Here is a 140,832-nt window from a genome sequence, read left to right as displayed (position 1 = left end):
ATTGAGAGAAAGAGTTCCACTTGATGTCATATAGAAAATACGAACAGGTCAGGTTTACTGTATAACGTTTATAGACATTTAACTTTAACAATTTTTTTTAAAAAGAAGAACCTCTTTCTTATTGCAAAAGTACGAGGGGTTTTCAAAAAGTTCATGGAAAGATTCATATTATCTTTAAATCCTATTTTTCCATGAACTTTTTGAAGTACCATTCATGATTATTGCAAAGAAAATATAGAAAGGAGGTAAGAAGAAAATGGAATCTGTATTAATCCATAATCTTGGTGCTCAGAGAGAACTATGTTTTAATAGTCTTTTCATGAAGTATGGCTTAAAAAGAAAGTTTCCATTTTATTTCACAAATAAATTTGTGGATCCATTTTTTTACCGAACCACAAAAGCTATTGTGAGATGCACTGCCTGAATGAATGACACAGAAAAACTTTTATCCACTTACTCTTTTTTTAATGTTAATTTGAAAGAAATGAATAAAGATGGTTTCAACATGATCTAGGAGATGTTAATAATTTCAGCTTTATCAGTAATCTCCATTTTTTTGGTTTGAGATTAATATAAACTCTCCATAAAGAAAAATAATATTTATATTTATAGCATTTATTTCTTAAAGTCGGTCCAAACTTTATTGAAGCACCTATTAATACTAAAAGTGCTGCTTGTGCGTCTGGTTAAAAAAAATTTTTTTCCCCTCATCCGTTGTTTAAGAAATTCTAGTAAGATAAAAAGGTACTGTAGAAAGTATAAAGTGAAAATCCCCATAATGCCCACTCTACCCTCAGGTAACTACTGTAAGCAGAGTCTGATACATTTTGTCAGACTTTTACTTTTAATACTTAATACATAATGATAATCTTTTCTAATTCACAGGGATGGGATCACACTACGCATATTATTCTGCATTAGACTTTCTCATTTAGTATGTCTTGAACATTATTTCTTTTCAGTGCACAAAAATCTATTGCATTCTTTTTTTTTTTTTTTTTTTCCCGTGACCAGTAAGGGGATCGCAACCCTTGGCTTGGTGTCATCCACACCGCGCTCAGCCAGCGAGTGCACTGGCCATCCCTATATAGGATCCACATCTGCAGCCTGGGTGCTCCCAGTGCTGCACTCTCCCGAGTGAGCCACGGGGTTGGCCCTATTGCATTCTTTTTAAAGGCTGTATTGTTTTACCAATTCCATATTGATGGATACTTATTTCTGATATTTTGCTGTTGCCAATATTGCTGCAGTGAACATTCTTGCTCATATATCTTTGTGCCCTTCTTTAAGACTGATCCCACCCATCCTTAGGACAAATATAATTTTCTAAAATTCTATCAGAATGTTATCTTTTTCTTTTCAAATTAATAAAAAACCTTATATAAACGCACTATGATACATGAGGCCTGTCAGTTCCACCTCCAAATATTCTCTCAAATCCCTCTGCTTCTCTGTGTCTGCACTGATACCTTCCACATCCAGCTCATGTGGGCCACACTCTCAGTCATCCCTGGCTTGGCCACCTCTACTGGCCTCCTCATATCTGCCCCTTACAATCTGTGGGCCCCAGAGCAGCCAGAATGATCCTTTAATAATGTCATATATAATTTCGTTTTCCTGATAAGAACACTTCCAAGGTTTTCTACAATCTCTAGAGTAAAATTTAAACCTTTTTCTCACCATGGCCTTTAAGGACCTGCTGGGGCAGGCTTCCCCTCCCTTTTCTACTAGTTCTCATAAAAGCTGATCATCTTTCCCTGCATTTGAGCCACACCAGCCCCTCTTGGTTCTGGAGACATGTATCAGTCTGTAGTCAGCAAGCTGGAGATCCAGGAGAGCTGACGGTATGGTTCTAGTGTGAACCAAAAGGCCTGAAAACCAGTAGAGCTGATGGTGTAAGTTCCAGTCAAAGTCCAAAAGAGCTGGAGAAGACTGATGTCCCAGCTCAAAGACAGTCAGGCAAAGAAAACAAATTCTCTCTTACTCAGCCCTTTTATGTTCTATTCATGTCTTTAATGGATTAGATGATGCCCACCCATTTTGGGAAGAGCTATCTGTTTTACTTAGAGAAATTTTACTCTCATCTAGAAACACCTTCATAGATACTTGCAGAATAATGTTTAACCAAATATCTGGGTACCTCATGGCCTAGTCAAGTTGGTACATGAATTAACCATCACAAAACAATTTTTTGCCTTCAGATCATTCTAGAATTTGGAAAGTTTTTCACAGAACTGCTTTGTTCTCTTTTTTGAGTTCCCTACTCAAATATCAACACCTCAAACTGACCTTTCCAAACCACACTCTCTTAGAAGGCCTCCCTCAAAGTTACCACATTCTCTCACATCTTACCGAGTTTCATTTATAACATTTATCCCAACATATAATAATCTCATTTATTTACTGTTTACTTGTTTTAATCTCTCTCTCCTGTTACAATATGAAATGTATTAGGGTGAAGAACCTGTTTGCCTTGTTCTTTATCAGAATCTACCAAAAATATGTGTACAGTAAATAAATTGTATTATTTCAGCATCAGTGGAAGAGTTGGATACCTGGATAATGTTAGATTTTAAAAGTCCTCTGTAGACAAATATTCTTACAAAAGAATTCCAAATAATATATGTAAATAAACCTTCCTCCAGAAGGTGGAGCTTAATCTTCCCCCTTTTGCTGGTGGGCTGGACATAGTGACTTGCTGCCAAAAAAGAGTATGGAAAGGGAGAAAAAGTAAATTTACAGTGGAGAGACCTGCAGTCATTAACTTAACGAAATGATCATGTGGATCCCGTGTACGTTTGATAGGATGCACTCAGAAGGACACAGCATCACTTCTGTGGAATTCTTGCTCAAGATGCACAACCTCAATCAAATCATAAGAAAACCTTAGACAAACTCAAACAGGGAGGTGTTCTACAGAAGCATTAACCAATATTCATCAAAAGTTTCAGGGTCATGAAAGACAAGATGAGACTGAGGAACTATCACAGATTGAAAGAAACTAAGGAGACATGACAACTAAATGCATTGTCACACTCTGGACTGGATTCTGGAACAGAAAGAGGACATTAATGGAAAAACTGGTGAAATCTAAATAAAGTCTCAAGTTTATAGAAATGCATTGTATTAGTCCGTTTTGGGTTGCTATAACAGAAATACCTGAGACTGGGTAATTTATACAGAAAAGAGATTTATCTGGCTCATGATTCTGGGACAGCTGCATCTGACCTGGGCCTCAGGCTGCTTCTACTCATGGTGGAAAGCAGCAGGCAGCCGTCAGGTACAAGCAGATCACATGGTGAGAGGAAGCAAGAGAGAGAGGGAGGGGAGGTGCCAGGGTCATATAAATAAACAGCTCTCCTGGGAATTAATAAAATGAGAACTAACTACCCCCAGCCCCCAAGGAGAGCATCAATCCATTCATGAGGGATCCACCCCCATGACTCAAACAGCTCCCAACACTGACACATTGGGGATCAGATCTCCACATGAGTTTGGGGGGAACAACATGTTCAAACTCTATCATGCATCAAACATAAATTTATTACAAAATAAAAAGCTTATTAAAAAAAAACTGATCACAAACCAGAATCTAAATAAACCACAATATATTTTTAAATCTTTACAAATAGAAGAACAAAAAACTAAAATCAAAAAGTTATTTTAGAGAAATACTCATATGTTGCTACCGATATTCCAAAGTGCAATAAAAAACAGAGAAAGAAGTGCAACAAAAATTCTGCCTTTTTATGTTAGTTACCATACTCATAGATTAATAACTGCTATTAATTTTTTAAACCTCTTAGGTCTCAACTGTTCTTTATCATTTCTCTCATCATACTTTAAAGTATTTAAAAGGTGCTGTCATTGTAGTTAATGCCTATTTGATGTTTATAGTTGAAGAATATTTTTGAACATACTGGCACAAAACAATTACTGCTGTCGAAATCATCACTCATTTAAAAAGAGTTTCTGTGTGAGATGATTCTTACTTGCCTGTGAGATTTAGCTTATTTTTCTTTTGAAAAGAAGCCAGAAAGACTATTAAAAAATTAATGGTAATGAGCACTTGAAGTCAGAATTGCTGAATCTCCTATCTGTCTAAGGTGTCAGAAATGGAATGCTACCAATAGATTCTTCTGCCAGTGTTTGATATGGCTTCTACTGTAAAGTAGTAACTACCTAAGAATAAGAGTAGTTTGTTCTTTTTGTTATCACTGGGGTTGTTAAATTCAATTGGATAATTCTATCTGCAGCATTCACTTGTGTAATAAAAAATTAATAAATAAACCACTGTAGAAAATATCCTCATTTTGACTCTACACAGAATTATCTGAGAAGTTCATACTTAAGACATTAAAAAAATGTTGACTTGATTTACAGTTTTTATATTCATGGAATCACAAATCGAAGTCATGAAAGACAAAGAAAGACTGAGGAATTGTCACAGACTGGAGGAGATTGAAAAAATGTAGCAAATAAATGAAAGGTGGGATCCTGGATCAGATCCCAGGTCAGAAAAAGGACATAGTGGAAAAAATGTGAATAAGGTCTATACTTTCGTAAATAGTTTTGTACTAGTGTTTATCTCTGGTTTTGATAATTACACTGTAGCTAAGTAAGTAGTTAAGATTATGGGAATCTGGGTGATATGGAATGCATCCCCCAAGTTTTATGTATTAGTAGCTTGATCCCCTCTGTGACTGTTAAGAGGGTGGGAAATCCTATTATCGTAATTGGAAGGTGGGGCCTTGAAGAGGTGATTAAATTCTAAGGACCATGCCTAGTGAATGGATTAAAAATGGTGGTCACGAGCATGATTCTGAGCATGATCTCTCTCTCTCTCTCTCTCTCTCTCCTCTGCTCTGCCAGGCTGCCATGTGGGACCCCTGTGTTACTGTCACCACCACCAAGGTCTTTACCAGCTGTGTTCACTGGACTTTGGACTTCCCAGCCTCTGAAACTGTAAGAAATAAATTTCATTTTCTTATAAATTACCCAGTTCCAGCTATTTTGTTATAAACAGAAATGGACTAATACACTGGGGAAAGAGTAGATAACTTTTTCCTCTCTCTATTTTTTTAATTTTTCATTTAAAAATTTTCTTTCTATTTCTTTTTTCCTAGATAACTTTCTGAATGAACTATTTTGGCAACTCTTTTGCAACTTCTGTAAGTCTAAAATTATTTCAAAATAAAAAGATTTTAAAACTTCCATTGGAAAATTCTACAGGAAGTTGTTACTTCAGAAAGAGATATAATATTTCTCAATAGTTCCAGGAGAGCCAGTTTCCCTCCAGCTTTGAAACAGAACATTGTGTTTCTTTAGTTTAGCAGCAAAATGCAGTTGTTGGCTTATGCTTTAGGAGTGCAAAAATGCATATTACAAAATGCCAGAATTATACTCTGTAAACTGAGATGTTCATTCTTTAAGAGGCCCATTGAAAGATACCCATTTCTCGTCTTACACAAGCATACTTCAAAAAAGTTCATGGGAAGATTTGTTATTAACTCTATTTTCCATGAACTTTTTGAAGTACTCTCGTACTTATGACAGAGTATTTGTTCACTGAGTGGAATATTGGGCCAAATTGCCTAGATAATTTTTAATTTTTCCTCTTTTTATTTTTTTTCTTTATTGTCAAATGCATATAATTGAATTTGAATAAGTTTAATGTACACATCATGTGACTTCACTGTAATGCAATGGAGGAAGTAAATACATAGGAACTTTTCTAAACAGATAATGGGAGATTTATACCTTGAGATTACCTTCTAAGTGACAATCATTAAAAGGAGGCCCTTTGGCAATTCAGCAATTATACCCTTTTCTGTAATAATGACCATTCTTTAATCACCTACCACATGACTGCCCATTAACCTATCTCTGGCCTGATACATAATCCAGCAAAGACATGTCCCATTCTTTACAGATGAGGAAATGGAAGATCTGGAAATTTAAGTAACTGGCCTGATCTAGGCTTCAAACTCAGATTGAGCTGTCTCTAAATGTCTAACTATTTTTATCAGTTGACCTACCCTGCAACAAATTCTGCCCTTAGCAAACTGTATCATGGTGAAATTTTGGTGCACAACTCTTTTACATATTTGAAATATCTTTTTAAGGATGTGTGATATGTCATTTGAAAACAGTCACCTATAATTATGTTTTCTTCAAAATACAGAACTATATAAGATGATCCAATGTCTTCTAGTTATTCATCGTTACTAAGTTCTATTAGTGAGTAACAGAATGTATTAAGCTAATAAGTTATATATTTCAAACATACTTTAACTTAACTATATCAAATTCTTGGAGTGCCTTTTAACAATGTTTATTATTGCAGTATACTATATTTTTAAAAGCCAGAAAAAATATCAATGATCTAAATAGAGTAACTCAATGTTTACGTTAAAAGGTCTACTTCCTTGGCCCTTTATTTACCATTTATAACTATGGTTAAAAATTTATGGGTAATCTCCTTGGCTGAAAGTTACCCTTTCAAAGTGGAGATAAATAATTATCCTTACTCTGATCTCATTGAAAGCTCTTAATAAAAAATTTAATTATGGACTTTGTATATGAGAAATATTTTCCAGTTGAGCTTTTATTCTACAGTACAGATGCTCTATAATTGAATTAGTAGACAAAGATCATTCACCTGATAAAGGGGGAAAGAAAACTTTGTGGCTATTGTTGCTTTCACCTTACAATTAAAAGTGACATAATTAGATAGTACACGTTAGCACTCTGTTATAAGATACAGGTTTAAACCTATCCCTTACATCATGAAACCAAGAAGTTTCATTCCGTATGCCCCAGCAACCCTTCTTAGTGTAGTTGAAGTACATTAAAGGGGTTCTAAGATCCTCTTTGCCTGAGCAGACAATGTTCTCTCAAAGTTCTCTAATAGAAAACAGAACACCAACATTCCCTACTTGAGTTTTCAAAACTATTGTGTGAGCTAGATGACCATAGTTTGCTAAACGTTCCTGACCCCGTGAACCACCTAGGTACCAGTTAAGAATACCTCTTCCTAGGCACCCCATCTAGAAATTCTAATTTAATAGATTGGGGTGAAACCTGAGGATCTGAATTTTAGACAAATGCCACAGGTGATCAGGCATATTTGAGACACACTGGTCTCAAATACAAAAATAAAATAAAATAAAGTGTTTGTTACTCCCATGGGGTGTTATTGGGTATTGGAAAGAGTATGAAATTTGCTATTAGACAAGCTTTGAGCTCCCCCATTTATGAAATATTTAACCCGTCCTTTAGTATTTGTTTTAAAAGATGATTAATATCTATTTCTCAAATTTATTGTTAGTATTACATATGAAAGTAAGACCAAGGTCAAGGGTTTGGACTCCTATACCAGCCAGCTGCAAAAAAAAAAAAAAAAAAAAACCCACAAAAAAACAAAAAACAAAACAAACAAACAAACAAACAAAAACCCCAGAGGAATCTAGGTTTTTGCTACACAAACTGTAATATGGGGACCTGAAACCAGCAGTCACTGAAAATTTGTTAAAAATGCAGAATTTCAGGTCATTCCTCAGACCTGCTGAATCAGAATATGCTTGTTAAAACGATACTCTGGTTGATGGACGTGCACATTAAAGTTGAAAAGGCACTGACCTAGCCACTGAGCAAATGTTCAGGAATTGCTAGATTTTTTCTTTCTCATTATTTTCCTTGTACCAATATTTCGATTCAGCTGGGCCTTGATGTCTGTTATTATCACTTCTTGCTGTTGATTTAAGTCTTTTGGGTACACTTTGAGCTCTCACATGGCGTAAATGCATTCATAAACAAACAAATGTGTGGGCTGGAAATCTGGCTACTGCAAAAGGTAGCAGGATTTCACTCTCAGACCTTTGCTCCCACGCACTGCTGCAGGCATGAGGCTGACAACACGCATTTTTCAGTTTTTCGTAAGAATGGTTTTGGAGCTTCTTACATGTACTTCACTGACAATTTCCTGCACAGATTTTGCTACCATTTAAGTATTGTAGCTACCAGGGGAAGCCTTAGCTAATAAGTAAACTGGTCACTGCTTGAAAAAAAGTTTGGAGAGGCTTCATAAAAAGGTTTGGGGTTTTTCTTTTTTCTTTTTTCTTTTTTAATTTCCAGAGTTTATCACTGAATCCTGAGGAGTCAGAAGAGAATTAGGTAGAACCTGTCTTACTGCATCGAAGACATTTTCAGTAATTGCCTGCCTCAAGATGTACAGCACATGTTAGTACATGACAAATGAAAATGAAGATTATATTTTAAACTTCGGGGGTGAACTCAGGCAACAATGGAAAAGGCTGGCTGCTATAATTAATATATTAGCTGGAATTCTTTTATTAAAGCAGCAAATACATTTAGTTTTATATTTTAATATAAATAGGCTAATTCTCAGATTTATAGATACTTTATCCACAGAAAAAAAGCTTCTTCTTGGCTTGTATTTCTTAAAGAGTGTGCTCTTCAACAGAATTTATCGAAGTCTGGTATTTGGAATGGTTCTATCACTGATATATTCCTTATAAGAATATTCTTTTTGATTTTCCCTTTAACACTAGTGCACGCCCAGCCTTGGAAGCTCTGATTACACTATATTCTGTAGCTAAGCCAGCAACTTGGCTTCAACCACAACCACACCTGTCTCATTTTCTACAGGTCTTGCAGAAAGTGGAAAGGTGCTGTCTCACCTATTGTTCCTATATTCCTGGAGAAAGATCTGTATATTGAAAGACTGAAACACCAAGTTGGATATGCCTAGAATTCCACACGGTATGTCTTTGAACTCACTGCTCACCCTTTGCAATGTTGTGAAGGGTAAGCTTATCTCTTCCCCTTCTCCATTTCCATAAGGTAGATTCTGCAGCAGAAATGAGTATGCCTTGAAACTAAGAAAGTAAAGAATCTTCTTTCACTAAAATCAATGGATCATTAAAGAATTAGGTCTTCAAGAAAAAGGCTTTCTACCTAAATTCACAAAATAAGCCACTCTTCATATTATGGCCCAAATTGTGTCACCTCCCTCAAATTTATATTTTGAAGTTCTAACCCCTGATACCTCAGAATGTGATCTTATTTGGAGATAGGTTCTTTACAGAAGCAATCAAGTTAAAATGAGTTTCTTAGGGTGGCCTGAATCCAGTCAGACTGGTGTATTATTAAGAAGGGGAAGGTTAAACATAGGCTCTCATAAAGGGAAGACAGTGGGAAGAGACATAGGGAGAAGATGCCATCTACAAGACAAGGAGAGAAGACTGGAACAGCTACTTCCTCACAGAAGGAACAAACCCTACTGACACCTCGCTTCTGGATTTCTAGCCTCAAGAACTGTGAGATGAAAGATCTGTGTTGTTTGAGCCACCTAGTTTGTGGGAATTTGTCACAGTAGTCCCTGCAAACTAGTACACTTCATGAGTCATTGGGAAGAGAAAACAGAAGTGAATGTTGTATCTTTCATGATCAGGGCAGCTAAACTGTCTATTGTGTGCTTACAGTATAAAAAGACAAAAAATTTTTTTTTCAATTTTAAATTTAGTGTTGTTTTAGCTTAATGATAACAATTATGTATACATTATAATCATATTGTTTCAATTCAGGGATGCTTTCACTTACATCACTTCATTGTCATTGCAAAGCACTTTCTCATTCATTAGCTCAGCTGATCTTCACAGAAACCTTGAGCTAGACAGGAGCTCAGCATGTCACCCTCAAGAATGGGGCCAACTACCAGAAAAAGCAACATCACTCACACCTTCCCTCTATAACTTCTGCTGATCTCCCACATCCTTACGGAACCCGGTGTTACCCCACCCCACCTCCCACCCCAATCAGGAACAATTGCCTCAGACAGCAACACAAAGCAGAAAGAATCTACTCTGGTTTGTACAGAAATTGGCTGCTTGGTGACACAAGGGAGAGGTGGAGCTAAGACCAACCTTACACAGAGAAAGTGAGATCGAAGGTTCATCGTCACACCCTTTCATGTCTTCACAGTCCTGCCAATGTGCCTGAAATCCCCACCCATGGAAAAGAGCCCCTTATACAGTGCAAATATCCCTGGGGAGAGTTACAGAGTTGGCAAAGAAAATTTCTTTGGATGTCTGTAAAGGAAAAAGCAAAGATCTTGTAGGAAGGGGCAAAGATTAACTGTCTGATCACGATCAACTTGTATGCAGGAATGAGTAAATGTAGCTCATTGCCACCTTGTGATTAAATTAAAAGCTTTATGCTAGTTAGTCCAAGCTTTCCTCAAAGACCATTTTCTTTTTGATTTGAATATATGCACAGAAGTCATTGAGTGTCCTGAAATTTATAGCTTATAATGGTTTTGATTGGTTTTAATGATTGTTATTTATAAGACAGAAATTGGCAACTTTTTCTATAAGGGTCAGATAGCAAATATTTGGGCTTTTTGGACATAAGGTCTCGTGTTTGTCACAACCTTTGTACTCTGCTGCTGTGAGCAAAAGCACCGTAAACAAATGGGTGTGCCTGTGTTCCAATCAAACTTTATGTACACTGAAATTTGAATTTCATATAGTTTTCACAAGTCATAAAATAATCTTGTTTTTTTACTCAACTATTTAAAAATTTAAAAACCATTCCTAGCTCAAGGGTCTTACAAAAACCATTGGCAGGCCTGATTTGGCCCTTGAGTCTGATATAAAACACAGTTTTCCCTCAAAACAACTGAAGTTCATAAATTCATACTTGAAATAATTCTTAAAGGCCATCTCATGCAGTGGCTTTGGGAGACAAACTATTGTTTTGAAACAGTGGGAACCTTTCTTCAAATAAAAATCAGGTAAGTTTAGAAAAAGGGAAGCTGCTCAGGTTGAATGGGGACAGAGATGGAAGACAGGCCCAGAGTACCTCCTGCTTTGCTGTTTGGGGGCTGAAATATGTTTTCAGAATCCACAGAAAAGTTTTAAAACCACTGATGTGGTCCCAAACCATAGTTTTTCGAAGACTAGTCACGATTGTGTAGCTACTTAGAAGAAAAATGTGAATTAGAATTCAGGTCCACCTACTGTGTATGAAATAATATATGAAGTCTTTCTCAGCTCTATTAAGAGGCTCGTTACATTGTTTAATGGCTCAATGACTCTGTTGCTAATGCTCCTTTTTCCCTTTACATTTCATTTCAAAATAATTCAGACCTACATAAAAGTTGTAAGGACAGTAGAAAGAAGTCATACATTCTTAACCCAGATTCATCACTTTTCAGCATTTTGACACACATATACATATTATGTTTATTTTTTCTAAACTACTTCTGACTAAGTTTCATACATCATGCCCTTCATCCATTAATATTTCAGTGTATATTTCTTATGTCTTATCATTCTTTTTGGCATGTAATTCCATAGTCACCAACTTCTTTTTACTGCCATCTAACCAGCAAGTTTAAGTCGTCCTTTCCTAATTATATTAGTCCATTTTCTGCTGCTGTTTTTTTTTTTTAGTTTTACAGTAATGACATTTTTATTCCATGTGTATATATATATACGCACACACATAGAATACATACTTTTTAATAGAATAGGTTTTGAGAGTATCTTTGTAACCTTAGGCTGCTTTCAAATGGACAATCCTCCACGGACCAGAACTAGCTGGCCAATGGACTTCCAGCCAGAGGCTCCACATCCTTGGGGCTGCTTTGTGTGATAGCCTCACAGCTGGACTTCTCTAACTGACCATGCATTGTTAGCCAGCACCCAATCACCCCACGGTGTTTTGCCATTAAGAGACAGAAATGATAAATTAGGAAGAAACTGTATTGATAACACACTTGCAGACACAGGCCCAGTCATTACCACATGACAGAAGCCTATGGGTAGTGACAATTTGATTGGGCTGGAATTACTGATAAAGTACACCTCCTTATAACCATATATAAAACCAGCTTTACTGAAAGTTGAAGGACAGCTTCCTGGGAGCCATGAACTCTTTCACAATCTCATCAGTGACCTCCTTGCACCAGGCCTGGTGTTCAGTGATCAAGGGCTGCAGACCTCTATGAGTGCCTTCTTGAACTCTACAGTGAGCATGGCTCCACTGGTGCAGATTTTCCTGATCTGTTCAAGCTTGTCATCATCCTCAAGAAAGAAGGTCAGGTATGTGAAAGACACGCCCACGTCACAGTTGCCCCCAAGCTGCCCGTGCTTTTCAAACGTGTCTCTCCCCCTGGAAAATAAATGCTTGTTGACCTTGGTCTTGATCTGCTTGGCCATGTCGGTGAGGAAGATGGAGTAGTTGGCATTGCTGGCACTCATTTTGGTCTGGGCGCCCTGTAGAGTGGGGAAGAAGATTGAGTGAAGCAGGGCTGGCTTAGGATAGCTGATGCTAGGGGAGATGTCCCTCATCATCCTAAAGTAAGGATCCTAGTCAATGGCACATAGATAAGGCACTGGACGCCCATCCTATCCTCAAAGATCTGTGGGAATGAGCTGCTGAAGGAGGGAGAAGCCTGGATGGCAAGAAAACTGATCTTCCCAATACAATCACTGTTAGTGAAGCTGAAAAGGCCTTTCACTTGGTTGAAGATAACATGCTTCTGAATCTTTAGCACATTCTTGTAGAAGCCTGGGCTCTTCCTCATGTAGAGAAGATGAAAGTCTTGTTGATGTCAAAGCTGCAGTCGATGATGTCCTGGTCATTCTCCACTGCATAGATGTGGGCCTGGGTCACTTTTCAGGTCCTTCCACAGGTACTTCTCATCCTTCATTTGGATAGCCAAAGGCATGTTAAACACATCTTGCAGCCACTTTGTGAAAATAAATGGGATGAGGTGACCCACATGCACTGCTTCAGAAGAGGGGCCGCTGCCCATGTACAGATAAAATAGCTTCTTATTTTCATAGGCATTGAGAATTTGATTCACATCTCCGTGTGAGAAAGAGATGCCTCTGTGCTGGAAGCAGTGTGGTCCCTGGTCAGTGGCTCTCTATATTTGATTTATTAGCTCTTTGTCAATTTTACTGCTTCTGAACCGAACAATGAGCTCGTCATAGTCAATGCCATTTGCACTGCTGGTTTGTACCGTTCATGGGTCCACAAAATCCACTTCAGCTTCTGTAGCATTTGGGCCACTATGACTCCCAGGTGCTGGGTTCCCTGGAAGGCAGTTAGCCTTGTAACCTCCCCATGGCAGTTCTGTAGCTCATTTTTAATGATACCAACACCTTTACTGCAGAATCAATTTTGTCCTTTGCAGCTTTCCCAGCTTTGAGGGACCTTACAAGCTCCCCTGGAGCAGCTATGCTGTTGGACAGCTCCAGCAGAGAGGCACAGGGCTCGCCATTAGGCACTCCTGCCATCTTCCAGGACCTAGACTCATCGCTGGCTAGTATGTCAGAGGATTTGTTCAAAGGTTGATACAAGACTTTTCAAAGAGGTCTGAGATGCCAAAATGTTAAGGACAGTTGTCCAGGTGTAAAAAACACTGCAGAGGTGGCCACTGGTCACGCTGGGCAGTTGAGCAGTTAAGACTGCCCTGCCCAGCCAAAGGTTGTCTTTAATAACCTTCCTTAGATCTCTAAGGCTCTTAGAGAAGAGCTCTTTCCTATTTACCCGACCCTTCAGCTATGTGCACTTAGGATTTTCTTAGAAATCACTCAGATTCTCAGAAACATTTGAGCCTCTTGACCAACCTCCTTGATGAGACTGTCCAGTCAGGGGTGAGTTGGTGGGGCCAGGGGAGACCAATGGAACCCTCTTAAGCACCCAGCCATTAACCAATCATTGCATCAGCCAGTCCTTACCCCAGGCTGGCCTCCGTATAACCTCCCTACTCTCTTCCCTTTCCTCACCTTCAGCATCAGTGTAACTGGGTTTATGTGTAGTCATGAAGGATGGAAAAGGTGGACTGTAAGTTCTCTGTGGCTGTGGTTCACTGAAGCAGCACAGTGTGGTGGAAAGATCATGAGTTCTAGAGTCAGAGAGACCTGGGTTTCAATCCCAGCTTGGGCATTTTCTTGCTTGGAGACATTGGCAAGTCAATTACTTCACTGCTCCTCCTTTGGTTTCCTCAGCCAGCCCTATGGTGTCTGCCAGCACTGCCAGCTTAGCCACATTTTCTGCTTCTTATAACAGAATACCTGAAACTGGGCAATTTATAAAAAACAGAATTTATTTTTTACAGGCTTGGAGGCTGGGAAGCCCAAGGTCCAAGGGGCACATCTGGCGAGGGCCTTCTTCTCGGTGGGAGCTCTTGGCAGAGTCCCAAGGTGGTGCGAGGCACCACATGGTAAGAGCTGGGGAAAGCACACAAACATGCCCGCTTGCTTTCCTTATAAAGCCCCCAGTCTACTCCCTGATAACCCATTAAACTATTAACTCATTAATCTGTGAATGGATTAATCCATTTATGAAGATCTAGTCCTCACCATCCAATCACCTCCTATTTTTCAAATACCATATTGGGGATTAAGTTCCCATATGAGCTGGGGGAACATTCAGACTACAAAACTAGTCTTAACTTTTTTCAACTTGGTATATAGTAATACGTTTTTCATATGCTATTGCTCTTCAAACATTTTTAGTCTATGAGTTTTCCCATAATTTTTCATGTAGCTAAGCAATGAGGGTTTCCAAACTCCTCCTCTTCCTCATACCTTTGTTCCTATAACCCCCACCGTACCTTATCTCTGCATTTCTCGTAAGGAGGGGCCATAACTGAATCATAACTTTGCTCCACATTGCGGCTTCAAACCTACCCACCCAGAGCTCAGCTGTTGTTTTTCAATCCCTCGTAATTACCCTATAGTCATATTACAATAAAACACTTGTCATTTTATTACTTTTATTTCTGTTATTTACTTTTAGTTTGAGTTAGTGTGGTTTGAGCAGCTAAAGGAAGTGCCACCGGTAGAAGTAATTCATGCATATAATTAATGATTCAAACAATTACACTTCCTCTTATGCATTCTTTGTGGTCTACACAGAAATTTACCGGTGTCAAAAGGCCCGAGTTCATGATCCAGTTCTGGTATTTATCAGACAGGTAATCTTTGACAATCACCTAATCTCCCCTAACCTTAATTACCACTTCTAAAATAATACCCAGCCTATCCATCTATCCTCTAAAGTCCTGCCTTGTCTATTTCAGGGATTTTTGTGAGGATAAAATTATCAAGCAAATCTACAAAGGCTTTGTAAGAAATGCTAAAGTATTTAGAAACAGTAGATATCTAAGTATTCAGAGTATGAAAGGGATCACAGAGATTATCCTGTCCAACTGGGTTATTTCACAGATGGGAAACTAAAAACCAGAAAGATTAAATAATTTGTTCATAGTTACCAAAGTGTTTGGCAAAACCAGGTTTCCTGGTTCTTAGACCAGTGCTTTTTTAACCTCAGAAAACTCTTCCTAGACAGTCTACTTTTCAGCTTGCTCAAATTTATCTTCACAGCGTCATGGTTTGTTGTTGTGAAGAACATAACCATAAGGGCTAAGTGTTTTCTAAGCACCAACTGTCCAGAGTATAAATAAATATATAAGTATGGAAAGAGTTAGACAATTTACAGAAAATGTACAAGGATTATAGGTGGCTTAGAATTGTATTTGGCATTATTTGAAATTTGTCGGGAAATCGTTCTTTCCCACTAAGGTGCAGATTTTGTTAAACTGTCAACAACCAGAATATACATCAAACTTGTATAGATCAGCCCTTAGTTCAAGAGCAATTAATGACCAATAAAAGTTGCCAATAATGCAATCATTTTTCAACTGATTTATTTATAAGATGTTAAAACAGTAAAACAGATTAACAGTGGAATAATCTGGTCTAAAGCCCAAATCAACATTGACCTGAAAATTTAGACTTGCAGGATAATGACATAATACGTAGATGAAATAAATGACAAATTAATTTATTTATTGTGGTGGGTGTTGGAAGAATGTCGTCTTTGACACTGGGCTGAATCTACTCTTGAGTCCATTCAAACAGATCTAACCAATGGGATATAAGAAGGTAAAAAGGTTGACGAGGCTTGGAACCCATAAATCCAAGATTTTGGAACTGTTCTGATAGCAAAAGTCTTCACTGTGTACCACATTGAATTCAAACTTTTTATTTGAGTAGATTATATGAGGAAGTATTACTGGGTTTGAATCAAAGAGAAAACCGCAGTCTACAAAGTTCAAGGTAATTGTCTTAGAAAGACAAAATTGAGAAAGCCTCCAAAATTTCTGTCAGTCTAGGACCTTCATTATCTCATACTCCAGAGTTTCCTGCTGTCCTCAGTGAAGGTTTGAATGGCCAGATCCAGGATTTTGTAAATATTTTTATAGACAACAAATTTATAATAAAACTAAAAATTATTGAGTGCCCAGATGGCTTATTCTGAGTTTGAACCTCCAGCTGGCTAACTAATCATGGAAGTTTAAACATGAGAAGGTTGAAGTCAGTTTTAGGTTGTTATTGATCTGCTTTTTGATATGTGAGGCAAGTTTCAGGAAATAATAAGAAGTTGAAATCTTGTGATTTTCAACCAGAACATTTAATTTTTTTTCCTAAGAAATTTTCCCCAAATATAAAAGCAATATGATCATACTTTATCAATTATGGAGGTTATATTCCCGAACAGTACCGTGGCTGGCAAGACTACTATTACTAAGATCACGATCACAAAGAATACATGTAGTTAGGAGAAAAATGCATGCCATAAAAATATTATATGTGTCTTTAGCTCAGCAAGTAAAAGTAGAAGGCACCTACTTTTAAAATAAACCAGATTTGTTGGCATTAAATACTCCAGTAGGTCACCATTTTCCTGAGTCACCTTTATCATTATTTAGGAAAAATGGCTAAAGTAGTTTCTCACATTAGCATCATGTTATCAGACTGTGACTCTATACAATGCTTTTGAATCAGCCCTTTCTGTCTTGAAATTTACTGTTTCTTTTGCTTATGGTTTCCTCAGCTTCTTGCAAGTCTCAGCAAATGCTCGTGTAACACTCAGGCTTTTTACAAAGACTCTCACTACTTAAGTGTTGAAGGGAGGAGGCGGGAGTCTGGTCCTGAAGGCACATACAGAGAGGGTGGGGCAGAAAGCAAAGCTCCCCATGATCTACCTTTCCTTTGAGCTGAGCAATGCTTCCACAGAGAGAACAGAATGAGCCACATGTTCACATGAGTCAATCACAGCTTTTTTTTTTTTTTTTAAATCTCAAAGCTCGTAGCTCTAATCCCTTCCAGATTCTAAGTCAGAATAGATCCAAGGAGGTAGAAGATGTTTTGATTCTCAACTTTATTACCAGTAAAAGTAGTTTTGACGGGCTCTCTCATGAGACCTCTTCCCTGCCTCCATCCTAGTCCTACTCACTGTGAATTGGAAATAAAGAGCCCTATGTGAATGGCCAACCTGACTTTTCTACCCAGTAGCAGGGTGAGAAGCTGCCTCTGAGAGGGTAGAGGCCTATCAGGGCCTGTGGGAGGCGGAACACACCTGCCGGTTTACTGATTAGAACCTGGAAGCACAGGGAGCCCACAGTGCCTGGGGGAGGGGGCCAGGAACGACGATAAGTGCTGGCCTGAAGCACCATTTCCTTACTCCATGCAGCCTTGTGATCATCAGGCTCTCCTCTTCTCACTAGTGAAAGAGATATCTGTTCTTGCCTTAGGGAAGAGCAAAGAGAAGATGAAGAGAAAGAGAGAAAGAAAGTAAATGCAGTGCCTCTGGGAGAGCAGAGCGCAATTCCTCTTATCATTCAAATATTAAAGAGAAAGGGTTTGAAACTCCCTCTTCAACCAAACCCACAATAGCTGGAAAAAGAGAAAACCACTAGTATTTGGGATGTGACTCCACCTTTTTACCTGTATTTTGTTTTATCAGACAGTATTGATTTCAAAGTCCAGTTATGCTTACCACTCAGCTCGGAAACAACTACTCAAGATTTAGAGTAAGGGGATATCAGTCACTGTCTCTACAGTCCAGAATATCCACCCTGATGATGATAGTGAGCAAAGTGTTTGTTTTTGTATCAACCTCTCATTTTAAATAGGTAATGCCGAGTCTAAAGGTAAATGTAAATGTTTTTCTTAGATTTCTACCAGCAATATTTTGTTCTATTTATTGATGTGTTTAGAGAAAAGTATTCTATTTAAGTTGACATGCTCTCCCTAGAAGGCTAACCCATAAAAACAAAATAAAACACACACACACACACACACACACACACACACACACACAAAACTTCCATTCTTTGATGCCAACAAGGTTTTCAGTAGCTCCTGCACCAATTCTAATAATAATAATATGTAATAATACTTTCTACCACAGGTATTGGATATAGTAATATTTGATAACAAAGAGGACAACCAGATTACAGCTGAACATTTTAACAGGTAATGCATGCCCTGGAAGGAGAGATAATAGTATAGAAATAGAGGATATTTAACATAGTAGGTGATCAGATTAAGCGGCACAGAACAGATTCTCATTGCACAGAGGGAAGAGTAACAGTTACCTTGATCTGGTAATCAAAGTGGTGGTCAGTTTCTTGAGCCAAAACTTTCAACATGAGCAAATGGGTTTTTTTAATACCAAGTCTTTCTCAGACACATCTATTAAAAACACATTGAACAACCCAGCAAGAAAATGGGCAAAAGATTTGAACAGACATTTCACAAAAGAAGACATACAGATGGCCAAATAAGCACATGAAAAGAAGCTTAACGTCATTAATCATCAGAGAAATGTAACTTAAAACCACAATGAAATACCACTACACATCCATTAGAAAGGCTAAACTTTAAAAAAAAAACTGACTATGCCAAGTGAAAATGAAGCTGTAGAGCAACTAGAAAACTCATGCTCTTGGTGGGAATGCAATAGGGTGCAGTGACTTTGGAAACCAGTTTGGCAATTTTTTAAAAAGTTCAACATAGGTCATTACATTCCTAGGTATCTATTTACCCAAGAGAAATGAAAACATATGCCTGCATAAAGACTGGTATTTATTATTTATTACAGGCTTATTTGTAATAGTCAAAAACAACCTTTTGTTTATCAATATATGAACAGATAAACTGTGGTACACCCATATCATGGAATACTAGTGAGCAATAAAAAGGAACAGATCATTGATGCTCACCACATCATGGATAAATCTTAAAATAAAGAAAAGAGCACATACTGTATATTCCGTTTACACAGAAGTCCAGAAAATGTTTATTAATCTATGATAAGAGAAAACAGATCAGGTGTTCTCTCTCTGGGGAAGGGGTTGGTGACAGGGAGGGATTACCAAAGGGAGAAGGAAACTTTTGAGACTGATGTGAATATTCATTATCTTGAATGTGGTATGTACATATGTTAAGACTGACCAAATTGTACTTTTTAAATGTGTGTTGTTTGTTATACTTCAATTATACTATAATTAAATTGGAAAAAACCCCACACATTGAAAAACATAACACTTTAGGATTTTTAGATTTAGATCTTTTCCTTGCCCCATTCCAGGAGAGGAATCTTTGTTACTTAGGAGGCACATACCAAGGAAGTTACAATGCTTAGAGAATTGTATCATGAACCTTATGCAGCCTACAGTTAACTAAAACTATAGCTGAGAAGGCTGGCGGTTAGCTCAGTTGGTTAGATCATGGTAGTGTTAACACCATGGTCCAGGATTCCATCCCTCTACGGGTCAGCAAAAAAAAAAAAAAAAAAAAAAAAAAAGTATCCCTTTCTTCATTGGATAAAGGAAAAACAAAAAGCAAAAAAGCTATAGCTGATGGTTGAAAGATCTGACCTTTTCTGATAAAATGCAGATAGCTAGATATTGGTGGTAGGAAAGTTATTTATTCAAACATATGGCTTAGCCATACAAGATGGGTTATCATATATTATTGTGTGAGAGCTGAATGGGGTCCTAAGTGGGTACGATAAACCCTTAGCTCAAAGAGGTGACATCAGTAGTCCTGTTATCAGATTGGGTGGATATGGTCAAATTATGAGATAGTTCTATAAATTCCATCAAAAGAAGAATGAAATTTATCTATTACTTGACGAAGCTCCTGAATTCCTAGATTCATTTACTCACTGCAGAGCCAGGCTTCTCAGCACTATCATTCAAATTCTTTTCTGGCTTTCAAACTTTTTTAAAGCAAAATCTCACTCAAAACACCCTCCTCAATCATCACCCCTGATATGGATAAAAGCAGAATTTTTAAGATCATATATTTATTTTATGTTTACTTTTTAATCCTATAATCAATTAGAATAATGTAACTAGAGAATAATGACCACAAGAGTTGCCACATAGGGTTGCTGGTGATAAATCAGCTTCAGCATCCATTTCTATACCTTGTTCAGATTGTAGTATCTTCAGAAATTCCAGATTTACATAGACAAGCAGTTTCAAATGGTACTTTTTAAATTAGTGCCCATTGAAAACTGAGTACATTCTTCAATTAAATTGATCCTGAAGTTTGAGAGGATAGTAACAAATGTTTGCTTTCTAAGTTGAATCACTAATGATATCTAACTATTGATTTCATTCCTTACCAAAAAAGTAAGTCAAAAATCACAAAAATTTACAATAAATATTAAAATGATCTATTATGAAAGTATCACAATTTGATATGCTGTGCCTTTACTTGTTATTTTACAACTTTTACTCTATGATATACACACATAAAATAGTCACACCCATGCTTTACCTGACATTTCACAATGGTGCACACATGTTGTAACAGTGTTTTTGCTTGTACAATTTTATGTGTTCAGACATGCAAAAACCTAACTTAAAATTGAGGAGAAATAAAAAGCTGAGTCAGAATAGAGTCAATAACCAGTGAAGAAATACAAGAAGTTCTAATATACTATTCCAGATATCAAGAGCTTCATCAAGTAATAATTAAATTTTATTCTTCCTTTGATAGAGCTTATAGAACTATTTGATAATTTGACCATCCACCAAGTCTGATAACAGGACTACTGATGTCACCTCTTTGGGGTAAGGGTTTATTGTACCAACTTAGGACTCCATTTGTGCTCTCCTACAATAGTATGTCTTGTGTGGCTGACTAAGCCATATGTCTGAATAAGTTGTGGGAGTCAGAATCTAAGGTGACCCCCAAAGATCTATGACTTTGTGTAATCTCCTACCCATTGAGTGTGAGAAGAAACTTTAAATTACTTTTAACCCATAGAATATGACAAAAGTGATGGGCTGTTAACTCTTGTGATTACATTATAACAGCTGGCAATGGCGAAAGCATTTTGCAGTCTCTGATTAGCTGGCTTTAAGTTAATCAAAGGGAGATTACCATGAGTGGGCCTGATTTAACCAGATGAACCCTTTAAGAAAGGGTGTAGAGATAGAAGCCAGAGACTCTTCCCGCTGTTCATGAGGAAACAACCAACCAAGAGTTCTACAGCTGCAAGGAATGCACTTTGCTAACAACCACATGAGCTTGGAAGAAGATTCTAAGCCTCAGATAAAACTCTAGCCCCCATCAACCTCTGGAATACACCCAAGAGCAGAGGATCCAGAGGTAGGAACATTAGAAGAGGATCCAGCGAAGCCATGCCCACACTAATGACCCACAGAAATTGTGTGATAATAAGTGTGTGTTGTGTAAGTTGCTAAATTTGTGTCAATTTATTATCCAGCAATAGAAAACTAACACAGATGCTTCACTCCCAGGCAAATGAATACTGTGAACAGTTCAGTGCTATCATTTAGTGCTAAATTTTTCCCTAAGTTCAGAATTATTGCTGAGAGCAATCTCTGAAACTCAGATCAGCTACGGAAAAAACAATTTGAAGACCCATTCAAAATTATCTATTAAGAACCTGAGGAAAACAATAAACTGCTTGCTAAACTCTATGCAGAAATGAGTTAAGCCTGCAGCATAAAATGGCCTTCAATAAATTAAAAGTTGATTTATAACATATTTGAGTGTGTTTTATTATCATTTTTTAGATTATATACTTAAATATTTATAAATTTCAGAGGTTAAAAAAATGTAACTTTACAATGGAGGAGCTTAGCAGACACCATATTAATCAAGTGAGCAAAGTTAATATCACCGGTAATGGGACAAATTGAAATCCTGTGTCAAATGACAGGATGTAATGAGAGTAATACAGTATTGTTTCTGAGTTGTTCCTGCCAAAGATGTGCATAACTTGAATAGAATCACGAGGAAACATTAGACAAACCCAAACTGAAGGACATTCAACAAAATAACTGATCAGTAAAATCCTAAAACTTCAAGGTCATGAAAGTCAACAAAAGACTGAAGAACTGTTCCACAATTAAAGGAGACTAAAAGTACATGACGACTGAAGGTACTGTATAATTCTGGACTAGTTCATTTTGCTATAAAGGACATTGTTGGGACAATTGGCAGAGCTAGAATGAGGTCCAAGGATCGTAGTAATATATCAGTGTTAATTGCTTGATCTTGATGGTTGTTATTACAGTTATTATGAAGGAGAGTGTCCTTATTTGTAAGAATTACGGCTAGGATTATAGGACATCATATTAGCAACTTTACTTTAAAATGGTAAGGAAAGAGATGTTCTTGTGGTTTTTCTGGAAGTTTGAGATTGTTTTAAAATAAAAAATAAAGGGCCGAGCCCATGGCGCACTCGGTAGAGTGCGGCGCTGGGAGAGCAGCGACGCTCCCCCCGCGGGTTCGGATCCTATGTAGGAATGGCCGGTGCACTCACTGGCTGAGTACCGGTCACGAAAAAGACAATAAATAAATAAATAAATAAAAATAAAAACCCTAAAACTTGGACTTTTAAAAAATATATGGGGAAACCTTAAAGTAATTCCTATTAAGCACTATTTTAAGTCTCTGTTTTGCTTTTTCTCCAAAAAAATCACAATGTTAAATAAAACTATCCCTTCTCTATACAGCAATCATACACTTTTTCTGTTCATTTTAAGAACTGTGAAATTTATCATTTTTTACTTGTGGTTTCACTAATCACTTAATTTTTTCATTTGTGATAGATCATGCTTTGCATAATCACAGACTTTGAAAAGTTAGCAGAAGGTATTTGCTAAAATAAGTACAAATTTCTCTTTTATACTTTCATGCAACCATTAATTTTTCATTTTTCCCTTAAATTAGTTTGGTATTTTTTCCTTATGCATCCTCAAGTGCTATTTATTATTCAGAATTGGTTAATTACAGTATTCTACAAGTTGCAGTGATTAATAGCAAATCCACTATATAAATGTTATTTTAGTGTAAACTACAAAAAAGTATACAGTTGGAAAACCATTTTTCTGACCTAAGTTTAGATGCTTAAAAAAATTATAATCTTAACTTTTTAAATTTTACTAGATTTATATAAAATTATATGTAATTACTATAGACAAACTGCATGTTTAGAAACATTTGTGAAGGTTTCTGTTCATATGTCTTTTAAAGAAAAATATTTCTCATTAAACTTTTGGACATTAATCTTTTCATTCATTCTTGTTTTCATGAAACACCTGTATTGATATAATTACTGCCTGATTAACAGGTGGAGGAGATGCGTAAGGGAAAAGAATGAGGGCAGAATTCTCACCTAAAGCACAAGCTTTGCTCTCTTGCTCTCTCTCTTTCACCCCTGAGGCTGCTGCTCTAATATCTGGCTCTGTAGTCACTGAGCCTACAAAAACTCTCATTTTCTAGGCACAGCTCACCTTCTTCAACTAGTACTTTTCTTTTCTCTGCACCAAGCAATCAGACTTGCAAGTGAATACTGTGAGCAGTTCAGGGCTAAACATTTTAAGTTCAGAGTTATAGCTGAGAGCAATTTCTGAAACTCAGACCAGCTAAAGAGAAGAATATAACATAGAGTCCTTCAAAACTATATACTTAGAATCTGAAGAACAGTAATTATAGGCTGAAAACGTTAACTTAAGGAGTTACAGCACACCAGACAACACTGACCCAAACAGTCACAAAGCCCACCCAAGGAATAATTAGCTAACTTGTGCAAAAGTTAAAATTACACATAAACAAAGGTAAAGCTGAACTTCACCACAGCGTGTCATCAAAAGAGCCCAGGTTTTAAAACCAGATAGACTTTGGCTCAACTCCAGCTTTATTATTTACCAGTTGGGTAAACTCTGATGGGTAATTTAACCTCTCAATGCCTGAGTATACATGTGTAAACTGAAGATAATAATATCTACTTTGCGTGGGGTTGTGATGATTAGACATTATGCACACAAAATGTCCAACACAAGGGTGGGCATGTAACGGGCACTCGGGAAAAAAATGATAATTATTCTTAATATCATAAGGTTGTGAGTGAAGGTACAAAAAAGAAAGTCACATTTCAATTTTTAAAAATTGTTATATTTTTATTAAAATAATACAAGCACATGGTTCAAAAAGTGAAGTAATACTCAGAAGTATATAAAGAAAATATGCAGTACCTGGCCCCATCTCTCTCTATTTTTCAATCCCAGTCCCCAGAGGCAGCACATCCTGCTTTTTTAAAGCTGCTTCCTCTAGTGTAGGTTCACTTTCTCAATTTTTGGTTAAATCACTCAAACATCACTACATACTACAAAATATCACAGTATTATGACCATGATTATATATCCTTTTCCCCCTGAAGTTAATAATGACCTCTTTTAAAAATTTTATTAGTGTTCTATGTAATTGTCATTGATTTTTTTCACATCTTCCAAGAGCTTTTTAATATAATTTTCTGAATAGCCATCAGCATTCATAACCAATCCTCTTCTCTCCCTCCCCCCCAGAAATGTGCCTCCTGGAACCTCTGTCCTTTGCCTCCATCCTGAAATATTGCTCTCTGGACCTGTTGCCCAGCCAAGAGCTCCTTTCCCCATAACCCTGGGGATTCTCTTGTCTCTCTCCTGTATCGGAATACCCCTTTCCTAGATCTCCCATCTTTCTCAATCTCGTTTTACTTCTATATGTTGGTAGAGCACATTCTTCAGCAGCTTCCTAGGAAAAAGTATTTGAGAAATACATTTTTGAGACCTACTTTGCAGTTCTGAAAATAATTGTCGACTGGATGTAGAATTCTAGTTGGAAAATAATTTTAAAAAAATTTTTAAAGATGTTCTTTCTTTGCCTTTTAGCTTTCAGTATGGTTGAGAAATTGAATGATATTCTTACTGCCGTCTTTCATATATGAATTTTCTTCTCTCTGGAAACTTTGAGAACCTTTTTTTTTACCTGTGATGTTCTGAAATCTCATAATGCTGTATCTAGGGGTGAGGTTGTGTTTTCTTCATTACACTGGGGGCCTTTCAATCTGGAGACTCATGCCTTAAACAATTCCTTAATTTATTTTTTTTGGAAGTTATTACTCTCTGCTTTGTCTATTCTTTATATATGAAACTCTTATTTGTCAAATAGTGGACCTTCTACTTTGATCATATTTTTAAATCTTTTTCTGGGAGATTTTCTTAATTTTCTAACACTTCTATTGATTTAAAAAGTCTTCTATCATAGTTACATTTCTAAGAGCTCTTTCTTGTGCTCTGTTCCTCTTTAATATTGTCTTATTCATTCTGAAACATCATTTGAGTATGTTAACATCTGAGTAATGTTATATTAATTAGATTCTTTAAAAGTTTCTTTTTTTCATTGTCTCTGTTTCTTCCAAGTTATTTTTTTGCCACTGGATTTTTTTTTTTTTTTTTTGCTCTGTTTTTGCATGCTTGGGTCTTTTCTCAAATGTCTGGAGATCCTAGGCTGTCTATATTAGGACGAGAAAGCTGTTTGGAAGCTCTATTTCTATAGTAAGGAAAGATCTTAAGAATATCTTGAAGGAATAAAGAAATGGTATGATCCACAGAAAGCAGGGCATTTGTGTACTTGGAAAAAAGACTTGGGGAAAAGTGCTGAAAAGTTATTAGTGTCCTTTGAGAAAAATCCATCTTATTTAAAAAGTGCAAGAAAGAGAATAGGAAAAAAACAATATGCTCAGGCCAACGTGGTGGAGCATTTGAAATGTGATCAGTTGAAGGATCTTATCTGATTAAGGGACAGTGAGAAGATACTGTAAGAACCTAAGAATGGGGCGTTCTGATCAAAATGATAGTGAGAAACAACATTTGGAAGTGAGTTAAGGACAGGTTGTTGTGGTAAGGAATTTAGTGATGATTTAATGCTAGTTCAAGGGAGAGAGGTGAGGCAATAGCCTGGGCATTGTGCTATTTCTGTGAGGGTGAAAATTACATATAGCATGATCTGCCCTGTGGTTATGCAGACAAGACCAAATACCAAAGTATCAGTGAGTAAAAGGAATATTAAAATTAGCCATCCTGATTGTCTCTCTTATTTCTACAATCTGATTATCCAAGCAGAAGACATGCAAAAAGTTCCACCTGTAACCCCATCCCCCTCCAATTCAGGCGTATCTTGAAAGATTAAGCAGCATATGCTCTAAAATGATATTTCTTTGGTAAAGAAAATTTACGTATTCTCATGATGGTCACTAGAAGCTCACATTTCAAAGTATGTTCAGAGATTATTTCCTTATCTCAACTGCTTCATGGTAAAGCAAGATTAGGTTAAAAACTAGACCTAAATAAAATTATATTGCTTTTAAATCATGTCATTGACTTTCTCTGTGTGCCCCTCCCCCCTCCTGCAATATACACCCTAGTGAAATATCAAAACTCTATTCACTTTACTGAAATATTGTAGCAATATCTTGTCCTTCTGTCTTATTGAACCATTCAGATCTTACAATCTGGTTCTTCTTAGTGTTCACTTATCTGGATATTTTCCAAACTTGTCAGGAAAAAAAAAAAAAAACAATCCAATAACATATGATTTTGAAACATAACTTTTAAAAGAACAATTTTCAGCACTCACAAATGATACTACTGTTAGAGGGGAGTATCTACTTTCTACTCATGTTTTTAGAGTTTTTTGGGGGTTTTGTCCCCTTCTTCTTTACGCTGGCGTCTTGTCCCAATCCCCTGAAGAGAGAGAGAGTAAATGGTGAATTTTGGAAAGAACAGGCTATTGGTAGCCAAACCTCTACCTCTTCTCTTCCTTTTTGGCATTTTCCTGCCTGCCCAGCCCATTTGTTCTTGATTACTTTTGTCCATGTTATAAAGTATAAGAGTTAAGGCCAGGCCCCCCAGAAGTGAAGGGAGAGACCATAGGCAGTCTAGTCATAATCAAGTAGGTTAGTTCTTTAAGTTTTGAAGTTCAGTGACAAGCCCTTTCAGCTCTCACACTATGTTCCATCCTCTAACCTAGCCTTTCTCAATGATAAAGGAGTTATTTTGGATGTCATTTTTCTTATTCCTTTTCTTATTTCTTAATAAATTCACTACTCAGGGGGGATAGAAGGGTACTAGTCTTTGGGCCCACTCAAGACCTCAAGTGTAGCCCATGAGCATGGTTCTCATTTGCATCTGGAACTCTGCTGTAGGGTATCTATAGTAGGATAATCTCACCAATGCTGCCTAAGCCACATTGTCACCAGAGGGCAGGAGTCAGTGCCTGTGGCTGAACCTGGTGAGTAAGTGACATTGTTGAGGGAGAGCATGTAGAATGAGAAGACAAGGCACTCAAAAATGGATTGTAGAAGAACACCATTATCTGAGAAATTATCTAAGAAAGTATCGTAAGATGGCCAAGGAAAGAAATAATTTCAAGATGTACGGGGTCACCAAAGACAAATATTAATTTCTCAGGAAGAAAAAATTTCATTGTGAGAGTGCAAATTAGGGCACTGTTTCTCAAACTTGAGAAAAATAGGTATACCTTTTATAAGAATAAAATTATTGAAGACCCTTCCAGTGTTGAGTTAAATGATTGTTCTGAGGTTACTTAAATATGTGATGTGAAAACATAAAACTAGTGTTAACCTTATTATGCTTATAGCTCTTATGTAATTATAGAAACTGAACAAATTTATAAGTTAAATACAAGTAAAATGATCAAATAAATAGTTAAATGAAATCAATTTTTTATTATGAAACCAAATTATTGATCCCAAAATTAACATGGTACAAATTACCGCTAATTAGATAATTGATTTTGGCCTATAGATACCACTGTGTTCTTCAATTGACTAATTTTTTCCACCATTTTTCTCTGATTGAGTGATGGCAAAACTTTCATTCAGTGTGCTCTGAAGTTATTTGGTCTTATTGTTCACATATTATATCGGCTTCTGTTCCTTTATCATTAGTTAATGTCATTCAAAGTAGCACTTTTTGTTACCAACTAGATAAAACTAGGGCAGTGAAATAAGGTGGCATGATCCAAATACCACAGCCAATTATATGCTTATTTTAGGGCTTTTTATTATTATTAAAAAAAAAAGTTACTGTTAAATAAAAATTTCATGTTCAAAGCTTGTGGTACAGAATTGGCAAATGGTCCACATCTGTGGATCTCAGTTGTAGAAACACTGATCATGGCACTCCTTCCCATTTGTTACTCCACTCTAAAGAGAACAGTTGCTAAAAAATGATCAATTTCAAAGATACCTTATTGGAGCACACTTTCTGAAGCTAGAGCTTTCATTGTGCCAAGCAAGGGACAGCCCAAGCAGAGACTGTCTCTTGAAATGCTTTTCCTTCCATCAGGGTGTGAAAGGGAGACCACTCCTGGTCTTTCACTACTAGGAGGAAAGCTTACTGACCACCGTCCCTTGTTCTCTCTACACAGCTCTCCAACGACCTCCTTTACTCTTCACAATCTCTTACACAGGGGTCTCAAGCTTGGGAGCTACTTGAATTTCAGCAAGATTTATACAATTCATTGAGGGAAGGAGTGGCATTCTAGCAAAGAATGTATTCTGCTGCAGGTATCCATAAAACAAACAGTGGTTTAATCAAAAAATGGTCTAGTTTCTCAGATCAAAAGAAGTCTGGAAATAAATAGTTGCGAGACTCGGTTCAGATGCTCAAATAATGTCTCTGAGGCTCTCTATCTTCTGTTTCTGCTATTCTTAGGGTGTTGGCTTTTTATTTTTGTGTTCTTTGCTTCATAGTTATAAGATGACTGTCACAGCTTCAGAAATTATGACCATGTTCCAGCAGGAGCAAAGGAAAGAGGATAGTGCCAATCACGTCTTTTATTTTTTAGATAAAAAAGTAAATGCTTTCCCATAACCACTCCCACTTCTCCCCTGTTCTCATCTAAGCTAGAATGAGAGATTATTTACATGTTCTAGTTTCTGCAGTAAAGGTAGGCAAGGGAGACTCAGGTTGGTAATGAGTGTAGGATTATACCAACCGTTGTGTTTGCCGTAGATGTCAAGAGAAAACAACTGTTGCTGCAATCCTCCACTCCAGATGATAGATTTCCAAGCTATGTGATAATGGTAACAGATGCCTGGAGATAAGCAATCGAGTACAATTGTGTACAACTGTACAATGCAACAAACTTGTTGCAGAGTCGAGGTAGGGTTGAGATGTAAGTCTGAAAGTGTTTCAGAACAAGATCATCAGGCCAAATCATGAGCTCTCTATCAGTTTTTTAAGCTGCGCTAAAATGTATCACAGATTAATGGTAAATTAGAAATTAGCAATGCCCAAAAGAAAATACTCTAAGAATTTGTAGATTTCGAAGTAAGCAAAAAGGCATCAAAATATTTGCATGTATATATAATCTTAGAGATTAGGAGTCAGATCATTTGAAGTCAAATGAGAAGAAACATAAATACAGATGAATATTTGAATTCAGGAATAGTTGTTTAAAAATAGTCTCATTTTGTGATTGTCTTTTATAACCTACATCCTATAACATTTTTGAGGAACTGATGAACAGTTCAAGTTTCAAGCTGTTATGGAAGAGACCAAAGAAAGCATTATAACTGTCTTGTAATCCTATATGTTCATAAAATAAATTTAAGTCTAATATTAATTAAGATTAGGTCAAGTTTATTGTTAAATGACTCTTGAGGTATGAAAACTTATCAAGATTTTCTAAGAGTAGAAGAATTGTTATGGAGGGAAGTATTTTCTGATTGCCTCAGTTACCACTCCTCCCCCACTTGTGAAAAGCAGCCATAGTCAGCCGTCATCTCTGTAAAAAAGAAAAACTTTAGACAAATTAAGTTAAACAGAGTTTAACTGAGCAAAGAACGATTTGGAAATAGGGCAGCAGCCAGAACCAGAAAAGGTTCAGAGCGATTTGGGAGCTGCCTTGTGGTCGGCTAAGATTTACAGACAGAGAAAGGAAAGTGATGTACAGTAAACAGAAGTGACATACAGAAACAGCTGGATTGGTTACAGCTGGGTATTCGCCTTATTTGAACATGGTTTGAACAGTTGGCTGCCTGTGATTGGCTGAGACTTGGCTACTTGTTACAAGAGCAGGTTCCTGTCTACTTGTATATCAAGTGAGGCTACAGTTACGTCTGAAGAAATTTTCAGGCCAAAGTTAACAATTCCCCTCTTTTGCCAACCTCTCAAAATTGTAAATTAACTTATTTGGCCTCAAATCCCACTGGGAAATAGCAGAAAAGTAGGTTTTATAAGGTGGGAACAAGGAAATAATGATGTTTTTAAAAACTGATTTGTTAACATCAGGTTGCTTTTTTGTTAGGGTTAGAGCAGAGGAGACTTCCTTATTATGCTGGGATCTCTTGTTCTTAGGAGAAAAACAAAAACTAGTCTGTTTTGGGATCTATCTACTTTCTTAAAGTTTCAGTTTGATTATGTGGCACTTAGCATGAGTGACTCCATTTTGGTTTGGTCTGATCTATTGGAGGTTAGTACAGGAACTCAGTTCAAAACAATGGCCTCCCGTAATTATTATTATTATTTTTTGATGTCTCTGATGGATCATGTGTCCTACATTCTGGTGTTTTGCAGCCAGAATTACCGTTAAAAACCAGTGTTTATCATATTCAGTGGTATCTTAGGGCTCAGAAACCTAAGATGATTTCCTTTCTACTGGATCACTGTGTTTTTTACTTTTAGGGAGTTAAATCAAATAAGCATTTCTCTATCCTTTAATCCTGATCATTTTACTTATCACTAATGTAACAACTATCAGAAATTTTTAAAATATCAAACACTTCTTAATTGATTTCCCTTGATTCAAAATTTACCTCTTCTTGTTTTCTCCTGCTTTTCAAGTAATTAACTCTTCACTTTTTAATTTAAACTGTGCAGTACAAGATTCCTCTGTAGTCATTCCAAGTGGAAGGTTATAAAAACATTTTTTTTTTTTTTTAATTTATACTGCACATACTTGAATGTGTCGTTCGGCCTTCTGACATGCTGTGCCAGCAGCATTTCGTTTTAGGGTGAACAGTAGTTGGACCAACTCAGTGAATCATAAAACCTGCTAATTAGAGCTGGAAAATGTTTTTTCTTTGGCTGTGTCCTCACTCTATTTAATATCTTGATAAATTCTGACCTTACTGTTTGAACTCTGTAAGAAAAGGAAAACTGATGCCCCTGTTATCCCCTGAAGTTCTTTAGAAAAAGCAAGGTTTTCCAATATTTAAATCCTTCTTTCATTGAGTATTTTATCACACTCAGATATTCAAATTCAGACTAAATGTTTTTCAATGAAACATCCAGATCTCAAAATCACTTATCTCCTCTAACAGTTAAGTTTCATTCATTCCCTGTTGTTCTATTTTTCTAATAAAAAAACAAATTAACACCTATTTTTCTTGCAGGCTTTTTTTTTTTTTTTTTTTTTTTTTAATGGCTTAACCTCAGCTTTACCTGGTAAACAATAAAGGGAAAAATATTTGAAAGAATGGATAGTCTTCCAGGAGTGGCAGTTGGTGTTTTGGCACCTGCCTTTACACCTGGGAGGTAGAGATCATTATGCTCTATTGTTTGCATAATGGACCAGATTTCATACATAATCCTCTCATATTTTGTCTTTCACTTATTCCATAAGATAAGCCAGGAAGACCTTTCCCATTGTAAGAGAGACAAAAATTGAAAAATGAGGTCACAACTTTACTGCTTCAAAAATAAAATGTTGCTATGCTTCTTTGAGGACTTTTCTGGAATTATAAGTTTTTTTCCCTAGAATTGTAGGTTTATTATTTGTCCAGTACTTTAAGGGAAACAAAGGAGCCTGTCTCCTAGGTTTTCAGCATCTATTCTTAATACTTTTAGGATCACAATCTAGTCCCCGTGGGAATTTATTGTTTCCTTCATTGGAATGTTTTCTTCTTTTAGCAGGAGAATAAATAAATGCCTTTTTTTTTTTTTTTGTACTTTAACCTATGGTATCTCAGCAGAAAAATTCAAGTGTGAGCAAAGAACTCTTGAAATGCCTAAATAAGATTTTTCCTAACAGAGGGAACATTAAACTAAATCTACTGGGATTTAGTAAATGAAATCTGGTGGTAGAAGTAAAAATAATAACTTTAAATTTGTGTTATTTATTCCTTTAAACATAATTTTATATCCACTACATCATTTGATAGCCTTCTTAGTCCCAGCATGGAAAGTTAAAAGTTTCCAAAGTATAACTTTTCCCATCTTTGTCTCAATTACTGTTTCTACTTAATTTTTTGCTTATTTTTACTCCTTGGTTATAATTAGGTGTGAAAATCAGGGCACTCTCTCTTACAGAGTGCTTGTCATCCAAACTTTGATCTCATTTTTCTCTGACTTTTATTCCTTCATCTCATCCTGAAATGCTGGTTTTCCTTAAGATTCAGTTCTTGATCCTCTTTATTTTATTTTTAGTATTATTATTGTTAACTATGGATACTCTTCCTTGGAGATCTTATTTACTGGCAAGGTCTCCTTCAATTGACACGTTCACAAATGACTTCTAAATGTACATTTTCAGTATTGACCTCTTTCCTGAGAACTTCACTTGAACTTCCAACTCTTGGCTGCGCACATTTCCAGATAGATTTCCTGTAGGAAGCTATAATTTACTGTATCTCAAACAAGGACATTAACAGAAGTTTAAGGTCAGGCTCAGAGATCGACAAGTTTGTGTGTATGTGTTAATGTTTGCATATGTTGCAAAGACAAATCAAATAAATTCTAATTTTCCACTACTTTATATTAACTTTTTCTGTGCATTAAACTTGGTCTTCAATTTTTAGGCCCTGTGTGTACAGAAGACCAAGACAGTTTATCATCAGTCTGATAAAATGTGCTTTATATTTTTCAGTCTTCCGAACATTTCATAACATATCATCTTGAATATTGATAGCACATTTCTATAAATGTTAAGCAACATATAGAAAACGTGCTTCTCTAAAACTTACATCATTTCCTTAATCAAGTTTCCATTATCCCCTAAAATCACTCCTGAATGATGAGTTGGCCAACCGAAATGAATGTGACAGTGGGTTAAGTTGGATTTTCAACAAACCAAGTCAAAGGCCATTGAGTTTTGGGTTAGACAATAAATCCAAATTAAGCAAGGATCCCAAGAAATTTGGTAAATTCTCGATGGATTTGGGGATTCTCTAAGGAGAATCTAGATGTAAACCCCGTATGACTGGAGGTAAATATTTCAAATTATTGTTTCCCTTACCATACCCTTACAAAGTTCTAGGAGAACTATCAATGGCTCTGAAGTCAGGCTCTGGAGGACGATGATATTCATCTAATAGACACTGCCTTATTCCTTCAACCCGAGCTCCCTGGCAAGCCTTGGTGTAGAGAGGCTGCAAAGGGGGAATCTACTATTTCGTTAAATGAGTGGCCGAGTTAGTGAATATAAAATATAAAATCCGTTTTGTTTGTTGTTTATTCATTGGGAAGCAAACATAGGTTAAATAACAATGGGGGAGGTTAATCCTAGTTGGAGCACAGTAGCCGCTGACACCCTGACATTTCCTCACTAGTGGCTCGGTCCCAACCGGCCTTCCGGGTTCCGCGCGCCCCGTGAGGGTAGAGGCCGGAAGGGCGCGGCCGGGGGTGGAGCGGGCGGGGCCCGCGGGCGTGTCCCCGAGGAGGCGGAGACAAGATGGCCGCCGCAAGCGCTTGGAGGACCTAAGAGGCTGTGGCCGGGGCCACGCCCCAGGCGGGAGGGCCGCTCTGTGCGCGCCCGCTCTATGATGCTTGCGCGCGTCCCCCGCGCGCCGCGCTGCGGGCGGGGCGGGTCTCCGGGATTCCAAGGGCTCGGTTACGGAAGAAGCGCAGCGCCGGCTGGGGAGGGGGCTGGATGCGCGCGCACCCGGGGGGAGGCCGCTGCTGCCCGGAGCAGGAGGAGGGGGAGAGCGCGGCGGGCGGCAGCGGCGCTGGCGGCGACTCCGCCATAGAGCAGGGGGGCCAGGGCAGCGCGCTCGCCCCGTCCCCGGTGAGCGGCGTGCGCAGGGAAGGCGCTCGGGGCGGCGGCCGTGGCCGGGGGCGGTGGAAGCAAGCGGGCCGGGGCGGCGGCGTCTGTGGCCGTGGCCGGGGCCGGGGCCGTGGCCGGGGACGGGGACGGGGCCGGGGCCGGGGCCGCGGCCGTCCCCCGAGTGGCGGCAGCGGCCTTGGCGGCGACGGCGGCGGCGGCGGCTGCGGCAGCGGTGGCGGCGGCGCCCCCCGGCGGGAGCCGGTCCCTTTCCCGTCGGGGAGCGCGGGGCCGGGGCCCAGGGGACCCCGGGCCACGGAGAGCGGGAAGAGGATGGACTGCCCGGCCCTACCCCCCGGATGGAAGAAGGAGGAAGTGATCCGAAAATCTGGGCTCAGTGCCGGCAAGAGCGATGTCTACTACTTCAGGTACCGCCCTGGGGGTGGGGAGGGGGCGGCGGGGTCAGGCCAGGGTCAAGGGTCAAGTGCTGGTCTGGGCTGGGGGTGCCCGAGTGGGAGCAGGGGTCCCCAGGGTATGTGGCAAGGACAGACAAGCCTGGTAGTGGAAGGTGTCTGAAGCCCTGGGTGACAGTTGACCCCAGTGCAGTGAGAGGCAGTGTCTGAAAGGTGAGGACCCAAAAGAGGACATCTCATGTTGAAGGCATGGGGGAAATGGTTTGCGAAGTAATGGTTACTGTGGCAGGGATGGTTAGTCCACTGAAGGGTTAAAAGAAGGTGTAATTTATCGAAACTGCAAAACCCAGTCACTGTTGGCTCCTGTCCCAGCCTGTCCCAGATTCATCATCACCAGAGTGTTTAATCATGCACATGTGGAAGTATTAGCTATCTACAGTAACAAGGTTTTAGTTACTTTGTGGGATCCAGGAAAGTTTCATATAAAGTAGTCATTTCGAATGCCTGAAGTTTCGTAGAACTCCCTTGGTGTTGCAGAATGTATTCTCTTTTGAAAACGGAAACACTGTACTAACTTGTTAGACTCCTAGGCCAAAATTTGCCCCCTAGGGATCATTTAGCAATGTCTAGAGACGTTTTTGGTTCTCACACTTAGAGAGTGGGGGATGCTGCTGGCATCTAGCGGGTAGAGGCCAGAGATGCTGCTAAATATCCTGTAGTAGGTAGGACAGCCCCCCAAACAAGGAATTATCTGGCCCCAAATGTCACCAGTGCTGAGGTCGAGAATCCTGGTTTAAATGCTTCAAGGTTTTTCACCTTAATGTGATGGTGGTCATGCTGTTCATGTCTTTAGTTTGTATGACCCAGTAAGCTCAGGAAAGTGTCTCTGGCTTTTGATATCAGTGGAATTATCTTATAATCGTGTCTTCTAAATTTTCTCATAAACCACCCCATTTATAGAAGAGAATATAAATGTTACATTTGGTGGTTTGGAAGGCCATATTTGTGGACTGATTGAAGCATTTTTCAGGGAATGTATATGGGTGTTGGAGCCAATGGTCAGCCATTTAGCCATTGGAATAATATAAAGGATTTCCTTTTTGCTGTCATCGAAAAGGTTAATACCTTTTTGAAAATGTGTATATACACATACAGTGTTTACAAATTGAGAATACTGTTCAATAGATTTAAAAGGTTAGAAAAATATACACACATATATGTACATACACACAAGAACGTGATCACTGCTGGTGTAGCATGTAAATATGAACATATTCCTGATGGTTGCTCAAATGTATGAGTGAGTAGTTTCAGTAAATTCATTTTGTTTTAAAGTAAAAAATAAATAAATAAAAAAAATGAGAGTGGGGTTGCATTAGAACTTAATTTTTCACTTGATCTGAGACCATTCATCTTAAAATCTCAAATGATAAACTGGGAAACTTATTTTAAACATATAAAAGTGATTTTCTTGTTTTGTATTTTCCACCATCAAATAATTGATATAATGCTAAGAAAGTGATTGTGGTAAAAAAAAAAAAAAAAAATGATTACTTCTCTCAAGTTAATTTATTTGCTTTAGTGTTATTCACAGTTCATTTTTGTTTATTCTTTCATTAACAGCCCATTTTGTTTTCTTCCCACCCAGGCAGTCTGCATAACCTGTGAACTATGTGCTGATGTCTTGTAGGCAGTTATATTTGACAAGAATATTCTGTGTCTGGGATTGAACTCCTTGAGGAATAGGCGACTTAGTCTGTTCTCAGAGCATGTTAAACTTTGAATTTCACTCTGTCTGGCAGTTCTCCTGGGATATGGTTTGTTTAATGTGGGGATGACGTATCTGTTCAAACTAACTTTTGGTTATTGCAAAGCTTCTTCATTTGTTTTCCTTATAGTAGCTGGAGAAGTTATTTCAAAAAGTTAGATTTCTGTAGTGCTCATTTTGATTTGTGGTCACTTAATGTTTCCTTGGATGTGTTATAAATTTTTCAAAGTTAAATTTTTTATACAAACTCAATAAATATTTTATGGCAGAAAAACTGATATAATCAATTTAAAATAAACTTTCTAAATAAATTAATCTTAAGGCAAACTACAAACCAGTATAGTAATAATTACTCTCCTAAAGTGGAAGTCTTTTTATGAGACGCTGCAGCATGATTTGCCTTTTACTTGTTTATGCAAAATGGAAAGGACACGTTGAACAGATTCGTGCCACATGTGTTTAGTTCAGGACTGGAAGGAGTATTGTCTATTGTTTATTGACTGACTACAAAATGTTAGTTACTATGCATGTTTGTAACACCCAGTCTTGATTTCCTTCAGAGATGTTACATTCTGAGGCAGTAGGATACCTGTAGCATGATGTGATGATACTTGCCATATGGTGGTTACTTTGACTTGTGACTTTAGCTTTCTGTGATGACTGATGATGGTCACCTACTTATTGGAAAGGAGGGCAAATTATTTTTCAACCCACAGGGTCACTGCTTTACATATTAGTGTTTCCCCCATCCTTAAAAAAACCAGTAGCTCACAAAACACCCGCCATATCTGTTTAATAAGTGGGTTAACTCTCCTGTTGGTAATGTGAACACCTGCACCCAGGTGTTCACACAGATTCTAATAATGCTAACCCCTGAATTAGCCTGTCCCTGGGGAGATTAATTTAAACAAATCTGTGCCTGTTAATGTCAGTCAAGGTCTGTACTTACTAATTGGACTGAAATTAAGCTCATCAAGAAAGCCTCAAATTTCAGTAGAATGTTTTTGGCTGCTTTTTGAAACTGCCAAGTTCTAATAGGAAGGTGTGCCTCTGGTTGCCAGTTAAGCAATATAATTATGCCTTCTGACAAGATTACTAATAGTGTATGGCAGTTCTTATATTATCATCCAAAGTGTGTTTTTAAAAAGGGTGTGGTTTGGTAAAGTATTGGATCCATTGGTATAGTTTCTGAAAAAGTTTGTTGCCATCATTTGAACCCACTATTTGAACAATAATTTTCTAACTGCTCTACTTGACTCCTGTCATTTCTAGTGCTTGGTTCCCTTAATAACACTTGCCGATTGATATTTTTGAATTATTATTTTCCGCTTCATAGGATCCTTTAGTAGCTTTCTCTTGCCTTTTTTATCAAGTCTAAACTCGTTGGGTTCTAGGCTCTTGGGAGTCATGGTAAACTAGTACAGCTGCTGCCATTAAAATATTATCTGATTGGATATTGGAAATATGATAGTAAACACTTTCATTCCTTTATCAAAATTATGGTGCATTTAAACCTGATCATGCCTCTGAAAAAAAGTTACAGTGGGACCAGAGACTTAAAATAATCACAGGGAGCAGGTGCAAGAGATACTAAAATATTTCACCTTTCTTGATCTGGAAAGAAGAGGACCAAGATATAATTGAAGTCTATAAAATCATGAATGATACTGATCAAAGTAGGAGTCTCTAGGGAAGGCAGCAGAACATAGGGGTTAAGAGGTTTGGAGTTTGTATTCCAGCTCTGCACTTACCAGTGTTGCATCCTTGAGCAGGTCGCTTAACATCCCCATGCTGTGCTGTGGTTTCACCATTTGTAAAATGGGTATGATCTTACCTGTACTTCATAGTGTTATAAGGATTCAATTCTAGAGCAGTGAAATAAATATGTAGATTTCTTGAAGCTTTGCATATGTTTAAGGATGAATTAAGGAAAACAATTCATTAATTAATTCCAATTGTATGGGCTGAACAAATAAATAGGTTTAAAAAATGTATAGGTATATCCCATTTGTTACTAAAGGCTAGTATGATGCTTTGAGGACGGATTCTGAGTCATTGAAGATGTCAAAGTTCAGCCAAACTCCACCCCCCCACCCCTGCTCTTTGCCTTAAAAAAAACAAAAAAACCCTCTCCATGTGGTCTTTGGAGAAAACTGGTTGAATGGACCAGGGGAGGAAATATAACCATTGTTATAGTTCTTATATACTCTTGTTAAAGTCTTCTTGGCTTTTAACCAAAAGTCCTTCCCCATATTATTTTCTTTCTTTCTGGTTATTTCTGTGTGTCTCCTGAAGTACTCTAATTTTCATTTTTGTAGAGCCTGGGGCTTTCTCACATACCTGTCTTCTTTCCCTCTAGGCACAACATTGAACACACAGATACTAAATCATTGTTTACCAATTAATATTGCACTTAAAATTTTGTAAAACAAGCCTTAAATGACTTCTTGCCTTTTGCTTTGTTTATATTACCTTTTGTGTTGGGATGAAATTGATTGAGATATTTTATTATTAAGGCCAAACATTTTTAAATTTCTAATTTTCTTTTTCTTTTTATTTTTTGGCTACTGGCCAGTAAGGGGATCTGAACCCTTGACTGTGGTGTTATTAGCACCACACTCTAACCAAGTGAGCCAACCGGTCAGCCCTAAGTTTCTAATTTTTATCATTAATGTGAGGATACTGTAGAAGGATAGAAAGCCTTTTCCTGGGATTTTAAATATTAGGTATAAAGTGAAAGTGGTAAATAAGATGCTCATAGTGCACAGACACAAGTAAGAAAGCAGCATTTGAATTTCATTGACTATGTAGTGTAGGATGTAGCATAGGGTCTGTGTGCCTTATTTCTATGTGTATTTTGTGCCTGGCATAGAGATTCCTACTTGTATTCTCAAATATTGCAGTACCTCATGCCTAATCTACTTTATCGCGCTTTGTTGGTGTGCCACTAAAATAATGTAATTATTAGCTGTTATTATACTTGCACCCTGAAAGTATCAAAGGGTAAATTTTAAAATTTATTCGATAGTGAAGCCATTGTACCAAAGTATGACCTTCCAGCCTTATGTAATACTGGAGGGGAAAAAATGGAAAAATTGTGGTAAATTAACATAATTAGAGCAGTATTATTCTGGATTGTAGAAATGATCTATTTGTTCGGATATGTTCTCTATCTCCCTTCCCCTGCTTTCTCTTTGATGTATGTTCAACCTAGGTTTAACCCTGTTATTTCTCAGATATTCAGATAGGCAACATATTCCCTAAGGAGCAAACTATAGGTCTTCATTTTAAAAGCTTTCACTTAAATTAGAAGAAATCAAGTTGTAACTTGCAGGCTCAGTGTAGCTTATGAGATAGTTTTATATGGTTCATGAAAAAGTTCGTATTACTTCTTTTAGAGTGGAGATACAGTTGAAATATATCCTAAAGACCAATTAAAAAAAATCTCTTTAGTTGGAGAAAGGAAAGAAATCCAGTATTTATTAAGAGTTTATTGTGTAATAGAAAGTTTCGCTTGCTTTTAGTTTTTTGTCTTGATGTTGCCTGATTGAAGCATGGATCTAGAAATGAAAGACATGTAGGTGTGGTGGAAATTGTGCTCTGATACTTCTCCCTCAGCTGTACCATCACATCTCTTTGATATGTGCTAAAATTTTTGTTAGGATACAACATTGCCATCTGTCTTACATCTGATTTTTAGAATCTGACATGCAAAGTGTCACCTGGCACAACATCCACAGCACCCACAATACCTGTATTAGAGGAAATGCATAACTCAAAAGGAACTGATGCGTATACATTCCAAAAATAATCTCCAACAGAAATTGATAGATGATTTTTTCAAATTGCTTTAAAAAATTTTGTGAGCTATGTAGTCATAATTTTCTTCATAATTTAGATTTAATTAATGGAACAGAAGTGGGTGATTTGCAAAGGAGGTGATGCTTTTTTGTTTGTTTGCTTTTTTAGATTTTATAGTGCGACTTATAGAAATTTATAACCTTTTAACTCATGTTTGAGATTTTCTCAAGATCTGTATGATGAATTAGAAATGAACCGTCAACCCCTAGTTTATGGATTTAGTGTTTGGCTTGGAATAGTAATTTGTAGCTCTTGCATATTAGTCTTCTATTGTTCTTTGCTATTTCCACTAAGAAATTGCTAAGAAAATTGTAAAATGAAGTTTTCCTTAATTTCATTGGAACTTCTAAAAACTGAAACTTCCTAAGGAAGGAGAATAAAAGTATGAAATAGAATGAAATTCGTTTTTTTAAAATTATTTTTATTTATACATATTTATGGGGTACAGAGTTGACTATCAGTATTTGTGTACAGTATGTGATGATCAAATCAACATTACTAGCATATTCATCATTACAAATCGTAATTACTTTTTGTGTCCTTTGACCAGTTACTCCCTCTCCACTCTTCCCCTCTCCCTTTCTCACCTCTAGTAACTGTAGGTCTGTTCTCTCCTTCTGAAAATTCAGTGTTTTATTATGGTCTTTCTTTCTTTCTTTCTTTGTATCTTAGCTCCCACTTGTGAGTGAGGACATGCGGTATGAAATAGAATAAAATTTGAATAATATCTGTGGATCTCATGATTTTGCCCTGTCTTTCTCATTAGAATATAAATTCAAACTCATTTGTTTGGGAACTTGATGTACATAAGCTCAATGTGAATATAAATAATAACAAATAAAGTTTAAAATTAGTTTTTAAAATTGAGCACTTAGCATTTATGAGTGACTTACAAATGTGAGTCAAGACCGTCATTCTCTTTTAAATGTTTTTTTGAATGCTGTATCTTGGTGTTTTTTTCCTTTGTTCTTTTTATACTGGAGGAACCCATAGATAAAGCAAGGATGAATGTCCTTAAAATTCTTTTTAACAGGTATGAATCTCTTTAAAAAACCCTTTCTCAGAGGCTCCTAGCAGAAATAGGCAACTCTTATGGTTTTTTAAGAATTATTCTGTTAACTCTTACTACATTTGCTTGAATAAATAGTTGGCAAGTCTTTGTTGCACACCAGATTCTGAACTTCCTCAATGTCAGGGGCTGAGTTTGATTCAGTTTTGAATCTTCAGGATCCAGCACAGTAAATTTTTGCTGAATGAAGCAAGTGGTTAATTTGTTTCTCTATTAAATCCAAAAAGCTTGTGGTTAATGCTGGCTGTAGATAATAGACCTGACTGTCCTATAAAGGCTGTCTTGCGTCCCCTGCTATACCCAGCCAGCATCCTGCCTTGTACTAAGTAAGGTATACAAATATTGAATAGCTGAAGAAAATTATCTTATTTTCCCTAAACATGTGTATAGTGTTTGTATGTATATATTACAAACAGATTTTTGGACATGAAAGTATCTATAGGACTTTTGATTTCCTTTTTAATATTAAAAAATTCTTTTATCCTTTACTTAAAACATCTACCACTAAAAGTTGCTTTTGTATCTTGGGTGGATAATATGTTTCTACCTAATTTTAACTAATTTATTATTTCTTTTGCTGTAACTGTGAAGCTGTTTGTTATAGTATTTTGGAAGTAGAGTGGTCTGCAATAAAACATAATAGAAAAGTGAAATAAAAGTGGACACAACAAAACATATGTTGCAACTTTTTATTATTAGATTCCACAGTCATAAACTCACCCTGTCAAATTACCATAGCAGTTTCTACATGCTTTTTCTACACTTGTGTACTTATTTGAAGACTAGTAAGCTTGTGCACAGACCACACTTCGGTAGCCCTGGTTTAGAATAAAGAATGGGGACTTTTGAGTCAGTAGATCAGGGCTTTGAATCTTGCTTTACTGTTTTAACTTGAACAGATTTTTAAGTTTCTGCAGGCCTCTGATTCCTCAACCATAAATTGAGGGTAAGAATTCTACCTCATGGAAGTTTTTGGAGATTAAATGAATACACATATAAGGCATTTGGTGTATAATAGATGGTCAGTAAATCACAGTGTTAGTTTCTTTCTCCTCACTTAATTAAGCAGCATAAATAGAAGCATGTGCTTGGTAGTTATGTGAAGATTTACAGTATTTTGTTGTATTTTGAAATGTGATTAGGGCAGATATTAGGTTATAAGTGTTCTTCAGGGCTTTAAAAAATATTACATTTTTTTCCTGATTATATAAGTAACCCATGCTCAGTGTGGAAAACTGGAAAAAATAGAAGACTGTAGGGAGGGAAATGACAATCATTATTATAGTTCCAAAGAGAGCCACTGCTAATATTTTGACATAGTAGTTTCCAGTCTGCTTTTTGGGTATATTTGTGTGTGTGTGTTTTTAAGCAATGGTATATGTTCTTTAACATATGGTGGTTTTTCTAATTATATGACTTGTACCTAAGTACAAAAAGATAATTTTAATTTCAGATTTTTAGTCTCAGCTAACATTTGATTCTAGAAACAATTATTTTTTAAAGTTAGGAAAATCTTTTCTTTTTTGTTTGAATACTTACTCTTGTAAATAACAAGTAAGCTTTACCATTTAAAGGGGTAAAAAAAAAAAAAAAAAAAAAAAAGTTGATGTTTCTTTAGTCGCAAACATTTCCAGTGCTGTACCTTATAGAATTTTTGGTGTGGAGATTTTTACTGTTCCCCACAAAGTACTTACTGACATTGATGGGGATGCTATTTAGCCATATAGTTAGCCACCTACCATCATGACCCTTCTTGTCACTCAAGGCCACTTCATCTTACTTCACTCTGATGACTGCCACCCCCACAGTTTTTCGTGTTAGAGAATGGTCTGAAGATATACTTGTATTTGCTCAGACCTGTTCTCCTCATAATGGTTTGACTAAACATCATAATTATCCATGTTCCCAAAGTAACATGAAAAAATTGTTCTGCTGTATTAGAGGGGTGGTTTCAGAGTGCAGTTTCACATGCAAGCAGCAGGTCTTCTGATGCTATAATTTTTATGTCGTAGACTGGCAGGGCATGTTGTGGTTGTAAAGTTTTAGCTCAGGAAATGGTGATTACAGGTGAGTTCACAGTGTGACACAGTGTGAATACTTCTAAATTAAGGTGATTGTAATTTAGGTATTTCTAGCATATCAATTACATTTTTTTCTAGATTTGAAAGTCAGATGCCAGATAAAATTTCTTTATTTTTGATAATCTATATTTAAAAACCTCTGTGATGGAGTTAGGTTTAAGAATTGCTTTAAAAAGTTGAATTGAAAGGAGACAAAGACATAGTTCAAGTGAGGAAATGTTCTTATATGAACTGGAAAAATACAACTCATGTTTCTGGTTTTCATTTAATTAGTATTTTTCTTCAGGGTATTTAAATAGTGGGTAGGAGAAGTTAAAGGTGTGATCACAGGTTGGTTCAGTAATGGCGTAACTAGGGTACAGTTGGGAGGGAATTTTTTTTGTGGTTGAAAGTGAAATGGTATTTCATTACTGGGATTTGAAGTAATCACTTTGGGCAGAGAAAACTGAAAATGACTAACATCCTCCACCAGTCTACTAGAGTTAGGGAAAAAAAAAAAAAGAATAATTTCCTTAAGTTATGAATTGATGTTTTTAGAATAAAAGCTTAGTCACTGTAAGTCTTTATATTTCTGAGAACAGGACCTACAGCAGCCATCACAGAGGGCAGACAGATGATGACTTAGTCACTCTGGATAAAACCAGGGCTTAAGTGACAGTAATTTTGTTCATCTAGCATTTACTTCCTCAGTTTGTCACTTCCAGGGTCAGATTGCTGTTGTGCAGGTGGTCTGCATTTCATGGGCAGAATTGTCCTTAACCATTCCCTTGGGCCTTGCCTTCATCTTCTGCCGGAAAGGTATCTGGCTTTAAAATCCCCTGGGGCAGCTAGGTTGACTTTCCTTAAAGTAACATGCACAAGCTTTAGCATTTACGTAGAAGACAATGGCATGTGCTACTGTTTTCTCAATACAGCCGTGTGTGTGTGTGTGTGTGTGTGTGTGTGTGTGTGTGTGTGTGTGTGTGTGTGTGTGTGTGTGTGTGTGTGTGTGTGTGTGTGTGTGTGTGTGTGTGTGTGTGTGTGTGTGTGTGTGTGTGTGTGTGTGTGTGTGTGTGTGTGTGTGTGTGTGTGTGTGACAAATTCGGATAGCCATCCAGTACAGATGCTTCATAGAATTCCATCTTTATGACAGGAGGTAGTGATTCAGTATGAATAAGAATTTAATAGTTACAAGTTGATATTCTGTTTTTGGGATATGCTAATAGTTAAAACTTGGCTTCTACCTTTTTTCCTCCATTGCTAATTTAGTTTTATAATAAACACCCTCCACTTGATTTTTAAAATCAGTAAACATAGGAATAATTTTAAGCCACGTTAAACTGCTAACCTACGTCATAAATTATGGATTCACATTTCATGAGTATAGCCTATTAACTGAGTTCTTAGATATTTAAATTTTCTTGATTTGGGGAGAGGTGTCTAAAGTGGATTGATCTCTGAAGGGTTGTTTTATGGAGGAATGTTATAATGGGGCTGTAGTATGTTTTCAGCTGTAGTAGATAGCTGACATTTCAACTGTTACCTGAGGAACTACTTATTGCAGGCTTAATTTGTGAAATTTATCAGTTGATTCCCTTAAAAAATTTGTCTCTGAGCCATGTGGTAAGAACAGTAGTGTTCATCTTTTTGGTAAAAGTTGCTACCTGAATATTTTTGTCTTCAGGAAAATTAGTCTGTTGAAACAAGGTCCATTCTTGAGCTCAGCTTTTTATTGAATTAAAGAGATCTATTAGAGGGATGTCTGATTGAGAACTTTTATTTTATTTTTTGGAGAGATTTTTTTTTTTTCATTTTTGAGGTTTGTCAGATATTTATCAGAATCTTCTCAGTAACTTGAGTATCTGATTATAGGGACTATATAGCTATTCTAGGTTAATTACAATTACAATTATTTGTAATTATGTAAGTGACATAACACAATTCCTGAATTGTGTTTCAGGAATACTTTACCAATTTTCTAAAATAATTTTGGGTCATTTAGTAATACTTTATTTCTTATGTAGTGTAACAGATTAACTATGAAAATATTTTTTCCAGTTCAATTTTTTAAAATTCTATGAAGTGTAACTTAAGTAAGCATAGGACTTATAATTCCACTGTGTTTGCAAATGAAACCACATCCTTTACTGTTCAACTCATAAGGTGTCTTGCTCTCAGAAAGTTACCTTGTTCATTGCTAGCCTTTATATAGGTTGAGTTTCTCTAATCCAAAATACTTGGGATCAGAAGTGTTTCAGATTTTTTTGGATTTTGGAATTATTTACATATATGTATAATGAAGTATCCTGGAGATGGGACCCAGGTCTAAACATGAAGTTCATTTATGTTTCATATACACCTTATACAAATAGCCTGAATATAATCATATAATATTTTTAATAATTTTGTACATGAAACAAAGTTTGTATACATTGAGCCATCAGAAAGCACATGAAGTCAGATGTGGAATTTTCCACATGTGGCATCATGTTGGCATGCAAAAAGTTTTTGGATTTTGGAGCATTTTGGATTCTCAGATTGGGGATGCTCAACCTGTATGACGCTTGAGGATTTTAAAAAGTATCATTGTAATTTCTGGCTTGACTCATTAAAGAAATAAGTAGGAATTATTGTAATCAAACAATTGCAGTGTATTTAGTAGAATTATTTCCAACTTGAATTAGAGAAGGCTTCCTAGGGGACATGACATTTTAGCTGGGCTTGGAGGATTTAATAGCCCTTTGACAGGCAGGATATTGCTTATGCTCCTCCTTCCATTCTGGAAAGACATTGCTGGAAGAATTAAAGGTATATGGCATATTTTGGTGATTTTGAGTTTGGAGTGTGGGGTACCATGGATGGTGGGAAAAGTGTCTGGAGAAAATATATATAAGAGATTGAAAGCTTTTGATGTATTATTAAGGAGACAAAGCTATTTTTGCAGCATTGAGGAATTTCTGAATGTTTAGAACTTGGTAGTGGATGTATGGCTGAGAGAGAGGGCAGTGGAAGATTGTGATATGGCCTTCTAGCTTGGAAGATTAGATATTATGTGGACAGTGATGCCACCAACAAAGAGGAGGAATACAGAAGATCAGGTTTGGGGATAGAAGTGTGTGGTGAGCAGAGATGATTCAAGTTTTGGACAATGTTGAGGGTGACTTGCTATTTTATTTTGTGATACTGAGCATATTTATATGTCTAGGTTAGAATTGGAGTTAAAGTTTGCTTATTATAATCCTGTATTCTTTCTCCTGCTATGTTCTGACTTTTGTCTGCTTTGTTCTATTCTGTTATGCTCTGGTGGTTATCTTCATCTGTCTGCTGGATCTGTGCCTTGAATTGTGTTTCAGGAATACTTAAGTCATATGGTTGTGAAAAAAGAATGTTGATATGATCTTCAGTTATTCTGAAGTTTGTGGTGGTAGAATACCATAGAGTTTGTGACAATTGGGTGTATTGGTTTGGACTTGACCCAGAGAGAAGTTTTGTTGTTCCAGGGGAGTATTTTAGTTCTTGGTTTCACAACCTTTAACTTTTGTCTTTTTGTCTTCTTGTTGAATTATTTTTCGTTTCTTGTGGTCAGTTGGTGTAAGGTTAAGTTCGAAATATGACATGCTGGCTTCTTTGAGAGGTATTCTGGAATTCTCAAAATTTTCTTCTGGTGACATGTCATACTGACTTTACCAGTTTGTTCTAGCACATTTGGCTTAGAAAATGTATTAGATAAGACTTGGTGCATTCTTCCTATAAAGGATTCCTTACAGATTAATACCACCAGGAAGAACATTTTTAAGAAAATCTAGTTTAGTTTAGTCCTCTGTATAATTCTAGCACTTTTGTAATTTTCTAGCTTTGACAATATTTTTTACAAGGAGTAAATTATTATTCATATGCTTCTCTAAAGTAGGAGTTTGGCTTACAAAACTCATGTCAGCATTGTACAAGCACGTTTGCAAATGTTTGCCTTAGTTTCCTTGTTTCAGTAGTTATATTAAGGAGCATTTAGATGTTGTGGGAATTCAAAAATTTTTTCTTTTATAACTTTTAGCACATATCAGTAGCTTGAAGATTATCTGGTTTCCAAGTGATTTGAGTGTACATGTGTGTTAACAAAAGAGTTGTTGACTTCAGAAGACTTTGTCCTGAAATTCTTTCTGATTACTGCTGGCATGGCATTATGTATGTGTAGTACAGACAGAAATAACATTTTAAAAGTTAATTTGGAAAGAAAGTTTATAAGATTGAAGACATCTGAAGTGTTCACATTGTGCTCTGCATGAAGTTTGTGTTTGGGTTCTGTCAGTGGTTGCTGAGTGAATGACTAGTGGGATAATCTATAGTAACATCTCTTATGTGCTTCAGTGCAGTACTTAGGAGAGTGAAATACTAGTTGACACATTATCTCTTCTTATGAGGAGGTTAGGAAGTTTCTTTCAAACTTTAACATTTCTTAAAAAAAAAATATATGTAAAATTATAATGTGGTAACAATTGGTGGCAGAAAGGAAGGCAAGAAGGAAAGGTTCCTGTAGGGATCTAGAGTAAATATTGTTGCCTTTTGTACAATTAACCATATTTTTCTTCTAGTCCAAGTGGTAAGAAGTTCAGGAGCAAACCTCAGTTGGCAAGATACCTGGGAAATACTGTTGACCTCAGCAGTTTTGACTTCAGAACTGGAAAGATGATGCCTAGTAAATTACAGAAGAACAAACAGAGACTGCGGAACGATCCTCTCAATCAAAATAAGGTTCGTTAATTTAGTCATAGCGTGTGCGTGTGTATAATTTCAAAAGCTCTCCATAAAGTATCTTAAATTGTGATTATGTCACTGGAATTTTGGTTTTCTGAAGCCCTCCCCTGCCCCAAGCTTTTTGACTTATAAATTTGATTTATTTTCTGGTATTTGGCAGTACTTAGAGAGAGCACAAGTAAATGTGCACAGTAGAAAACAACATTTTAATATTTCTCTAGGCCAACATACATCAAACTTTCTGACCCATTGGGACTGTTTACTATTTGTTGGTGTTAATTGTCCATTAAAAAAAAAAAAAAAAAAGTTACTGTGGCCAAAAAGAGGCAAAATTTTATTTGGCAGGTATCCTTACCACATAGTTTATAATTACCTATTAATTTTCAGGTTCAGGATTATTCTCATTCTAATACTGCGACTGGAGATTTTTCCATTAGCTCTTATTTTTATTGAGCTGTTTAGTTGATAGTTTATCATATAGCAATATAAGCAAGTCACATTTGAATTATGATACTAATTTAATTATATTAAAGCACTCAATATCTTTAAAAAGAAAACTTTATTTCCTCCAAGGGCAACTAAACATATATAATCATTTTTTCTCAATCCTTCTTTCTCTAAGTTTCTGGGATCTGTGTGTATATGTGTTGCCACCACCATTGTCTCACACTGACGGTGTGAAAATAGTGGAGGGAGAAGTAGGGACTTTTCTTTCTTGGGATATGACTATAACCCTGCATGTCCCCTGGGAGTACTGCACTCATTTCAGAAACCCAGAGGCAGTGTTGTAGAGTGGAAATGGCTTTAGACCAGGGCAGGCATGGTTTGTGAGCTGGCTCTGCTAGTTATTAGCTGATGTAGTCATGGACAACTTTCTTAACCTCCAAGGTCCTCAGGTTTCTCATTTGTAAATTAAGGTAATACAATTTTTCCCTTAGCATTATTGTGAGGAGTAAATGGGAATTTAAATGAAAACATCTAGCAAAGGATTTGACTCACATATTAACCTTTTCTTTCCCTGTTCCTTCCCTAAGCTCCCACCTTCCTGAGCACCAAGCTACCTTGGTGAACAGTGTGTCTGTTGGCTGTGTAGGAAACTTTCTGACCCAAGCTCTTTTCCCTCCTTGTCTTTTTACTTTTTCTGAAGGGTTTGGGGTCTCTGCTTCATACTTATCTTTATTCAGAATTCAGCTGAATAGTTTGTTTCACTATAGTTTACTTTCTGAAAGTTGGTATGGAGGTCAGAATGCATTGTTTCCTCTTAGCATAATGCCTTGCATTGGTTTCCATAGGGTCATTGGCGGGCACCTTGATTAGAGAGGCAGGACGGGAAGGGAAGGCTAAAAATTGCCTTTGTAGAGCCTTACTATGGGGTTAGCTTGGGTCGATAGTTATGAAAGTGTTAAGAAGGATAGAGATAATGGTATGAGTAGAGGGAGCTCAAGTTCACAAAAGTGAGGACCTTGTGTGTGGATAGGTGAAGCACTGTGATTTCAGCTTAAGGAAACCTGTATTCTGGGTTTATTTTGCTTAAATGTGCAGAGGAAAATTAAGATTTATGTTTCTAAAACTGCCTTTTTAAAACTCTAACTACAGTGCTGGGTACCTATAGAATGGGCTCAAATATTTGTGAAATGAATAGAATGGTTTAAAATTACCCCTTTGTTACCAGAATCACAGTTTAGCTATGAGAAGTATAATATGAAGATTTGCTTCCTGACAGTTATGGGTCATTAAACAAAAACTAATTCGTCTCTTTAGTTTGTGTGCACCTTTCTACTCTAGCTCCGCTGGACCACGCATCATCCTGTCCCATGGCATGCGCTTTCAAGATTCTGCTTGCTCATATGCTGTTTCCTCTGCTTGGAATGTGCTTCCCCCCTTCCCTTCCATCTGGCGAACTCCTCTTCATCCAAGGCCCAGCTCCATTGTCTCCATCTCTGGGAAGCCTGCCCTGCATACTCCACGCAGAACCAATTCCTACTTCCATAATGCTACCCTGGTGCTTTGCCATTGTATTTGTGGCTGTTTGTCTGCTTCAGCTAGACTGTGAGCTCCTTGAGGGCAGGAACCATGTCTTTTTTGTTTTTGTATATGTAATCCAAAGCCTAGCACACGGTAGGTACTTACTAAATGTTTATTTAATTTAATAATCACCTCATTTCAGAAATTTGTAGTGGTAATAAATGTTTATTAAATAAATGAATATACCATATATTATTTTGGAAATGCCTTTTATTTTCATTCTGAAGCTTTCTGTCTGAATTTTTGGGGGCATGGTCTTATATTTATTTTATTTTATTTTATTTGTTAAGTAGTCAGAAAGTGGAGTTTTTCATTTTTCGAAATAAGCTCTCTTGGAGTAACACCAATATTAGATATCTCTATAAGACAGAAAATTTGTGTCTAAATAAGTAGTAACTATTATTTTTTCTATGATAGTGCAGTATGAAGGTAGCTGGGACATTTAAAGTGATTTGTAGTGTTTTGCTTTATAGTTGTAAATCTGGCTGAAGTACATTATTAATTGTGTTGTTTTTGAGTTTTTTTTTTTTAAAACTCCTATCTTGAAAGAATTAGAGATGTAATTAACAAAATAAACTTTGAAACAGGCTAAATTATAGTCTATATTGACTAATTATAGGCTGTGATCTTAATATATCTTTTATGTGAAAGGTGAGTTTACTGGTGATGAATAATATCTTCAGGTGTGATTGCAAAGATACCTTTTAAAGATTTTTGCATAGTAGTTTTTAATTATTTTAGGATGGATGGGTAGGGTAGAGTAGGCATTGTCTTTTAATATCTACTTATTTTTGCTTGTCTCAAACTCAGTCTTATTTTTTGTTTTTGTTTTTCTTTTTGGTGGCTGGCTGGTATGGGGATCTGAACCCTTAACCTTGGTGTTATAGCACCATGCTCTACCAAGTGAGTTAACCATCCAGCCTTCAAACTCAGTCTTTACTTTGAAAAATATATTTCATTTTTGATACATTATACCTTATTGATTTGTTGTTGTTGTTGCCACTGCTGTTATTATTTCCAAACCACCACCACCATCTCTGCAACTGATAAAGTCCAGTCAAAATACCAAGTACCTTACTTAAGATATTCCCTTAAGTTAATGGAAAAAGACAAGAGAAAGATTTGAAAGTCATCAACACAGAGTTGGTATTCAAAGTTGGAAGTAGCTTTCTCAGAGCTTATTCAAAAGGAGAAATTATAGAGCAACATATCCAATGGAACTTCCTGTGATGATGAAAATCTTTTAGCCACAGCCGCATGTGTCTGTTGAGTACTTGAAATGTGGCTACTGTGACTGAAAAACTCAATTTTTAGTTTTATTTAAATTTAAAGAGCCACGTGTGCTAAGTGACTACCATATTAGCACAGTTCTAGTGCTACGCCTCTCAGTGTGTAAATAAAACAACATTGCTTCAAAAGCTAAATATCGTTTAGGCATTAATGTAGGGTTTGATCGTTCAGAGAGGAGATGTTTCAAGTTTTCAGAGATAGGAACATTGTAAGAAGGAAACAGAGTAGAGGCAAGATGGTAGTTTCCAAAAAATAAAAATAAAAAAAGTTAGAGGCAGTCTAGGATTGGCTAAAGAAGAGTACAATGATTCTGAGTGCAAGATATATTTAGGGAACTTCAAGTGGCTTGGTTTGTTGCTAGAAATTTAGTGTTTCAGATATCTAAATATTAAACTGAATTCTTTGTGTTTCTAGCTCTTAACATCAAAATGTTTATAAATTAGAGCTACAAAACTAATAACGTTCAGGTTCCCTAACATTAATTTAATGTAACATATGGTGTATTTTACACATTGCTTACGGTATGAATATGGTATGGAACAAGTTATTTTTTTAGTTTGGCTTGACAGTACTACAGTACTAATATGTTGGAAAAGACTTAGTTCTTTCATTATTTTTCTCTGTTCACCCATTTGGAAATAAAGAGCTTCATATTCTCTCGAATGGACTCAATTGTATATTGTCTCCCATTATTCTTATTAACTACCTTGGTTTGAGGTGATAGTATGTTATTGTGATTATAAACACAGACTTGGATTCTGTGTGGCTGTGTCTCATGTTCTCAGCCAGCTGATGCAGAAGGTTATCCTCTACAAAATAATAAGCAGAAATTCTTTTAGAGAGCACATATATCTTGGGGGCAATATGTGTGCAGGCTGAGAGACTCAAGTGAGTAGGTGGTGATGGTGGGAATCAGATTTGGGTATTGGATAAAGAATGGGATGTGGCATGGAAACTAGACTTGGGAAGGAATGAAACTGAAAATAGGGAGACTGGTTGGACTGTTGTAGTCCAGGAAAATAACAGTGGCCTGAATTCACACTGTGGCAGGAGGTATGGAAAGGTGAGAAGCAATCGAGAAATTGGTAGATGTAAATACCTGATGATTGTAGCAAGGGAATTGTTGTTGCCTGCTACAGTTCTAGCTCTGGTTACTTTGGGTGGAGGGGTTGGATAGGGAATGGGGAAGAAGAGCAAGTTTGGGGATGGCATAAGGAAGATTGAATAAAAATAGTTTTGTTTCTTGGATTTCCAAAAGAATCTTGTGGACTCCCAGGGTTTCCCAGTTCACACTTTGAGAACTCCTGTCCTAGTGATTTGTCATTGATATTACTAAACATAGGGACAAACAGAACAAAAGTATCTTGTCACACCATAAACACGTGAATAATCTTGTGGAGAATGAGAAGGACCTTCCAGAAAGGTAATGGGAGAATCAAGAGGATGTGGTGGTACAAAAGCCTAGAAAAGAAGATTTTTAAGTGCTGTTGAGAGATCAAGGAGGATAAAGACTTTGTATATCCATTGAATTTCCAAATTAGAAGACAAATGGTGACCTTTACGTAACCAGTTTCAAGGGATGGAAAGGATTAGAGATCACATTTAGAATGCAAGAAAGTTTCTGGGAAATGAGAAATTAGAAACAAAAAGTGCCTATTCCTTTAAAAGTTTTAAGATTTTGATTTATTATTTGGTGAAGTAATTTGTACACATAATAAAAAGTATATTCAATGAAACATGTCTCCCTCCCTCTCCTGTCTGTCAGTCCTCTTTCCTAGAGGAAACTATTGTTAATGAGGTTTTTTGGTATGTCCTTCTAGAGCTTCTATGCATTTAAAAATGTACATATATGTGCATTTTAACCCCTCTCCCCATTGAAAGGGTTAGATTACTCTTATGAAGCTTGGATGATAGGTGGAAGAGAGAGGACAATATTCAGAAGAGATGCACCATCAGGAACATTTTTATTATTTTTCCTTTAATGATTGAAAGAACTTGGAAAGAACTAATAGACAAGGGAGTTTCAACCCAAGAGTCCACGCTTCAGGAAGACCTTCAGGAACCTTTGAATTGTGTACAGTATTTTCTGTGTGCATTCTTCTAAGAGAGAGTCTATCTGCAAATACTCAAAGGAATTTGTAGCTTGAAAAACTTGATAACCACTGTTTTAAAAGCAGGAGAAGGAGCAAGACCCTGGCAGATGTGAGGGAATAGGTAAGGGCCAGGTCACTTGCTGTAGGTCAAATTAGGCCTTTGTTTGATTGGACTTTTCAGTTATGGAAGTGGTACCTCAGTGGGCTGACTTATTTCCATCTGAGGGACCCTATGGCCAATTAACCCATTAGAGAGCTCTGTGATAGGAGTGTTCTGAATACCAGCTCCTGGTAGGGCATACTGTGGTAAGAACTGTCTCTTGGCTTCTACCTTCCTAGAATTCTTCCATCCACACTGGAAACAAAGATCTCATTCCTTCTACCAACATTCCTGGCCTATGGATAAAGTAATTAAAACCTTTTCCAAAGATACTGTGCTCTCTTGGTCAGTGTATTAAGGCCTTGCTGAATGGAGTGTCTTTTGGTCTTTATAGGTATAGTTGGGAGCAGAAAGAGGTAGTGAGTAAGTAACAGGTGATAAACTTAGCATTTCTAAGCCCTGAAGTCCTTCAGGGTATAACTGTCATCTCCATTACGTGTGGGCCACAGTTGAGGACAGGTTTCTGTTAGTTTGATATGAAGCTGACAAAAGTGGAAATGAGCCAGTAGCTAATGCGGCAGTGTGGTGAGGAATGATGACGGCCTATACCCACATGGTGCCTGGGGAGAAAGCAGTGGACAGATTCTAGACCTTTGAAAATAGAATTGGCGGGATTTGTTAATGAATTGAATGTGGAGCATGACAGAGAAGACTTAAGGGTGAACCCTTGGTTTTTAGATTAAGTAGGTGGATTGGGGTGTCATTTACTGAGCTCACCTTAGCAGAAGAATTACATCGGTGATAAAATCAATTCGATTTTTAACATGGAAAGTTGGATTTGCTAGTAAGTGCCCACATGGAAATACCATGTACACAAATTGGGCATACTAGAATTGAGACATCTTAGCTGGAAAATCATTAGCACGTAGGTAATATTCCAAGTAATGGGACCAGAGAAGAGTACCCAGATACAGAAAAGGATCCAGGACCAAGCCCTGAGAAAACCCAATAATTAGAATTGGGTTCAAATTGAAGGAATCAGCAAAGTGGATTGAGAAAGAATGGCTAGGAAGGTAGGAGACTTGATGGAGGAGAATGTTTCAGAAAGGAGAGTGGTCAGTTACATTGATGGCTGCTGAAAGGTTGACTGAAGGAAGAATGAAATTTCCATTGAGTTTGGCAACATGAAGTTTATTAATAACCTTGAATCAACAACAGTTTTGGTGGGAACAGAAGGCAGATTACATTGGGTTGAAAAGTGAGAGAGAATTGGTCAGCATGGACAATTCCTTCAATAAATTTTCTTGAGTAGGGGAGACTCACTAGATGATAGATGAAAGGATGTTGATTTGGTTCATCTCTGTCACATTTTAAAGATTGGAATGATTAAAGAGAATGGATAGCATGAGTGGAAGAACCACAGAGATCAAGAAAGTTAAGCATGTTTGCGGTGTAATAATAATGATGAACCATGGTAGGAAAGAATGTAAAAGGGGTTAAGGAACAGTGAGAAAATAGGACAGTCAATGGATAGGAGATCTTGATGGGATCAAAAAATGCAGAAGGCAGTCCTGAGTGAGCTTTAAGGATAGGAACTGGAGAGTTGGAGGCTTCATTGAGATATTGGAGACGGTGTAGTTGCTAGAGTTGACAAGCCTGTGACCATGTAGGTAGGTGAAGTTAGGTAGAGGGATAGGTCAAAGGACTCAGGATGTTGGGTGAGTTATGTACATGGATATTGAGGTTTCCAAGAATGAGGACAAGAGTTGGGATGGAGAGGAAGACTGAAATAGGGACTGAAGTCTAATGAATGAAGGAGAAAACAGGGAGGAGTAGTAGAGGGTACTGTAGCCAGATGCTATGAGCTTCAAAGGAGATAGTGTTTCTGAAAGAGCAAAAATAGAGAAATAATTTGAAACTAGTAATGGGTAGAAAAGAGGAAACCTATCCCACTTTCTGCCTCTTAGATATGAGGCTGTAAGAGAAGAGAGAAAGAAAAAGCCCTCATTCGAAAGAACTTTAGGGAAGGAAGTATTTTCAAGGGACAACCAAGTTTCAGTAAGACCAGGAATTGGAGAGAATATTTAGAGAAAATATTGAGGTTTATAGGAGAGGCTACTGATCAGATATTCGGGCTTATACAGTGTAAGGATTGGGGTGAGATGGGTAAGATTAGTGGATTGGTTTTCAAACTTCAGATCATTAAATCAATGTAATGACAACTAGAATTTTTAAAATATGAAATAGGATAGAAATAGTGTGCATTACATTTAGTAAGGGTAAATTTGTTTTAGGAGACTTTCATGATACATATGCACTTGTGTGTATTGAGTCACAATGTAAGATATATTTTTACTCTTAGTTGAGGCCCCAAAATTTGAGCTCCACTGAAGTGTGGGGTGGATGTACAGAATATTATGGAGATGAGTGATGGGTGATAATGTATGATCAGAGACTTTACCCTTTGGTTATCACCGGGGTCACAGGCATGTGAGGTGCGATGAGATTAGTTCTGTTAATTGCTAGAGCAGAGTATATGAACAGTTGAAATGTTATGGTCTTGACTTTTATAAAGGAGGTATGTTTACACCTTCTGGATTACTGTTATAGGCAAACTTAGGGGACCTTTCTTAGTGCAACTAGGAGCTGTCTGGAACTCAGAACTAGCCCCATAAGAATTGGCTATGTTTTTGACCTCATTTCTCAGCCTCCTACATGGTGATCTGTAACAGGACTAGTCAGCAGAGTATGGGCTCCTCCAACTCCTTTGATTACCTCTTTAAGGAAGAATAGTTGACCAGACCATTTGGGACAAATTTGAGTCTCTTATTAGTATCCAAGTTTGATTAGCTCGGTTTATCTCCAAGTTAACGTTCTTATCAATTAAACTTTGTGTACACTCATCAAGTTAAGGGATAACTTGCTCCATCTTTATACCTTACCCATTGACATCCTATTAATTGGCCTTATACTTTGCACTTTGCACCAAGATATTAATCTGTTTATCAGTCTCTGAAAAACCACTGTGCTGAATTTTAGGTTATTTTCTTTTCTGACTATGCAGATGAACAGTTACTATGATAAGTTACAGTGAGATGATCTAAGTTTTCAGATTCATAATTGAAAAACATTTTTCCTGAACCATAGTTCTCTAAGAACAGCATGGTATACTTCCTGAATGTACATACCTTGTTTTTTATGTCTTAATCTCATGTTGGCAGTCTGCTGAGCTTTAGAGTCTTTGTACTCTTTATTTTCCATTATTTCATTATATAACAACACTATGATTGACAGTTTGCCAAAATCACTATCTGTAGACTGGACTTTTTCCCTGTGGGATGCTTGTGTAGCTGGCTGAGTGACTCAGAGGAAGACACAGGCCATGTTTATCTATGAGTAGAACTTAATGTGAAATAGTAATAGATGGAACAAGCCTAGGGATTTCTCTTACATTAATAATCTTGAGGCAGATAAGACAGATGACTCTGTTCTTGGCTTAGTAATGTTGAGATAGATATTGTAGACTACATAGAATTATAGTATTTTCCACTTATTTGGCACCTGTATTTTTAAGACAGAAAGTGAGACTTCTGAAGGTAGGATTGCACAGGACAGGAATTTACATGTAATAGACACTATATATCCATTTATTCCACTGAATTTTTTGAGCACATTCTGTGTGCTCAGGCATTGTTATAAATTCTGGGAATACCATAGAGGAAGTATCTGTGTTCACGAAGCTTCTATTCTAGTGGTATGACAAACTAATACACACTTTAAAAAATATTTTTAAAATATTTTTATTTAAAATATTAAATGCTACACAGTGGATTAAATGAGTGCTGTGAGAGTGACTGGGTGGTTATTTTAGGTTGAATGATTAGGAAAGTTTTCTCTGAGGAAGATTTTTAGGCTGAATTCTTAATAACAAGGAGCTAATCAAAAACCACAGGGAAAAGCATTCCGTGTAGAGGCAATAGCCAGTGCAAGATCTTTAAGGCAGGATGCACCCAACAAATGAGAACAGAAAGAAGGCCAGGGTGGCTGGAGTTGGTGGGAGAGCAGTACTAGGCGAGGTGAAAAGTAGATTAGCCTGATCATAGGGCTTGGCAATCAAGTATAAGGAAAGGTATAGAATCCTGTTTGAGGGCTTTAGGTAGGAGGCAATATGATTACTTTGGCTGCGTGTGAAGATTATATCGTAGAGGTGCAGAAGTGGAAGTCGAGGAGCAATTAGGAGGCTGCTGTATTTGTCCAGGCGGAGATGGTGGTGACTTGGAGAGTGCTTGTTTAGTGAATGAATAAAGGAAGAAAGGAAAGGGTAAGATGTAGCAAAGGACTCTGGAACTAACTAGTATTCTCTTGTCCAAAGAACTTCTGATTTTCTCTTATATACAGAAATATCTTTAATAAATGAATAAATAAATGATATTTATCTTTAGCTAATAAATAACCTTTAGTTAATAAATAAGGATACCTAACAGGTTATTATTAGCTTACAGTATTGTTCCATCTTTCTGGCTAATTTGAGCCGTGTATTTAGGCACCGATTAGATAACGATTGCTAGGAAGCGCAAAGTGAACAGAAGTTTAGCCATGTTAGCAAATAGGCTTGCTCATAACTATATGATATTAGGTTTATCATGAATTTGTGCTTCAAAGACCCTTGAGAGGGTCTGGTCTTGGCTATCATTCTAATAATGAAAGTAGATATAGGGACACAGTTGCCCGTGCTGTGGCTTTGACAAGATTTATTTTGGATGCCCAGGTTTATGCTGATGATTGAGGTCTATTTCACCAAATTTTATAGATCCCAAAGAGTTAATCTAACATTGTAGATTCCAGGTCAGCTAGAGGATTAAACCCTACAGAAAGCCATTTGTGTGACTTTCCATAATACTTTTAAAGATGTATAGATAGTGCCAACTTAGATTTAAAGGAGATAATTCCCTCCAATAGCTGCCTTAGTTTTAGTAGGGCTAATCTAGATACCTGGTTGAAACTCATGGCGTCTTTTGCTGTTAGTCCTTTAATGACCTCATATTAACCAAGGCCTAAGAAGTTATTTTTTAAGCAGAACTCTTCAAAACTTTTTTCAACGATGAATTTCAATCCTACACTTTTCTATTAATTACAAGTATCATTCTTTTTTAATGAGCTCAAAGTGTGGTCCACCTATTCTATTCATTTTTTAATATGATGCCATTGAGGTCCTAAGAAAATCTTGTCTCTTTCTTAGGATATTAGACTAAGTGGATTTTCTGTACAAAATCATAGATGCCAGATATATTTTTCTTTACTTTTTACAAAAAGCTATTAAGGTTGCACAACTTTGTGAATATACTAAAAACCACTGAATTGTATACATTCTAAAATGGTGAATTTTATGGTATGTGAATTATATCTCAATTTTTAAAAAGCTATGAAGGTTTGTAAGGCATTTTGCATTGTTGGCATTTGATTTTGTGGAAAGGCATTCATTACTGGCTACTGCACATATTCTGGAGCAAAACTGAAATTACTTTTTGAGGGTAGTCTTGATTTGACCTAAAGGTACCACTTAGGCACACCTTTGTGTGAACAAGAGGATGGCTTTTTTTCTGGAAAGCTTAGTAGGTTAAGTTTCTAAATTTCAGTAGCATGTTCAATATAACATGTTAATACTAAAGAAATAACTGCTATTCATTCATAATTTATGTGCCAACATGAATAGAAACTATAAACTTATTTTGCTAATTGTTGTCTCTCCCTAACCCCAGAATGTGAGCTCTGAGGCAGGGATTTTGTTGTCTTCTCATAACTGCATATTCAGTATCCAGTCAGTGCCTGGCACATAATAGGCACTCAATATTTGTTCAATGACCAACCGAGTGAAAGCTACATTAGCAGTAGAAGTATCATACATGCATTATCTCATTTGATCTTTGCAAGAATCTTATACAGTAGGTACTGTTTTTATCCTCATTTACAGATGAAGAAACTGACCTTAGAAATATAAAATCTTTGCCTCTCAAATTAGGGCAGGAATGTTTCTTGGGGGTATGAGTTATATGCAAAACCACAGGATTAAAATATACTTGGAAGTGTCAGTTTTATTTGAATATTTTGGGTAGGTAGAGCAACATTTTCACCTTGAAATAAATATAGCTTATTTTTAAAATAAAATGCAAAATTTGCATGAATTTTAAAGATGAAACGAGTCCTTGAGACTCAGGTAATAGAATATGAATAATGTTGAACTTTTTGTCATACAGCTTTATTTCAAAGTCAGGCCGAAAAAAGTGGTATTTAGAATATATAGTGTAAGTCCCTGGTGTTCAAACTATGTTATGTGAAGGCTGTACGTGGTATACATAGACATGGATGATTTTGAAGGAACCCATTTTGATATCTTTAAATTCCTTATATCGTGTTTCCTTCAGTTGATTTGAGAATGTACTTATGGTATAGTACATGTTATTTTTTCCTCAATTGTCCTTTACAGTCAACCTCTCATTTCACAAAAGAGCATACTTCTTGCTTGGCTGCAATATTGCTATGGAACAAAATGTTTGATTTCTGATAAAGGGACAATTTGAAATATTGGACTGAAAAAATGAATGACTTGGTGATACAAAGTCAGTTCTTTGCTTTGTACAGTTTGTACTTTGCAAGTACAGTTCTTTGCTTTTAGCAAAAATTAAGAGGACTTTCTGTAGATGTCAACTGGTATTAAAAATTTTTGATGGTTCACTATGATATTTTGATATATAATTCAGGAGTTCAGAGATTTGAATGACATAGAATAAAACTCATTCTATCTGCTCATTTATGTGAACAAAGTTTCTCAGTGCTACATCTATAAAATGTGAAGAATAGGAATAGAATTGATGCTAAATCTTGTCCCATTCTAGCACTAGTAATACTCATCCAAGAGCAAGAAGTTATTTTTAAAATTTCTTTTCATTAAGCTACTCATGTGTATCAAATAAATTTTTATCTTTCGTTTAATAATTATATATTGAAATTTGTAATATACCAGTTTTGGTTAGTTATGTACTAATAATTGTAATAAACCAGAATATATATATATTTTTATTACTAAGAACTCTATGGTCACAGAAAGTGTAAAGAAATAATTTCATGGTGCATAAATGATCAATTAAAGATTTTCAAATTTAAAATAGGAAATAACTGTGTGGGAGTGGAATTATTAATTCAGAGAGAAAAAGGAGTGAAATAAAATTTAAAACCATTGAGGAGCTTGTTCATGTATAAATGAGTGATGGTGGATATATTTAGATACTGTTAGATACATTTTAAAGTGATATAACAGTTTATTGTCGAAGTATCAGTATTTCAGATACTTTTGGTAAATGCATCCTTTGCAACTATTTACATTAAATAAATATGAAATATTCATGATTTCAACTTTAAAATGCAGGTGGGATGTATATATTTTCAAAATTATCTCAGGGTAGGAATTCAAAAAATATTTGACAACAACTGGTTTATGATACATGCTCTCCATCCACCTCTTTAGTTCTTTTTTCTGTTCTTAATCAGGTTAGATCACTGAAATGTTGCACAATAATTAGATGACACTGGTTTAATCCCTTTCAGAATCACCTTTACGGAACTGTCCTTTTAAATCTTATGTTGTGACTTTTAGGAAGGCCACTGAAAAAAGGAAAAGCATTTGAAATCTGCTTAATATTTGTTGTGATGTTGAGTGCCTTTATTGATTTCTTTCTAGATTCAATAGTGGGGCGTTTTTTTGTTTTCCTCATTAATTAGTATGCTTTCTCCTTTCTGGCCATGATATCTATATAATTTGATGTTTTTCTTTTTGCCCAGGCCCCTAGAAAATTCAGATCCACATTTGATGCTCAGCTCTAGTATCAGTATTAACCTTTTCAAAAATAAATTTTTCTCCTTGCCTTTGATCTTCTGCTTTTAATTTTAATTTTTATTGTGTATTTGTCCTTTGTAAGTGTACAAAGAACCACCTGAGATACTTATTGGAAAGATGCAGTAAAATTTTTTTTAAATAAATGATTTATCTTTATATTCCTCCCAGCAACTAGGGGATAGAATAGACCCTCAAAGAATTAAATATTTTCAGCCTAATATACACAGTATCACAAAATTTATTAAATTTTGATTTGAGGGCTAGCTTCTACACTGAGATTTGTCAAAGGTTGGAAACTTTTAGTTCTAATATTAGAATGTGTGTATTTGCCAGTTTAATTTTGTAATATGAAGAACTTCTGCTTCACTTTTTCTTATATTGAAAGGTAAGGTTTCAAATACATGAACAACTTTAATCTTTCCCATAAAAAAGTGTTTGCTTTTTAACTCCTAAGGTTATGGCAGATTGGTTGTTTAGAAAAACTCATACATGCAACTGGGCATGAATTAACAGTGGCTCTTTGGCAGTCCTCAGGGGAGAGTGGTAATAAAATTTACTGTTTTTCTGACAGTTTCTGGGAAAACCAGTTAGTCCAGTTTTACAGATTACTCAACTTTACATGATACTGTTTTGGAATATAAAATCAATTAGTAAACAATTCTTTCTATCCTCAGAGCTTCTAGGCCAGTTAAAAGTAGGGGGAAAAATGCTAAACACCGAAATAAGATTGAGAGAAGAATAATGCAGCACACTCTTGAATAATGTCTTTTTTGCTGTACCACTGGGGAATGAACTGTCTCATTAGGCAATGGAAGTTAATTGTGTATCTTAAGTATTTTAGCTAGCTTTTTCTTCTAATTTTTCTTCATTGTACCAAAAACATAAGTTAATGCAAAGTCATCAATCTTACCATTGTAGCATCAATAGTTTTACATATTCCTTTTTTCCTTCCAGTCTTCATGGACTCGGGATTCATAGTTTAGAATAGTCCCTGCTGCCTACAGTTATCCTTTGTAACAGTGAGAATCTCACAGGCTTGAATATGTTTGCTCATACAAACAGTTGCAATATTCTGTGTCTGCTGATGCCACCTTTGTTCTAATACCAGCAGAGTATATTGTTCTTTATTAAAGAACAAAAACATGAAAAGCCAAACAAGGTATTGTTTAGTGACACACAGTGGTTATACCTAAATTTATGATAGGAAAAGTTCTTCATAAGCATTTATGTGTTAAGGTTTTTTAGGATCAAACACTGTAGGGTGGGTGACTTCATTTAGGGCCTCAGAATAGTCTAGATGTCATAAATCAGAGGCATCCAAACTTTCTGTGCATGACAGAATTACCAGAAGAGCTTTTAAAAATCCACATTCCTGGGCCTTACACTTTTTGGAGGTGGTAGCCTAAGTGGTTATTTTGTAGCCTGTTAGCCAAGTTAGCACATTTCTGAAGGTAAAGCTAAATACCTGAGAAATAATCATTTGAGATGAATGTATGTCTTACAGGGAAACACGTACATTGGGAGAGCATTGAGGTGGAGGAATGGCAAGAATGCCCAGTACATGCAGAGAAGAGGGGTGTATTGTGTGGATAGGGGAAAATGTGAGGGCACATTTAATGGTGGATTCAAATAATACTGTAATTGTGGTAATTGTCAGATTATTTTATTGTGATGCTTACCTTTCTAGGCATGCTAATATTCTTTAAGCAGAGGTCACAAACTCAGTGGCTATGGGGCCCAGACAGGTAATGCAAATATCACTTGTTTTCCACTTGCAGCATTCCTCAACCCAATGCCTCTAGTGGGCAGCTGCTACTAGTAAATCATAGGCTATTGTTGCCAAACCAAATCAAGTATTTCTAGATCTTTCAGTTTTTAAGAGAAGTGAGAATTCTGGATTTTATATGAAGACTCCTGGTTTCCAGATGTTGGATTAATTTATTTAAGGCATTAAAAACTGAACAATACTCATCTATGGGTTAGACTTGGTCCATCTGCCACCAATTTGCAATCTGTTTTAGAGCAGTGCTTCTCCAAGTGTGGTCTCTGGATCTGCAGTATCAGCAAACCCTGAGACCTTAATAGAAATGCAGATTCACAGGCCCTGCCTCAGACCTACTGAATCTGATTCAGCAATCTTGAGTTTCAACAAGTCCTCTGGGTGATTCTAATGCATGCTTAGGGTTGAGAACGACTGTTTTGGAGTATGGAAGTTGACATTACAATTTCTGTCTGGAGACAGTAGTAAATATAAAAGTTCATCAATTATCCTGTAAATTTATCAAATATTTCTATATCAGAAATATATCAGATGAATATTGTTTTCGTATATACGATAGTACTTGAAGAAGTTTGTGGAAAAATAGAATTAAAAGATAATGCAGATCTTTCCATGAACCTTTGAGGACCCCTTGTTTATGAACTTTTATATTTTTTGCCAGAATCAGAACATGCAATGATTAAATTGTGTTTTCTCCATTTCCTTTCTCTTTTCTTTTTTTCTTTATTTTTCTTTTTGTAGAACTTCATAGCAATTCTGTGCCACATTTTGATCTCACTATAACATATCTTACATTTTTTTTACTGGTTGATTAAAACTAAATAAATATGTTTAATTTTTCTGAAGCTTTAATTTTAAATCTCTTCTTTAAAAATATTAAATGTGTTATAAAAAATAAGGAATACTTTCTAATTTTATCACATTTTAAAAGTTGAGTTTTGTTTGCTGGAATTGGAACTTCCATTCCTAGTTATTTTATTTTTATATAAAAGGGAATGATAATTTATGTGGTTTTAGGTAAGCCTGGCCTTCTAACTGCTAATCACGTTGTTCATATTTTAATGCCCAAGTAAGCCAGTATTTTTCTTCGTTCTCAGAATGTAGAAATGATTGCTATTCTGATTCTTGACCTTAAAGTTCTATTCCTTTTGTATAACTTCCTTTTGTATCTCCTTCTTTTTGTACAACTTTAAACATACTTGTTCATTTAAAAATCCTTAGTCTCTTGCTAATAAAATTAAGTATGAATTTTATGTGGAGTATTTTCTTACATTTAAAGGTACATAAAAAGCATTTCATTTATAATGAGACAACTTCATGTATATCTTACGTAATGAAATGCTTAAAAATGTACTTTAAGATACTTAAATTGCTGAGATAGACTGAGAAGTTTGGAATAATCTGATTTAAAGTAATGGATTTTGAATTAGTAAAAAAGAATTCATCTAATTGTATTTATTTAAAATATTTATTAATGAAAACGCATTTATATTCACAGGGTAAACCAGATTTGAATACGACATTGCCAATTAGACAAACAGCATCAATTTTCAAACAACCAGTAACCAAAGTCACAAATCATCCTAGTAATAAAGTGAAATCAGATCCACAACGAATGAATGAACAGCCACGTCAGGTAAGGATCTAATTCATTCTCCAATCTTATTTTTCAGATAAATCTAGTATTCTTACATAGTTCAAGTAAATTCTGATTAAAATGGGATGTATTTGGAAAGAAAATGTTTTATGTCCTAGGCTATTACGTGAATGCCAGAGAATAACTATAACTATATACAAAATTTAGGTAAAATACTTTAAGAAAAAATTTAAGAAGTTAATTAAAAATAAATCTAATTATTATTATGAACAACATTTTTATGCTTTTTGTGTGATAATATACATCAGACTTGGTTCTGCTAATCTTAGTTTTTTAAAGATTATCTTTCCAGGGATAGTATTTTAGAGAATGATAAAGCATGCAGTTTTTGTGTTGCTTAGTTTTAAAATATTTTCTGTTATTTGGAAATAACTTTTTGTTCTAATTTCTTAATTCATAAAATCTGTCCCAACCCTTTTGAAAATTAGATTCAGATAAACTTTGTCAATATGGTATATTGTCCTGTGACTTCCATTTTTGTAGAAATTCAACTTATTTTACTCTTTCTTTATTACTTCAAGCTGTATTTCCACCAGAATCTTTCCTTAGAAAAAAAGTATTACCCGAAGGCCTCCCTGCTGCCTAATAATGCCATATAGCCAGGGGAGGGAGACTTGACAAAATGCTTAAACCTTCCAAGTAATCTTGCTTATTCACTCCCTAATTGTGGTCAAAAAGTTTAGGTACTTTGTGAATTTTTAGTATCAATTGGTGTGAGGGAGTGAAGGGAGAAACATCTGTCCATTTTTTTCCCTCTCCTTTCTCTGCTTCCTCCCACCTAGGCATTAGAAACACTGATTTACCTACGACGATTATCTTTTGCTCTGCGGTCCCCTTTTAGATGTCTCACTCCACCTTTTCATTTGAATTTTGTTTTTCACTAGTCCTTCAAGTGTCTCATCTCCAGAACTCATAAAAGATTGGGCCAAAACTTTCAGACAGTTGCTCTAGAAGAAACTACATAAAGAAATTCAGTTCCCACATCCTCTGTAGTGTTTTTTCCTCTTCAGGTGAGCCAGGAAAACAGAAGATATTTGGAGCCACATTGGATCAGCATCTTGCTATAGATGTCTCAAGATTTGAAGTTCTAAACTTGCTTTACTGTTGGTCCCCAAGAGATTCAACAGGGGCCATGTAAGTGTATCACATCCAATATAAAAGATGCGTACCTGCATGTGCCTTTAGGCTCTTGTCACAACTTAGGTTTTCTTTGGGCCATTCAGCTTTCTGTGTGAGGCTTTTCCCTTCTGTTGCACCCAGTGACAGCCACCAAACCTCTGGTAGTTTTAGTATAGTCATTGCAACAGGGAAGGAATTCTGCCATTCTAAACTTTGCCCGCCTTGACAAAGCTGTTCCCTGTCGTATTCTTTCTCAGATACTGTCCAAATTCTTGACCATCTTGTCCTTTGGCTTTTTAGTGATTTAAAAATCATTTCCTCATAAAGATTTTTATTAACTGAAAATTTTGAAAGTATGTAATTGGGTAAAACAGTTTGCTTCAAAAATCCCAAAAGATAAAGAAGGTAGAAGATAATCTTTAACTGATAACACTGTTTCACACTGGAAATTTGAATTGTTTTACTAAGAACAGATAGTATTTAATAGATTTTTATCCTCATCTTTTCTTTGCCAAATCGTTCTCAGTATAGTCTATAAACCCAAATGTTTTGTTGAAAGACCAATTGGTTAGCAAATTCTGGCCATTTTAACAGTAATTTAATTTTTAATTATTTTCTGCACCTAACTTCAGTCACAGTTTTTTAAAGCTGTAGTAATTGTATTTACTGGGTGTTTATCTGGCTATAGAGATATTGGTAACCTAGAATTTTAAAGTTGAAGTAACCAGACTAGTTGCCCCTTGTTCTTTGATATTTTGAATAGTTTTAAGTTTTCCTTCTTTCATTACGGTTTATGAGATTGTTCTCAAATGAAAAGTATGTGTCAAAAAAGCTAGTCCTTCCCACTCCCCCCCAAAAAACTTTTGTCATTCTAACCCAGATCTTTTGAGGGTTTAATCTTCCTTTTAGCTTGCATAGATAGAAAGTGTTAAAATTGTTTAGCAGCGTTACTTCTCCAAAAGCTTGGGCCATTTTTCACTTTATCCTTATGTTACCTGACAATTTTTGCTAGATGCTTTTGATTATGCTAAGACTTTAGTTGTCGTTGCCCCTTCTTTATCTTTAACTTAAGAATTTAGGTAGTATTTGACTAATGTCTCACCAACAGGATTCCAAAGTATAGGACTGTGCACTGGGCAAATATAGGAAAATAGTAGAGGACAATTTTTATAGTAATGTGAAATTTTAGAACCATGATCTGTCATCCTGACTATTCCGGTTTAGATTCAGGTTTGTTAGTAAAGGAAAGATGTTGGTTTAATTATATTTTGACATACATATGGCAGATGACTGCTAATCAACTGTTATTACTGAGGAGATAGTTAACAAAGTATACATAGGCAAAAATAATTCTTCTAATTTTGCTACCCATTACTTAGATTCATTGAACTAGGTTGATAATATAAATTGCCAAATATTCCATATGGAGAAGTTATTTTTATCATAGAATAAATGAATTAGACAATGAGATTTCTTTTTTCGAGATTCCCATAGATATGTTTTTATTCTTTAACCATATCACATTCTGTAAATACAATATTTAAGCTAGTGGTATTATAATTCCTTTTAGAGTGTTGAAATTTTGAGGCTGAGGAGTAGGATTAGGTTTCTAGGTCTTAATCTAGGCTCTACCTTGAATAGGCTTGGAGTGACTAATTTAGATGAGAAGCAATCATAAAAATTAATAATTCTGTCACATATAACAAACATTCTCTGCCCATGTCATTATATGACAGTCTAATTTGAATTCTGTAAAATATATAAATTATGAATTTCTAATGTATTCACTCCTTGAAAATGCCTTAGCTGTAGGGTATGTAAAAGAAAGTGCATGAAATAGAATTCAGCAGTGATTTCTGCCTATATTTAAAATTATAAGGTAGAGATGAAATTTGTAAAAACTTGTTAGGGTAGGGTAAATAGATAGCCATTTTTATATATAGTATCAAGATATTTGATGAATGCTTGTCTTTTCATCAGATTAAAAAGAAACCTGGAGTGGGGGAGAGGGAAATCTACTAATTGTCAGGCTGTTATCCCAAACAGAAAGATCATTGAAATGTCCTTATTTGGCCAGATGTATAAAACATGTCCCAAGATTCTTTTTTGTCTAATTAAATTGTAATTTTGCTGTTAAGGATATCTGTCCTAGCTTACCTCTTTCAATATATGAAGAACTCACATTTTTATTTCTTTCTGATTTCTTTGTTGCTGTCACCTTTGATGCTTTCTGGTTTCTTGATGTCTTCTTTCTCCCCTTCAAACTCAGATCAAAGAAACTTCATCTTTGAGCTGTTACTTCTTCCTTTTAATTATTAGATCACAGGGTGCTGATAGACTTTTGGTGTTTTTGATAGTCTTTGAATGTTAATCACATTTCTTAACACAATATCTATCTTTTTTGGTAGGAGTAAATATTTAAAGCCAGTGAAGAAGCAGATTTGAATCTTCCACTTGATATTAGATTTTTTTCCTTTTATTTTGTTTTGCTAATTCTTCTTTCAAAAGATATGAAACTTTACTCTCTTCCAGAAATCAGACTTTTCTTTCAGAATAGGTGTTTAAAAATGTATTAGAAGAAATTTTCCAGATGAAAGACAAATTTAAAAATCATATGCACTTTAAAGACATTGTAGGTGAAAAGTTTACAGAATATTTCAGTATTCAGTTGTCATAACTCAGAAAATTATTACCCATTCCACCCATTCTAGCAACATTTACTTCTTTCTAACCTCTGACAGTTATTTCTAGTATAGTCTCATTACAATGTTTTTATGATTGAGAAATAGATAAGCTAAAGCACAGAGTCCCAGGGAGGATATTATATTCCTTTTCTCTAGAGAGAAAAATTGGCTACCCATGCAGAGAAAATAGATGACATGTCTTATGCTACTTGAAAAAATTACTCTGAGTAATGTTGGGAAAATGTCCTGTATAAAATGTCAAATAAATAGTACAGACAAGTCCTATAGGTGTTCAAGAAGGATGAGATTATTATGGCTAGGAGGTTTGGGGAAATCTTTAGAAAAGATATGAGACATATCTTTTGGACTTTGAAGATTGAATAGAATTTAGAAAAGCAAATGGGAAGGAGAGGACATTTCAACTGCGGAGAGTAGTGTTCGCAAAGATATTATTTGGGAATGGGCAAGGAATGAGGAGACAAGGTGGTTGGAGATTAGGGTTTTTATGGAAAGTAGTGGGAGCTGAGGATGGTTCATATCATTAAGGGCTTACTTAAATGCCAATCTTTAGAAGTTTTAAAAATGTTATCACTTGCTTTATAAGAGGAAGAAATTTGGGATAGACAAAAGAAAAAATTACTCCATTTCTTTTTTCTAATATGATGACAGTATGTTCTTTTACCATTAAAAAATTTTTTTTCCAATATTTTAATGCATTTTTGAAAACATAATGAGGATCATAGTATACATCCATAAAATTTTCACCCAACATTATGTTATACACATTTTTTCTGTGTTTTATGCACTGTGTGTGCTATAATTTTTTTTTATTAATTATATATTATCCAACAGTTGTATATTGTGCTAGCATATGATTTAGTTAACATTTGCATATTGTTATTTCCAATTTTTCATATTATAGGTAGTATTCCCGTGAATAGCCTTATGCCTATAAGTTTCTTCATATTTTTTATAATGTTTCCTTGGGCTAGATTCCCAGAAATATAATTAGTGTGAATATTTATGATTTTTGATACATGCTAGTAAATTGATTTCCAAAGGGTTGTACCAGATTGAAAGACTAGCAACAAGTTATGTGCATTCCAGTTTCAGTTTACATTCTATGGCATTGGATATTATCAATCCTCTTTTTTTTTTTTTTTTGGTAATTCAGCAGTTAAAAAAGGAATTTCATTTGATATTTATTTGAATATTTATGAAATTGAATAGACTTAGGTATTTCTGTTTAAATCTGCAAGTGAGAAATTTTTAGAGGATTTTGAACTAGGGAGTAGGTTTTTTATTACCCTTCTGAACTGAACTTCAATGTATCTGCTCCTGGCCTTAAGCTAATTCCAACATCTGTGGTTTCCAAATGCATTCCCTCCTGCCCTCTCAGAGACCACACCCAGTGGATTATATCAACTACGTCTTATCTTAAACCTCTCACTAAGCTGGCTTCTCCTCAAAAACGTTTAAATATATTCAAATATTGTTTAGTTTCCACATACAAGTGAGAACATGCCATAGAAGTAGAGAGGAGAATAGTGGTTACTAGAGGCTGAAAAGGGTATCGTAAAAGGAAGTATAAGGAGAGGATGGGCATAAGTTCTAGTGTCCTATAGCACTGTAGAGTGAGTACAGTCAGTAACAGTTTACTGTATAATTTCAAATAGCTAGAAGAGAGGATTTTGAATGTTCCCAACACAAAGAAATGACAAGTATTTGAGGTGATGGGTATGCTAATTACTCTGATTTGATCATCAGACATTGTATACATGTACCCAGATATCACATTGTACCCCACAAATATGTATAATTATTATTTGTCAATTAAAAACAGTTTTAAAAAATAAAAAAATATTTAAATCTTCCTCATCTTTAAAGAAGTTATTTGCTTTATTCTGTGTCCTCTTTTAGCATTTGTTCTCTCTGTGTTCCCTTTATTTTTTCTCTCTGTTTTACAGAACTTCTTGGTGTTCATGTATTTATGATCTACTCTACCTCTCACTCAATTTTTGTATCTCTGAAATGTAGCTTTTGTTTTCACTGTGCCACTGACACTGTTCTCATGAAGATCGCTGATGATCTTTGTAAAATTGAATGGACAAGTTTCAGTGCTTAAATTACTTGATCTATTTTAGCATTAGGTGCAGCGACTACCCCTGCCTTCTGAAACACTCTCTCTTACTCTATGACACTGTGCCTTCTTCGTTTTCCTCTGTATGTGTTTTTTCTCAGTCCTCTTCTTAGGTTCTTTTTCCATCTATCTTTTAGAATGGTGGGGGTTCCCAGGGAATCCTTTGCATTCTTTTCTGCACATAAACCTTTCATGGATAATTTCACTCATCCCCCTGGCTTCAGTTATCTACATGTTAAAGCTTCCCAAATCTTTATCTTTATCCTGAGCTTCAGTTGTTTGTATCAATCAACCTACTAACACCGTTCACTTGGAAGTCTCATCAGCACTTCTAATTCATCACCCTGTCAAACCTGCCCTTTATTCTATGTGCCTTGTCTCAGTAAAAGTACCACTGTTCATTTGGTTGCCTCAGCCAGAAACCTGAGCTTTATCCTTGACTCTTCTCATCTTTCACCCCAGACATCTAGTTAGCCAACAAGTCCTATTGACTCTACCTCCTCAATGTTCACTTGCTTCCATCCCAGTACCGGGTAGCTGTTCTTTCATCTCATCTCTCTGCTCCTTGTCTTATTCCCTTCAATTCATTCTTCATATTGTAGCCAGAAGCTTTTCTAACATGAAGATCTTGTAGTGTTGTTTGCTGCAAATGCTTTAATACTTCCTCTTAGTTTTTAGGGTAAAATCAAAACACCTCACCATGACTTACAAAGCCCTTAGTGATTTGGCTTTTGCTTACTTCTCTGGCCTCACTTTCTTCTCTTGTTCTACACTCGAATCACATGGAATTTTATTTGGCTTTTTGAATGTGCTATTCATTCCCCATCCCCTGCCCTTGCATACACTGATCATATTTCATGCTGTTCCCTTTCCACCTTCAGTTGGCTGTTTCCTGCTCATCCCTTAGGTCTGAACTTAGATGTCACTTCGTCTCTTCCAAAGGGATTTGTCAAGTCTGGATTTAGCGACCCTCCTTAGCGTTTATTCTTTCTCCTTTTCTGACTATAACTGTATTAGAGTTACTTGTTGCTTTATCCATAGTCTCTCCATTATGTCAGTGCTTAACATGTATTTTTGAATGAATGAATACATTTATTCATTCATTGATTTTGTAAACAGAGGGGATACTGCAGTGAACAAAATAAAGTTCCTGTTCTTGTGGAACTTACCATTAGTGTGATAGGGAGAGAGACAGACAAATAAGTACATATGTATGTATCGTGTTGTGATACGTGCAAGGAAAAAGAAAACAGGTATGAGAATATGTGGTCTTCAAAAGCAGAGAAGCATGGAGAGAACATTCTAGACAGAGGTCTTAATCTGACTATTGTATGTGGTATGAAGACTGACTTCAGTCTAGGAGATCCCTGAAGAAACTCTTATAGGAAGTTAGGGCACAAGCGATAAGGGCTTTTTTTATACTAGTCATGAAATAATTGAAAATTTATTGACTGATCAGCTGTGCTTGTGTGAAGAATCTTAGAATTAGGTGACTGGGATAATGATGCCTTTGTCAGGAATATGGAAATACTGAAGGGTAGCTCAGTAATTTTTAAAAATAATAAAATGTGAATTTGAGTATTAGAAAATAATTTGTACTGTTAAAGTAACTGTTGGATATCCAGGTAGTAAAAAATGAAGGGTAGAAGCCCAAGAGAGATAACCGGTGTGGAGATACAGGTGTGTCAGTCCTCATGGAAGTAAGAGTTGCAGCTGAAACATTACCTGTGAAGTTTTATAAAATTAGGAAACCCATTGGTTATTCATTCATAGTCACCTCTAATCAGCATGTATTTTTCTAGTCCATTTTAAAATATGATGACTATTATATTTTAATAATATTCATTAAATTCTTTGTAATTTTGATATTAAGTAATATAGGAATATGGATGAAAAAAATCAAATAGCATTAAAATCTTATTTTTCAAAACAGTAGTTTACTACTCCAGCTTTTTATGTCTTCTAATCCCATTCCCAGAAGCATTTATTCTTAATTCTTCTCAATTTCCTTTATAATTACCTTCATATTTTTAAATAATATACTTAATAGGGTTTCTTTATTTGTTAATTTTAAGCACTATTTCTTGACTTTCCTCGCAACATAGTAATATCACAGTTTTAGGTAAATAGGTTAAATAGTCAGGGGTTACATTATTATGACTGAAAATATTCCTGTGAAGGGCAAGTAAATATTACTATTATCACCGCTCTTTTCTCTCATAATTCCTTGTGGCTGTTAATCTTAATTGTATGCCAGGTTTTCTATATAATTATAGTTAATCTTTCCTAATGGTTTAAAATTTCTGCCAGATGCCCATCAATAATACTCTCTTTATGCTGAAATCCATGCGGTTCTTTCTTGTGTTTTTCCTGGAGTCATCTCTGCTACCATGAAGCTGGAATAGTTCTCTGGTCTTGCTATGCAGCTGTAGTTCTGGGCTTTCTCCTTTGCTGTGCTTCTGAGTTGGAATTTGTTTTCTGGATTTCTGTCTTCTTCTGTCTTAGTATACTGTCTCAGTAAGTAACAAATCTTCCAATAGCTTTCTAATAAAATACCATGTGAGGCAAAGTTTTTGAGAACTTGCACGTTAGAAATAACTTTATTTCACCTGGACACAGTCAAGTTTGTCTAGGTATGGGAGGCTACACTGAAAATCATTTTCCCTAGAATTTTGAAGGCATTGCTTTATTGTCCTCTAGCTTCAATGTTGCTGATGAGAAGTCCATGCCATGCAGAATCCCTCTTCTTTTATGCCTTTTCCCCTTTCTCTGAGAGTGTTTAATATATTTATGATTTTTAAAAATTCACTAATACGTGTCTTGTAGGTCTTTTTTTAATTCACTGTCTAGGCAATCAGTAGGTAACTCCTGTCCCTCGTTTGGGAAATTTTCACACATGTGCGTACACACACACACACACACACACACACACACACACACACACACACACACACACACACACACACACACACATTTCCATTCTTTCTTTCTGTACATTGGATATTAGTCATCTCAGAATTTTCTTCTAATTTGCCTGTCTCTGCTTCTTATTACTGTTCCATCTTGTTATTACTGTTGTTTTACTTTCTGGGATATTTTCTTGATTTGTAATTTCTAATCCTTTAAATTTTTTATTTCGGTAATCATATTTTTAATTTCCAGCTGCTCTTTCTTGGCCTTTGCATATAAAATTATGCTGTACTTGTTTTATGGATGCAACCTCTACTCTTAACTCTCTAAGCATATTAATTACAGGGATATTTTTCATTTCTTTGATGTTAGGTTTTTTCCCCTGCTCCCTGCATTGACTGTTCTTTAGTTTGCTTGTTTATTTCGGGTTCTGTCTCTCTTGTTGGCTACTATGACATTGCTTCAGCGAACGTTCTAGCACGTTTTTAGTTTCAGGTTTATACCTAGGAGTAGAATTGCAGGGTCATAGAGTGTGCATGTGTTCAGCTTTATCAGATACTACCAGTTTTCCAAAGTGGTTACATTTTTTTCCCAAAGTTACACTTCTGCCAGTGGTGTACAGTTGCTTCAAATTCTTGTCAGTATTTAGTATTGTTGGTCTTTAAAATTTTAAATATTCTGATATGTGTTTGGGGGTATTTTGTTATGGTTTTAACTTTCCTTTTCTTGGTAAGTAATGATCCCGAGCACTGTTAATGTGTTTATTGGCCAATAGATACCCTCTTTTATGAAGTGCCTGTTCATTTTCTGTGTTTTTTTTTTTTCTACTAGGTTGTTTGCCTTTTTCTTACTGACTTGTGAGAGCTCTTTATATATTTTAGATATGAGTCCTAATATTTTCTCCCAAATTTGTGTGTTACCTTTTAACTCCCTTGATGTTGTCTTTTGATAAATGTACATTTATAATTTTAAGCAAGTTGGGAGGCGGAATAGAGACTGGGAAGTTTTGGGGGCTTCTGTGATGCTAGTTCTATTTCTTTATCTGAGTGGTAGTTATACAAGAGTGTTTACCATGTGAAACTTAAAGGAACTGTATACATATGCTTTTTACTATTTTCTGCATGTAATACTGCGATAGCGATTTATCTTTATCAATTGCGTATTTTTTTTGTAACAAATTTAAAAAATTTTTGCTTACTCCAAGATTATCAATATATTTGCTTATGTTATTTTCTAAAAGCTTTGTTTTTTATTTAAATCTACAGTCCATGTGGAGTTTGGTGTATGATGTGAGGTGAATTTATCTTTTTTCCATATGGAATTCCAACTGACGCAGCGCCTTTTACAGAAAAGACCATTCTTGTTCCATTAGTCTGTCACCTTTTTCATAAATGCAGTGCTTGTCTGTGTGACAGTCAGTTTCACATGCTTGTATATGCGAAAGCCCATTTTTGGATTCCCTGTTTTATTCCTTTGATCTCTTTGTACATGTGAATCTGTTTCTGGGCTCTCTGTTCTATTCTATATAGAATTCTATATAATATTTATAATATTAAATCTTACAATCCACAAATTTTGTATATTCCTCCATTAAGGTTTTATAGTCTTCAGTGTGGTGATTTAACTTGTCTCTAATTAATTCCTAGATATTTGATGTATTTTGATGCTTTTTTTTTTTGATATTTGATGTTTTTTGATGTAAATGGTATCATTTACAAAATTTTTATTTTCCAATTATCTGTTTCTAGTATTAGGAATAAATTAATTTTTTATATTGACTCTGTATTCAGTTATCTTCCTAAATTCACTTATTAAATCATCTGTGGTTCTGTTGGACTTTATACAGGAACGAACATGTTACCTGCCACTGAGAATTTTATTTCTTCCTTATCTCTCCTTAAGCCTTTGATTTTTTCTTTTTTCCCTTGTCTTATTTCCCTTGTATTGGACTTCCAATACAATCTTGAATAGAATTGGTGATAACAGAAATCCTAGTCTCATTCACGGTACCAGGGAATACTTTTAATGTTTTTCCATTAAATGTGATGCTTGCTGTAGGTTTCTTTTGTAAATATCCTTTGTCAGATTAAGGAAATTCACTTCTATTCTTAGTTTACTAAGAATATTTTTCATGAATGGGTATTGAATTTTAACAAATTCTTTTTCTCAATCTAGTTAAATGCTCAAATAATTTTTTTCTTCTGTGGTAGTGAATTGTAGTGATTGGTTTATGTCATGAATTTCACTCCTTGATTTTTTAAAATGTTAAACAGACCTTGAATTCCCGGATTAGGCCCAGTATGGTCATGATGTATTTATCAAGTTTATCACTGTTTAGATTTGCTGTTATTTGGTTTAGGATTTTTTGCATTTGTGTTGATGAGAGATTGACTTGCATTTTTCTTTTCTTGTAATTTTCTTCTCAAGCCTTAGTATCAAGGGTTTGCTAGCCTTGTAAAATGACCTGGGAAGTGATCCCTTTTTTTTATATTCCTTGGAAGACTTTTTGTAAATTTCATATTTTTATTTAAATATTTGAAATAATTAATGGTGAAGTCATCTCAGCCTAATTTTTTTTGTGGGAAAGTTTTAAATTACAGATTTAATTTATTTAATAGGTACATGGATAAATTCATATTTTCTATTTCTTCTTATAACCTGTTTTTCTGGGAATCTGTACATTTCATAATTTTCAAATTTAGTGGCATAAGGTTTATATATTGTCTAGTAATATTTGTGATGTTTGTAGGATCTGTTGTGATATTCTCTTTTTTTCTGATATTGGTCATATCTAGATGAAAGGTGGAATGAGGTATTGGGAAGACTTTCATTAAAATATTTGGAACTCAGCCTATGTATGTGCTTTTCCTCATGGAAATTCAAACTCCAGTTCTGTCAAATGAATTGATAAGAAAACATTTATTTTATAGAAGTTGTTTCATTATAATGGGTAATGCTATGTCTTATTCGACTCTTGTTGCTTTGAAGTGATCTTCTAGTAATATTGGGATCTTTGTTTTCCTCATGTCTATATTTGCTTGCTACTTCTTTGCTTTTTCTTTTTATTTTCAGCTTTCTGAGTCTCTTTATTGTTAGATATGTTTCTTGTGTAAAACATATAGTTGAGTTTTGTTTTTTCATCTGATCTGAAGGTCTTTTTTTCTTTTATTGGTGAGTTTACCATTATATTTATTGACATAGATGTGTTTGGTTTTAATTCTGTCACTGTGTTTATATACTGTTTTTAATATTTGTTGAAATTTTCTGGTCTTTCAATTTTTGTTCTGTGGTCCAATTTTCCATTTAAATTCATACTTCTGGTAATTTTGGAGATTTATAACTTGGTTTTAATTCTGGTGGTTGTATAATGTCATATTTTAAGTAGTACATACATCTATTTCCTGACTTATTGTTATTAAAAAGGAAATAGTATCTATTAGTGTCCCACTATAAAAAATTAGGAATTAATTTACACTATTGAAATCAGTTTCAAGAAAGCTTTTTTGAAGGGCATCTCTTTTGATAAACAGCTAATGATAGATCTTTATCTATTACACATCAAAATTCTTGCATGAGTGGGTTTTGAAATCCTTAATGCATTTATTTAACAGCATATATTGCTAATTATATTACAGATGCTTTATAACTAAAAATGTCAAACATGTACCCTGTCTTCATAAAACTTTCAATCTAGTAAGGAAAATAAACACTGAACAAATAATTCCAGTTATGCTGACATGTGACAAATAAAGGAAAATTGGTGAAAAAACATACCTAAATCCTTATATAAACTTATGTATCAGTAAGAAACTTATCATTCTAACTTTTCATGTGGGAGTAACACATGAAAAATTTAGGCACTGTGAATGATACTCTTATTCTATAGTCAGTTTTGGATTATTGTTACCTTTTCAGGCATTCGACAAGTATGATATGCTCACTCCATGTAAGTTAGAGAGTATTCACGGTACAATTTAGGTACAATCATCAACCCTGATTTTTGCCTTTTGCTTCATTCTTCTATCCTCTTTAGCCCAAATTATAATCTTTTGCCTTAACAAGAGATCACATTATAGATTACATAGCCAAGATTTCCCTTGATTTACATAATAATTTTCTTGTATCTAGCCCTTTCTTCCTAGACACCCTAACAAAATAAGGGGGTGGGTCACATTTGACCTTTGATGTTTGCAGGCCACGGTATTTGTTTTTGTGGACTATAACTCAGATACTATGTGGGGTTGATTTGAAATAGAGCAGTTTATAAACTGGACAGTGAATTCCTTATAGGCAGGAAACACCATTCATCTATATAACCCTAACCCAGTGTCATACATAGTTAGCTTTTCGAGAGACAGTGAATGTAAAGTGCACATTTTCTGGGTTGTGCTTTAGTCTACAAGTATGTGACAAGATTTTGTAGTCTTTGATCAGATTTAGTAAGTGCCTTATGAAAGTGAGAGAGATATTTATTGAATTTCTGAAATCTTAACAGAAAATTTATGAGCGATTTGATTATAACTTTGTATTTTGAAAGAACTTTCTTATATTTTATCAGTGTTTGATAATCTTCTGAGATAGATGTGACATTTATGAGTATTTCTGGTTTACTCGGAAAATACTTCCAAAGAGATCAAGTGATTTGCCTAAGACAGCCCTTCTGTTTAGTGGGTAAACCAGGACTAAAGCATTTAGCTGTCAAACCAATGCTCTTTCCATTATCCTGTAGTCTCCTTACTTTGCCACAAATTCATTCCTCAAACATTTGAGTGCCAGCTATGTATCTAGCATCCTGCTAATGATGGAGATGAAGGCTGTACATTAAAATGATTAAAATGGTGAGATTTTAAAGGTAACTTTTGGTTATTCTATTTTACAAGTATTAATACTTTTATCTTCATATACTTTAAAAAACATATCACATATCTTATGCATTTTAAATAGTTTTTATTAGAAAAAAGGAAAAAATTCTTTTAGTCTTATATCTTTGACAATTATTGTTAGATGTTTTAATTTGTTGCTTAATGGTAGTAGGGAATACAAAAACATACAGAGAACCATCATCAAAGGCAGACTTTTGTAAGTCCCCTGACAGCAGGTGAATGAGACGGTGAAGTAGGGTGAGGAGGCTTGAGTCAGGAGTTTGATTTGGTAATTAGAATCTGGGGTGAGGTTAGGGTTAATATAATAGTAGGGGCAGAGCCTGGGATAGAAAGAAGAGAATGAATGAAAGGTTAGGAAATAAGATGGAAGATTTCTCTACTGGGCGTAGGAGGAAGAAAGAGATGGTTTGAGGGAAAAGCAGTGTGAAGAAGGACATGTTTTGGTTTTTTCGTATTCAAGTGTATTTGTCATTTCAAGGAAAAAAGCCTGAGGAGAGGAAGGGAGAAATGGAAAATGTGAGAAGAGAAGTTGGGGAAATTGACAGGAGGCAGGAGAAGATGTGATTGGGAGCACAGGTGTAGGTATAATCTTAGGATGGTGGCAGCGTACTTATCTCTCTCTGAGATGGGAAATCTGAGGTAGAAAGGTTGATATTTATAGAGGCTCAGGACCTTTAGACTTAGCACCTGGCTTTTCTAGTCAGCCGTGGGGTTGATTATTAGAGGCTTCTCGGCTTAGGTGCTAATATTCAGCTTATGGTGTTTAAAAACGATAAGAAGTGGGACTTTTGATATACAGGTGTTTTAGATGAACTTTACTTAGTTTCATTATTGAAATTCAGCATGTTTCTGTATGGTCAGCTTATTTTTTTTCTGATGAAGATTATAATTTCAAAAGGGAAATTGCGTTTTAAGGCAATATATAAGGGCTAAAATAAGTTTTAAGTTTTTGTGTGGCTCGGTTTGGTGAGATGCTTTTCCTCTGGATTTTATGTTAGAATTAGCCAGGCCTACTGATAGCTACATGCTAAGTATTTATGGACATTAACATGTTCAAAGTCAACCTGTTTGTTGTATTTTGTTACCTGTAGTTGAACACCTAAAATCATTCTAAATGGAGCCATGCCTCTCTCAGCAGTCAGTGACAGATTCACACGTGCTTATGACCCCTGATTCTGTGGTAATAACAGAGAGCTCCTTCTAAAATTTGCACGTGCAGATGCTTTTTGAAAATTCCACGTTTTAGTTATTTGGAACTCTACGTCTTTCAATAGAAATAATATCATAAATGGTTTTAGCATCCTAGACCAGCCCATAAAAGACTATTTAATCTAAAGTGTGTCTAAATTATTAGAGATAGTTACTGTTTATAACCATGTTTATAGGAAATGGACTGAATTTCTAAGGCAGGAAATTCTTCTCCCACTTCTGCTTTATCTTACTTACTTGACTGGGTCCCCTACTCCTTAGTTGTCTGGCAGTGAAAAAGGAGACACTCAGCTCCAAGCACTCAGAGTGGTTGGCCCAGGAATGAGGAGCTGGGTTGGGACTCTTGGAAGTTGAGAAGAACCGGTTGCAGTGATGGTATGTACCAGTGGAGGGCTCTCCTTTCTGTTTCTGCTGGGAGATCTGGGCCGCTGCCATTGTGCACCTCCGTCTTCCTGTCCCCTTTCTCTGGACCAGCAGTTCTCAGCTAGACTCGATTTTGTTTTTCCTATGTCTCTCTTCACTGTACACTGCACTCTGCATCCCCAAATAGGGGAAATTTGGCAATGTTCAGAGACATTTTTTGCTTGTCACAACTGGGGTGGTTCTACTGACATCTAGTGGTATAGGCAAAGCATGCTGCTAAACATCTATCCCAGAATTGCCAGGACCTAGGAATTCTACGTGAGGCCATTGCTATTGGTTATGGTTATTTTTTTCTTCTTTATCCACTGCAGCACAGAAACGTAGTCTGTATTCCCTGATTATTCTCTCCAACCTTCTATTCTTGAAACTAGCTCAAAGCCCTTTTGAGGTTTTTCTAAGGGCTTTACTATCATCACAACATGGAAATAAGTGGACTAAAAATAACAAGAAAATTACAGTTTCAGGAAATCTTAATTAAAAGTTATCCACATTATCCACTGGACTTTAAATAGAATACAATTCTGATCCTTCTTCCCCATTATGGTTTGCTCACTTCCTGGCCTTCCCTCCTTCCTTACCCATATTCCTCAACTGTGGAGAGCCTTGACAGTGATCCTTTTAACTGTTCCTCCCAGTGAGGAACAACAGGGAAGAAAGTCCTTGGCTTATTTTAACGAGGAGTTAAGGGAAGATTCCTTTGTATTGCATAGATCCAGCCAGAAATATTTTCTGTTGCCTTCCTTGTTTTAAGAAATTCGCAGGATGAGATTATATCACAGTATTTCCCTAAATACTGCTGCGTAGTATAGGGATCTCCTTTCTCTACTCTTCTTTCCTTTCTATTACTGCACTATAATTTGGTATATTTTTGGTGGCTGTCTGGTATGAAGATCTGAACCCTTGATGTTGGTGTGGCAACACTGCACCCTAACCAACTAGCTAACCGACCAGCCCCCGCTGCACTATACTTACTACCATCGCCAGCTTTGTGGGCCTGCAACCTGTGCAGTTTAATGCTCTGCTCTTGCTCCCTCAAAATTCTAAATACTTTTTTAGACTAGGGGACTCACATTTTTATTTTGTACTGGGCCCTGCAAGTTGTGTAGTTGTTCCTGCTTACCAAAGTACTTCTAAGCTTCAGTTTCTTTATCCATAAATGAGAGTAATAATACCTTCTCCAAAATGCTGTAGGAAAGAGTAACTAAATTCTTGCACATAAAGCCCTTGGCACAGTGCCAGGCCTTTGGAAAGGGCTCGATGGTTAAGTGGTAGTTGCCCTCTTCCTCCTTCTCCACCCCAAGGCAATGTGACTGGACGTAATCTCACTGGGTAGAACAGAACTTTGGGTAAGCCCTTTCTCTATTTACACCTAAATAATTAGGTATACTTTTAAATAAACTTCAATACACGTCCTGCTGCAGCGAAATAATAGGAAGGCAAATATCTTCCTCCAGTCCTCTGCAATAACTTGTGGCATAATTAGGAATTTTCATCTTCTGGCATAGTTAGGAATATAGCGTAGAGATGTTGGTGATCACTACATACCTCCTTTTTGTGTACACTACCATTTTCTCAACACAAGCCTAACCAGTCTTTCTCAAACAGAGATCCTTGGACCGGCATCAGAATCACCTAAGATGCTTGTAAAAAAATAAATAAATAAAACAAGCTCCCTAACTCTAGGCCTATTGAACAGAAAATCTGGGGGCAAGGCCTTGAAATAAGCCTCCTAGGTTGTTGTTCTGCATAAAATCATTTGGAAATACTGGCCTGTACTCTCTGTCTCACCTCCTTTCCTTTTCTTAAGCTATTTTCTAGGACTGGAGTAGTCTTCTATATGCCTATAGGATTCTTACACATTTTCCAAGAGTTAATTCTTCCTAAAAGCCTTCCCGGAGTCTCCAAAACAAAAGTTAATTTTGTATCTTCATTATTACATTTATCACAATCTGTCTTGTAGAATTTTGCTTGTTTTCCATCAAATAGTAAGCTCCTACAGGGCAGTGGTTACTAATTATTTTAACAATTGTCCCCAGTATTCAGAAAAATACTTTGTGTGTAATGGGTACTCAAAGAATATTTGTTGAATTTTGATTGATCCTCTAATTACTTTTTCCTGTAAACCATCCTCTTCCAACTTTCCTGAAAGAGCACAGATATCTTCAGAGTACATATCAATAAGCTCAGAATGACAGAGAATGATAATAATAAGCATTAGCAGCCTCAGGTCCCAGAGCATCCAGACAGGGATATGTGTTCATGCGTGGTTGAGAGGAGTTGTTTGTGATCCCTGTTTCTTCTGTATCCTCTTCTTTGGATGTTCTTCATGAGGCAAGTTGAACAAATTCCCCCAAATCCACATTAACTCAAAAGCAGATAAGAAAAGAAAATGCTATAGTTGTATTCTGCGTTAGCTTTACTTTCAGTAAACAGACTCTATCATTCATCTCACCAAAGAAGCAGCTTTAGTGAGATGGTAACTGTCACATCATCCCCTGGGATGCTAAGATAGATCAAGCTCGCACAGCCGTGCTTCTGTTGATGGCCTGGATGTACTCTGTAAGTAAAGGGAACGGTGAGGAGAAAAAGTAGAGAGATGGACTCCAGTGTCTACGAAGATGGTTTCTCCAAAGATGGACTGCCCTGTCACTGATATTTTAGGCCCTTTTGTGGTTTGGGTAACTTCTAATCCCATCCTATGCTACTCCCTCAATCAGCTGGTTTACTAGACAGGGCATTGCCCAGGCCATTGGCAATATAAGGTGATACGCATGTGGGAGCTATCCAATTTTCTAACATACTGGAGGGTGACAAGGCGAACAAGATATTACAGGCACTTAGTCTGGTTAGTGGGGATTAGAGAGGGATGTAATAACTGAGAGTGATAGTGCATTGTGGGAGTTTCTTCAAATATTAAATCACTGTCCCTTATACGTATTATATTTATTGATTATTTGGCCTTACACCAGGCAGCAAGATTAAGCTGAGAAAACCATTGTATTTGGCAGGTGAAATCAGATTTTCAGAGGGCAGATTAGGATTTCTTACAGCAGTAGTGTTTATGAAGTGTGGTGGAAGAGGCTAGGTTGCTGTCGTATAGGGGGACTCCTAACACGTTAAGAGAGATTTCTCTTTTGAATATTATTGTCTTTGGAGTTCTAATGGTTGGGGAAGTAATGCAGTGCAAGAACTCCAAGTGAAAATAATCACTGAGGAAAAACCTGGAGATCATTAGGAAATTTTAAATTTAGGCAAAAGAAAACACCTCCCGCCATCTCCCTCCAAAGCACTGAAGGCTATAAAGTAGCCAAAGATAATAAACAAAGATCATGGAATTTTGGGAGAGGAGGTGACTAACTTTTAGAATAAATTTATTGAAATTTAGATGGAAAGGGGGATGGGGTGATAAAATTGAGAAGGGCCAGGGAATGGAGATAGTATGTGTTGATCATTCCTTGAGGAACGGGCTCGGAAAGAAAAAGATGGTGGTCATTGTATCAGCGGGATAAAGTTTGCGTTTGTTGAAAACCGTAGAGTACAGTGCCAGCACACCCAAGGTGTCCCTTGAGCTGACCCTTCGTCATCAGACCCTCCCTCCACCCCAACCCCCAGCAACCATCCCTGTACTTTTGCCTTTTCAGGATGTCATATGAATTGAATCACCCAGTGAGGGAAAGACTGACTTCTTTCCCTTAGCATAATGCCTGCTGTATGTACATTTAAAATGTATTTTAAAATGCAAAGAACCCCCTCCCCCGACACGAAAACAAATAAAACAGGGAAGAATCTGAGAAGATGGATGTAGAGAAAAGGCGTTAGTAATATACTAAGTGTGAACAGACATTTTATCTCATGAGGACTATTTCAGTTCTCAGTGACATTAGGTGGGATCATTAGCTTTGAGTGAGTGGTGGAAAGGATGGAGAGGAAGTGACCTTGACCACTTAACTGTTTTTTTTTTCAAACTAGCCTCCTTTCCTTCTCTAACCTTTCTCACTCCCTGTCCCTCCCCTAGGTGGGGGAAGAGGGAGATACACAACATGCGCACACATACACACACACACACTTGCGCACACACGCACCTCACCTGTACTTGTACACATACATGCATACCTGTACACATACATACATATGCATGAATAAATATATATAATCATTTTCATGGCATTAGCATTTTATTTTTTCTGCTCCTGAACTCTGAAGATGGTGCTTTTACCATCGAAAGAACATGTGCGAAATATTGGTTTCTTATGTACTCTTGTATAAAGAGGGCATATGCGCGTATCAGATTCTGACGTCAGCTGTAGTTGAGGGCTGTCAGATGACATGTGGTGGTACCATGACTCCTTGTAATCCAGAGCCATCCACCTGTGTTTCAATCCAAGATTTATTTTGTGAAATTTTCTGTTCTAAATTTTTGTATCATCTTTCTTTTTATTGACAGAAATTTAAAAGTTTAGAATTAAAAATGGTAGAATCTAAAAAAATTACCTTTTAATAATTGGAATTGGAATTTTTAAATGTGAAATATTAGTGATCATATCTGTCCATAACTCCCATGCTTTTATTTTTTGGTAGTGTTGATTTATTTTTGCTAATTAAATTTTATGTACAACATATATACATATATGTCTAATTTTATTATAAAAGCACTTCCTAATCTCATACTGATCTCTTGAGTACTTTTTTATTATAAATTTAACTGGATTTTGTTTTTCTTGTTTTTTTCTATAGCTGTGATATTCGAAACATAGATGATATTATTCCACCGAAAAGTAAATAGAAACCAGGCAGGGTTTCTTGGGACATTTGTTACGTTCATCAATTATTACTTTCACCTAACTACTTTTTATCCATGATGATTAATGTATTCATGTTCTCTTATTGTTGACCTGTTCATATTGACCACATATTCTACTGATTATGAGATTTGTAGGGAGATGTAAGGAGATGTTACTGTACCAAAGATCTTCAGAGGAGAGTAGAACATTCTGTTGCAGATTACAGCACTGAGATTATTATAAATCCATCATATTACTATTCTGCCATGAACAGAATTTTACTACTTTATCTTCTCATTTGTTTGGAAGGTAATTGTCTGATACTTTACATATATCCAGAAGTCAGAATATAAGCCTCCAAAGCCCTCAGAGTGGCCAATATTTGCTAAAATAAATACAATAAACCTTACGTCTATTGTATTACATGTGCTTTACACATATTACCTAATTAATCCCCACAGTAATCTTATGTGATAGCCATTGCTGCCACATTTACAGAAGAGGAAATTGGTGCTTCCTAAGAGGTTATAGAACTTGTCCAGGGTTGTACATTTACAGGATATTGGATCTGGCGTTTCAACATGGGTTTGTGTGTCCCTCAAATCCTCATGCTGAGTCCAGTTGCTTCCATTTTCAGTCATTCACACAAATATTTTTTTTAGTGCCAACTATGTGACAGGCACTAGTATCCAAGATTAAAGACAGATATATACAGTCCTATAGAATTACTTTACCTGTTTTCTGGCTGCAGGAAATATGAAGCAGACTAGGAAAGAGATGAGGCTTAAGGACAAGGACAATGTCCATCTTATTGACTTTTGCATCCACAGGACAAGCACAGCACATAGTAGGAGCTCAATAAATATATGTTGAATGGATGAGTGCCGTTAGTGAGAAGTAATAGCTAACTAAGAGAGACAATAAAGAAAAAAAAAGCACAACTGTCTTGGACCATTAGTGTCTGAATAAGCAATTGCATACCTCAGTAGCCCCCTAGGGTATGAAGAGCCTTTTAGTGTGCTCTCTGATTCCCATCATGATGACCTGAGGCCCCTGAGTGACTGAAGTGGCTCAGGCCCAGTGCAACAGGAGAAAGTCACTCATCAATGTGACATCCAACTTAAAAAACGGGGGTATTTAAGACATTTAGAAAAGTTTTCATTAAAAGTCTTTTGTCCCCTTAAAGTTTGCTAAAGGGCTAAACTTCAGTGTCTTGGAAAAATGACATATGTGGAGTAGCGCTTTTCCTAAAGATATTGGATAAAGGGGGTAATACATACTGTAATTTTTTTCTTTTCCCTGATAAATTGTAACATTAAAATTTCATGCTAAATGAATTTTTTAAAAAATTCAAATTATATTTTTTGAAAGATTCCTTATAAAAAACTATATATAGTGTATAGCATATAACAATCTACAGTCTGTAACAAGTGAATAGGTTGCATAAAATAACAAAACATTTTTTGAGTAATGTCATCTGAAAGAATTATGATGTGTTGAAATAATTCATGTTTGGAATATCATTTAGCTTTTTGTAAGGAAAAAATAAGGAAATTATAAGAAACTACTGAAATGACTTAAATTTCATTATTCAACAGCATCGATGCGCTACTTTCTTGTTTCAAGAATGTATCTATTAACAGTGATATTTTGCCTTACAGCTTTTCTGGGAGAAGAGGCTACAAGGACTTAGTGCATCAGATGTAACAGAACAAATTATAAAAACCATGGAACTACCTAAAGGTCTTCAAGGTATTATCTAAGTACAGTTGAGCAGATATTTATTAAGTACCTACTGTGTGCTAGGCCCTGTGTTAGATGCTGTGGACGCAGTAATGACTGACACGAGGTCTTTGCTTTGTGGGATCATATACCTTGCTGGATGACGTGCCTCTTGTGTTTTAGTGAACCCTGGAAAAATGTACATGAAAAACTTTCAGGGATGCTTCAGTGTAGCAGTTTTTTTTCCTGTGTAAAAATTTTGGCATTAGGTTAGGTTCATCATATAAGTTAACCCATGTGCTGCTTTTAGCACCAAGTGCAGATGAGCAACAGAATTTCCCAGGCTTCCTGCTTACGGCAGCGTATGGCCCCAGCACTTGCTCTTTCTCTCATCCTCTTACCAGAACAACTAACATCTCTCCTTCTGCCCCTCCCTCCACAAACTACTGCTAAGCAGCACTTAAGGGAACAGATCCACTTTGGTCCAGTAACAGCAGCAAGTGGGATATGGGGTGGAGAACTCAGTGGCTAGTCTACCTGTCATATCATATGGTTACTCCAAGTTCTAACGAAGCATTCTTTTTCAAGTATTACAACTTCAGCTTCTAAATCTTGATTTATTGTGGATTGTGCAAAAATCCTCATAATTCACTGTAAGACTATTGTCTCCTCCCTTTATGTTCTTGGAAATTATTACTTTATCTAGTTAAACAAGTTTAGGATTTTAAGCAATGAATTTAAATGTGACCGTGGTGCCAGTCTTCTACAAGTAGTCAAAGTGTACAATGATTAATACTGTGAATTTGGATATTTTGTTAGGTATTTGAAAAAGCTGTTAAAACTGCAGGTACAGTATGCTTACATTGACTTTTCCTTTGAAGTCCTGAAACAAAGAAGATAAGCATTGAGATACTGCTAGAAATTAATGTTAAAAGCTACAAGAAGAAACTATTCCAGGACTCTAGGGATACACATTAATAGGGATACTTGAGTATAATGACTTTACAAGGGACTTAGATCATTAAAATAATTGACCTTGCTTGAGGAAATGCAACCAACTGTTCAAAAGTTTAGGACCTTGGAAAATGTATTTTAAAGTTATGTTAAAGTCTTATTTAAATGCTATTTTGTTACTATTTCTTTAATGTGAATTCTTTAGTGTATAATATCTACTAAGTGCATGTATAGTATTATCCTTTGCTGCTTTGGCTTGTGTCAGCTTTAAATATATGATCCCAAATGCATATAAAAATATAAGCTGTTTTAGATCATGTAAGATTTGCTTATTTGGCATATCAAGAAATTTTCTTTAACTGGTACTTATTTCCAATTGCAGGAGTTGGTCCAGGTAGCAATGATGAGACTCTTTTATCTGCTGTTGCCAGTGCTTTACATACAAGCTCTGCACCAATCACAGGGCAAGTCTCCCCTGCTGTGGAAAAGAACCCCGCTGTTTGGCTTAACACATCTCAACCCCTTTGCAAAGCTTTCATTGTCACAGATGAAGACATTAGGTAAGGCAGTTTAACATAACTTCAAAAACTTGGCTTTTATATTTGGATAAATTTTATACTGCTCATTAGGTTCAGTGGCACATCTAGCAAGTGATGAATCAATCAGGAAGTTTATATATATATATATATAAATAAAACAAAGTTTTTCTGAAACTGATAGCAGGTGATAAAAAACCTTTATAACAAATACATGCTTGAAAAAGGTATCAAAGCTGTATATCAAAGTTACCATCAATTTCCTATGCATCATTTTTGCAGTGACTTGCAGTTTGGGGTTTTGACTTTGTGCTCTGAAGAACCCTTTTCACTCAGTCATGCCTTTTATGATTGTTTTTGCATTGATTTGTCCATGAGTCAGTCTCTCCTTATTTTTATTTTTAATTGAAACATAGTTGATTGTACATATCTGTGGGGTACAGCATTGAATATCAATGCCTGTGTGCAATATGTGATGCTCAAATCAGGATAATTAGTATATTCAACATTACACAATGTAATCAGTTTTTGTGGCCCTTTACCAATTTATTGTTAACCCCTTTCTCCCTTCCCCTTTCCTACCTCTAGTAGACTCAGTTCTGTTTGCTCCTTTTGAAAGTTCAATGTATTATTGTGATTTTGTTATATCTTTATTTCTTTTTAAAAATTTGAGTATTTTTTTAGCTCACACTTATGTGTGAGGATGTGCAGTATTTCTCTTTCTGTGTCTGGCTTATTTCACTTAACATAATTTTTCTCTAAGCTCATCCATGTTGCTGTGAACGGCATAATTTCATTCTTTTTTATGGCACAGTAGTATTCCATTGTGTATATATATCACAGTTTCTTTATTCAGTTGTCGACTGATGGACAATTAGGTTGGTTCCAACTCTTGGCTATTGTAAATAGAGCTGTAATGAACACGTGAGTGCATGTATCCCTTCAACATGATGGTTTCCATTCCTTGGGTATATACCCAGCAGTGGGATTTCTGGATCATATGGCATTTCTGTCTGTAGTTGTTTGAGGAACCTCCATACTGTTCTCCATAATGTCTGCACTAGTTGACAGTCCCACCAACAGTGTAGGAGAGTTCCCCTTTCTCTCCATCCTCACCAGCATTTGTTATTCTCTGTCTTTTTCATCTCTGTTTAAAGCAGATGATAGCCATGCTGCTTTAAGTTCAGTTTTTTCTGCTTTTTTTTTTTTTTTTTTTACACTGGCCGGAATGGGGATCTGAACCTTTGACTTGGTGTAATCAGCACTGCATTCTAACCAGTCAGCCCATTGTTTTTATTTTTTATTTATTTTTATTTTTTGTGGGTGACTGGTATGGGGATACAAACTCTTGATGTTGGTGTTACAACACTGAGCTCTAACCAACTGCACTAACCCACCAGCCCTCAGTTGTGTTTGTAAAGTTCAGTTTGGTTATCTTGATCATGTTTACCTCACTTAAGCTCAGTTTAGAGATTTATTTATCTCTATTTCATCTTGTTTTAAGTAAGGAATTACGGCAGCTCTGAAGACAAGCACACACTCACTCTCTCTCATGGTACAGCAAGATGAGGAACAAATGAGAAGGATGAAACAGAGGATAAAGCAATGAAATAGAGTGTGAATGAGCGAGGACACCACTGCATCTGTTACCATTGTTTACTCTTTCTGAGGCTGGGCCACAAATTAGGTTTTTAGAAGAGAGTAGTAAAAGAAAAACATCGGGCTCAGATTGATAGTACCCAGAAAGTAGAAGCAAATGATTGCTCAGGAAAAGCAAAACTATTCTAGCTAGACCACAAAGAAATTCTTACATGACATTTATCACCTCTGTATCATTGCTTTATAATGATGCTATAAGTATACTGAATTGTCTTTAAAAATACGACAGTGTGTATACTTCACTCTTTCTGTCCTCTGAAGGTAAATCAAAGTTCTACTGGAGTATTATTCCTAGACAGATCCATCAGGTGGCACTTTTGAATCTTACAGGTTTTAAATTTGTATTTTGGTTTTTCTAAATTCATAAAAAGTTGACATGAAAATGTTTTTAAATGCATGAGTCTAGCTAGGTTTATAATTGGAAAGCCCTTCTTGGGTTTTTACGTAATTCCTGTTGCAAAGATATAAAGTGGATCGAAGTTGTATTTGTATGCCTTGATGGCATGGAATTTATGATCAACTTTATTTTTTAAGAAAAACAAAATAAAATGTAAAATCAAGGAGAGTAATCAGCTTGCTCTTTGAATTGTCCTTACCCTTGAGAAAGAATATTACTTGGGAGACAAGTTATTTTTCATCTTGGAATGAGTACCGAGTTAATTCGCGGGGATTCAGCTGGGTCATTTTGGGTGTTCACTGAGGTTCTCTAAGATAGCATGGGAATGGTGATAGCTTCAACACCAAATCTTTTGATAGTAGAGGAAACTATCTCAAAGCCAAATCTGAATTATTTCTTTTCCAGGTATTTTTGTTTAATAAATTGCTCATTTGATTTAATTGTCATAACAGAAATTATTAAGCAAACATTCCTTGTCGAATTAATACATATTCACAATAAATTCTTCAGATGGAATTGTTACTCTTTCTCTAATTGTGTAGCCAATATTCTCTTTATATTAATCCTCCAACTAAGGATCTCAACATTAAGTATATATCTTTTGAGCATATTTGGTAATATTTTCATCCTTAGGTGTTTTTGTCTCCTAATATCTCATAACAAATTCTCACAAACTTTTCAGCTTAATATGGCACCCGTTTATTAGCTCACAGTTCTGGGAGTCTGTGAGTAAAGCATGACTGAGTTCTCTGTTTGGGTCTTATAAGGCTAAAATCAGTGTCAGCCAGACTCCATTCTCTTCTGGAGCTTGGGTTTCTCTTTCAAGCTCATGTGGTTGTTGCAGAATTCATCCCTTGTGGGTATACGGCTGAGGCTCTTGTTCTCTTGGTGGCAGTGGGACAGCGGCCACTCTCAGATCCTCATGGTTGCCTGCAGTTCCTTGCCACTTGGCCCCCTACATATGTCCTTTCATGCTTCATTCAGGAAGGGCCCCACCCCATTAAGGGCTGTTCTAGTAAGGTCAGGCCCACCACAATAATCTTTTTCAATTAAATCAAGGTCAGTTAATTAGTTACCTAATTATGGAGTGATGTCCCATTATACTCACAAGTTCTACCCACTTTTAAGGGGAGAGGATTATATAAGAAGTGTACTCATGTATAGGAGTGAGGGTGAGGGGGGACTTTTGGGGACTGTCTAGAATTCTGCCAACTACAGTGGGCAAATGCTAATTTCAGCTTTCAAAAATGTGGCAAGTATTGCTCAAGGTCAAAGAAAATCAATGGCAGATGTTAGAGTTTAAGATACACTTCTCTATTCAAAATGGCCATTTGCTCCATTTTCTCTGTTTTCCTGGTAAGATTTCCCTCAGGCAGCTGTGCAGATCCTTGTACTCTGTTATTAGGTGTGAGCGATTGCCAGTGAGACCGATACACCACTTGTCGTAAACTTTGAGTCAATGAGCCAGAAGCAAGACTAACCATATAAGAAATAAACAAATGTGTTCTTCTTGACCCTGCTCCATTACATGAAAATCTGTTGAACTCTAGTTTCTTTTAATGTGACAGAGGCCACAGAGCTCAGACGGACTCCGTGACAGCCTCCCTCTTTTTAAAAATTCGTTTAAAAAATGGGAGTCGGTACCTTTTAACTCTTTGTGCTGTTTTTAGAGTTTAATAAAGGTAACTAAAGTTTTTGTGGCTACACAGTATATGTTACTTCATACCCTTCGACATTGTCTTATTCGATCAAGAGAGTGTCGTCTGGAGTAGGGTAAATGTCACTGTACAGCTGATTGAGTCTCAAGGACGGAATGCTTAGTGAACCGTCTTACTGGAACCGTCTGTAACATTGACCCTCCACCTTTCTGCTGTCCCAGGTTTGGGCAGTGCTGCAATTTGTCTTCCTCAGTTATTGATCGAGAAGTCACTTTTTTTCCCTCAGTAGGGTATATTCCTCTTTGCGTCTCTTGCTCGTCACTGGGCTGCTCCATCTCCTGCTCTACGTTCATCCTCGCCATTGTGCTTTCCATCCAAGGCTGACCCTCCCACCTCTGCCTTCAACTCTCTCCACTGCTTGTGCTCACTCGGGCCTTTGCTCACCAGTCTTCTCTCTTCTCTTGCATTATTTCAATCTTTGCATCTTTGTTTGGTTTTGGATGTAGACTTCTATTTACCTTGCTTTGCTCACTAGACGTGTTTTAGGGATTTCTCTCTTGCCCTCTCAGGGAGCTACTCTCAATTTTTTTTCTGCTTCTTTAAGATAAAGTACATATGAATAGCCTTTCTCCTGTGCTTTGGTCCTTTGATCTCCATCTAATAGTTCAGAGCCTTTTATTTCTTTAATGACTTGGACTTATTAACTCTCACTTTTGAGGTCCCTTTACAATCACCAAGACACAGAAAAACTCATGGTATGTTCTTAACCTCCCCAGCTCGTCTCAGTTGAAGAAACACTTTCCAGTTTCTATCCCCAGTATGCGGCCCTGCGTGTGCGCAGTGCTGGGAGCCCAGGAGAGCACTCTCTCCTAATGCAGCCACTGAATGCCAAATCAGATCCCACTCATTTTGCCTCTGCTTCCTTTGTCTTTCTCGGCACTCTGTCGAACAAGTCCCTTTTCCTTCATTTTCCTTGTTACCTCTCCTTTCTATCTCTGCTTCCAATATGTTTTGTTAATTATCCTTTATAGAAATAAACCCAAATCTCCACCTACTTGAAATTCTTCAAGTTGAGGAAGCGGTCACTGAAGTAAACCTATTCCTTCCAGAATTCTCTGTGAGGTGAGGGATAACTTCCTGGGTGAGCACCCCCCTTTTCGGTGTAAGGCTCATTGGTGTGATTTGGTGAGTGAGTGTGGAAGCATCCTTCACAAAGTCCAAAGCGAAGGAAGCATATTTTTTCAGGGATTTAATGATTTTGAAGTAAGTTTGAATTTTTGTAGCAGCTTCATATTTTCGTCACCTGCCAGATTTTCAGTGACCTTTATTCTGCTTTTAAAAAGGAAACAGGAGGAGCGAGTACACCAAGTGCGTAAGAAGCTGGAGGAGGCGCTGATGGCTGACATCTTGTCCCGAGCTGCTGACACGGAGGAGGTGGACATTGCAATGGACAGTGCAGATGAGGCCTAAGAGTAGGACCAGGTAAACCAACACCACGGACACAGACTTGCAACTTCAGATGCTTTCTTTTCTTTTTTTATTTCCTCCCTCCCTTTATAGCCTCCTCAGCAGTGAGTAAAAAAGCCACTCCTCTGCATAGGTCATGCGTGTGCTATGGTCTGGCCCCTCTCTCTGTATTTAAGGACCATATAAGTTATTGCATCCTCTTATTCTCATTCTGTGAGGACATTTGCACCCCGGTAGCCACTTGAAGGGACCTAGTCTGCTTTATTAAAAACAGAAGGAAAACCTCCAGGGTGACATTAGAGAAGACCGGGAGATGAAAAGGACTCTGTCATGTAGGGAGTAATGGCTGCAGGAGAGGAGGGCACTGTCCCATCCACCACACTGGCCTTCTGCGGCTCACTGTCTTTTCTTTAAAATTATGGCTGCAAGGTAGGAAAAATCTCTCCTATTTTCTAGGTTCTCCCAAGCACAGGCTTGATGCAGGGAGAACAAGAAAGACACTGAAAAGTACAATAAATAGTTTTCCTTAAAAAAATACAAATTTTGATTTTATCCTAAACTCACATAGGTGGTTCATGGGTATATACTCTCCCTGGATGACTACACTCAAATCTCTAAGGCTTCATGTGGCATCTTGCTTCCCAACTTCTATCCTGCTGTGTTTTTCAGGCTTTGTCTTACTCTCTGCCACCCATAAATGAATGATTTATTTGTTTCCTTTGAAGCCAAAACTAAGAAGGACAGATAGGGAGTAGCTAACATGATGTGAAGGGTCAACAAAGCCTCTCTGAGGAAGTGACATTTGCGTTGAGCCTGAAAGATGAGTGGGCATGTGCCAGGGGAAATTTGGGTAAAAAGAGTTCCCAATAGAAGGAACAGCAAGGAGAAGCTTGGTTTCTTTAAGGAACAAAGAAAAGATCAGTGTGGTTGAAATGCTGCAGCAGGTCTGGGGAGGGGCAGAGGAATGTGTGGGAGATGAACCTAATCATGTAGGGCCTGTGGGTTATTGCTAAGGACTTTGAACTTGATTATTACAACCAGTGGGAATCTACTGGAGTGTTGGCAGCATGATCAGATTGGCTTATATACAAGATCTCAATGGCTGTTGCATGAAAAAAAAAGGATTTGAGTAGGGAAAGCTTGGTGGCAAGGAGTCCATGGGAATGTTGTTGTGGGAGTCCAGCAAGAGATGGTGGTGCCTTCTTGAGGGTGTTGACAGTGGGTGGGAAGAAGAGGAGGAAAAGGCTAGATCTGAGATATATTTGGAGATAGAATCAACTTGACCAAGTGGTTGATTAGAAGAGAGGGTGAGAGAGTGGTGAGGATGACTCAGGGTTGTCACATGAGCCACTGGCTGGACGGGAGGGGTCCTGTCTGGTGGAGGAACAGACTGAGGGCCGTGAGTGCAGAGAGGATGAGTTGAATTGTTAACACAATCTTCCCCTTTGACCAGCACCTTTTCCTTAATTCAGGAGTGGCTCATGACACAGTGATGCCAAAATCAGGTAATACATACAATGTCTTACATTGACACAGCCAGTGACAGCAGCAATGTTTGCTCACACAGATTTCTGCCCAGACAGAACCATTTGACTCCAATTCAGTGCCATTTACATTTTCCTTTTTTCTTACAGAGGACAGGGAGGTGTGGTGTTGACACTTTGAATTTTGTTTTCCAAGCTGGCAAGGATGTATTTTAAGGGCTTTGATGAGTGTGCTTAGTGTGTGTGAGGTCTTTCAGAGAGAAGTCTGAGCATGTTTCCCTCATCGGGGGCCTTAGCCATGCTGTTTGTGGAGCGCGCTGAGGGAATCTGGGTCATTGCACCTGTGCCACTGCAGAATGGACTCCTCCACTGTCAGAGCTTTTTAGCTTTTTCTTTTTTCTCAGACTTTTCTCATGAAATCAATTTAGGATAATCAAGGGTCATCTAATTGATGCTTTATTAGACCCTTGCTGTCTTTGCAGATTCCTTTGCAGGTTGCCATTGGGCAGCATGCTGGTTTATGTAAGCAAGCATGTGTTTTCAGCACTTAACTCATATGGAAGCTGGCAACTGCTCACTGCCTTGCACTCATGTGGACAAACTAATTATTGTTGAGTGACAAGAGCTTTGGTTGGTTCTCAAAAAGTAACCATTATTTTGGTATGTTAGGTAGGGAGAGATTCATATTATTTATGTCATATTCAAAACTTGAGAATGACATTATTAGACCAGGCCATTATACTTGCAAGTAGTGTGAGTTTTAGAAGTTCTTCTTAGTTATCAAAATTACATTTACCTAAATCACTCATTTAGCCCCATATACATCTAAAATGTTTAATAAACCAGAGCACAGCCACATGGCTTAATCAGATGTTAATAATAACGTGAAATAGGTAGGACTTAGCTTGGCAAAGGGTGGGAAATGTTCAACTTCACATGGCTCCTAAGGGGTGGAACCTGAGTCTTCTAACTACGGTTCCCTTCATGTCTGTCAGTCTCATCATGCTGCGTTCTTTCTAAAGCTTCTTATTAGCAAGGTGGGCATGTGTTTATTTAGTCAGTTACTTGAATAACAGGTTGAGATTTACTATGTTATGAATATTTTACAATCTGAGAGAAGTGCCCACAATATCGGGCAAATATTCTAGGAATGATTGCAAGAAGGCGATAATTCTGAAAGCATAGGTGTTAAAATCTTTAGCTGTGAATGAGGTATCATCATATCAAATACATAAATAGTTCGGTTTGCAACTGTGCAATACCATTTCACCCAGGTTAAATGTAAGAAGACTCACTGTATATCTATCATCTGTAAATGCTGTAAAGTAAAATAAATCGTTGTGAGTAGAAATTCTCCTCAATTTTCTCAAAATATTTTGAATTTGGCTGTATCTATTATGTTTTTTTGTTAGTATGCCCTTTGATTTCTCTTTTTGTGCTGATTTAGTTAATTATAGATTGAAAATATTTGCATAAGCATACAAAGAGATATGTATGATTTCCTTGGATAATGAAATGGGTATTAAAGGCTATCATCAAAGTAAAAAACTTTTTATTTTTAAAGTGCTATAACTAAATGCTAATGAAGGTTTAAAAACATGGTTTTAAGTGAAATTTAGCCTCTAATTATTTTTTGAGTTTAGCTGACTTTTCACTTGAGAAATAATTGAATTAATTTTTTTCCCCCCTTACAGGTAACTTTCGACTGACTTTCCCCAAGAGCAAATTCCTAGAAATTGAACAAAAACGTTTCCACTGGGTTTTGCCTGTAAGAAAAAATGTACCCGAGCACATAAATAGAGCTTTTTAATAGCACTAACCAATGCCTTTTTAGATGTATTTTTGATGTATATATCTATTATTCAAAAAATGATGTTTATTTTGAGTCCTAGGACTTAAAATTAGTCTTTTGTAATATCAAGCAGGACCCTAAAGATGAAGCTGAGCTTTTGATGCCAGGTGCAATCTACTGGAAATGTAGCACTTACGTGAAATATTTGTTTCCCCCACAGTTTTAATATGAACAGATCAAGAGTACCAAATAAATTTCCCAATTAAAGATTATTGTGACTTCACTGTATATAAACAGATTTTTATACTTTACTGAAAGAGGACACGTGTACATTCTTCCATCATCACTGTAAAGACAAATAAATGATTATATTCACAGACCGATTGGAATTCTTTCTGTTAAAGAGCACATACAATAAATAGCCTGTTGTTAGCATTGCTGGTATACATTCAACTTCAATCCCTGGGCCTTAGGTTTGAAATGGAGGTGGTGGAAAATAGTTCATCCATTTGCAGTCTACCTCTGGACATCGTGAGGATTGTGCTTTCAACAGAATTTCTAAGTTGTCATCTTAGAATTTTTTTTTTCTTCCTTGCTTGTGACTACTACTTTTGATAGCTCTATACAAATAAGACTTTTTCTTTCCCTTGGGCATGAGTTAGGTAAACAAGTACCTGTCAGGTGTTACTAGAAGTCCTTTTGTTTTTTCTAGAATGTTTTGCACTTTCTAACATCCACTTACTTACCAAGTTAACAGGTGCAGGTCATACCCTTTGCCTCACTGAGAGGCAGTTTCTAGGCAGAGTCACTTAATAAACCAGTTGTAATACTTTACTAATCAGTACCCAGCCTTGAAAGTATTAATGTTTTTTTCTGTTGAAATTCATGAGTGTAACTTTTATTACAATGTAAATTTCTTGATATTTAATTACTCCAACTGGCATTACATTATTAGATGAGTTTTAAAATCAAAACATACTTAAATTAATCTGATGCCAAGGAAGGGAAGGAGTGGTTACATGCAAATGAAAGTGAATTTTGCGAAATAGAGCAAAAATAATGTCATTCTATATAGAAGGAAGGTTTTCTGTTCTTCTTCTTAACTACTGAGTTCTTTTAAAATTAGACCTGAAATGATCTGGTCAAGGATGTGATCAATTCCACATCAGTGTCAACTGTGCATTTTATTACCACTACCTCCAGCTTCCTTCCAATTCCCAAGGAAGGGAAAGAAGAGGGAACAGTCAAAGCAATATGACTGGCTAGGTTTAGGCTGCTGTGTTTCTGGAACTTTATACCAAACTACATAGATACTTCTTGGAATTCCTGATTTACATTCGACTTTGATCCCTGGGCTTTAGGCCACCAGCTCTTTGGAGCAGTCCTGCTGGTGGATGAGCAGGGAAGCTTGCAGACTCTGGGAGGACAGTTGGCAGAGCATACCTGCTCTGGGCCGACCAGACTATCCCAAGTGGGGTGGGGATGGGGAGTTAATTGTGATTTCTTTTTAACAGCTAGCATGACTACTTAGAATGGATGTTCAAAGGCTTTTCTGCTCTCCCAAGTCTATGATTCTTCATTTGTAATTAGGCTCGGGGTAACTTCACCTTGCTGATCAAGTATTCTTTTCATAAAGCAATCCAACCGAGATATATGTGCTTTTAAAAATAGCTTTGAAAAAGCAGAACCACAATGTACACACATACAAAACTCTGATTTTTTTTCTTATATACTTTGCTCAGGTGGGGAACAACGTATGAAAGCCATTACATAGCGTCCCACTGGGGACCATCCCATAAGTCCAGGGTATTCCCAACATACCTGTAGGACAACATGTCCAAAATTAAATTCATTGTCTTATCCCCACAAATCTGCCACCATCTTGTATTCCCTAACTTGGGAGAAAGCAACCCATCTTCTCCAGCTGCCCAAGGCAGAAGCCCAGGAGTGGTCTCAGATGCCGCCCTCTCCTCTGCTGTCGACACCCCATCAATCCTGTTAGAACTGCTTGCTAACTGCACTTCTCATGTGTACATCTCTTCTCCATCCCCGCAGCCACTGCCTTCATGCCACCCTCCTTTCCTCTCCGGACTTTCAGTGGCTTCCCTTTTTTCACGTCTCCACTGTCCCCTTCCCTCTCTCTGTCTCCTTTCTTCTCCTCCATACAGTCATCAGAGTAATCCTCACAACAGGCAAATGTGACCGTATCATTTCCCTGCTCAAAATTCCTCACTTATCTTTGTATGCAGTTTAGAGCAATTTTTAAGAACAAGCACTTTGAAATTAGGAGAACCTGTGTCTGAATCCTGGTTTTGCCATTTATGTCACTTGTCAGGTTACTTAATCCCTTTGAGCCTGTTCCTTCTCAGTGAAATAGGGATAATAATACCTACCTCATAGAGTTGTTGTGAGGAGTCAGCGAGATACTGTTCATGAAGTGTTTAGCACAGTGCCTGGCGCATAGTGGGCGCTCAAGTTGGAGCACACTGTTGTTACTATCCCGGCAGGTGTCGGTTTTATGTCACTTCCAAGAGGCATTTCTTGATAACTCTACTACTCCTTGCCCCTGTAACACTTTATTTTCTGCCTCAGAACCCTGTTTATTTCCTTTGTAGAAATTTTCCAAATCTGTATTTTATTTATTTGTTGACTGTTGATCTCTCTACTAGAATGTAAGCTCCTTGAGAGCAAGGATGTGTCTGTCTTGTGCTCTGTTGTAGCCCCAGTGCTTAGACTAGTGCCTGGCACATAGTAAGCATTCAATAAATGTTTGCTGAATAAATGGAAGAATGGTCAAAAGGCTCTTCCTGATCTGATACCTGCCTGTCTGTCTAGCTTCATCCTGCAACTATCCTCATTGCATCTTTGGCTCAAGAAAAACCAGATTACTTGCTCCTTTGACATGCCCCTTGGGCCTCCATGTCTTTGTACCTGTTGTTCCCTTTGCCTGAAACCATCTTTGCCTGCCTGTCTACGTGGCAAATTCCTAATCACTGGTAAAGTCTCAGCTCAATGGCTACCTCCTCTGTGAAGTTGTCCCTGATTTCTCCAGGCAGATGTTCTTTTTCCCTTTTCCAAGTTCCACTACACTTTGTAAATACCTCCATGGAAGCACTTTATTGTATTGTATTGTAAAATTTTTTTTGCATGTCTGTTTCTATTATTAGACTGTAAGCACCGTGAAAACAGAGATTACTTCTTTTCACCCTAATGTCCCCAGATCCTAGCACAGTACCTGGCACATAATAGCTTGTCAATAAATATTTGTCAAATGAATTTGTGAATGAACAAAGAGTCATGCAGTTGGAAAAGTGTTGGAGGATGTATGTATGTATTATCAAGGAAGGGAATGCCCCTGGTGGCTTCCAGGGTATGTTTTTGTTCTAGAGAGGAGATCTAGAGACCATTATGTGATCTCTTTGACTATAAGATTACTTGTTTGAATTTTAAAAATAATATAAGTTGAATAATATAGATCTTCATAGATGATTGCAAAAGATATCAAAAAGCTTTGTGATCTCTCAAATGCTATAAAGTCCAAAATAAATATTTGCACTATTTAGTATTTCCATAGTAAATGCTATGAGAAAATGTACAGCAATAAATATTGAAGCTTTAAAAATGTTTGTGTAAGTCATCTTCAATGACTTCATCCATGAAGGACATCTCTGGCCTGTGTTTCCTGGGCACAAGGGACTTTAGACTGGGGTGTAGGGCCCCAAAGCTATCAGAGCTTATCCAGTCGCACTACTCCCATCACTACTGAGATAGTTCCTCACTCATTCTGCCGACATGTCTAGTGAACAGAAAGGACTGAAAGGGTTCTCTGCAGCATCAGAGGGAGGCTGCCCTAGACCTCATGAAGCCATATACTCCAAGCATCTACCAGGACTGTCATAGCCCCTTCTTCCTGCCTGCCTTCACTTCCAGATGCATAATGACCTCTGTACAAAATATACTTCAGTTACCTCTGCAAAGACCACAGGTAGGGCAGGGAATACCATTCATTTACAACAGGATTAGCTAGGAATAGCTGTGGGATTAGAACTTGGAGCAGGAGGCTCTAAGGTGGTCTTTAACATTTTAATTGTATGCTGGTTTTCTCTGTAAGAGCACATGCAAATTTGATATAATAATGGTTAATTTTTCAATTATTTGGCTTTTGTTTTTATGACAAGAGGACAAAAAGTTTTTATTTCCTCTCATTTGTTAGCATTTTATAATTTACGGAACATTTTCCATTAATGTCATCTTTGAATTTTAATCTACATATAAGCCCTGCAATACATACATATTATTCTCATTTAAGAGTTAAGGAATCTAAGACACACACTGGTGAAATTACTTACCCAAACTATTAAGGTGCAGAGAGGGGAATTTGAATGTAGAGGTTTTCTGTTTCTAGATGCCATGCAACATTCCAATGCTGTTCCCCACTTGGATCTTAAGCTGCTTTTCTGTGACAGACAGCGACACAGATTGGTTTATCAAGGGCAAAGTGACTGTGGCCTGAAAGCTTATATAGGACAGAGTGATTATAGGAAACCTGTTCCTTTGTGTATGAGTAGTCAAAGCTTTTCCAGTGAGCTCTTCCACTGAGAAATCTTTACTAGGACTATTTATTTTATAGAACAGGTGGGAATAGGTAGAGCTTCTTAATCACAGAATGTTGGGAAATATTTTTATCTGGGGTTTATTTTCTTTTTGTGGTAGTATTTTCAGCTTTTTTCCTCATGAACTTGATGCTTTGAGAAGTCAGGAAGCAAAATGTGACTGGACCATAGGCCCAGGGGAAAGAGTCTTCAAAGTGGGGTGTGCGCATGGAGGGGTCATATAAACCCATTCATTAGGGGGGAAATATTTTACATTTTAATATTTTTTTATATTATCCTTTGGTGATTTTCATTTTTGAGTGTTATTATGTACATGATATATTATTAGCATAGTGCATGCATATAATTTGTAAAAAATATCCATGAATTTGGGACATGTGCTTTTGTTTTTGAAAGGGTTTATTATTTAAAAGAGTTTTGAGACTGCTGCTCCAGTGCAGAACTCCTCATCTGGGGTCCAGGTACCCCTGGAGTTGAGGACCCTGCTAACCTCCTGCCATTGCATGTCAAATTTTGTGACTGTGTGCCCTTCTCCTAGGGTAGTAACCATAGCTTCTGTAAAATTTTCAATAGGGAATGCATATCAAAGGAGAATGGGCCACTGGGGGCTGGTGTAGTGATTTCACTCCATCCATGAAAGCGTGTGCTGATTTAGGCTGACACATTCAAATTCAGATCATCTGTAGCTTGATTTTCCATTTTGATTTAGTGAATCAATACTAACAAAGTGCCCAATACAGTGCCCTGCATTTTGATAATGTATTTCCTAAATGGTAACAACCTCTTCCCTCAAAAGAAAACTCTGGCGATTTTTTTAGGGATTGGGACATGTGTTTTGTGGAGTTACCTTGATTTTTGCTGAATATGTGGACACTCCTTGGACTGATGGAAAGAAGCAAAGCAGGGAGCTGTGTGTATGTGTTGGGTGGTTGACAGAAAGCTGTCACAGTGCCTTGTTGGGCACAGATGATTTTTACAGACCTTCGATCCCAAAGCTAGTTGTGTGAAAATAGAAACATGGGAAAACTTGCGGAGAAAGGATACAAATAGCAGCAGGGTAGAATGTGCTATTTATGACGGGAATGAATGCCTTCTTTTAAACCTTTCTCTTTCCCTCCTCTGTCTCCCCCAAACATAGAGTCAATTAGTGTAATGTTATAAATTGGAAAAGTACAACATTACAGCTATGACTATTATTTTTTAAAACTATTGTGGCTCTTGAGGAGCAAACCAGATTTTGGTTTATCAGAAGCCACTGTGAGAAGGGGATAAATTAGTCACCTAACACTGAAAACATTTAACACTAGGGGTGGGGGGAGGGAATGCATTATTACTCAGTGAGTCAAAAACACACTCAACTTTCCTGAAACTTTGAATTCATTCAGGGAATCATCACAATCTTTGTTCTTCTGATTTTTTAAAAAGGAAATCCCATAGGTTCTATTGCCGTATTCTTAAAGACCAGTAGAGAGGCAAGAGGAAATATGGGTGAAAGTTAAAAAATGGAGATATTTCAAACTACTCAGGGAGATTTTTCCCAGATAGGGTATCTCAGAGGAATTTTTGAAAGAAATAAATGTAACAGTGAAGGAATTATACTCTCACAAACATGTCTGCTTAGCATTCTCTTGTTAATTCAAATGTCCAAAACTAAACTTAGGTGATAACCTCAAGTAAAAAAGCAGAACTTACCCTTTTCATTTTTTTACTTACCCATTTACTTACCATGTGGTGGACACAGAAGGTTGGTTAACTCAGTAGCCACTCCCAGAGGTACTGGTGCCACTTATATGTGCCCAATTAAGATCTGTTGCTTGGATCTTCAGCAGTCATTGTGTGACCTCAAAGAGACAAATATGAGGATAAAAAGCCAACACTGCAAGGATGGTGGATTGTATACCCAGCAAGATCCAAGCCTCTCACTGACATCGTTAAATTCTTGGACCAATCCTAATAAAAGGCTGTGTTAAATAAGCAATACCTTAATGTGGAGTGTACTAACATTAATAAAGCAAATGTATTTCACAGGGCCTAGTTTCCAAAGCCCTGTAGTTTCAGGTATAGCCTAACTTTTTAAAATTACACATAGAAATGTTAAGCTAGCAAAAGACAGGAATCTTTCCACAGTCTAAAGTCTCTGTTGTAGATAAAGAATTGTAACACAGCAAAATTGCTGGCTCCAAGGGCAGATGTCCTTGGTGCAACTAAACCTAATGACTATTGCCATGACAGTTATCTTACTGTTCTTTTTGTAACCACCTATGTTCCTTTTCTGTAACTTTCTGGCCTGGAGAATAAATACTGAGAGAAGACCCCAGTTCAGTGTTAATTTTCCAAGGAATGCCTCTCTCTTGAGAGTTTGTGGAAATTAACCCCTTTGGGGCTTTTCACTGCTCAGAAGAAATGGGCTTTGAGTAATCCTTTTTGCATCTCTATCCTCCTGGGGGTGAGGTGACACATTAATGCACATCTTTAATTAAAAAAAAAAATTGTTTTTAAGCTAGTGTTAACTGGTACATATCTAAACTTTAGACTCAGCTTCAAACACTAATACTTAGTCAATGGAAGCCCTGTCAAGTTTTCTTTCCCATTGTCATGGTTTCATTTCTACTTCTCATGTGCAGGCTTTTGTTAACCCCTGCCTGGGTTATCTGTCTGTTCTTCCTGCCTCTAGATTTTCCAGCCCTCATTCCATTTTGCATATTGCCACCTGATATTGCTGATACACCCTTTAGATTATGTGATATTCTGGGCTCTTTTGGACCAGGTCAGAATTTCTTAAATGATATTCTGACCTTGGTCTAAATATCTTACCTGTGAGTACTCCCAACTAAAACCCCAAGTCCATTAAGACACTATATATATTAGTTTTTTATTGCTGCTGTAACAAATTACTGAAAATTTGGTAACTTCAAACAGCACACATTTATTATCTCATAGTTTCTGTGGGCCAGAAGTCCTGACTAGTGTGGCTGAGCTGGTTCTCTGCTTAGAGTCTCACAGGGTTGAAATAAAGGTGTTGTTGGCCTGAGATTTTATCTGGAGGCTCTTGGAGAGAATCTGTTTCCAGGTGCATTCAGGTTGCTCGTAGAGTTCAGGTACACGCAATTATGGGACTGAAGTCCCTGTTTTCTTGCTGACTGTTAGTTGCGGGTTGTTCTCAACTTCCAGAGGCTGACCTACATTTTCTGGCTCATGGCTCTCTTCATCTTCAAAGCCAGAAATTAGGTCAAATCCTTTTGATGGTTCTTATTTCTCTGACCTCCCCTTCTGCCTCATATTTCCAACTCTAGCCAAAGTTCTCCACTTTTAAAAGCTCATTTGACTAGATTGAGTTCACCCAGATAATCCAGGATAATCTTTCTATTTTAAGGTCTGCAACCTTAATTGCATCTGCAAAGTCACTTTTGCCATGCAACCCAACAAAATTACAGATTCTAGGAATTAAGTCATGGATATTTAGTGTGTGTGTGTGTGTGTGTGTGTGTAGGGGCGTGTAGGGGTAGAATTCTTCTTGCCACATACTCTCAGCTACAAATGGTAGAAAATCAGTCACAAATGGCAAATCTTTAGGGTTCTGGCTTTGCTTCTGAGTAGTCCTCTAGCTCTGGCTTCCCCTCTATCTACAAATCTTATGTTCTTCCTCAGCTCAGTTGTAAGAGGGTTCCGTTCAGACACAACAATGGCCGGAGGAAGAAGACAGACTGTTTGTTTCTATGCCTGCTTTTTAGAAGCCCCCAGACACTTTCCTTTATATCTCATTGGCTAGAATTGGGTAAAATTCCCATTCTTAAACCAGTCACTAGGAAAGCCCAGAAGGCTTAGGTTAATCATACGGGAGTGATATGGCAGTTGGGGGGTCAACCACAATACCTGCTTTAAACTTCTGTCTCAAATTGTTCACTATTCTTTTGTGTCATGTTTTCCCTCATCTTTGTGCTTTCATTTTTGTGGTTTCTTTGTAGAACTGGCTTTTTTTTTTTCTCACAATCAGTCAAAATCTTATATTTTATTTAACCCCAAGAGCATCACATTTCTTTCCTAAAGGCTTATCAAATGCATTCCTCCCTCCTATTTGCCCCTTCCTGATGGCTTGATTCTGCTCAACACATCGTATATGACTATGTATGGCCTGCTCCTCAAATGTTTCTCATCTTAACTAGATTATAAGTTCCTCTAGAACATGAACAATGACTTTTAAAACGTGCATTTGGGGATAAGTTGATCAATTTTGTACCTGGCAGTAGCCAGCTGCAAAGTTTGAGGACACAGTCCACTGCAAGATCCTCCGTACTTCTGACACCAGCTGCAAGTTTAGGGGATTCTCAAAACCACCCTCAGATTTCATAATTTTCCAGAAGAACTTACAGAACTCACTAACAACTTTTTTTTTTTTTTCGTGGTGGGAGTCTGGGAAGGTTCCAGACTTGAAGCTTCCACTGTCCTCTTCCCATTGAGTGAGGACACACTACTCTGCTGGCATCAATATGTGACGTGTTGTGTATTGCCAACCAGGCAAGCTCACCTGAGCTTTGGTGTCCAGAGATTTTTACTGGGGCTTCACTATGTAGGCATGACTGACTGATTGATTACCCATATCGTTGAACTCAGTTGAAGTCAGCCTATATCATGTAACCCAAAATCCCCACCCTAAGTCACATGGTTGGTTTTTCTGTAGTGGCCAGCCCCTACCCTGACACTGTCTGTTGTGGTTGACTCCATCCTAAAATCCAGTGTGACCAGATCCCACCCTAAAAGAGACACTCATCAGATATGATCTAGAATACCCCCCCAGGAGCCAAGGCAAAGGCCAGTACTCTTTCTGGGCAGGGCCAAATTCTTTACTACACAATTTGTGATTAAATATTTTGGTAGCAGATACTGACTTAGTTATTACTAGGGCCTTCAGCAAAATTCTGTTGATAATGTATTTAATATTTAGATATTGTAGAATGATCACACTTACAGAGCAATTTGTTTTTAATGCCATTCCACTAAATCTTCATTTTTCAACTCTTACTATGCAAGAACTTCCCTGCAATCATCAAATAAAATAAGGCAGAGAATCTCTCTATTGCTCTTTCTTCACAAATCATGCAAGATAATTAAGGTATAATTGCTTTCTTGTTTCTTCATCTGGAGCAAATAAATGGTTTAAGAATAAACAACAAGGACATAGACCGAGTAATCTTGCAAACACTTTAACTCCTGGAAAGAAAAAGCAATGATCTCCATTAAATTTCAGCAATAATATTTAACTATTGCAGCAATTACAAAGCCATAGGTCTTTCCTCTCTTTAATTTAATATTTTGTAGACCTTTTTATCCATCCTTTTACCTGTATCATATTAGAACATTCTTGGTTCTAATCCTATGATTCTAATAAAAGGGATAAACCAACTCAGTGAGGCTATAGGACAAGAGATCAAATCTTGACATATATTATTTCTACAATACAGTCATATCTGGGAAGTCCAGAGGTTGCAAAGCCAGCATATTAGGTGAAAAGAACTATCTATTTATCTGTGCATCCCTCCCTCTGGCCAAAATTACCTTAGAAAACTCCCTAAACGTCCATAAAGTATACTATATATAGTTTGGCACACACAACTCAATAAAGTAATTCTAAAAATCATCCTAAAGAAGTGATTCTCAATCTAGGGAAATTTTGCCCCTTCCCTCCCCTTCCCAGGAGACATTTGGCAATTAAAAACTTACTCCCCACTGTAACTGTTGAGAATGGGAAGTCCTATTACAGTAATTGAAAGGCAGGGCCTTGAAGAGGTGATTAGACTGTAGGTCTGTACAGTAGTGAATGAATCAATAATGGTGGTCAGGGGCATGGTTCTGAGGGCTTTAAAAGAAGAACACATGAGAAGTCAGTCCTCTCTGCTCCTCCATTTTGCAATGTGATACTCTGCTGTCGCTGAAGTCACCACCAAAGAAAGCCTTCACCAGATGTGTTCCCTGCACTTTGGACTTCCAGCCTCTGAAACTGTAAGCAATAAATTTCTTTTTTTTATAAATCACCCTGTTTCAAGTATTTTGTTAAAAGCCACAGAAACTGACTAATACTGCAATGTTAAAACATTTTTGGTTGTCACAATGTGGGGAGGTGAGTGCAGTTGCTGCTGACATCAAGTGGGTAGAGGCAAGAGACGCTGCTAAAAATCCTACAATGCACGGGACAGCCCCTAAGAATGCCAATAGTGCCAAAACCCTGGTCTAAAATATTTTTTAAAAAGCTATGTGGAGCTGTCTGAGCATTTTATCTTGCCTTTCAGGTAAATGTCAATCTCCAGAGATTAATGGGGAGTGGGCGAATGAATTGAGAATTCTAAAGTGCTCCTGCATGCCTAAAGAGCTACATACCATTCTGATTTTTAAAAAAACATTTATTTTAAAAATTATACACACTAAAATTCAGCCTTCTTGATGTGCAGTTCTATGAGTGTTGACAAATAAACAGAGTCATATATCCACCACCATAATTATACAGAACAGTTTTATCACCTCCTAAAATTCCCTGTGCTACTCCCTTTTAGTCAACCTCTTCCCTACCCTGATCTGTGTCAATTACTGGCCTGTTCTGTGTCCCTGTGGTTTTGGATTTTCTAGAATGTCATAAAAATGGAATCATGCAGTATGTAGTTTTATGGGTCTGGCTTCTTTCACTTAGCATAATTCATGTACCACAAGTTTATTCTTTTATTGCTATTATGTTTGTTTATTTGTTATCATCCATCACCTGTTGGAGGACAATACTCCATTCTGTTTTAATATTAAAACTTGATAACCTTAACACATCTTGAAAGATTTGTTTATTGCTGAGAGGATCGAATGAAAGTGTAGGCTCGAATCCTGTAGGTAGTGAAGTTCCAAATTCAATGTAAGTGAAATACACTTATGAGGCAATTTCTCTGTTTTTCATCATTCTGTGCTTTGCTTCAGAGAGCTGCATTCATTCACCTTAATATATTTAATATATCCTTAGGATCATGCTGGGTACAGTCATGAAAATACAAAATACTTTCCCTATGCAACACATATCCCAGCATAACAGTCAGGGCCCAGCAGGAAATTGATGCCACCCTCAAAGAGACTAACTAGAAGTTACTTATGGGTTGAATTGTATCCCCCTAAAAGTTTAATGTGTTGGAGGCTTGGTCCCCACTGTGACAGTGTTAAGGGTGTGGGAAGTCCTAGAACGGTAACTGAAAGGTGGGGCCTTGAAGAGGTGATTAGATTGTAGGTCCATGCCATAGTGAATGGATTAATAATGGTTGTCAAGGGTGTGGTTCTGAGGGCTTTAAAAGGAGAGTGCATGAGGAGTCTCTACCTCTCTGTTTCAACATTTTCTGCCACGTGAGACCCCTGCATTGCTGTAAAGCCACCAACCACCAAGAAGACCCTCACCAGATGTGTTCTCTTGAGTTTGGACGTCCTAGACTCTGACACTGTAAGCAATACATTTCATTCTCTTTGTAAAATACTCAGTTCTGTGTATTTTGTTATAAGCAACAGAAATGGACTAATACATTTCTCAGTGAGGGGACTCAATAAAGGGACTATTTGCAGATGTGGGGGCAGTGTTCCAACCAAATGCTGATTAAATAGTTAGAGACCAGCCACACCAGGAACCCAACGAGAAACCAGAGGAAGAATGGGCTGCAGTCCACAGAGGCCGTTTTCCTGGGGTACAGGGTGGAGCCGAGGAAGGTGGGTGGGAGCAGGGGCACACAGAGTAGCCCGCACAGCCTATTGGGGCCCCTCCCCTCTGTCTTGCCTTTCCACCCACGTTGGTTTTGCTCTGGTCCTTGTCCCAAATTCTTTCCCCTTCTGTTCTACTGAAATCTGACCAATTCTTTGAGGCCCTTTCTCCATTAATCACTTCACACTTAACTCCAGTCATCTTTGATCTTTTCTCACCTCTACTGTTCATAGCCTCAAGTGTCTGTGTCCTACATTTTGGTGTTTGATTACATCATTTGGGATTGCTCTTCTGTGCAGTGTGATTCCTATCAACCTATCTCCTTGTCTCATCTCCATAAAAGAATGTAGTGACTAAGCAGTATGTTTTTATTCCCCATAGTTCTTGGCATAGAGGAGCGTAGATACCTTTGAATAAATGGTTAGCAGACATCACCAAAAAAGCACTTGTTGCTCACTTTTAAGAGGAACTTTAAAAATTGGGTTAGATAAAATAAGCCAGTCGTGAGTGGACAAATACTATACGATTCCACATACAGTATGAATTTGTAGTCAAATTCATAGAGACGGAAAGTTCCATGGGATGTCAGAAAGGAATGATAGGGAGTTAGTGTTTAAAAAGTACAAAGTTTTGGTTTGGGAAGATGAAAAAGTTCTGGAGATGGATGGTAGTGATGGTTGCACAACAGTGTGACTGCATTAATGGCACAATACTGTACACTTAAAAATAGTTAAAATGGTAATTTTTATATTATGTGTATTTTACCACAATTTTAAAATGATTAAAAAAAAATAGTTGTTACAGAATGAGTTAGACATTGTCTTTGCCTTCTGGCCTAACCCAAAATAAAATGGGAATGCTATTGGCATGATAATCACGATCTCTGCAGGGCTAAAGAGGAAAAGAAACTAATATAGTACAATCTTAATCATATTCTTATGGGACTACAACTTAATCCTGACATTTACTTTCACATTTCCCTATCAAATATTTTAGAGTGGCCTTTTTCTTGTCATAGTGACCTTCATTTTCAGAGGTCAGAATTTCTTTGGATGTCCTAGCATTAAATAAATTGGGTAAGGGGGCTTTCTGGTTGCAACATTTGCCATACCACTTATCTACAGGATAGATTCAGCTGGTTTGGCCAGAAAATGGTGCGTTGCCTTTCTTGTCTGCTAATGTGTAACCCTTCCGGAGCTCTGTGAAGAGGCAGAAGTAGTCAAATATGCAACTAATAAATCATAATAACATCTCCCTTACTAGATAAATTTCAGTTTTAATTTCTTTCCTTCCTTGATGGCAGATTAGTTTCTTTGTTTTCTTGGATGGTTTGGGAGACATGTTGGTTAATTCCTGAAGAAAAAAATGCTAAAAGTCTGATTTCATCCTCTATGATGATACTAAATAATGGAAAATTGGCAGAACGGAGTAGTGAACATAGTAAATAATTCTCAGTTTGACCTGGTGATGTGCTTTCGAAAGATAAAACTACTTTTAGAGCTCTGTGAAGATACAAATGAGAAAGGGAAAAGATACATGGGGCATAAACCTGGGATCATCCCTGTGGTCACAGTATGATGCCACACTGGGAAAGAGAGATGATGTCCTACAATGACTGAGACTTCCTGCCTGGGAAGTGACACAGGTCAAACACCTCCAGCATAAATATTACCTTATTGTTTCCTCCTAAAATCCATCTTTGTTTCCATGAAAAAGGTTTGTCAGCTCTTACTGAGTTAGAGAACTTCCAGAGGCTGGCTCATGATTTAATAATAGTAATGCCAGACATACACATGATTTCAATTTAGACTCACAATAGCCCTACAAGAGGGATACTGTTATCCCTCTTTTGCAGATGAGGAAGCTGAGTGCTAGAGGACCTTCACCAGGGCCACTCAGCTGGTGGGCAGCAAGACCAGGGGTAAACTCAGGCAGCATGGTGCCAGGGTCCATGCAGGACACCATCTGCATCTCTGTTCTCTCTGTGTGGGTCAACTGAGTATATTCAGAGGAATGACAGCATGGGGAGCCACCACAGTCCTAGGAAGGAATGGATTGTGTTAGAGTGAGAGAACAACCTTTTTGGCAATATTCTTATAAAAATTCCAGAATGTAGAAAAACAACATAATCTCTAACAAGTGGAAAATGGAGAGTTTGAGAGGAACAGGAGAACTGAGAATGAGACAAGAATGAGAAAGTTAAGAAGATGTGAGTTGGGATAGAAATATGTTTAAAAACAAAACAAAACAAAACAGGAAATTTAAAGAAAAATATAAAGAAAAAGCTCATGTCAAAGTATGAATGAAAATAGGGGCAATAGCCCAATGGTGAAAGAAGCCACATTTAGATAGTTTAGAAATACCTATTGCTTCTTTAGCCTTTTATGTTTTCACGTAAGTGGCCTGTTTTATTTCTTTAATGCTTCATTTTTTTCTAGCCTTTGGTTGGAGTGGCAGCCTCACTGTCTTCATTTTTTTTTACTAGCTGTTGAGATAGTTCATGTTCACATGGGCCAAGTTGAGGTAATGATCCAGGCAGGGTACATGGTAAACTTACTGTATGTACTCTTGGGAATAAGTCATCAATTTAACGTATTTCCCAAATGTGACATTCTTTCTAAAAATAATATAAAAATATATGCAAGCCAATTTCTGAGTTGTTTTTATTCAAGAAAATTTAAGATGAGCATTGTAAGCTCATTCATCAGTATCTACGAAATATGAAATCATTCAGCACCACTGCATGCATAGCTTCATTTCAGGACCTGTTCTAGGAGAGGAAAAACAATCAAGACTGGCCCACAGAACTGGGCTGCTATTTTCCTTGAACCTTAATTTGGTATTAACATTCAGGTCCTCTCTGCCTGAAGTAGCAGCCTTCGCAGTACCCATCATTGGGCTTCTTTAAATAAATGATTCTATCATTTCCAGGCCAAAAGAGTAAATTAAAGGAGCAGTTACACTTGCCTTCGGCTGGGGTGGGGACAGGAATCACCTAGTCAACACTTGCTCTGATGCCTCTAGTGGCTGTCTTATCTCAACCTACTTTTACTTCCCATCCCCAGCGAGAACAAAGAAGTGCCTTATTCCTTAAGACAAAGGTGCTTCACTAACAAAACACAGCTAAAAAGGAAAGTATAAATCACATCTGTCTGTAATTTGGAAAGATTTGTATCCTCCCAGTTTTTAAAAAAGTGTAGAAGTAAACACAAAACCTTACAACTCTGTAGCTGGTGATCGTTCTGACACTTTTTTGAAACTCAGTGTATGTGTGGAGCAAAGAGAAATATTTTAAGGCATAAGTAGTTCTATCTGCCTTAAGGACTATCAAGATTCCTTAATGGAAATGGGAGCTCTACAGACTGAAGGTTACTGACAGTGAAGTAGATCATTTGGTAAGTGCTCACATATTTATGGATTCCTTTTGCTTAGCTTCTTGGCTTACCTTCTGAGTGACAACTGCAGTGGAAAATTGGAGCATTTTGTGAATAATTACGATGCTCTTTGAATCTATTGGAGTAAATGTATGACCTCCTAATGGGCAGAAGATGGTGTGTGAGGGAACTCCTCATCAATGGAAATTGTCAATCCAATTATTTCAGCTAACTCACCCATCGAGTCAGATTACTGCTGAATCAATTACTAGTTTGTTAGAAGTAAAGACAGCCTGAAATTCCAGATGGGTATTGTCTGTGCCGGTGTCTAAGGCACAACTGTAATTTTCGTGAAACAGGCAACTGGTTTAGTTACAGGACTTGAGTTGTTTAATTACGTTCTGTGCTTTTATTTTTGGTGTCAAATCAAATGTCTAGATTAGAAATAACTCCCTCTCTCTGTAAGTATTCATTTTTAAAAAGAAAAAAATTCACCCATGTATATACGTGCTTAAACATGCTCATTTTTAAAGTTCATAGGGATAAAAAGATTTACCTGAGATTATATTTCTCAGGCTCACCAATTTGCAATAAATTCAGCCTCTTCCCAGGTGCATGCTGCGCAGAAGCTGGCTTTATCTGAGATGTTAACAATTATCACTGTGAAGAAAGGAGCTTTAAGGTAGTGACTTATAGGTGAGACCGTGACAACCCAGAGGAGAATCAATTAAGAGTCTCATTGGAACTCTTTGCCTGCTCAGACAATCTGGGAATGAGGAGCCCATACACCATGCAGCTTCTCCTGCTGAGCCCAACAAACTCACCCCGGCAGTCGGCCTTCCCTTCAGGGGCCATTGTCCATCCACTTCCAGTCAGGTAGCCCTGAGCCCTGATACAAACGAAGCCACTTTAAAACCACAGATGTTGTCCTGGAAGGGCAGGGCTCCTTTAGATAGGGCAGGGCTGCTTCAAGGATAAAAAAAGTCTATACACAATGTTTAGAGAGTTACTGAGTTATTGTTTTCAAGCTGTTTCCAAAGCCCCTTACATTTTTTTTTTGGTCCCTTTTTGTGACATTATGTAGCTTCTCTGACCATGTCTGTGGATCATTTAAATTTAAGAGCTATGTCTCTCGCCCCTACTGGACCTCTTCTTGCTCTGGACTGTCTGCCCTGAAGAGGGGGCTTAAATCCTTACTGCAACCCTGGACATGCACTCTTAAAATTGCCCCCAAGTCACTCTTGCAGTCTGGAAATCCTGGCTCTCCCAATGTTCCATGATTTCCTTCTCTCCTCCTCCATCTACAGGCAGATCCCTGGGTGGCCTATGAGTTAAAAGTCGAACTCTTCATTGCCAGAAGTATGTCATGCAGACTTGCGTGAGAACCTGACATGCCACTCCTCCCTGCAACCCCATAGCAGTGATGCAGCTTGCTTCCCCTTGCACTCTGGGGACTTGACCTCCTCTGGGTGAGAAATCAAGCAAGGTGGCAAGTGATAGGGCAATACAGATGACTGGGGCTTCAGAAAGGGACACTACTTCCCACTGCCTTCCCCGTATTGGGAGGGATCTGGGTGGGCTGGAAGCTGGCCTAAGGTCTCAGCAGCCACGTGGGGCAGGAAATCAAAGATGCAGTTTGAAATGCAAGCATTTGTTTCTAATCTTACTAATGTCAAAGCAAACTGAACTGCTGGTGCTCTGAGCATGCGAAATTCACTGTTTGCTCCTATTAAGGCGATTCTAATTGATAGCACTTGGCAATGAGATTGCACTTTCCTCCTTTTCTCTACTTTTTATATATTTTTAGGATTGTTAGAAAGCAAAACAACCTTTTCCCTTATTTTATTTATTTATTTCCCCCCTGGGCCGAGTGCATAGCACATTGTGAATGAAAGCGAGAACCTCTAGGGGTCAGCGTGGCGCAGAAAATGGCCGATGCTCAGCCCGAGCTGGATCATTAAGGTTTTCATCATAGCTTCATCCTTATTTCATACTAATGAAGGAACAGTACCATTACTTCATGCTGTGCCTGGCTCCAGAAGCAATCCCCTTGATGGCCATTTTCCTTTAATATGAGTTTAAACATTTGCAATCAAAGGTATCTCTAATTTGAAATTTAGGACTAGTAGTGCTGTTTCCAAATACAGTGCTTTTCACCTTTTCTGTTTGAACCTGGAAGAGGCCCCCTCCCACTGTCCTTTCAAAGCTTCATCCCAGGGTTGACAGAGGCTTGCTGTCCTTTCACCTTCCTTTAACTGCCCCTTCCCACTTTTTTCTATTTCTTTTAGTGCAAGAGCCCTTGGTTTGAGGGTGTGTGTGTATGTGTGTGTGTGTCCTTTTTTATGCATATGCCCTTTTGGCTTTCAAATTTGAAAATTCCTTCTTTCATTATGTTGTGGAAGGATAGTTAAGTTTTAGGGTGGGGTAGGGGTAGTGCACGGGGATATGTGTGGGAGAGAATGGTAAAAAAGCACAGGACACGTTAACAAGGTAGGTTGGGAAGGAGAATTCTATTGAGATCCCTGGGCAGACATTGCAGAGTGTGGGAAAGACACTGGGAATTTCTGGAGGGCTTCATCTCCCCTCATTGAGGTCACTCCAACACCTTCCCTTTACTCCTCAACCCTCTTCAGTTCTGCCCCCTGTACATCACCAAGACAGCTCTCAATTAAATCACAAATGTCCAATCCCAGCATCCTTTTTTCAGTCCTTAATTCTATGATGTCCCTGAGGTACTTGCCCTGCTGAACATTTCTTTCTGATGTGCTTTCCTGCTGTTCTTTTGCACTTTTGCCTCTGATCGCTTCATTGTCCTCAGTCGACCTTCTAAATCTGGGATGCCACCACTTCCAGCTTCCTCTGTCCCCACTAGCAACCTTCTGAATCCATCTGGCACACTGAATGAGGCTCTAAAATCTTCCTTGGAGCTCCAAGCAGGCACTACCAAGTGACTACCAATTGATACTACTACTTGATGAATGATACCAGTACCTCCTTTCCAGCCTGCCTTAATTGTTCTTCTCCTATAATCCTTGATTCCATTTTATTTTGATAGCCATCCTTTCCCTGGATGACATCATGCCTTCCCACAGTTCCAATGAGTTCTGATACTAAAAACACCCCAATCGCTATCTCCAGAGTAAATCTTTCCCCGATCTCAAACACTGGTAATTCTTTTATTCATTTATTTATTTTTTTACTAGCATATTTATTATTACAAATCATACTTATTCTTTATGCCCCTTATCCATTTCCCCCTTTCCCCACCCCTCCCCCCTCTAATAACAATAGATTTGTTCTCTCCATCTGATAGATTAACTGTTCCTCTGCTGGTTTGTTGCCTAGATGATCTATCCAGTACTGTGACAGGTGTGATTAAGTCCTCCCCTATTATTGTAAATCAGATCAGATGCTTCTTCTGTTACTCTGGAGTGGGCTTTGTGGAGAGAGAGGACCTCTTCTTTTTTTTTTTTTTTTCTTGTCTGTCTCCGCTGGTGTCTTTCCTTGTGTCAATGTAGTTGAGAGTCTGGTGTGCTATTTGCATGGTGGCTGTGACTACTGCTATAGAGACTAGGTGCTTTTGCATCAGCCATGGCAATTATGGTGGCTATGGTGGGCTACTGGTGTGAAAATGGTGTTTTTGGTGTGCTCTTTACCTGGTTGTGGCTGGATTCAGCTTCCCCTGGCTCCATGCCTCATTCTAAGATGTGGTTGTGAAGCAATTGAGGCTGGAGGAGAAATAGGGTCGGAAGAGCGGGAAGGTGAGGGAGTGTAACTGGAGCCTGTGACCCCCTGCCATTCCAGCACGGGAGACCAGTGGGCTTCTAGAAGCAGCTGGGTCATTGCTGGACTGGTTGCAGATGTTGGGACCTCAGCCCCCCACTGTCCCAGCTCAGGAGCTCAGGGCACTTCCTACGGTGGCACGGTGGCCATCGCTGAGCTGGTTGTGGATGTCAGCAGGGCTTGGCTGAGGCCCTCAGCCTTCTTCCCTCCCTGGCTTGGGAGCCCAGGGGGCTACTAGTCCTTCTAGGTTTTTATAGGTGTTCTTTGGTGGTGTTAAACTTTTACTACTTAATATCAAACTTTGTCTCTGATCTGTGGGTATTTTGTTTTTCTTTCAGTTCTACGTTGGATTATTAGCGACCCCCACCACTTAAACTCTGTGCTGGAAGTAACTTGTTGTCCTTTGCTTACTTCTAAAATGGGGGAACTTCCTGTGGGGACCAGCACTGAGCCCTGTAGTTGAGCAAAATTGCTGCTTTGCTGCTTATTCCCTGGGGAAGGCTTTTTGTGCAGCTCAGGTTTTAACAGTTGTCCTTGTATGTCCTTCTGGGTCTCATGAGGTCTAATACACCAGAGTTATTTGGAAACTCTGGTCAGGGTCTGAGTCTTTTCAGCAAACTGCACCCCCTGCAGTTCTATATTCCTGACCAGTCTACACTGAGTGGGCCTGCACTGACTGGAAGGCAGATAAGCTGTCCTTGCTGTACCCCAATGTTCCCCTGGTGGGTCTGTCTTCCCCTCTGTCCATTCTCCAAACACTCCCATTGTAAGGCCATGTGCCAGTCCCTTATGATGACTCACTGGCCTCTGAGTGGTTCCTTTTTCCTGTTGTCTTTGGATCCTCACTCCCATGTGGGTCGATGGGAATCCTATTAGTGGTCTTGCTGGCCTGGGGGCAAAGCCCTTTGTCTCCACTTCCCCCTCCAAGCAACTTCACAAGAAGAGCACAGCTGAGGCTTTTGCCAGCATTTGCTCTATGTGCTCAACAGAGCCAGCCTTAATGTGGCTGGGGCTTGAAATGGTGGGAGCAATCCTTTCTTTCTCTTATTGTGGCTTCTCCTGCCTTTGTGAACTCCATAGGTCTCTTCTCTTCCCCTGAACTCTAGTGGCCCCAGCTTGGCTGTCAGTTGCTTTTTAATAGTTGTAAATTGGTTGATTTGTGGGAGACAGTGATGCTGGGGACCATCTATGAACACTGATAATTCTATAAATAATTGGATTTCTCTGTCTGCAACTCGTGCAAACACTTCTAATTTAACATGTGCAAAACCAGTCTCATCATCATATGCCCCCAAATCTGGGTCTCCTGTGTTCTCCAGCTTTATTAATGGCATCATCACCCATCTAGTAACCCAAGCTAGAAGCTTCTCTTCCTTTCTTTCCATCCCTCGCCCCTCTGCCCCATTACTGTGGCTTCTTTCCCCTAAAAATCCAAACAGTAACAAAGCTCATATATGACAGGTACCAAATGAGTCAAATGGGTAATTATTTGGTGGAGAGCCCTTTAGCTGCTTCATAATCTCCACCCCTCCCATCCAGTCATCACATGTAAACACATACTCTAAGTATAACCGTGTCCTTTCTTTGCAAACTCGGCTTTCCTATCCAACCTCTCACTACAGGAAAGCAGCCCTGAACCCTGCTGAATTTTGTAGCTCTCTGCAAGGGCAAGCCATCTAAAGCATATGTCTACTCACACCACTCTCCAACTTAATAAACCTTTACTGATTTTTTTCTTTTTTTTTTTCTGGCCTAGAAAGCTCAAACTTCATAGCATGTGATCCAAGGCTCTGTCTGGTTCCAGTCTACATCTCTCACCATGTTTACTGGCTGTTGTTTTTTCACATCCAGCCTCATGCCTGACATGTTCCTTACACGTTTAGTAGATATTTCTAGTACATTTCTTCTTGCCGTTCTCTGCTTGGTATATACCTTTTCTTCCTAATTCTCTATTTGGTTACTCAGCTTAAATGTCAATTCTGTGAAACTTTCTTCAACTCTTCCAAGTAGACCAGTCAGAATTAAGTTCTCTCCCTTCTTTGTTCCCCTAACATATGATACATTTCTCAATAGTGCGTATCATGTAGAGTCCTAATTGTTCGGGTGTCTTTCTCTGCCACCAAATTGTAAGTTCCTAGAGGGAAAGACTGCTTATTTTTTGAGTCCACAGCACCTTGCCTGGTGTGTAGCGCATGACAGATGATCCTTAATTGTTTTGTGAATGAAGGAAGCAGTGAATGTGCTAAAAGAGGAAATGAGCATCACTGATGACAAACGTACAATTTTGCTTCAGGCCAATCCCTAGTAAGGACATTTGAAATCCAGAAGTGTAGCTCTGTGCTCTGCAAGGCACATGGTATCCTCCAGCCCCTGCCCAGCTAGAATGAGGAGCAGAATAAGGGGGTGTCTGTGTCAATAAGGAGTTTAGATGCTTTCTGTACTTTGGCCAGACTGTGTGTGTGTGTGTGTGTGTGTGTGTGTGTGTGTGTGTGTGTGTTGGAGACACTGCTGGGGAGGTGGTTAGGTAATTCCCCATAGAATTACCTGGTTATAAGCCAAATGAGAATTCCCCATTGTCAAGAATATAATATGAGATCAGTTAATTTTCAAGTGCTGTTTGAGCTGCTCCTGTGGGCCAAGCACAGAAGAGTGTGTGCAGAAGGGTACTGAGGAATGTAACACAATTCCATCATTGAGGCATTTACACTCTAGCTGGGGAGGTGAGATTTTTGCAAAGGTGGGTGTGATAAGTAGGGTGATCACACTTTATCCAGACTGGGGCATTTTTGAGTGTGAAAGGAGGCACAGTTAAGTATTTCACCAGGAATATAGGTGCAAACCAGGATTGTCCCACACAAACTGGGACATGTGGTCCCATTACTGAAGACTGTCAGATATGGAATGTGAACTATGAATGTTCTAGGTTCCAAGGAGAAAGTAATTACTAGGAGCTGGGGGTTCACAGAGAGTCTCTGAAGAGGGTGCCTTGATTTAGGAAGAGGAGGGTTTTCTTGGTGAGAAGAGGTGGGATAAAAGGGAGGGAGCGTGAACATGGTGGTGGAAGATCAGATGGGGTGGTTCGGTTGGGTTCATACCGAGGACAGAGCAGATGGTGGCTCATCGAAGGTGGTGATGGGGTGTGGGCTGGGGTATGGAGTACAGAAGCTAGGACTGTAGTGAAGGCCAAGCCGGAGAGAGCTTTCATTGTCAGGCTAGAACATTTGGATATTTTACTCAGCTCACTGAGGGACTAATGACAGTTTTGAATGAAGCGATTTGCTCAAAATAAAACACATATATATGTATATATAGGTTTTTTGTTTGTTTTTAAATGAAGGTTAACCTTACAATATTTTTGGGATGTAGCAGGGAGGAGCCAGAGGCACAATAGGAGTTTGCAGCTATCTAGACATAAGGTCATAAGAATCTGAACAAAGATGTTTGCAAAAATCTTTATGAAGGGGGAGAAAAACCAAACGAAATCTGGAAACTGTTTGCATACGGGAGGCGGGCAACAGGGAGAGGAAGAATTTAGGGAATATGAGGTTTTGACACCAGGTGACTGGGAGGTTGTGGTCCTACCATTAACAGAGAATAAAAATGTAGGTGGAGATGGTTTGGGAGAACATAGTTAAGTCAAGAGGAGTTTGAATATTTTTGTTTTTTGATTTTGACATTAAAAGTAATACATGCTTATTTTAGAAAGCTTGGATGATGCAAGAATTATAGATGAGAATTTTAGCATCTGATGATTTTGATGTGTCTCATTCCTGGGATATTCCTGTTCTATTAATTCCAAAGGAATAGATATAAACAGCAGGAAGAGTTAAGCCTGGTTTCTATGTGAGTTTTCAAAATGGTCTGCTTTCTGCGTTTGAAAAAATATTGCACTTATAAAAATATGCTTATTTAAAAAGTGTTCACCCCTTACTCTTTATGAGACATTGTGGGGGAAATAGCATTTTAAAAGTGGCATAGAAAAATTCACAGGTAGACCCTTGTGGGACAAGTTTCACATGAGCAGTGATAAGAAGTTTAGAGAAGAGACCAATTAGATACCCGAATGAAAAGCCTGATTGACATATACTCACAAAACATAAATTCCCATGGTCGGAATAATTAAATACAATGAAGATGTTGACAGGTTCCTTTTATGTTTGAGGTTTAGACAATTGAAGGTCCTCTAGGATTTATTCTCCATGGATTGTAGGCTGTTCCAGTCTTAACCAAACTATTTAGTTTCTCCCAGCCTTCTGTTTCCTTCATTTTTGGTCTATGTTCATTCACCAAAACTGTTGCTGTTTTATCAGCAAGAATATTTATGTTGAAGATTGTTGAGTCACATCAAGGTTCCAGACTGTGCACAAGAGTGATGTAACTTTCTTAATGAGGCCACATCAGCTTGCTTACAATAATAGTGTAAATACTGCTCTCAGGGCTCTTTCCTCTCCTATAATTTCACAACCTCCAACAGCCAGTTATTTCTAGCAATGTTCACAGAGTATCTAATGTTGCTCATGAATATAATCCTGTCAGCCCCTGCAACGCACTCCCGTTCTCCTTCTCTTGACAACATATCCTGACATATTCTGCCAAGGTCTTTGGATGTGGAACCCTGTGATGGTGACTTGCTGCTTTTGGTTCTTTTGCTGCTGCTGCTGGCTGAGCTGCTCTTGGTACCAACGTTTGCTCTTCGCCCCTGAAGTTTGCGGTGCCAACCCCAGAGGGTTACGTAGCTGTTGCTCTGTGCCAACACACTGATACTGCTGAAGCCATTTCATGCCTGCTCCCTTGATGTGACAGTGCCATGCTGGTTGACGGATGAAGTGAGGGGATATCCTTTCCCCAGCTTTGTGTCATACCCCCTTAGTTCCAGGGTAGTGCTACCTTCTGCTCCTGAAATAACATTGAAAATAATCTTTCAGTTTCTAGAAGCAGCTCTCACCGTTGTAAGATCCTAACACAAGACCAGAGCTTCCTGGGACCGAGGACCACTGGCTAAAGGATACCTGCAGTACTCACAGTTAGTCCTCCACTTGGATTCTAGAACACTGTCATTGACAGTGTGTTGGTCTGATGGCCTCCTGTAGGTTGAACTCTTACCCAAGCGTTCTACATTTCTCATGTCTCTCATATCTCATTTCTGTGCAGAGCCACCCCAACTAGCCTGAAAGACATACCCAGCTGTGTCTTTTTCCTAGCATCAAAGTAACTTTAAGTCAGGATGAAATCAAACTCTTCTACTAGTTCAGTAAAGATGTCCCTGTACTTGCTGGCAAATTTCTGTTGCAGGAACCAGACTAGCAAGCCTGAAATGCTAATCCCATTCTCCACCAGAGGGCAGACATGTCGTATCTATTGAAACACGCTCAGGTAATGTTTTACAAAGAAAAAGATCACAGTAGTAAACATGTAATCTAAAAATTCTGTTCCTGTATCTTTCTCTGCATGTCTTTGATATTTACAAGCATCTAAAGTATATTAGTATGTGTAATATTGATATCTATACTAAGCAAGTACATATATTCTTCTAGTGGTTTTACTTATTCTTTCCCTTATATGGTCTTATTGACACAAAAAGGGTATTTAGCAATAGAAATTATTTTGTATACTTCTGTTTTTCTTTGAGGGATAAAATATGCATCACACAAAAGGAGATTTTAAGAAGAAATAAATGTAGAATTAATTGGCATGGCATGCCATTTTGCATGAATTTTTGCTCTTATGTTTGACTTTTGCCTGATATATCTTTGAAACAACAGTTCTGATATATTGATTTTTTTTCCCACTTCAAGATTTTTTTTTTTCCAGCTTGGAGAAGAGCTATCTGCAGTTTCTAAGTGGCAATATTTTGATTTTGAGTATCCTTTTTGCCAATTTATTTATATTGATTGTCAGTTAAATCCTGGTTAATGTTATGGCTGATTTGCAGTTTTAAGGAGTCCTCTAAACCATGTGGACATGGAAGCCTTATAATGATGATGTGAGGTACATCTTATGGTTTACTCTTTGACTATTGAGAAAACCAAGGTATAGAAATTATTCTGAGGCCCAGATAAAGGGAAGTTCTTTATGTGCCTTTATTTGGGCAACGGCTTTTTAAAAGTTAGTGCAATGGCATAGCTACAATTTTTCGGTAAATATGTGTTTATAAAAGTATAGAATTATAGTCTCACAGTTAGTTTCAAAGTTGATACTGTGCTTAGAGCCCAAAGGTACTCTGGGGCTTATGTGCTCCCTCTGCGTCTGTTCAAAGGAAAATCTTTACATAACCAGCTCCTCACTATTGTTCCAGAGACATCTCAAGAGAGGGAGAGAGCCAGAGTAAAAGGCATTGCATTAATTTTGTTGAAAGAGTGAACATAGTGTGGCCGAGTGGAATGAAATTGCATGAGATCAAAGCTAAAACCTTTGACCATTCCCTGTATGCCCTGCTTTTTCATTGCTGTTATGAAAAATGAAGACTGCTGGAAATGTTACTGTAGCTGCCACCCTGCACCAAGCAGAGCACTCCCTACAAAAGTTAGGGTGGGGATGGGAGTGGGATAGGAGAAAACATGAGGAACAGGAAATCCTGTCTTACTGGGTCCTCTTTTTTCTTGTCCTTTTACCTTGCTGATGTGGTGCAGAGACCTCAAAGGTATTTTGCCTGGATGTTCAAGTTGCTGAAAACTTTACAGTACAACACATGCTTCTCACCAACTATTTCAGCTTAGATTCTTACTGCTTAAAGCATGGCTCATGGACCCATGGCTTTAGCATCACCATTCAGGAACTTGCCAGAAACGCAGAACTGTATGCCTTACTCCAGACCTCTTGATGTGTGTTTTAACAAAATCCAGATTTATGTGTGCATTAAAGTTTGAGAAGTGCTGGCCTGGATAATAATACTTTTCTTTTTGTTCTTTAAACTTGTATTTTCTGGAGCAGAGTTTGCCCCTTCCTAGTCTGGCTGTTCTCTGGGATACTGGTCTACCTGGTGCAAGTTGTACAAAGCTAGAATAACTGATCTCATGATCCTAATGACTAGATTGCATATAAAGGTAAAGTCTGCCATTGTACTGTTGTCTCCTCAAGTCTGCTTATTTTTTAACACAAAATATAAAGTGAAGTTTACCTTTCATGAAGCAAATTTGACAACACTCCAACCTATGAGACATAAAATGAGAAAGTGATAAGTTTTCATGTTATGAAAGAGTCTCTGCTTTACAGGGAAATTTTCTAAATTATTTCTTTAAATTGCTTTGGGGGTACATTTGAAATAGAGTTTGACTCAAGCGTCAATTGACAGTCCAATTTTTAAGACAGCATATAATACATGAATTGAAACATGATTGCACAGATAGTTTGGGGCATATTATTAATAAATTTCTGAAAGAGCTCTTGACCACCCTCCTCATTTCTTTTTCCCATTTCATTCTAATTTTGCTAAGTCTACAATCTGGAATCACTTCTTTTTATCCATTTACCAACCGATATAACTCTATTGCTTCATATCCCTACAAAGCCAAAGACTTTATGGAGATCAAATTAGCAGAAGAGACACCTAAAAATGAATTTAAGAAAAATGACCCTTCTGCCCGATGAATAGTAATAGTGGTATTATGCTTGATTTAAGCCTGTAAAATGCTCTCTGGTAGTAAAAGCCAGCCTATGGAAAGTTAATACATTCCTGTGGAACACTGAGCAACAACACAGAAGTATTTCTTGGGCCCCAAGATATTATCTCTGACTGGGAAACCACACTGGAACAGCTACTCTGCTTACTTCCTTCTCTGTATTTCATGGTATTTGTTCATATATTAGGACACTTATATTTCTATAGTGAAAACTGTGTTTTTGACTGTTTTAAATAGGGTTTTTGGAGGGCAGGGACTTTGTTTTCTCAATTTTGTGCATCATGTCTAGCACATAAGAGCATTTCACACAAGCCTGTTGGATGAAAGATTTAAGAATCTATTGCAAAATTACTGATACTTTTAGAAAGGACCAAGAATCTGACATCTGAGCAAAGCAGCTACCAAAAGCCAGTGAAACATCTATCTGTTATCTCTTTTCACAGAGGTGGCAGTAACATGTCATCTAAAATATCAGATAATAAAACTTAATATTTGGCTTAGAAATTGTGGTTACATTTGATTATTACTAGCCGTGACGGTCCAGAAGCACTAAAGAATAAGAAGAGGAGGAGGAGGAGGAAAACCACGGCAGCTCTATTGAAAAGCTCTGGCCATGCAGTTACATCTCAGACTGCTGCTGTTTACCTCAGAGGCCAGCTCTGCTTGTGACCGAGTCACTTCTCAGGTCAGCACAAAACCTCAGCTGTGCTGGAAACCTGGCTTGTTCCCATAGGCAGATAAGGTTTTAAAAAACAAGCCTCCTTTTCTAGGCTTTACTTAGAAAGAAGAATCACCATCCCATCTTTGTTATTCAAGTACGGAACTAAATGCAAAGGGTCCTCCCAGACAGATAGAAACCTGCCACGGTAACATATTAGGAGGTGGGTAATATTCTAGAGTAACATTCTTCATGTTGTTGGTGGCATCCCCTGTCGGTGCTCGAATACTGACTGCCATAGTCATCTCAGTCCACCACGTTCAGATATCTCCCTCCTGTGCTATCTGGAGGTTGCCTTCAATTCAGAAATTTATGAAGATATATTAGTTTGTTATGACTGAACTCATACTTTGGAGTGAAATTCACACAAGTTTTCTGTACACTTAATTATATGTAACAAATCAAAAGTGATATAGTAGGGTTGTGGTAGAAATTTCAAGAAAATGATGGGTGAATATAAAGAGAAGAGGCCCTCTTCTTGTCTAGTCTGGACATCTCTTCTTTTGTTATGTAAAATGTGGGTATCCTCTGAAAAATTTCTTATACTGTTTTTCTTTTCTATTTCCTTTCCACAATGGTGTATTCAGAGATTTTACTTGCTTCTATCATGGCCCCAGTTGGCAGAAAAACAAAAGATTTTGCTTTTACCAAGAGGCAAATTATTCTTTTACTTATAGTACTTGTGCCTTGTATTCCTTACAAAGCTTACTACCTCTAGCAGGCTCTGAAAACTGTCTCTTTATCATTATTATTCCAAGAATAGGATACTAGCTGTTCATTCCTGTAGCTTTTTCATTCTCCAATTTCTCTCAAGGCTCTGAGTCATCTGCCCTTGTATTTTCCATGATCTACACTTTATTATCACCACTGTTGACAGTAAAATTAACTTTCTGATCCAGGTTAGAGCTGAAAATGGACCCCTGTTAGATAGAAATATGGGCACCCAGGTGCCTCCCCTGCAACACTGTTAGATACTTCCCTCCCCCAACTGCAGCAGCTAGGTAGTTCCATACCCCATATCTCATAGGGTTTCAAAAATGGAGTTGGTGGAAAGAAGAATTTGGAAGGGCAGATACAAAAGAAGATAAATATAATGAGGGTACAGCTTTGAAGATAATTGAACTAGAATAAGCAATGGTCCAGGAGCACCAGATTTCTCATGAATGGGGCAGAATAGAAAACTAAGGCTTCCTCATTAGTGATTCTTGCAATTACATGACAAACAATCTTCCTCCTCCACTTTGGGAAATAACTCATATTTGGAAATGTGAAACTTGCTGGGAACATTCATTTTAGTTTTTACTTGTTTTTTTCTTTTTTAAAAAAAATTTTTAAGAACTTACAGTCACATTTAACTGAATATTTCAGAAGTGGAACTAAATATACACTGGACTGATTCCCTGGGATGTCAATCCCCTTTGTGCTCGGGTGATGCATGGATAGTTTATGAGAGTGTGTGCTTTAGCCTAAGACCTGGAAGGGAACGAGGATCTTTTGAGACAGGTGACTGGGTCCTTGGAATTTTCTCACTCTGGGGCTTTACACACTGCCTGGTCCCTTGCACACCTGCATAGTGTGATACATCTAGGGACCTTATTTGTTGCCGTTGGAGGTACAACCAAAATTGTTATGAAATGTAGCTCAAGCAGCTGTCAAAATATGAAACAGTTGAAATTTAATCTTTTATGAGCTATTTTAATGCTCTAAGCACTCTCTTAAAGGAAATAGGAAGCAAAGTTATTGATTTTTGCTCCATTTGGGGTGGGTTAGGTTCTAGTTGTATAGACAGGTGTTTGTCCCCAGGGAACTTGTTGGGAGGAATAAATACACCTCTTTTCTGGGTCAAACTGGCACTTTCTCCAGAGGGTTCTAACTAAGCGTGAATGTGGAAGGTTTTTCTGAGGTTCATGTTTTATATTACAAAGGATTATCTACAGTTAGCTGAGAATGTTGCCTGTTATTATTTCTTTTGCATTAAAGGACTTAGAGACTTTGAGATTATCCAATAACTCAGAGTTGCCAATCCCACTTATACAAAGATTAGAATTTCTTGCCACAGGCTAGGAAGAATCTGTCTAATGATTCATCCTGGCTTCTCAACATCTACTAGACAGCCTAAAATTATTGCATTAGCCTATAATTATTGGTTTCGATGTCAGATTGTTTTCAGCCAGGAAATTGTTTGGAGTGTATGCTGAACTTCTTGGAAATATTTTTAAGAGAAAAATTAAACTGTAGCGTATTGGAGGAAGTATACAGCCATGAAAAAGCAGAAAGGGAGGTACAGTTCAACTTTAGCACCCAGGGTGTTCCCCCTGAGTATTAATCTCCCTTTTCTGTATTACCCATTTGGGGTGGAAAAGCATAGTTCCCCCCCCCCCATAACTTAATAATAAGTTGTGGACATCTTTCCATGTCAATAAAATATACATGTTCATTAATGATTTTAGTGGCTGCCTATTATTCTATTGTGTATTGTTTCTTCTTTGTGTTGGGTATACACTGTCCCTGTGCTCTTTCTATATGTTCCTATGAAAATCAGCTTTTAGAAAATTATCTAATGATAGATATTAGGTTAAGCTTATTAATTCATTCAACACATACTGAGCAAAGTATACTGGTGTTCGAGTGGGGATGGAGGCATGAGAGAAAGGTGTTAAGAGGGATGGGTGGGAATAAGATAAGACATACCCTCAATGCTTAAGTTATGTGATAATTCTCCTAGGAAAATGAACTTTGTCATATCTACTTCTAGGGTCTTTTTTCCTCTTAAAGAAATTTCAGTCTCAGTTATAGGGAGGGGCAGAACTGTGGGAGTGGGGAAACATTTTCAATCATGTGTTATTTTTGCAAATGAGGTTAACTACATCAGAGTTAGTAGGACATATGCATAGCTGTTTACCTATTTGTTAAGGAAAGGGCCTCTTTTTTTCTAGATGTCATCCATATATATTTGAAAATTATAAATGCAACATAAACTCTTTGCACAAAACTAAAAAAAAAATCACACATGTAAAAGAAAGAATGAAGATCACCTCAATTGCAACATCTAGAGACAACCATTTTTAACATTGTGAGCCAGATCCTGCCTTTTTACAAAAGTGGAATTATACTAAACATACTATTTTATTACCTAAGAGTTTTACCTTAATGGTAAATTCTGAGCATTTTTCCATGTCAATAACAATACATATTAGTCAATAATTTTAATGGTTGCTTGCTATTCCATTCTATATCTGTTTTTAACCAAACTCTAACTGATGGTCATTTACTTAAGTTCAGATTTTCTACTCTTCTTTAAAATGCTTTGATGGGCATCTCTGCATATACGACTTTGGATTCTTAGCCTTTTACAGATTGCATTATGGAATGTCACTTTGTTTATTTCACTGATGTTACTAGTTTCCATTGTTAAAACTATACTTAGCCATGACTCTTCCCATGTCCTTGTGTTCTTTGTAATGATTAAATTGACTGAATTTTTTTGTGAAACTTCCTTGTCTTTACAATAAAAGGGAGAAGCTAACTTTGAATTGGGGCTGTCACATTCAGTTTTCTCCTCCTAATGGGGAAATTACTGAAGTGAAGTCCTTCCAGGCCTCTCAATGCATACATAGTACTTTGAGTAATTGAGTAATTATTTTTTACATCTCCATTACACAGGGGGAAGTGTAACATATCATCCCATTTTCTTCAGGTCTGTAGAGTTTCTGTCGAAGAGAAGTCTGCTGTTAGTCTGATGGAAACTCCCTTTTAGGGGACTTGATGCTTTTCTCTTGCTTCTTTTAAGATTCTGTCTTTGTCATTGAGCTTTGTCAGTTTGACTATAATGTGTCTTGGAGAGGATATTTTTGGATTGAATCTATTTGGGGATCTTTGAGCCTCCTGGATCTGAAGGTTCATGTCTCTCCCTCTACCTGGGAAGTTTTCCATTATTATTTCATTGAATAGGTTTCAATGCCTTTTCCTGTCTCCTCCCCTTCTCGAACACCCATGTTTTGGATGTTTGTGTGCTTAAGACTGTCTGCTAGCTGTCTTAGATTTTCTTCATTTTTAAAAATTCTTTTTTCAATTTTTGTCTGCCTGAGTTATTTCAAAAAGACCATCTCCAAGATCAGAAATTCTTTCTTCCGCTTGCGCTAGCCTGCTACTTAAGCTCTCTGTTATGTTGTTTATTTCATTGAGTGAATCTTTCAGTTCCATGAGTCCTGCTACATTCTTTTTTAAGGTATTAATCTCTTTGTAAATTTCCTCCTTCACATCCTGGATTTTTTTTCTCTTTTCATTATGTTGTCTAACTGAGTCTTCTCATATGTAAGTAAGTTTCCTTAAGATTGTTGCTTACAATTCCTTTTCAGTTATTTCAAGGATTTCTTGGTCTAAGGGTCTAGTATTTGAGAATTACTGTATTCTTTTGGTGTTGTCATATTTTCTTGAATTTTCATATTTGTAGTATCTCTGTGTTGATGTCTGGTCATCTGGTAGAGCTGTTGCTTCTTCTATTACTCTGGAGTGGGCTTTGAGGAGATAAGTGTCCTCTTCTTTTTCCAGTCTCTGCTGGTGACTCTCCTTGTGTCATGGCAGTTGAATGTCTGGCAGGCCACCTGCATGGAGTCTGTGGCTTTGAGCTGTTTTTGCAATAGCTGTGGCCATGGCAGTGGCTGTGGGGGCCCACCCATGTAGAAGTGCTGTTTTCAGCAGGCTGCTTGCCTGCTTCTGGGTGGGGGATGCTACCTTCAACTCCTGTCTAGGATCCTGGGCATGCTCTGTTTCTTGCCTGCTTCCAGGGCAGAGCAGGTTTGCAGTCTTCTTAGTATTATTTGTTAAAAAGGATGTTCTTTCCCCATTGAGTTATCTTAGCGCCTTTGTGAAAAATCAATTGACCATAAATGTATGGGTTTATTTCTGGACACTCAATCCTTTTCCATTGATATATACATCTATTTTAAGACGGTACCACACTGTCTTGATTATGGTAGCTTTGAAGTAAGTTTTGAAATTGGAAAGTACGAATCCTCCAACTTTGTTCTTTTTCAAGATTGTTTTGGCTTTTCTTTTCATGATTTGATTGCGTTTCTAGTTCTCTTTTGAATTGCCTATTTATGACGTCTGCAGCTAATTGCTTATTCATTTAATTTGTGAAAAGTCAAGTTTCTTAATCTCATCTGGCTTTAGGGAACAGCATGAAATGAGCTTGTGATGTGGGACGCAGTACAATATTTTTGGGCATTATTTGTCTTTTATTGATGTTTATGTGAATAAAATTTACAGCAGACAAGATTGTGATTAGACAAAACTAAACTTATTTACTACCATGAGCAAGGCCACCTAAGGACAAAGATGGCATGAATTAAAAAGAAGGAAGAACAATAGTTAAAAACACAGAGTGCCTCTGTCAATTTATCAGTGTTTCCAAATAGGAGGACAAGTGTATTTCAGGACAAGTGCAATGATCCATTATTGTGTGGGAAAGAATATTAACATTCTTACACTTATTTTTATAAATAATAACTAAAGGCAAATTACTAAACATTATAAATAACAGAAAGCTGATTACAGTAGGAAAACTAATGAATTCAGAATGTGTTGTTCAGCATTTGAATCATAAAGTCATAATGTACTAGTTGTATAACTTGTCAGTTTCCTCTTCTGTCAAATGACTCTGATCACAAGATTTTTATGAGTAATATGTAGGAAACATATATGAAAATGTAATTTAAAAATTGTCAAGAGCAAAATGAATGTGTTTTTTTCAAGTCAAGTGTAGCTCTTTGAAGTGAACAAATAGGGTAGTGCCAAGTTGCAAGATCCCTTGGGGTCATTTGACAATCTTGAAATTTCCATGTCTTGAAATATGTTACCTTGGCCAACAGGATGTCACTCTCACTGTTCATTGTCTTCCCTCCTGAGGAGATTTTGCAGCAGTTGTATGGCATCCTCCATTCATGTATCATGGGCTCATCCTCTCATTTTCCTTCTACAGTAAAATCTACTTCTGGGGCAACAGTATGTGTTATAGGCAAACAATTATTTTTAAATGAATTTAATTTCATTAAAAACATCTATTTTGTGCATATGGTTTATAATACTTATAATATATTAATACAATGATACATGTATACAGTATATGTTATAATAAAAGCCTATTTTAGAAGTGTATGCTTAAAAATACTTTCCTGATATTGGTAAAGAATAAGAGAAAATTAGAGGCCACAGGTCTAATTCTTTCTCAGATGTCCTCATGGATTCTCTATTTCTGTGCACATCTTGATATGCACTTAATTTCCTGGTAACTTGAATCCAGTCACTTGGCTGTTCAATTTTAACTGCTCTTGGTTAGGTGAGTCAGAGACAGGTGGATTTTTTGGCTTGGTGCCAGTCTCTGCTTTTGAATGTTGACCTTGGTTCTTATTCGTTGGCTGGGCACTCTCAGGTCCCTGCTTAGGACAATCAGCACTTAGAAATAGAGCAACATATTTCTCCTACTGCCTCCTGCTGTCTTCTTTACCCTAGCCATTCACAGGCTTTCACCAAAGTTTTTGGCCATTTAGTAACCTTCTCAAAGCTCTAGACCTTATTTTTGCCTTCTTTGATACCCATCAAAATGTACCTTAACCTCATTCTCTTTGTATTCTAACCTCAGTACTCATGATCCTTTACTAATACATAGCAACACAGTAGGAAGAATATTGGGTCTGAAGTCAGGGCAGGGTATTCCAGTAACAGCTGATATACAGGATATCTCCCTATTATATCTGCCCTTTCTGATCCTTCTTTTAGGCTTTAAAAGCATTTCCACATTATTTAAATTTGTCAATAAAGGCAGTTCTTCCATTATAAATACTCTTGTTAAAAAATTGCTCCACACATGAATGGTTGTTGGGAACTCTGAGTCCTGACTACAGGAGAAAGGTAGTTTTGCTTATACAAATGTGCATTAATTAGCAAAGTATTGGCAACTACTCATGTTCTCCGCCATAACAGGGCAAGGCTATTCCTGCTTTTTAATGTGGATAGAATGCTCTGTCATGTCAATTCCAAGATCAGAGTGCATAGTTTTGCGATCATATCCTTTAATTCAATAATTACACTCATAGAAATATATCAGAGATGCTGAAACTCTCCACAGTGTTAATAGTGGTTATTTTTATTTTCTGTATTATATCGTCACCATTTTCCAAATTTTCTATGATAAGAACTTTTAAATTTAAAAAACTCAAACATAACTAAAATGAATGCTCTGAAAAATGCAACGTGTAGAAATAACTGGTAGCAAGTTACCATTGAATAACTCTATGAGTCATTAGGTATGTGTTGTGAACTCATTTTATAATATCTGGGTGTTGCCACCTCCTACAAGTTTGACCTTGAACAAGACCCCTCTCTATGCTTCACTTTTCTTATCTGTATAATGGGTTTTTTTTAACAGCAGACATTTACTGAGCATTTACCTTGTGACAGACACTATTTTAAGTGTAAATAAACTAGTGAACAAAACAGAAAACCTTCGTCCTCTTGGAACTTAACTTCATCTACTTTATCAACTTGTGAAAATTAAATAAGTGAAAGCATGTAAAGCAATTGCAACAGTGACTGGCACAAGAAAAGTGCTTCATAATTACTATTATTATCATTGTTGTTATAAGCATTACACTGTTTTTTTAAATGGGAAAATGAGAGTCTAACAGCAAATAACCAAATAAAGTGCAAATATTTGAAACACAAATGTTGGTAGGTCAGACCTGCCCTTACTGGAGCTGTATCAGGGCCTCATGAGTGATTTATGCAAAGTTAGTTTGTTATATTAATGAACCCAATTGCTCTGTGGATCCACAAACCAGTACAAGGTGGACACTGAGGTGCACAGTTCTTTCATCTCTGGACATAACATAAACTCAGTGGACTGAGACATTTTGCTGGACAGTCTTCCAATCACGTAAGCCAGTACCATGGGATCCTCATCAAATCTACCTGTCTACTCCACCCCCCCCCATATATGTTTTGAATCACATCTGTTTCACTCTGTTACAGCAAATATGTGGAACACTTCAGAGGAGAGAAATCTTTCAAGAAAAATGATGGCTCACAAACTTGCCCAGGAGGAAAAAAATAAAATAAGATAAAAGTTCTTGTCTTTGAAACACCGCCAGCAAGTATTTTCCTATGTGCCAGTTATTGTTTTAGAGAAGTTCTCTTCAGAAACACAGTGTAAATATTTTTTGCAAGCTCAGAGTTCAATTTAAGTTGCTTGAAGTTCCTTGTATAATTATTTGTAAAAAATTTAAATAACAAGAAGAAACAAAAACAAAGAAAACCCATATTCATTTTCCTCCTCTTCTCTAAAACTTTTGCCAGTAAGCAGTTCAATTGAAAATGCTGCAGTTTCAGGCTTTTTTTTTTTTTTTTTTTTTTCCCTGACTCAAATCCCTTGAGACAATTCTGTGCAATTTAAAGGCTATTATAAACCTTTAGGATCATGTTGTTATTATTTATAACAAGTTCTCATTGTTTGGGGAGTAAGGTCACCACTTCAGCTGAAGTAATTTTTTTTTCTTCTTAGGAAAAAAGAAATCTAAGCTCTGTTGATAAAAAATTAGATCATAAAGGAGAAAATAGGACTGTATGGTTTATTTTGTAAGCAGTTCCTGTTTAAGAGATACATTCTTTAGTAGTTTTATAGCACTTCCAGCTATATTCCCTCCTGTCACATTTAGTGAGGAAATTTACAAAGCAAAAAATTAAACACCTTCAGGTTTGCCTCAGGCTCCATGCCTGTTTGGCATAGATCTCAGCAAGGGTCAATATTACTATTGTGTTTAGAGTTTTGTTTAAGAAAATGAACAGAGAGTTATTGAAAATACATCTTTAGATAGAATGTAGGAATGTGCTATTTTAAAAGGTGGAAATGAGGTATAATTTTGTTTCTGCATAGTTGATGTAGTGCCAAGAACAATGCAGAAGAGATCAGAGGAGCTCAATTCCAATTATAGCTTTGTCTCTAACTAGCTGTGGGTCTTTGGGCAAGTTGCTTTAATTCTCTGGGCTTTTGTATATTCATATATAAAATGAGGGCAGTAGGTTGCACCACTGGCTTTTAAACATTTTGGTTACAATTCACAGTGAGAAATACATTTTATATTATAACCAAGTATATATATACACACATATACATATAAACAGATTTAAAAAATACATTCTATGAAAAAAAATTACTCATTCCATGTCTGATGCTCTGATACTTTCTAATCTATTCCATTCTATTTCATTTAGAGAAAAATGCTGGTTGAGACTCACTGAATTGATTTCACTCATAGGTTACAATCCACAGTTTCATAAACATTGGGCTAGATGGTTTTTTTAGGTCCCTTTTAGGTAGAAAAACTCTGAAGTAGAATAATGAGAGATCATAGAATTGCTATTAAATAAGAAAATACCATTCTTTAGCGAATGAATAGCTTTTTCCTTTCATGGGACTTGTCAGCATATTTGAAGTGATCAGCTAGATTTTACCAGATGAGAATGTGATGTTTTGCATGTTAGGTGTGGTGGCAGCTATGCCACTTCCTGGAACACAGTGTCTTAGTGACTGCCTCACTGGCCACCAGGCCAGCATTAGGTGAAATCAAGAAATAGGTGATATTTGTTTGCAAATCTCCCCCTCATCCTTTGCAAGGCCTCCTCCTTGACCTTCCTGCTTTGTTCTAGGAAGGTCCAAGTCGTAGTCATGGCCATGATGTGGGTGGGTTTGAGGCAAGCATATTCTTGGAGAGCCAGCTAAGGTCCAAGCTTGTCAACACTGGAGGTCTTACTAGAACAGATGCCAAAATTCATCCTAATGTTGTAGGCAAACTGTCTGATAACAAGAATCAATTTACTCAGGGCAAGTCTGATTTCCTTTAGTTAAGCCTTTCGGGCTACTCTAGTCTTCATTACTCTTATTTTCCTGACTTCTGGAGCTGTTTTAATCTAGAGCACTGTTCCTCAGGGTTTCAGAATTAATGGACGTGCCATGATAAAAGCATCTAGTCAGATTGAGACATGATGGTAAGAGAGTTAGGTTCATTTACTTCTTCTTCTTTTTTTTTTTTTGGCAGTTGCCCTTTACAGGGCATCTGAACCCTTGACCTTGGTGTCATCACACCACACTTTACCAACTGAGCTAACCAGCCAGCCTCATTTACTTCTAATGAATATTGTGACTCATTGCCAAGGGGATCAAGTATGCAATATTTACCATACTTACCTGACCATCAAACCCTTTTATGGCTTCCTCTAGACTGTCAGCCCAATGAGGACAGGAAGCTTACTGGTTTTCTCCAACAGTGACCTCAGCACCTGACACATATTCACAATCATTTGTGGAATGAATGTTGCTGAACATCAACTATATTTTGTTTAATGATTGTATTAATAGATCATTAAAAAGAATGTATCAATATGAAGGTAGTTGTCTGTGGTAGTTGTCTAAGATCTAAAAGGACAAGATATCGGCTCCCACACATCCAATATATAGTGGTAGAGCATTTGATGTTCTAAAGATATAAACCTTTTATCATTAGAAAAATGCAAATCAAAACAGCAATATGATACCACCTCACTCCAGTTAGAATGGCTATCCTCAAAAACACACACAAAAAGGTGTTAGCGAGGAAGTGGAGAAAAGGGAGCACTTGCACTCTGTGGGTGTGAGTGTAAACTAGTACAGCCTTTATGGAAAGCAGTGTGGAGGCTCTTCAAAAAGTTAAAAATAGAACTACCATTTGATCCAGCAATCTCACTACTGGGTATATACTCAAAGGAAATGAAGTCAGTATGTCAAAGAGATATCTGCACTCCTATGTTTATTACAGCATAATTTATAATAACCAAGGTAAGGAATCAAACTAAGTGTTCATCAATGAATGAATGCATAAAAGAAATGTGGTATCTATACACAATGGAATACTATTCAGCTGTAAAAAGAATGAAATCCTGTCATTTGCAGCAATGCGGGTAGACTTGGAGAACATTACGTTAAGTGAAGTAAGTTAAGCACGGAAAAACAAATACCATACAACTTCACTCATTTGTGGAATCTAGAAAGAAAAACATTGACATTGTAGAGGCAGAGAGTAGAACAGTGGTCACCAAATACTGGGGAGGGAAGGTCAGTGGGGAGGAAAAACAGGGAGAGATTGGTCAATGGGTGCAAAGTGCATTTAGATAGTAGGAATAAGTTCTGATGTTTATTGCACAGTAGGGTGAATATGGTAAACAATTAAGTTTTGTATACTTCATAGTAGCTAGAAGAGAGGCTTTTGAGTGTTTTCACCACAAAGAAATGATAAATACATGAGGTGAATAATACATTAATTACCCTAAACTGATTATTATACAACATATATATATATATCAAAACATCAGATGGTACCTCATAAATATGTATAATTGCAATGTCTTATGAAATACTTCTTACATAAAGAAAAGTGTGCATATGAGGGCTTTTTATAAAATGAACACAGCTGTAAAACCAGCACCCAGAGCATGTCCAGTCTCCTAGAGGCCCCCTCATTTCCCATCCCAGCATTGGATCTCCTGCCAAGGAAAACTGTTGTCCTGACTTCTGACACCATGAATTACATTGGTGTGTCTTGAACACATATTATTGAAATCATAAAGTGTGTACTGCTTTGTATATATTTTCTGAAAAGAAAGTATTAAGAGCTTACAAATATTTCTTTAGTGGAACGTCCGTATTTTTTCAAATGGTTTTAATTGGTTCTCTCAGATGAGCTGCTTTGTTCTCTCATGATGAGTCGAGAAGGCTGGCTTTGAGACAAAGATGAATACACTTCTGTCAAATGGACGTTATGCTTGATTTGGAGCTCTGTTTTTAACAGGTCAATTAATCAGATTGTAGTGGTAAAATATTGCCACTTCCAGGAATCATTGCAGGTGGTATTAAATTACAGGGTCTAGTCCTGATGTTTATGAATAACTCATAATAAGTAAATAGACTTAGTATTTTTATAGAGTGAGTGACTAATAGAGTTTGACTTATTCCTGTGGATTGATTTAATGTGTTCAATCAGCTGCCAGTAATGGGTGCCAGGGAAGCATTGCCAGGAAACAAAGTCAAGAAGAGACATTTTTATTAAGGAAGGATGGGGCTTTGCTCTTAATGGTTAAAACCCTCAGGCCTTTTTGATAAATGACAATGAAACTAATTGACTTGAAGAATCTCCTCATCCTCTGGACAGTTGGCTTTAGCAACTAGACAATTTTGTCTTTTAATGTATCTAGGGAGCTACCATTATGGTTTAAGAGGAAGTCACAATAGACTGTATCCACAGCCTCATTTTCCACTTGTAAAATGGGGATGATGGGATGGCCATCACAGTATTATTGTAAGCCTTAACTGACATAATACCTGTAAAGCATTTGGAATAACCTGGTGCACAGCTAGCACTCAATCAGTATTAGCAACTAGAGATAGACTAATGTACAGGTAGTGCAATGGACAGAATATTGTGTCCCCCCACCCATATGTTGAAATCCTAACCTCCAATATGATGGTTTTAAGAGGTGGGACCTTTGGGACGTAATTAAGTCATGAAGGTGAAGCCCTTATGAATAGGATTTGTGCCCTTATAAAAGGGACTCCAGGGAGCTTCCTTGCCCTCTTTTTGCCACACGAGGCTACAATGAGAAGATGGCAGCATGCAACCTGGAAGAGGGCCTTAACCCAACCTGACCTTGCTGGCACCCTGATCTCGAACTTCCAACCTTTAGAACTGTGAGAAAGAAATTTCTGTGGCTGATAAACCATCCAGTCTCTGGTACCTTGTTACAGCAGTCCAAACTAAGGTAGATTATATGACTCCCACATGACATTTTTTGAGGGGCTCCAAGAGAGTTTCATCTACAAAAAGAATTTACGAAAACCCCCATCATTCATAAGAGATTTACTACTGGTTTTGTTAAACGATAGGGCAACACCTCAGAACACAAAGACTGATCAGATCAACCTGCTGCCACTCACTCACTCACTCCAATCTCTTCTAATCTTTCTGCTTCTTCTTCCTAGGTCCTTTCATTATTCTGTTATCTTACACAGGCTGCTAAACCTAACTGTCTATTTTCAGTCCAAAATGCTCTCTTGAGCTCCATAATTGTCTACGAGGTAACTTCAATGGAATATTCTACAGATACTGCGATCTGGACATGTTCAAACCTGAACTCACTGTCTTCTCCCCCTTTGGATTAATTAATTAATTAAATTATTCACTCGTTTATACACTCATCAGAAATATATTAAACACCAGTACTGAGCTAGGCACTGGGAACACAGTGATGAATACTGTGGACTTGTTCTTGTCATCATGGAGCTTGCAGTCCACTGAAGAGTTCAGTTTGGACAGGGTCATGTGGTCAGTGCTGTGATGGGGCAGTGCATGGTGCTCACGAGACAATTTATTAACCCAGACTTCAGTGATCAGGGGGACTTCTTGGAGAAAGTCATGTCTATGAAAAGGCTTGCATGAAGTTAGCCAGGAAAAAGGAAATACGTAGGTAGACATCAGTGCCAGGGGAAACGTAGAATTGCACTGGAATTTTTCTGTTTCCCTCATTCTTCACATCCATTCGCAAAGGACTGTGGACTCATATCATGTGCATATGGGTGTGGGTGTGAATGAATAACAACAGTCACATTTGTTGAATGCAAAATATGAAGGTACTTTGAAAAGTTTGAAAAATAGAATTAAAAGATAATATGAATCTTTCCATGAACTTTTTGAAATATCCCAGTGAGGTAAATCCTATAATTGTTCTCATTTTAGAGGTCAGAAAACTGAGGCACAAGAAGGAAAGTAACTTTGCCCCACTTTATCCAAACAGCAAACGGCAGAACTGGAATTCACACCGGATGTGTCAGGCTAACCTTCAGGACCGCTCTGCTGCAGGCCAGCACTGAAGCTCATCTTCCCCTGCTCCACGGCTGTTCTCCTGCTGCCTCATGCTCACCTGGCCTCTAATGATCCCATCTGCCTCCATTCCTGCTACTTCCAAGCAATCTGCCACACTGCTCCCAGGGTAACCTTTCTCAAATATGACTCTGATCTTGTAGCTGCACCCTTCAACCCCACCTAACATTTGCCAATGTTTTCTTGAGCCTGCAGAATCAAGTTCAGAGCCCTTATCTTGCCCCCTCTGACCCTGTGTGAGCAATGGGCCTTTGGCTCCCACTCCAGGAGCATCACTCACCATTACCCAGTTGCATCCCAAGGTTCTCCAAATTTGCCCTGGGTCTCTTGCATTTCTGGATCTGCACACTTTCGCTTCTTCCTTTATTTGCCAATTCCCTCTCTTTTTGTCAGACTGGTATTTATATATGCTTCAAAAATTGGCTCCTTCCCTAGCCCCCACCCCTTCCAAGTCTGGGTGAGGGGGCTTCACTCTATATCTTCACCCCTGATCCCTGCAAGACTCTCCATATCGAGTTACTTCTTAAAATCCAATGAGCTTTCTGTTTCTCATCTTCTGCTCCACTAGACTGTGAACTCCGTGTGGGCAAGGACTGTTCTTATTTATTTTTACATCTCCAGCCCATTGCCTGGTCCACAGTAGTGCTCAATAAATGATTGACAAATGGATAAATAAAAGGATGTCACATAGACAGCAGCAGGGCCCTGGGGCAATGGAACTGAGAATGGATATGTCTTGACTGCTGGAAGAAGAGGATGTGGGAGCAGCAGATCAGCAGCACTTGGCTTGTAGTTGGAGAAACTTAACAGAGAGTAAGACATAGTTAAGTTTCAGGGAATGGAGTCACCCAGGGATATGGAGACTCCCACTGTGTTGCTGGAATCTCAGTGTTCCTGTCAGCCATGATTTTTATTATTCTTTTATTAACTATCCCCTATGGCATCATCCAAAATGATTGCATTGGCCTGTTTCTGTTGTTTATAACAAAATACTATGGAACTGGGTGATTTATAAAGAAAATAAAATTTATCACTTATAGTTGCTGAGGCTGGGAGGTCCAAAATCTAGGAAACATCTGGTGAAGGTATTGGTGGTGACAGTGACGGCAGAGTTATCACATTGTGAAAGTGGTGGAGCAGAGAGAACAGAGAGACTAACTTCCTCATTCACTGTCTTTTTAAAGCCCTCAGAACCCTGCCCCGGACCACCACTTTTAATCCACTCACTACAGCATGGTCCTACAATCTCATCACTTCTCCAAGGCTCCACCTTTCAATTTCCACAATAGGATTTCCCACCCTCTCAACAGTCACAGTGTGGGCCAAGTTTTTAATACATAAAACATGGAGACATGATTCAAGCTTCAATGAGTTTGTGGGGACATTCAATCCACTACAATGGTTAACAATAAGAAAAATTAGCCTCACCATCTTTCCTTCCTGTTTCCTTCCTTCTTTCCCTTCCTTCCTTCTTTCTTTTTTATTAAAGTGACCTTCTCAAAATTACAAAATTAGTATATATGGTTTGTTGAAAGTAAAAACTTACAGACAAGCAAAAGTTTGAAAATCATTCTTGTCAAACAATGTACTACAAATGGTGACTTAAAACAACAGACATTTACTTTCTCAAAGTCCTGGATGCCAGAAGTGCAAGACCAACGTGTTGGAAGGGTGCCCCCTGGAGTGTAGCTCCAGTCACGCCCATCTCTGCTCTGTCATCCCGTGGCCTCCACCCCGTGTGCCTGTGTGTTCATATGGCCATCTCCTCCTGTGTCTTTCTCCTGTTCTTATAGGGAAAGCAATTATATTGGATTAAGGGCCTACTCCAGTATGACCTCATCTTAACTAATTACATCGGCATCGACCCTATTTCCAATAAGGTTACATTTTGAAGTAGTGGGGGTTAGGACTACAACATATCATTTTGGTGGACACAATTCATTCTGTAACAAAAATGTTCCTACCACTCAGAGAAACCACTGGCAACAGTCTATTGTATATTTTTCCAATTTTTAAAAATGCACATGTATATATACGTGGGGTCTTCAAAAAGTTCATGGAAAGATTTGTATGATTTTTTTCCCACAAACTTTTTAAAAAATGGTATATGCATTTTTTTTTTTTTAGCCCAAATGAGATGGTACTGTTTTGTAAGGATACCTTTTTTCTTTTTTAGTTAATTATCTAAAGTGATTAACTTCTGGTAACTGAATTCTTTTGTTTTATTTTGCAGCTCTTGTTTTCTGACTTATTTACTTGGATTTTTAG

At 37.3% G+C, this 140,832-nt stretch overlaps 1 protein-coding gene and 1 pseudogene across 1 annotated transcript; one reads left to right on the top strand and one right to left on the bottom strand.

Moving 5' to 3' along the window:
- Positions 1-11,919: 11,919 nt before the first annotated feature.
- LOC134362197 (tryptophan--tRNA ligase, cytoplasmic-like) lies at positions 11,920-13,331 on the bottom strand (annotated as a pseudogene).
- Positions 13,332-34,088: 20,757 nt separating this feature from the next.
- Positions 34,089-97,161, top strand: MBD2 (methyl-CpG binding domain protein 2). The gene is made up of 7 exons (XM_063077378.1): positions 34,089-34,633; positions 47,966-48,125; positions 64,806-64,943; positions 86,775-86,865; positions 88,172-88,349; positions 93,383-93,521; positions 96,685-97,161. Exons 1-6 carry the CDS (start codon positions 34,095-34,097, stop codon positions 93,507-93,509), a joined length of 1,233 nt encoding a protein of 410 aa, XP_062933448.1. The 5' UTR covers positions 34,089-34,094; the 3' UTR covers positions 93,510-93,521; positions 96,685-97,161.
- Positions 97,162-140,832: the final 43,671 nt, after the last annotated feature.

This window comes from Cynocephalus volans, chromosome 13 (genome assembly GCF_027409185.1).
Source record: "Cynocephalus volans isolate mCynVol1 chromosome 13, mCynVol1.pri, whole genome shotgun sequence".
Classification (NCBI taxonomy): domain Eukaryota; kingdom Metazoa; phylum Chordata; class Mammalia; order Dermoptera; family Cynocephalidae; genus Cynocephalus; species Cynocephalus volans.
This window is presented reverse-complemented; position numbering and strand designations above follow the sequence as displayed.

Coding starts and splice junctions, on each gene's coding strand:
- MBD2 (XM_063077378.1), top strand. CDS start 34,095: ATGCGCGCGCACCCGGGGGGAGGCCGCTGCTGCCCGGAGCAGGAGGAG. Junction 64,944..86,774: donor TGAATGAACAGCCACGTCAG/GTAAGGATCTAA, acceptor TTTGCCTTACAG/CTTTTCTGGGAGAAGAGGCT. Junction 88,350..93,382: donor GTCACAGATGAAGACATTAG/GTAAGGCAGTTT, acceptor GCTTTTAAAAAG/GAAACAGGAGGAGCGAGTAC.